This window comes from Emys orbicularis, chromosome 24 (genome assembly GCF_028017835.1).
Source record: "Emys orbicularis isolate rEmyOrb1 chromosome 24, rEmyOrb1.hap1, whole genome shotgun sequence".
NCBI lineage: Eukaryota > Metazoa > Chordata > Testudines > Emydidae > Emys > Emys orbicularis.
Window position 1 is genome coordinate 14437164 of NC_088706.1, and position 139541 is coordinate 14576704.

The 139541-nt window shown below is 53.4% G+C and overlaps 5 protein-coding genes across 10 annotated transcripts; 3 read left to right on the top strand and 2 right to left on the bottom strand.

Annotated features, from left to right (window-relative positions):
* Nucleotides 1–6802: 6802 nt before the first annotated feature.
* Nucleotides 6803–17924, top strand: NR2C2AP (nuclear receptor 2C2 associated protein). The gene is made up of 6 exons (XM_065422221.1): nucleotides 6803–6841; nucleotides 8804–9048; nucleotides 9736–9826; nucleotides 10273–10378; nucleotides 16568–16635; nucleotides 17308–17924. The coding sequence occupies exons 2-6, from the start codon at nucleotides 9008–9010 to the stop codon at nucleotides 17422–17424; spliced, it is 423 nt and encodes a 140-aa protein (XP_065278293.1). The 5' UTR covers nucleotides 6803–6841; nucleotides 8804–9007; the 3' UTR covers nucleotides 17425–17924.
* A 2940-nt stretch (nucleotides 17925–20864) lies between these two features.
* RFXANK (regulatory factor X associated ankyrin containing protein) lies at nucleotides 20865–33174 on the bottom strand. 6 transcript variants are annotated; one of them, XM_065422055.1, is made up of 11 exons: nucleotides 33010–33174; nucleotides 32195–32286; nucleotides 31144–31388; nucleotides 30079–30162; nucleotides 28337–28417; nucleotides 26721–26786; nucleotides 25470–25570; nucleotides 23001–23126; nucleotides 22112–22178; nucleotides 21699–21779; nucleotides 20865–21271 (listed from the first exon to the last, which is right to left on the bottom strand). In XM_065422055.1, exons 3-11 carry the CDS (start codon nucleotides 31283–31285, stop codon nucleotides 21213–21215), a joined length of 807 nt encoding a protein of 268 aa, XP_065278127.1. In that variant the 5' UTR covers nucleotides 31286–31388; nucleotides 32195–32286; nucleotides 33010–33174; the 3' UTR covers nucleotides 20865–21212. The 6 variants fall into 6 exon arrangements, with proteins under 6 accessions (XP_065278127.1, XP_065278126.1, XP_065278130.1 ...); XM_065422054.1 differs by having other exon boundaries at nucleotides 31144–31391; XM_065422058.1 differs by having other exon boundaries at nucleotides 30079–30159; nucleotides 32122–32286.
* A 2613-nt stretch (nucleotides 33175–35787) lies between these two features.
* On the top strand, nucleotides 35788–53828 carry BORCS8 (BLOC-1 related complex subunit 8). The gene is made up of 6 exons (XM_065422235.1): nucleotides 35788–35900; nucleotides 39241–39353; nucleotides 46993–47057; nucleotides 48177–48284; nucleotides 49335–49422; nucleotides 53682–53828. The coding sequence occupies exons 1-5, from the start codon at nucleotides 35864–35866 to the stop codon at nucleotides 49375–49377; spliced, it is 366 nt and encodes a 121-aa protein (XP_065278307.1). The 5' UTR covers nucleotides 35788–35863; the 3' UTR covers nucleotides 49378–49422; nucleotides 53682–53828.
* TMEM221 (transmembrane protein 221) lies at nucleotides 52203–64253 on the bottom strand. Its single transcript, XM_065422234.1, has 3 exons — nucleotides 63967–64253; nucleotides 54926–55011; nucleotides 52203–52723 (listed from the first exon to the last, which is right to left on the bottom strand). The coding sequence occupies exons 1-3, from the start codon at nucleotides 64251–64253 to the stop codon at nucleotides 52203–52205; spliced, it is 894 nt and encodes a 297-aa protein (XP_065278306.1).
* Nucleotides 64254–102660: 38407 nt separating this feature from the next.
* Nucleotides 102661–113585, top strand: MEF2B (myocyte enhancer factor 2B). The gene is made up of 8 exons (XM_065422422.1): nucleotides 102661–102714; nucleotides 105137–105340; nucleotides 105842–105970; nucleotides 106142–106322; nucleotides 109939–110084; nucleotides 111019–111130; nucleotides 111448–111556; nucleotides 113273–113585. Exons 1-8 carry the CDS (start codon nucleotides 102661–102663, stop codon nucleotides 113583–113585), a joined length of 1248 nt encoding a protein of 415 aa, XP_065278494.1.
* Nucleotides 113586–139541: the final 25956 nt, after the last annotated feature.

Sequence of the window (139541 nt, forward strand, 5' to 3'; positions counted from 1 at the left end):
CAAGGGACAGCTCCGCAGGGGTTGGGCTGGGGGCTGATTGACCTGGAAGAAAGGAGCAGGCAGGACAGGGCTGCCGGGGAAGGGTGAGCGGAGTGAGCACTACGCGCCGGGGGCAGCCCGGGGGTAGGGTGACCAGCCAGCAAGTGTGAAAAATCGGGACGGGAGTGGGGGGTAATAGGAGCCTATATAAGAAAAAGCCCCAAATATCGGGACTGTCCCTATAAAATCGGGACATCTGGTCACCCTACCCGGGGGCAGCATGTGCCCTGTGCGTCTCTTGAACTGGGCACCTGTAGCCGCCACTAACACCGAAGGCTCAGCATTGCTGTGGGCTTGGCCCCCTGAAAGGTGCTGTATAAGCATAAGACTGTCTGTGTGTCTGTCTGTGCTACGCTCCGGGGAACAATGGCTCCACCGTTGCATTCCCCTGGCTCTAGCTGAGGGGCAGGGGGTGGGCCCGGGGCTCCGGAGTTCTAATCCCCTCTCTGCTGCAGGCAGACCTTGGGCAAGTCTGTCGCCCCTCTGTGTATTTCAGATGTCAGTTCTGGGTCTGAGCAGTGCTGGGCACAGCAAGGCTTCTGGGTGCTACTGTAATACATGTGCCAGTCGTTCTCGTTGGCTGGGGGGGGGGCAGCACCCCAGGATCAAAGCTCAGTGGGAGGTGCCAGGGCAGTTGTGATGTCTTGGGTCAGGCCAGCTGCTTGGGACGGGTGATTCCATTGCCCCAGCTGTTACCGGGTCATGGTCAATGCTGAGCAGAGAACCCCAGCTAGGCCTGTAAGAGCTCCCCTCCCCACCATAGGGCTGTGAGGTTGCTGGGGGCGGGGGGGGGGGGGGTTTATCCTCTGCAATTAGCAGCAAGTCTATGGCTGAGGGTCAGTGATCCTCATGGACTGGTGCTGCTCTTGCAGTCTGGTTAATTATTCCACCGCTCGTTAACTGTGCGGCTTTCTTGCTTTGTTAATTTGCTCACTGCCAGTGACTAGGTGCAGGGCACATTGGCCCCTGGATGATGCCCATTTGGTGCCCTGTGCTGTGTTGTCGTCATCCCCTCCCTCCCTCCCCCCATGCAGGGCGCTGCCTAGTGTCCGTGCTCCCTGGCTCAGCGAGCTGGCGCAATCTCCCTGCAGTGCCCTAGGGCTGGCTGGGGAGGGCACAGGCGCTTTCCAAACGCCAAGAGAGCGTGGTCCAAAGCACAGGGCCGATGCACCAGCCTGCAAAGCAAGACTTCAGTCAGACTTAGGCCCCATGCTGGCTCCCTGACCAGCCGTTGTCCCCACCGAGGGCCGCCAACGCTGGAGATGCGCAGCCCCTGACTTGGGACAGAGGCTGGGCCCCTCCAGACGGGACAATTCAGTGCTGGAGCCCTGAGATGGGACACGATGGAAGTGAGCCGTAGGAGTCAGTCACTGGGAGACAGGGGTGGCAAGAAGAAGGCTGAGTCTGCTAGGAGTCCACTTACCCCCTGGCTCCCCATTACAGCCCCACAGGCCCTAGGCCACGTGTGACATACCACGGACCACACCCGGCTCCCACGTGACCCAGCCGCTAGGTCCTGTTGCAGCTCCTGGACTGCGGAATGGGGAGGGTGGAGAGAATCAGGGGATCGGGCGGAGCTCAAGTGCTTGCGATTTTCAAGAGTGGCCCCTGAGTAGGGAGGCCACCAATTTCTCAGAGCCCAGCGTGAGATGCCTGATTTTTCGGAGATGCTGTGTGTGTGTGTGTGTGTGTGTGTGTGTACAACATGTGTGTGGGGGGGACTCCAGTTGTGGTCACTGGGGACCCCAGGATGATTGCATCAGACCCCAAGCCCTGGTCTCAGCCTTGGCCTGGGTGAATTAGTGCTGATCACGCGAGGAGGAAGGCTTTGGGGTGGGGGCGATTTGCTTTTTCCTTTTCAGCATGCCCAGGCAGGCTGTGTGCACTCGGAGTGTGACTCATCCAGACACAGTGACGGGAAAAATATCTGGAGGCTCGGGAGTGCTGCGGATAATGCGTTTGGGTTTGAGTTTGATTTCCTCGCGCAGAGCGTCGGCTGGGGAGATTGCCTAAGGCAGGGGGGTGCTGGGGACTGGCGATCGAGCGCCTGGAGCTGACTCATTGTATTCCAAGGGCGCCCCTGCAAAGCTGCAGGTAAATTGGAGAAGTGAGAATGCACCATATGCCGGGGAAGGTTAATTTTAGACGGCTGCTGGTGGTGCCTGTATGTAAGCGGGGTGTGTGTGATTATTTCTTTCTTTCGCAGTCATTCCCTGTTTCTCCACCACCGCTGGCTGCTCTGCCCCGGCAGGTCCCAGTTTAATAATGTGCAGCGACGAACTGGGGCGAATCCAGGTGTTGCCTCCAGAGGCGACTGCGCTTTTGTTGGCTGAGATGCAGCCAGACAGAGGAAGAACAGGGGGCCGGGCAATTACCTGGCCTGCTGGCTTTTCTCCGCTGTGGGCCACCAGCGCCACCTACTGCCCAGGCCCAGCCTGTGGCCAACCCTTCCCTAGCAGGCCCGGGGTTCAAAGGCCGAATTCCTGCCCCCCCCCCCCCCCCCCCGGTTCAGATCTGTGCCTGGTGTGATCCCACTGAAGTCAGTGGGTGAATTCGGGCCCGGGGGGAATAGGAGAGGCCTGGTCCCTCTGTCTGGTGAATATGTCGAACCCGGTGAGAGCCTGCAGTGCTTCTGCGTGAAAGTGAGGGGAGGCGGGTGTCGGTCCCGAGGGCTCTCGAGACGTTTCTGTATCTAGGATACTTGAATAAAGGGGAGAGGTCCCATGCAATGCCCCACGAGTCCTTGGCAAGGATTGAACCGGTGCTAAAAACAGAGGCCTCCAGCACAAGGAGAGACTCTATTAGCTGCTGTAATTCTCATAGGAGGACCAGCCACTACGGGGTGACCTGCAATGAGCATAGAACCAGTGGGTTACACTGGCTTTGCCTTTCTCTGGCTAAGGGCTGGCGTGAGGTGGGGGGTATTTGATGCAGGCTGGGGGCTCTTTGCTGGGTTCCTGTGGGACCTGACATTGAGCCTGACCCCTCCCCATGGCAAGGTATTGGGGACCCCTCCCTACGTTTGAATCCAATGGTTTCCATTCTCGCTGTCCCTGACCTGGCAGTCCTGGCTGGCTGAGCTCTGTGGGGCCGTATGCTGAGATCTATGCACTGGTGCTGAGAGCAACACACACACACACACACACGCTCTCTAAGGGCTCCACTCAGCGCCCTTTGGAGCCAGTGGGGATCCCGGCTGGTTTCAGTGGGCGTTGGATCAGGCTCTAACACACAAGCTCTCCCTTTAGCAAGTGTACGCAGGAGGACACACGCACACACACTGATCCCTGGCGCGCACTCCTCAGGCCACTGTCAAGTCACTGGCCCCGCCACATGGGTTAAAGGAAGTGAAATGCAGCCCCCTATTTCCAAGGCGTGCGGCGCCTGCCGCACCAGCCAGGCACGACTGTCGTGAATCGGTTCTGAGCCAGGCTCAGTCTCTGGTGACTGGGTTGCAGACAGAGCTTTGCGGGGTCTTGGCCCTGTAATTCCCAGTGTAATAAAAGCTCAATGGGTGCCACTGCCCGCTGGGTTCCCCTCCCCCTTGGCTCACAGAAATCCAGTGTGCCCGTCTGCACGTCGGGACGCAGCTCCACATCCTGGACTGTTGATGCTCAGCTTCCCCGGTGCTAATCCAACCTGTGCCTCCAGCTTGGATTTCCCATTGGTTAACGGGCAATTTGACCAGCTGGCCCAGGCCCTGGCAGCGCCTCCCCCAATGGGGACCACTCTGGCCTCTTCTCGTTGGCCAGCCCTCGCATGCAAGTGGCAGGTGTTGGTAGAACCCCACATTGTCCCTTGCTGGCAGCACCACTTGGGAACTTTCTGTGGAGGAAGAGGAATTCCCCTGGGAATCAGGAGAGCTGGGGTCGGTTCCTGGCTCTGCCGCAGACACCTTGGTCAAGTCACTGGGCCTTGCTCTGGGTGTGAAACGGGATAATAATCCTTCCTTTGTCCCAGACACCAGGGGCTGGGTTCCCCAGTCTGCTGCGCGAAACTGCATTGGCTGGCAGTTCCCACTGGAGCACTCCCCCTGCATCGGGGCGATTCTGGTAGAAGTGTCTCTGCTGGAACCCCCACAGGGAGGAGGGGGTGTGTGGCAGGGGAGGGGAACCCTGTATCCGTGGCATAAATTAAAACTGTCCTGCAGGATCAATCTCTGCCCCTCAGTTCTGCTTCTGTCTTTGGCTCGGTCATTCAGTCCCGTACAACCGAGTCCTTAGAGCCTGAGGGATCTGTTGGGGACTCCGTTTGATCAGCTCTAGGAAGGATATTTCCTCTCCTCCCCTCCTGTTCTCCTCACTCCACCTGTCCTGCCTGGTGAGGGGGGCCCTGATGTGGAGGGCGGGAGTGCTTAGACAGTGACAGTGCTTAGAGTGGCAGGATGAAGTAGTCTACAAAATAAGAGGTTGTGTTTGCAACATTAAGTGACCCCCGACAAACGTCTAACCCGGGAACCGAAGAAACTGGGACATTCCTTGATTGGCCGGGGTCGTTATGTTCAAGCAATTTCCAGATCATCATTTCAATTTGTTTAATTCCTTCCCTGATTGTTCTGCTCTGAGTAATTCCCCTGCCATCGCGCTGCATGTAATGGGCCCCTGTCTCTGTGCCATTACAGAGCCTTCCCCAGGAGGCTGCTGTGCGCTTCCAGAACCACTTGGCAGCTGCGTGGGACAGGGTTACAGTCCTGGAGCTGGCCCCAGCAGTCAGAGAGCACCCAGTGGGAGGAGCCAAGCGTGCATTCTCACCCGGTGCAGCACCGGGAACCCCGAAAGCGCTGCATACAGACGCTCATTCAATAGTAATAATAAATATTACTGTTCTCTGCAGACAGAGGAAGAGGGCAATGCCATGAGCCACATTTGGAGCCTTTTCTTTGCAGCTGTAAGCACTAGAGGCCATTAAGGGGTTGTAAAGAAAAATTTGACTTCTGCTTAAAGTGATGGGCCAAAGCACTGGAAAGACAATCTAGCTGCTAATGTGCCACCCGCCCTGGCTCTGTCTGACACCTGCAGTCATTATCACAAACATGGTGTAGGAAAAACAGCCCCGGTGCCTGTTTAATTCCGAGCAAAAATGTTTCCATTTCCCCCCATTTTGTTCCTCCAAAATGTCCCGTGTGTCTGTTCAGCCAGGGTGGGATTGGTTGTTCAGGGTGAGGACAGGGCACAGGAATAAATACACTGGCTTCCCCAGGATTTCTCCTTTCCTGTTCGCAATCATCTTCACATACATGCACGTGTGGAGTCACACATTCATGCACATGCAGCGAGATGTGCTCATGTGATGTGCATATACATACATTTGTGCACACATGCATGCTCACAGGTAGCTGCACACACGTGCACCAATGGCCGTGCAGTCATGACACATCCCTCCACTCACACACACAGACGCTTTTTGGTATCTGCATTTTAATATGGGCTTTCTGCTGGGCAGGGAGTTGCGCACACTGAGGTTAATAGTTAAACACTTCCAGGGCGACATTTGCAGCCTTTACACAGAAACCACTGGGGGCGCTTTGTCACTACACTCCCGTCCTCCTATTGTATCCAGTCCGCTCTGTGTGTGAGTGTGTGTGAGTCCAGTTCTGTAAGATTTACAGGTGTGGCCCTATCTGGCAGGGTCTTGTCACCTTCGTCTGCATGCCAGGGTAGCAGCATTTATCCCCATTTTAGTCAGGGACACAGGCTGGTTCAAGCCCGGAGTGGGAAGGCAGGACTGCTGCAGACCAGTCCACACTCCATCCCAAAGGCAGGCACAGAACCCAGGAGTCCTGGCACCAAGCCCCTCTCTGCCACCCCCTAGACAACACGCCCTTTAATAGCTTTCTTACAGGGGCATTCTGGAGGCAATAAAATGATGCTGGAGGATTCATGTATGACATTGAGGGTCCCATGCAGGGCTTAATTTGTGCCAGGGCCTGCCAGGGCTGAGGCCAGGCACCTCTGGGCCTGGCGGTTCAGAGCCCGGCACGTCCGGGCCTGGCAGTTCAGAGCCTGGCACCTCTGGGCCTGGCGGTTCAGAGCCCGGCACCGCTGGGCCTGGCGGTTCAGAACCCCAGCACCTCTGGGCCTGGCGGTTCAGAGCCCGGCACTTCCGGGCCTGGCGGTTCAGAGCCCCGGTGCCGCTGGGCCTGGCGGTTCAGAGCCCCGGCACCTCTGGGTTTGCTGCATCAGTTATGAATGCAAAAAAATTAGAGGAGTCCCACTGTCCCAGCACCTCTTTCATTACAAAGTAAGCCCGGGTCCCAGGCTTGCTCAGGCTGTGATAGGGACAGAGCAGTATTAGGTGAGCTGTGAGTGGTCTAATGCCTAAAGCGGGAGGGGTGAGCCAGGACTCTTGGTTCTAGTCCCACCTCTGACAGCGTGGCCCTTTTGGCAGGGGTAGGAGGACTGCGAACCAGGACGCCTGGGTTCCTTTGCTAGCTTTGCCAGGGGAGTGCTGTCTAGTGGTTAGCGCAGGGGAGTGGGCACTGGGACCCCCGGCGGGGGCTAAGAGTCGGGGCTCCTGTGTTCTCCAGACTAGCTGTGTGACCGCGGGGAGTCACCGGGAAGGCAGGGTTGGAGCCCCCCACCCGGGCTCGGGGACAGAGGGGCCGAAGGGACCCGAACCGGCGCAGCGCGGCCCTGACACGGGGCGGTGTCTCTTTAAGAGGCCCCGGCAGCCCCAGGAAGCAGTTCAGGGCTTCCTGAGCAGCCCAGCTCCGCCTTGGCCGGTGCGCGCCTCCCCCCGGCAGCCGGCCCATCTCCCCGGGGCGCACGCGGGGGCGCAGCCTGCAGCGCGCTCGGGAGCCGGGGTAGGTCCGCGGGGGCGCTTCCTTCTCTTCTCCCGGCGGCTGGGGGCGCTGCTGGGGCAGGACGGGGCCCCCAGCGCGGAGCTGTGGAGCTGGGAGCGGGCTTTGGGGACACCCTGGGCGGGGCGCGCGCAGCCAGAGGAGACCTTTGGGGTCAGCTCCTCCTGGGGCCCTAGAACTTCCCCCAGGCAGATCTTCTAGGAAAACATCCTGAGCGATTTAAGCATTGGCCGTGATGGAGAATCCAGCCCCCACCCGTGGTAAATTACACTGGTTAATTCCCCCCCTCCCCCAATCAATCTGCGCCGGATTCAGTCGGAAGCTATGTCTACACTAGCACTTTTGTCGGTCAGGGTGTGACTAAAACATCCCCCCCAGTGACATAAGTTTGACCGACGGAAGCACCGGTGTGGACAGCGCTATGTGGGTGGGAGATGCTCTCCTGTGGACGGAGCTCCAGCCGCTCCTTGGGGGTGGTTTAGTTTAAATAGAGCTCTCTCCCGCCGGCGGAGAGCGGCTCCACGGGAGACCTTACAGCGACAGAGCTGCAGCAGTGCGGCTGTAAGGTCTGTAGTGCAGACATATCTCGCTTCAACTTCCAGCCCTTGGTTCGTGTGTTAGATCTTTCCCCGCTAGGCTGACGAGTCCGTTATTAAATGTTTGTTCCCCAGGTAGATAATGACGCACTGGGACCAAGTCCCCCCCCTTCACCTTCTCTCTGTTAATCATAGAATCATAGAATATCAGGGTTGGAAGGGACCTCAGGAGGTCATCTAGTCCAACCCCCTGCTCAAAGCAGGACCAATTCCCAACTAAATCATCCCAGCCAGGGCTTTGTTAAGCTAAATAGACTGAGCTCCAGTGGAGTATTTCGAACCCTTTCATCTTTCCTGTGACTCTTCTCTGAGCCCTCTCCAATGTATCAACCTCCTTCGTGAGTTGTGGGCACCAGAACTGGACACAGGATTCCAGCTGCGGTCGCACCAGCGCCAAATACAGAGACAAAATAACCTCTCTGCTCCCCTGTTTGTGTATCCCAGGATCGCATTCGCTCTTATACCCACCGTGTCAGGACGGGAATCCAGGGTCAACTGATTATTCACCATGACCCTCAGATCTTTTTCAGAGTCCTTGCTTCCCTGGATAGAATCCCCCTCCTTACGCTTGGTATTGATTTTATGTAGAAGGGCTCAGAGGCTGCGGTGCTGGGCAGCAGGATAAAACCCAAGTCCTTGATGCCAAACCCCTGGGGACTCTCTCAGAATGACTGCGCTAGGAGCTGTATTTTCCAGTTTGGGTCTGAGCCTGAAAGTGGATTGGGGGGGGGGGGGCATTATTAGTGTACATTACATTGGTGTCCGGAGATGCCAACTGAGAGCGAGCGTGGGGGTGGGGGGAGTTAAGTGTGGGCAAGATCTTTCCAGACGTTTTTGAGTTAAATGAACACTGGGATGGAAGCACTCCAGTTCTCTGCTTGGAGGAAATAGTGCGTGGATTGTTAACATTCTCGGGGTGATCTCTTTGCTCTGGAGGGGACACACTGCAAGAGGGGCCAGGTTTTCAGCCTCTGTTTGTTTTCATTCTGCCTCCTCTCATTTTCATGCAGTCTGTGATGAACTGTTTTGTTCAGGGGATGTTTTAATCTTGTTTCTGTTTGGGGGTTGCAGATGGTGGGTTGGATCAAAATAGGATCTAGGCAAGTGCCTCACAGGGGCCCCAATCTCTGCAGGTGGGCCCCTGTACTGCTTGCAGCCCCACTGACTTCAGGTTCTGCCCTTTGCAGGACTGGGGCCGTGGTACTGAGCCAGGGTGTGGCAGCATCTGCAGCGACCCATACGGTACTGCACCTCATTCCCGACCCCCCAGCCAAGGCACGGCTGGCTGGCTAAGGCTGCTCTGTGCATTGTGCTACTTGTCTCCTGGAGTCTCTGTGACTGATTCTGGGGAGCATTTCCCTCATTTCAGGACCCGGGGTCTGTGACGTTAATCTTTCAGAGCAGCGCAGAGAACGGATCCTCTTTCCCCTCTGAACCCCGCAATTCTGCTGCGGCCCCATTACCAGGCGCCCCTCCATCGCAGGCTGCACCTGGGTGCTTTGGCACCAAACCTCATCAGTGGAGTGTGCTGGGGTTGCCCTGGCTGGAGAGGAGCAATACTTCCAGCAGCGCCATGCCCACGGCACCCTTGATCTGCAGGGAGACTGTGAGCAGGTGAGTTTTCCTTTCTGCGTCCCGAAGAACCCACTGCCTGAATTTTTCCAGGCTGTAGTGAACTTGTCCTGGGTGGATGAATCACAGTGGGGTAAAATCCCGCCACCCGTGAGAGAATGAGCTCTCGGGGGGGTTGGTTTCCCCTGGACCTGCTCTGGGTCAGAGCACTCACGGAGTGTGGTTTATGTGTTAATGCCAGCAGCTGGTAGGCTCTCCACACACAGGGCTGAAGCCCCAAGGAGCTAAAGGACTGGGAGAGGCTCATGTTGTTACCACCTGGCGGCTCCCCGCTGCCCTGAGTGGAACAAGTGTGATGCTCTCAGCCTCGTTCCTGCTCAGTGAACGCTCCTGAAGCCGGTTGTTACCGGGGTCGGCTCCTGAACTCCCCTCCCCGCCGTCGGAGGGGCTCTGAAGGGTCGGTGTTGTGAGGGATGGGGGGCGGGGGCAGCTTGTTCTGCACCTGCTCTGGGGGACTTCAGGCTCCGGGGCGGCGTAGTTGGCGCCTTTCCCAAACACCCGGCACCATCTCAGCCTAGTCTCATTGGTGCAGCGCCGTTGTTAGAGACGCTCTCCCGAGAAGCCTGGCCTTGTGTCTGCGGACACCAGGGCTCACCGTGGGAGTGGGGCGCGCTCTGTACTAGGCGTCAAAGCCCCGTCCCCTCGCGACTCTGGTTTCTGTCTCTGCAGAGTGAGCTCCGTGCTCAACCGGGACGCCAAGCAGTTTGGGAAGAAGCACATGTTCGACGGGAGTGAGGAGACCTGCTGGAACTCGGACCAGGTGAGCTGCACGGACGCCCCCTGTGCTTGCTCCGTCGGGGCAAGCATGGAAAATGGAACGGTGGCACGTCCACCTGCTGGAGCAAACGTCCCGTCTGAGAATCAGGGAATCGGGCTCTACTGGCCCAGCTTACGTGCGGGCTATTGCTGAGCACAGAATGGCTGCCATGCTTGCCTCCCCGCGCCCGGCCGCTGTGCCATCGCTCCGCAATACTGCATGTGCCAGGCGCTGTGCACTGCCCCAGTGCTCTGCTGTGCCCTAGCTCCGGCTACACAGCGCTGGCCCTGGCTAACCACGGCGGGGGGCACTTTAACCGGTGCTCACTCCCACCTTTACGGGCCTTACAGGGCTCCCTGCAGAATCCGCCCTCGCTGGGTGTAACTGGCGGAGTGGCCCCTATGGAAAGCTGACTGTAACCTGTGCTCCTGTTTCATTCCTGGCTGTAGGGCTCCTCCCAGTGGGTGATGCTGGAATTTCCACAGACTGTCAAGGTTTCCCAACTCCAGATTCAGTTCCAGGGTGGATTTGCGAGCCAGCTGTGTACACTGGAAGGTAAAGAGCCTCCCCAGCTGGGGAACAACGTGCCGCATTCTGTGCCATTCGTTCATGTCGATTGCAGGGTCTCTTTCGGGTATTGGAAGGGCTCTAATGACGGGACAGAGGCAGACTGGGGCTCAGACGACGTTCTACTGATGCTGCGGCCAGGCCAGGTGAACTGAGACAAGAACTAATCCAGAGAAAGATCTGTGGCCGATGCACTGCTATGCAGAAGAGCACTTGGCAGTACTCCGCTGCCTTTCATGTGAAAGCACCTTGCCAAAGAGCCTGCGAGACACTGGCTCGCAAATCCACAGCCCAGCGCGTTCACTTCTGCAGCTCGATGGGTGGCTTTGTGCAATGCCTGGCAGGATATCCAGACGCAGAGGATTGCATTGAACTACATGTTACAGTATCAATTGTATTTAATTCAGCATAAATCTCTGTAGTGGAATGTCTTTCCCCAGGGCTGGGGTGTGGGAGAACTTTGGTCCAATTTGAATTCACAGGGCCTAGACTGATCCCATTTTATAACCAGGAAAACTGAAGCCCAGAGAGAGAAACCCTACACTACGAGTTTAGGTCGACTTTAGCTGCGTTAAGTCGACTTAAGCCTGGACACGTTTACACGACGAAGCCCTTTCTTTCGACTTAAAGGGCCCTTTAAACCGGTTTCTTTACACCACCTCGACGAGGGGATTAGCGATAAAATCGGCCTTATGGGGGTCGGAATTGGGTAGTGAGGACGGAATTCGACATTAGTGGCCTCCGGGAGCTATCCCACAGTGCTTCATTGTGACCGCTCTGGACAGCACTCTCATCTCAGATGCACTGGCCAGGTAGACAGGAAAAGCCCCGCGAACGTTTGAATTTCATTTCCTGTTTGCTCAGCGTGGAGAGCACAGGTGACCATGCAGAGCTCATCAGCACAGGTAACCGTGATGGAGTCCCAGTCCCAGTCTCAGGATCGCAAAAGAGCTCCAGCCTGGACCGAACGGGAGGTACGGGATCTGATCGCCATCTGGGGAGATGAAGCAGTGCTGGCCGAACTCCGAAACAGTAAAAGAAATGGCAAAACATTAGAAAAGATCTCCAAGGCCATGAAGGACAGAGGCCATAACAGGGACGCACAGCAGTGCCGCGTGAAAATTAAGGAGCTAAGGCAAGCCTACCACAAAGCCAGAGACGCAAACGGAAGGTCCGGGGCTAAGCCGCAAACATGCCGCTACTACGAGGAGCTGCATGCCATTCTAGGGGGTGCAGCCACCAGTAGCCCAAGCGTGTGCTATCAGTCCCTCTCTGGAGACAGGGAATCGGGTTCGGCGGACGAGGAAGATGAGGATGGAGAGAACATCATAGATAGCTCACAGCAGCAAGGAAGCGGAGAAACCAGTTTCCCCAACAGCCAGGATATGTTTGTCACCCTGGACCTGGAACCAGTAACCCCCGAACTCACCCAAGACCCTGTGGGCACACAGGGGACCTCTGGTGAGTGTACCTTTGTAAATATTACACATGGTTTAAAAACAAGCGTGTTTAATGATTAATGATTAATTTGCCCTGGCAATCGCGGCCAGTACAGCTACTGGAAAAGTCTGTTAACGTGTATGGGGATGGAGCGGAAATCCTCCAGGGACATCTCCAGAAAGCTCTCCTTCATGTACTCCCAAAGCCTTTGCAAAAGGTTTCTGGGGAGGGCTGCCTTATCCCGTCCGCCATGGTAGGACACTTTACCACGCCAGGCCAGTAGCACGTAGTCTGGAATCATTGCATAACAAAGCATGGCAGCGTATGGTCCCGGTGTTTGCTGGCATGCAGACAACATCCATTCCTTATCGCTCTTTGTTATCCTCAGGAGAGTGATATCATTCACGGTCACCTGGTTGAAATGGGGCGATTTTATTAAGGGGACATTCAGAGGTGCCCCTTCCTGCTCTGCTGAACAGAAATATTCCCCGCTGTTAACCACGCGGTGGGGGGGAGGGGTGAAGTGTCCAACCCAGAGAATTGGGTGTGTGGGGGAGGGGAGTTAGTTGGGTTTGTGCTGCATGTTAAACCTTAAACCTCAGCCCCTCCTTTTACATTGCAAACCCATTTTAAATGGCCAACCCAACGGGTGCTTGGTATGGTTAATGAGAGCAGTACTGTTTTAAACCATCCCCACTTGTTAACAAGGTTAAAAAAGCCCAAAGACTGTGTCTTACCATGGCTGCCTGCAAGCTGAAATCTGTGGCCTGGCACTGCGTGAGTGATCTCTCACACCAAACCGGCAGTCCCTCAATGTAAGAGGAAAAATGCGACCTTGTAACGAAAGCACATGTGCTGTGTGATGTGAACAGCAAAATCTAACGTGAAAGAGTGTACCCATTGTTCTAAAAAATGTATCTTTTTTAAACAACTCTCCCTTCTCCTCCACCAGCTGCAAATGTTTCACCTTCACAGAGGCTAGTGAATATTCGAAGAAGGAAGCGAAGGACACGTGACGAAATGTTCACTGAACTACAGACTGCCTCCCACGCTGACAGAGCACAGCAGAATGCGTGGAGGCAGTCAATGACTGATTTTAAAAAAGCCCAATATGAGCGAGAGGAGAGGTGGCGGGCTGAAGAGGAGAAGTCGCGGGCTGAAGAGCAGAGGTTGCGTGCTGAAACGCGGGCTGAAGAGGAGAAATGGCGTCAGCTTGTACTCAGAAAGCAAGAGTCGATGCTCCGGCTGCTGGAGCATCAAAGTGATATGCTCCTGCGTATGGTTGAGCTGCAGGAAAGGCAGCAGGAGCAGAGACCGCCGCTACAGCCCCTCTGTAACCAACAGCAGGAGCAGAGACCGCCGCTACAGCCCCTCTGTAACCACCAGCCCTCCTCCCCAAGTCCCATTGCCTCCTCACCCAGACGCCCAAGAACACGGTGGGGGGGCCTCCGGCCACCCAATCACTCCACCCTAGATGATTTCCACAGCAATAAGTTTTAAAGTTTTAAAGTGCAGTGTGTCCTTTTCCTTCCCTCCTCCCCCACCCATCCCGGGCTACCTTTGCAATTATCCCCCTAGTTGTGTGCTCAATTAATAAAGAATGCATGAATGTGAAGTAACAATGACTTTATTGCCTCTGCAAGTGGTGCTTGAAGAGGGGAGGGGAGGGGAGGTTGGGGTGCTTGGTTTACAGGGTAGTAGAGTTAACCGGGTGCGTGGGGGGGGGGGCTGCGATTTCATCAAGGAGAAACAAACAGAAGTTTCACACCATATCCTGCCCAGTCACAAAACTAGTTTTCAAAGCCTCTCTGATGCGCACCGCGCCCTGCTGTGCTGCTCTAACCGACCTGGTGTCTGGCTGCGCGTAATCAGCGGCCAGGCGATTTGCCTCTACCTCCCACCCCGCCATAAATGTCTCCCCCTTACTCTCACAGATATTGTGGAGCGCACAGCAAGTAGCAATAACAATGGGGATATTCTTTTCGCTGAGGTCACAGCGAGTCAGTAAGCTGCGCCAGCGCGCTTTTAAACGCCCAAATGCACATTCCACCACCATTCGGCACTTGCTCAGCCTGTAGTTGAACAGGTCCTGACTCCTGTCCAGGCTGCCTGTGTATGGCTTCATGAGCCATGGCATTAAGGGGTAGGCTGGGTCCCCAAGGATCACGATAGGCATTTCAACATCCCCAATGGTTATTTTCTGGTCCGGGAAGAAAGTCCCTTCCTCCAGCTTTTGAAACAGAAGAGAGTGCCTGAAGACGCGAGCATCATGTACCCTTCCCGGCCAGCCCACGTTGATGTCGGTGAAACGTCCCTTGTGATCCACCAGGGCTTGCAGCAGCATTGAAAAGTACCCCTTGCGGTTTATGTACTCGGTGGCTTGGTGCGCCGGTGCCAAGATAGGGATATGGGTTCCGTCTATCGCCCCACCACAGTTTGGGAATCCCATTGCAGCAAAGCCATCCACTATGTCCTGCACGTTTCCCAGAGTCACTACCCTTGATATCACCAGGCCTCTCATTGCCCTGGCAACTTGGATCACAGCAGCCCCCACAGTAGATTTGCCCACTCCAAATTGATTCCCGACTGACCGGTAGCTGTCTGGCGTTGCAAGCTTCCACAGGGCTATCGCCACTCGCTTCTCAACTGTGAGGGCTGCTCTCATCTTGGTATTCTGGCGCTTCAGGGCAGGGGAAAGCAAGTCACAAAGTTCCATGAAAGTGCCCTTACGCATGCGAAAGTTTCGCAGCCACTGGGAATCGTCCCAGACCTGCAACACGATGCGGTCCCACCAGTCTGTGCTTGTTTCCCGGGCCCAGAATCGGCGTTCCATGGCATGAACCTGCCCCAGTAACACCATGATTTCCACATTGCTGGGGCCTGTGCCTTGTGAGAGGTCCATGTCAATTTCCTCATCACTATCGTCGCCGCGCTGCAATCGCCTCCTCCTCCTCAGCTGGTCCTCCTGGTTTTGCTTTGGCATGTCCAGGCTCTGCATATACTCCAGGACAATGCGCGTGGTGTTCATAGTGCTCATAATTGCCGCGGTGATCTGAGCGGGCTCCATGATCCCAGTGCTAGCTATGGCGTCTGGTCTGAAAAAAGGCGCGAAACTAGTATCTAAAGACCAGGGGAAGAAGGGAGGGAGGGAGGGAGGGAGGGAGGGGCGGGCGACTGACGACATGGCGTACAGGTACAGGGAATTAAAATCAAGAAAGGTGGCTGTGCATCAGGGAGAAATACAAACAACTGTCACACAGAATGCCCCCCCCCCCAGAGATTGAACTCCTAAGCCTGGGTTTAGCGGGCCGTTGATTTGACGGAGGGAGGGGGGAAGGAAATGAATAAAACACAAATCTATTTTTTACATCTTAAGACGACAGTGCAGCATGACTGATAGCCCTCGGCATTTTCTGGGTGCTTGGCAGCCAATACTTGGCAGCAAATAGTATACTACGACTGGTAACCATCATTGTCCAACGAGGACGGTTAAAGGCAAGGGGTTGCTGCTGTGTAGCAATGTAGCCCCACGTGTGCCAGCCACATGTCTGCCAGCACCCAGATCGCCCTCGGCCTTTTCTGGGTGCTTAGCAGACAATACTTGGCAGCAAATAGTATACTACGACTGGTAACCATCATTGTCCAACGAGGACGGTTAAAGGCAAGGGGTTGCTGCTGTACAGTAGCCAGAAGGCTCGGTAAAGGCGCTCAGGCTACAATAATCTATGAGCATTTCAGGCAACCTCTAAATTTACTTGCTTTCAGACCTGAGGAAAGCTCTTCTTTCAGATCTGCTGAGCACCCAGATTGCCCTCGGCCTCTTCTGGATGCTCAGCAGACAATACTGACAGGACGGTTACCAGTCGTAATAAACTATCTACTGCCAAAAGGCAAGGGGCTGGTGCAATGCAGCCCTACGGCTGCCAGCCCCACAGCTACCAGCATCCCGAGCGCCGATGAAGGCTACTACTCATGCTGCACCGTCTACCGCCAAAAGGCAGTAATCTGCTGCTGCTGTTTAGCAATGCAGTCACACGTTTGCCGGCACCCGGAAGACATATGGTGACGGTGAGCTGAGCTGAGCGGGCTCCATGCTTGGCGTGGTATGTTGTCTGCACAGGTAACCCAGGTAAAAAGGCGCGAATCTATTGTCTGCCGTTGCTGTGACGGCGGGGGAGGTGCGTGACGCAATGTACCCAGAACCCCCCGCGGCACTGCTTTGCATCATTCGGGCATTGCGATCTCAACCCATAATTCCAATGGGCGCCGGAGACTCCGGGAACTGTGGGATAGGTACCCATAGGTACCCATAGTGCAATGCGCCGGAAGTCGACGCTAGCCTCGGTACTGTGGACGCGGTCCGCCGACTTCATGCACTTAGAGCATTTTATGTGGGGACACACACAGTCGGCTGCATAAAACCGGCTTCTATAAATCCGGCTTCTATAAATCCGACCTAATTTTGTAGTGTAGACAAGCCCAAAGTGGTTTGTCTAGGCCAGAGCAATGAGGGCTATACAGGTACCTGGACAGATAGCACTGTAGAGATTAAGTGTCAGAACTAGGAATGAAACCCAGTTCTTGGCCTGACCCCCAGTCCTGTACTAAAGCCATGGGGTGGGATTTTTCAAAAGTGCCAAAGACAGTTGGACGTCCAGTTCCCAGCGTAGATCCAGTGATTCTAATCTAACTCTGCAGCCAGCACAGACATTTCCATCCTCTCCTCTTGCTTCTCAGGTGGCCGAAAAGGGGAAGAACTTGTGAAGATATCAGACTTCTACCCTGAAGACATCAATGCCCTGCAGATATCCTTCCATTCTCACTGGGGGCTAGGTCTGCTCAGCGTATGCGCAACGTGCTGCAGGTGGCACGTGACCAGGATTCATCACCAAATTTGGTCCACGGCTAGGGCTGGGTACTGACGGGGAGTGCAGCGTGAACGCTGATCCATGACCCCCACGGGCTAGGTTAGAATGGCTCTTCCATAGAGTATACACCCAGAAGGCACCGCTGTGATCACCTGGTCTGACCTCCCGTGTGGCACAGGCCATAAGACTTCCTTGAATTAATGCCAGTTTGAAGTCGAGCAGATCTTTTAGAAAACCAAAACCAGCTTGGTCTTAAACCTGCCGGGGATGGAGAATCCACCGCAGCCCTGCATACGTTGTTTCAATGCTGCACAACGTCAGCAGGGCAGGGTCTGTGTAACCCGGGCATATCGAAAGGCAGGTGGCCGTAAATCTGTTGGAGCAGGTGCTGGATGGAATCCTTGCACTCTGTGCAGTTTGCGGGAGGGTACCAGGGAAGCTGGGGGGGGTGAGATGAACCCCCGTTTTGGTGAGAATATAGCGTGTGCCCTAGCTCGCTACCTGCATTGATTGGGTTGTGCTGGGTGAGTGACTCTCTTGCTGTATTGGAAGTTGTGTGTGTGTCATGTACCCCTCTGCCCTTGTTTCTTCCTTTACTGCTCCGTCCACAGCTTCAGGACAGAAGAAACAATGCTGGATAAACTGAAAATCACCTTTGAGAACAGCACGGATTTCTTCGGGAGAATCGTCGTGTATCACCTCAGCGTCCTGGGGGAAAAGCTCTAACCTGGGACAGAAATGGCAGAACAGCAGCCCATCACCCCGAGTGGGTTTGTTCCCCTGGTGTTTGATCAGCAGCACTCTGCCTTCCCACCCTGTCTGATAGGGCCCGGTGGCATGAGCTGGCATATTTGCCTTGGCAGACAGCACCTCTTACGAGAGAGGAGAGATGCCAGACTTGTTCTGCAATCGAAATGTAGCCACTTGGAAGTAAACCAGGAAACGCTCAGAGAGAAAACAGCCGTGGGCATTAACAGAACAAGGCGGGGATCCTGGCCCCCTCCCCACCCTGCTGCGGGATCTAAAGCCCCCGGAAGCGCACCGTGGCGTTCATGGGCTGTCCGCATAGTGCAGACCAGTGCATGACAAACATGGCGTATTCTAGTGGCTTGTCACGCGGTGAAGCTCATGTTTAATGGCTGAATAAATGCTTCCCGCCTCCCGGCCCACGCTGGATTTGGGGCAAGCGAGTGGGTCTGTAGAGATTAAACGAATCACATACTGAATTTGGAAACTGCCTCCTTCCCCCCAGCTCGGGCCCACTCTGCCCATCCAGTGGGGTCACAGAGGTGGCAGCTCCAGGCTTCGCTCAGAAAGTGGTGTTGAAGAGCTGGGAAGTGTCTGTTCCCCCAGGAACACCTGCTTCCTCAGGGCTCCTGCTCTCAGGGCTGCAGCCCATGAAGCCTGGTGAGTTTCAGACCCTTGTCAGGCGGGAGAATTCCACTCCGCCCTTTCCCGGTAGGGTGAGGCCTGAGCTGCTCCGGCAAACTGACCAGCAGATTTAAATTGCCTTCGGTCCAGCTGGGGAGGGTGGTAGTTGCCAGGGGACAGCTGGGATCATGCACTCGAGGGCTTTCAGAGGCAGTGGGGATAATCCTGCTCCTACAGGAGAGAGAACTATGAAATATCATGTGGCTGCTTCCTCCAAGGTAGGACTAAGGGTGCCCGTCAGAGCTCGCCTCAAGCCCCTAACACTCAGCTGTGCTGGAGAATGGGGCTAGCTGCCCTTGCCTCTGCAGGGGGCGAGATAAGACCCAAGTTATCTGAAGTATCATTAACACCTACATAAAAACACAATCAGCCAACAGTCCACTCGCTCCAGGCCTTTTACTTATGGGGGAGACAATCCCACTGAGCCCAACGCCCAAGGCTGCATGCCCCAAAGCACCCTTCCATCCCCAGGCAGCAGTGGGGCAACGCACGAGCTACTGACTGCCTGCGGTAGCTCGGCCCATCTGCACGCAGCGTCTGAGCTGTTCAGTAAAGTGCTCGAGCGACTGTAAGTGTAAGGAGCAGACGATTCCCCTGTTGATTTTTGTGGGGGGGTCTGATTCTGGTACCGAGCCCAGCCCCCCTCACATAGGCCAGATTCCATTAGAGCTCATTTCTAATCTAACCCCATTTAGACCAATCACCCTATACCAACCCCTTTTCCACTTAGCGCGCTCTGCGTTTCTGTTATTTCTTTTTTAAATAAGACGACAATCCCATTTCTCTAAATACGCTCTCCCGAAAGCATCGTTGTGTAACTTCAGCTTTCAAAGGAAAAGCGATAAACTAGCCACCCCCATCCTGTAGAATAGTCGGGTTTCTGGCTGTTTTGGTTTCGCCATCATTAATTAAACACTGTAGTCCCTCGGTTAAGCAAGGCAGTGTGCTAGTTATGCGCCAGAAGCTCTCCAGTCTAAGACAAGTTAGGTTTCTTTGCGTTCAAAGCTAATGGCTTTGCATAGAATTCAGCTGGTTTCTCTTCTAACTGAAGTCCCAGCTTCGACTGCAGCTGGCAGAGGGTGGCGTTGCACACAAGCATGGACCAGGCCATGGCTACCTATCGACGTGTCTAGAGCACCTTAAACAGTCTCATGCCACTCATGTGACATGGGCTGCTGCAGATGATGCCCAGGTTCTGGGCCTGGGAGAAGCCAGATGGGCTAGGGAAGATTTCCACGCAGCAATGGGCACTTAAGGAGAAAATGCGGGAGCTCAGCTTGGACCATGTGGACTTTAACAGTGGTGGCTGGATGCTGTTGATGAGCGGACAGAGCCGTGCGCAGCGATGAGCCAACTGGACGGCCGGAGACAGTGTGTCTGCAGAGGGCGCCCTAGGGGGCCTGCACAGAGAACTAAAGAGGGGAGGTACCTCTGACCCCAGCACTGAAAGGGACGAATGGAAAAAGGGAGACAGCTGGTGGGGAGAGTCAAGAGGGGCGGTGGTTGATGGGGGAGGCTAAAATAGGAATGTGGAAAGGAGTGGAAGTGGGGGGGTGGCAGGTGATGAACAGGAAAGGAGCGTCAGTGCTGGGGGCATTTGTTGAGCTTTTCCGGGAAGAAGCTGCAGGGGGAAGGAAGCTTTGAACAATGCTGCAAAGATGCACCATGGTCACTGGAGGGGGCCAGGCAGAAACTGCTGCTAACGCTCCCTGCAACGTGCTTGGGGTGGCCACAGGATTGACCCTAGCGGGTTCACCAGCACGTGCGTTGGTCCCATCCGTCCGACCCAGCAGCCCGTTCGGGAAGGCGAGATGGTGGCTTGCTCACCGGGGCTGCCCTGCAGGCCAGGGCAGCACAGCGGCTCAGGGCTTCCCTGGGATCACTCAGGGATGCCTTGTTTTAATCACGGTTGAACTAGAGCGGGTAACTGGCCCTTTAAAGAGGTGAGGTTTGAAGCACATGCAGCCTTGGCGAGGGATGGGGGGGGCGGGGCGGGGGAGTGACCTAACCATCTACTAACATGTGAAGGGCATAAACCTCAATGAGTGTCATGGGGGGACTGGCCCTTTAAGGAGATTTGCAGCCCCACCTGTAACTAATCAGCTGCCTCCCAACTGATGCTGCAAGGGCCAAAGATCCAAGCAGCACCTTTCTCCCCTCCAAAGACACAACAGCTGCCAGGGAGGAACCTGCGTGAATAACAGTTGCTGAGTGTGACCAGGGTGGAGGGAAGCCCCTAGACTGAAGAGGCTGCTTGTGGGACATGACTCCCAGCGCTGCTGCCTGTTCTGTCTGCACTGGGAGCGAGGGTAAGTGCAGCAGGGTGGCATTTTCAAGCCCTACGTGGCTGGTCTGAAGAGCCAGGTGAGGGGGGCTCTGGTTAGAGCAGCTCACAGAGTTTAGCCCGGGGCGGGAGGGAATTGTCGAGCAGACGGTCTCCCCACCTAACCTGCTTCCACCAGAGCTCGCTGCAGTATGCTCAGCATGCTGTACACGGACCTGAACTCTCCCTACGCCATTGCAACAAGCATGGTCAATGGCCGCGGCGTGGGCCGGGGGAAGAGGGTTGCCCCAGCAGGGCAGACTTTCAATCCCCCCATGGCCTCCCTTTCGAAGGCGGCAGGGTTCACCCTCACCCCATCGGAAGAACAGGCAGCACCCCAAAGAGCATTTCTCTGAGCAAGCCCCAGTTCCCAGCACAGCCCCACCCCGCGGCTACTGCATTCAGGCAGGGCTGCTTTAGGCACCATTTAATACACACACACACAGAGGGGGCAGAGGGAGGCGGTTTGCAGTCTTGTTCGCAGCAGAAATGCAGCTACCTGGACAATTCAGTGTCTCGCTGTGTGTGGGATGCTTCTCCTTTGCCACCTGCTTGGAGAGTAAACAGCTCCTCCTCCATCAGGGATTTCCTCTAAAGCTCCCTCCACACCCGCTCGGCAGTGGCAGCACACATCTGCTGCAGGAGTGTCAGCCCTTGGAAAGAGACAGCGCGTCTGGCCACCTTGTTCCCATGCAGCATCTGGAGAGCTGACGGAGACAGCAAAGCCCTGCTTCTTTCAGCCAGGGAGCACGAGCCAGCGTCACTCCAGTTTCTTGGTCTGAAACAGCTTGAGGATGTGGTTCTCAATAACCTGTTGAACTAATGGGCACAAAGAGAAGAGACACCAGTAAAGTTTCAAACAGGCACAGCTGGAGTGTGGCCAGCCTATATGCGCTCCCCACATGGCAGCAACCATTGGGGTTTCTTAGTCGTTCTGCTTCCAGTATCCCCTTGGAAGTGTGCAATTTAGATTTGTTTCTGTTTGGCTGACCACGTACTGCACCCAACCCCTCCCTGGCTTGGCCCCTGTGAGCAGCTGGGTGTGAGCTGTGCTGTGTTAATGCCCTCTCTAGAGAATCTGATTTTCTGGGCCAAATTCAGCAAGCAGGAAAGTGGGACGATCCCGTGTCCGTGCAGTTTAGGGAATGCCACAGGTGGCACTCAGCACTGAGGAACCGTACTGGAGCGGGACAGGGTTCGGGTCCAACCCCCCCATTCTAGACAGTCTGAAGGGCAGGACACTTGCCTTTCTTGTGTCCCAACGCCACGGCCAGATCCATGGGGGTGTAGCCGGAGTCGGCTTCTGTCGTCAGATCAGCACCGCGAGCTGAAAGCAGACAGGAGCACGTGCTCAGGGGCAGATTCCTCTCTGCACAGACAGCTCATCTCACTCTACTGAGCAGCGGGCTCTAGGGCCTATCTTGGCCATTCCATGCAGAGACCCAGAACAAAAGGTGCAAGTGCTGGAAACTCACTGCAGCTTTGGGTCTCGGGAGCCCTGGCTTTGGCCCATCTGTTACGTGCTACTATTTGTCGAGGGATGCACGTCACCTTCTGATACCCAAATAACTCCATGCCTCTCCCCACATCAGCGCTTCCAGGCAGCGTTCGCAGTAAACAGGCACTTAAAAACCAGCACGTGAAAGTCTGTCTCATTACCTAGTAAAGCCTCGACACACTTCACGTGGTTGCCACGCACGGCATACAGCAACGGGGTGCCTCCGTTCTGCAGGGAGACAGGAGACGGCAGCCCTGAGAGCGCGCCCCGAATTTCACCCGGACGCCAAACGCTCAGGTACCATCAGAACTCAAAGAAGTTTCACAGGGTGTCGTGTGGCAGCTAAACCGAGTCAGCAGCTGTGGGGTGAGCTCAGTTGGCCACCCGGCTCCCACCGCCCACCCGCCATAGCAGCGCCCCGAGCGAGTCGCAATGGAAGAACGGTGTAAATGAAGGACTCGATTCTGCCGCTCTTCAGGCTGAGCGGGGAGCTCTGTCTGAGAGGGCGAGATCTCAGAGGCCCACCAGGCCTGCTCTTGGGCCACGGCTCGTGGCTGTGTCTCTCTGGGCTGGCTGGAGCTTTGGTTTTGATTTTTCAAGGCTCTGCATTCTCTGGAGCTTTAGGTGGGTTAGAAGTTTACTTTCAAAGTCATTTTATTTCTAAATGCATTGGCTTGTAGTTTGTAAACCACCCCAGAGAATGAGCAATTGCCTCTCTGAAGGGGCCACTTTAAAGTCTCCTAAGTTCCCCAGGGCAGGCAGTTCACTAAAGAACTATCTCCACCAGGCAAACCATTTTGGCTGGTCCCTGAAGGGGGCATTCAAGACACTGCTGGTCCTATGTGGAATCTTAACTGAAAACAGACCAACGGGCTTGATGGGGGGCCAATGAATTTCTCCCCAGCTTGGCATCGGTGTTTCTTTTTAAAATTAATTTCTTTAACCCCAGTCATAAGCAGGATATTTTTTAAAGCCAACCTTTAGCAACAGCAAAAGCCCAGGATGGCTGTTGCAGGGAGTGACATTGGCAGGAAGCACCAGTGCATTTACCCAGTCGTATATATTGATATCTACGTCTCTTTCCAGCAGCATGGTCACTATATCGGTGTATCCTCCGGTGCTGGCCAGCGACAACGCGCTCTCCCGCTCCTTGGCCAGTACGTGGGGGTCCGCACCCTGGGGCAGGACAAGGGGGAAACCAGCAATGCAGAAGAAAACAGGTCACACACAAGTGCACTGGGATGGTCAAGGCTCTGTTCGCTCATGGTTACCGCTGCGTGACGTGCCACTTCACTGGCACGCGCATGCCCAGGCTTATCCGCTCACCTGAGCGGCTCCAACTCACAGAGGTATTGTCCGAACTCTGAGATCAGACTGAACGGTCTGGCCATTGCTTCCCAGCATGCCGATTCTTTTCTGTGGGGCAGAAACGACGAGGGCTTCCCACCCCCCCCTTAAAGAAACTGGATATTGGAAAAGCCCCACGCAGCTACCGAGGCCTTCCCCCTACAGTATAGGTCATTCGTAGGTTTATAAATTTCAAGTCCCAAAGGGACCACCGTGATCACCTAGTCTGAGCTCCTGGACAGCACGGGTCCGAGAACATCTCCAAAATAATTCCGAGAGCAGATCTTTTAGAAAAGCATCCAGTCTTGACTGAAAACGTGTCGGTGACAGAGAACCCATCACGACCTCAGTAAGTTGTTCCAATGGTTAATTACCCTCCCTGTCAAAAATGTACGCCTGATTTCCCGTCTGAATTTGGCTAGCTTCTACTTCCAGCCGTTGATTGGTGTTCGACCTTTCTCTGCTCGATGAAAGAGCCCATTATGAAATACAGTCAAAGCGGTATTATCCGGCCCTGTGCCATCCAGAAAGCTCTATAAACCGGCATTTCTAATCTCCATAGAAAGTCTGGTTTATAGTCCCGCTTGGCGCAGAGCTGGCAGGCTCCCTACCTGGCTCCACATGGCTCCCCGGAAGCAGCGACCTGTCCCGGCTGCTCCTAGGCGGAGGAACGGCTACGAGGGGTTCAGAGTGCAGGAGGGGGTGCGGGTGCTAGATCTGTGGGGCGCTCACCTTGGGCGGCTCCCCGCAAGCAGTGACCTGTCCCAGCTGCTCCTAGGCGGAGGCGCGGCAGGCTGCTCTGCCCCTGCTCTGCCCCAGGTACTGGCTCGGCAGCTCCCATTGGCCAGGAACCGTGGCCAATGGGAGTTGCGAGGACAGCGCCTGTGGGTGGAGGCAGCGCGCAGACCTGCCTGTCGCACCTCCACCCAGGAGCAGCTGAGACAGGTCACCACTTGCAGGGAGCCGCCCAAGGTGAGCGCCCCTCGGATCCAGCACCTCGAGCCCCCTCCCGCACCCAAACTCCCTCTCAGAGCCCGCACCCCCTTCTATGCCCCAATCTCCTGCCCTGCATCCAAACCCCTCTCTCTTAGTTAACCAGCACTTTTCACTTACCAGCACCCCCTATTCCCCCAACATGCCGGATAAAACAGCTTTTACTGTATTTGTTTCCTGGGTAGATACTTAGACTGTGATCAAGTTACTTCTTAACCTTCTTTTTGTTAAAATAAATACATTGAGCTCCTGGAGTCTATCACTATCAGGCAGGTTTTCGAACCCTTTAATCATTCTCGTGGCTCTTCTCTGAACCCTCTGGGGTAGCAGCTTCCCCCTCGATTAAACACCCCACGCAGCAAGGAATTTTGCTTTGTCCAGAAGCTAACAATAAACCCTCCACTGCTTCAGGACTGTAACTGACATATTTCTAAAGGCCCCAATCAAACGAGGGTGCAGCCCGAGGACAATGCAGCACGGAGTAAAAATACTTGGGCAAAACTACGGGTGGATTATGCAGCCCAGCGATAAGGCAGATCTCAAATGACCAATATGCAGATCTTTAATTACAAACAGCTATTGCGAGTCGCAAGATAAGGCTCTTTAAGCTCCTGACTTAGCCTACAGATGGCTTGATCAGAACTGTCTGATAACTGATGTTACATTAACCTTGCAAAAGTGTTTTTCTATCTGTTTTGTTCCCCTGGAAAAAAAACCAGCTGCTAAATCCATCAGTAAAACCACCCTTCTGTGACGACCTGAGGTGGAGATTGGCTGGCTGGAAATCCGAATTGCCCTGGGGTTGGCAGAGACTTTTCAGCGACAATGATCTTGCTGTCAGATTGATATGGTAACTAGCGCAATGGGAAGGGGCGGCGGGGAAGAGAGAGGGGTGCTCGAAGCGTAGGAGCAAGTTTTGTGACCCGATTTCCAGGGTTAAGTCCAACAGAGGTGGCCCCTTCATCCCTGAGGGGCTGGGGGAGAGCAAGGGAAAGCGCTTTGCTTTGTTCCATCAAAACATGGCTGACTAAGCGGAGCGGTTGCCAGGCGCAGCTACGCTCGGTGCTGTGTGGCCAGGAGAGCTCAGCGCAGGGCACTCAATTTGGGGAGAAATCCAGAGGGGCATCTTCGCCCAACCACCAGCCAATATAAACACCCAGGCTGGCGCTGGGCTCTTACCCAGTCGAGCAGATGACGGACTGTTTCAATCTCCCCGAAGGCAGAGGCCCAGATCAGAGGAGTGAAGCCTCTCTCGTCGGGCTTGTTCACCAAGTTCTCCCCTGAGCAGACAAGAAAAAAGAGCCTTGTACATACGGACCATCCACCATTTGCTCCCGTGGTTACAAGAACTCAGCCTTCAGAGGGCTTTGCAGTCATAAGAATATTCCTCTCCACCCCCTGGTTCAGTAGCATTAGCTGAATTTTGCACATGGGGAAACTGAGGCACGGACTGGTGGCATGACTTGCCCAAGGTCACAGAGCAGGAGAAGAGGTCAGAGGGGTTCCTGGCTACCACTCCTATGCTCAGGCCGCATGTCACCTGTCCCCCACTGCTTCCAGGGGAGCATTTGTGTCCTTAAAAAAATTCAGTGCTCCCAAAGAGAGAGGGATTTCCCAGTTCGCTCGTGTACCACTCTGTGTGTTGCTCTCTTGGGCCTGGAACACTGGCTCAGAGCCTGGCCCCAGGGAGGAAGGGAACAACAAGGCTCCAGGAGGGATATGGGGGAAGGAAAACAAATCAAGAAGCAAGAAGATAATGGAAGGAAAATACAAAATGAACTTTAGAGAAGAATTGGTGCTACGAAGTATGGGAGCACGACCTGATCCCTGGGGAAGAAGGGGTTAATCTCAGCCTCCCCTTCACCTTGCACAGAAGCAGGCTATCTACTGGCTGCTTGTGAGACAGAGGTTGGCCGTTATCAGTGGGGAAGAAGAATACTACCCTGTTGGTCCTCCAACCAGAGGAGTCTGGGGTTGTGTGAACTGGGCTTGGCTTCCAGTTAGAACTAGCCCCCCTTGGGGAAAACCTTCTGTGATGGCACCTGGGGTTTGTTCCTGCTGAATCCTCACAGCAGGACACCAGGTATTCAGTGCAATAAATGCAAAGGGAAGGCTGGAGCTGGGGAGAGGCTCTGACCTTGCAGCCCCCGCTGTGGCCCCCCTTGGCAGTCTGAGCATTTGCCATGTCTCTAGTCTATCACACAGAGCCAGACGTCACCAGGCAGCTCCCTTGTGATCGAAATGCTATAGCTGTCACGCTGCCTACTCCAGGAGAGGCCTCTTGAAGCAACGGAGGAGACCAGCTAGGTACGTGCTTAGGACTCTGTGCAGCCATTAAAGTTCTACATCAAAAACTTAAATTGTCCCTAAAAACCAGGATAAAGTGGGGGAAGGAGACGGAGAGACAGACTTGAAGTTTGATGCACGCACCTTTTCGGAGATACTCTTTCAGCTGACTGAGTTCACCCTGAGCAGCCAACTGGTGGATGGACAAAGCTGGTGTTGGAAAGGAAACAAAACGTTAGAATTACATCTTTTCGTATTTGCTGTCTGGAGATACAGGTAAGTACGTGTACAGCCTATGCAAGATCAGGGCTGGCCTAAGCAGGCAGCTGCATTATGGCTTCACATTCTCTGCTCTGGTGGGAGCGTGGGGTAGAATCAACTGAGCCAAAATGGGTGAAGTAGGAGTTGGGTTTTTTCCTCCTCACTAATCCTGCTCAGAAAACTTGCTCTCACTGAAACGGGATAAAATAAGAAACGTTATTGGGATAAAGATCACATCTGTAAAAAAAAACAAAAAAACCCCCCAAACCCCTTACCTATTAATAGCTCTACTCCCAGCCATCACACCAAAAATAATTCTGAGATGCAGGGGAGGGGTAGCTCAGTGGTTTGAGCATTGGCCTGCTAAACCCAGGGTTGTGAGTTCAATCCTTGAGGGGGCCACTTAGGGGATCTGGGGCAAAAATCTGTCTGGGGATTGGTCCTGCTTTGAGCAGGGGGTTGGACTAGATGACCTCCTGAGGTCCCTTCCAACCCTGATATTCTATGATTCTATCCCATTGGAGGACTTCCTACTGCATCGAGTCACTGCAACTCTTCACGCATATTAGTTAGACCCGTATTTAAATGTCTGCCGGACTGAGGCCTTGGCCTTTCACCCCCAGTGCTGCTGCTTGGCATCCATTTGCACAAGTAGCCACAAACTGACTGTCTGTAGCTAGTTTTGCGTTCAAGTTCCTCTGCACTAGCACTGCCCTGCAATGTTGGGGGTGCAGGAGCTGCAGGGATGTTCACATCTAAACAAAAACAATCACGGATTTTTGGTTTTTTTGTTTCATACAAACATTTCTACGTTGACATTTCGGTTTGATACACATTTTGTTTTTAAAAATGTATCTGTTCAACCTAATCTTTAACTAGCTGAGCGTCCCATTAATACGAGGCAAATACAAACAACACAAATACAATCAAATATCCGACCCGATCTTGTCTGAAAGATTTACAACAAAGTTCACAGCAACTGGGGAGCTAAAAAAAAATGGGGAAATTACACTTTTTTCCTACCATCACTTACCAAGCTAGTTGTTTTAAAACTACCCTGCTATTTGTTAACTAGTGCAGGAGAGGAGCACCGACATATCATTAAAACAAATGGGATGCAGTAAAAATGCTCTGGGAACAATTTTACTGTAAGAGGGAGATACAAGGACAATGTTCTGCTGGATGCCCTGATTAGCACCCCATTGTGGAAACATCGGCAGTGCCCCATGTGACTGGCAGGAGAAAAGGAGGAAGAGTGAACATCTACTGGTGTCTTAGCTGCAAAAGCTGCTCTCCCTGGCTGAAAAACTTGAAGCTCCCCCCTAGTGCCGTGTGTCTCAATGACCGGTCCCGGAGATCTCCCTGACACAGTTTAGGAAGGCAGCAAGCTGGTCCCTGGTATCAAAAAGGTTGAGGGACACTGGCCCTAGAACACAAGCGTCTTTCGCAGCGCAAGCGGCACCTCTGAGCGTGTGATCTTGCAGCCCTGTGATACTCACTGTCGAGGGTTGCTGGGAGGGCAGAGACCTCGTTGCCTCTCTGTCTGTTTGTCAGGGTGGTCGAGTGCTTCAGGGACGTACCTGCCTCGTTTAAAAAAAAAAAAAAGCGTTGAAGTGGTGACATGTTGCAGAGCAGAACCGGGGTAGTTCCACCTGGGGGAGGTTCTACCAACACAGAAATCTATCCCGCAGGATTCTGGGACGGTCACCATGAAGCCTAGAACGGCCGAGTCAGCGTGAAGCGAGGGGAGCAGCTACAAGCGTCGCTGACGACTCTGTGTTTGGAATATCGCCAGGGTCAATCGTCCATGGGGCTCGCGGTTTGTTACCACCCAGGAAGGTCTCAGCCATTCTGACTTTACAGATGACACCGGGGGACAGCCCGGACATTCAGCCACAGTAAAGCGTGTATCTATGCCAAAGCAGGAGTCCTAGACCATTGTGGAAGTTCCCTGACTCTCAACGTTCCTTTGCTGTTCGCAAACAGCTGTGAAACCTGGGGCATTTTTTCCACAGGACCCCTGCCTTATTCACTGCACAGGCTGGATGTACTCGGGTTGTGCAGAGGAGGCTGTTGTCTGTAAGGCCCCTGTCTCATTTGTTGCAGAAGCTGGCAGGTGTGCAGCGAAGGAGGCAGGGAACTGCAGGAAGAGCACGCAGGGTCTCATGGTTAAGGTGGTCGAATGCAGCCCTGGAGAGCTGGATTCTACCCCTGCTTCTGCCACAGAGTTCCTGTGTGATGCTGGGCAAGTCACTTACATCAGACTTTACGCGGGTGGCCACTAATTGCGCATGCCTCGTTTTCTGGAGGCCCACTCTGACCCCCTGGGGTCTGACATACAGAAGAGCTGAAGTCAATGGGAGCTGTTCTTTGAACGTCTGAAATGTTCTTTAATGCTAAGGACTCTGACAAATCAGCCCTCGCCCTTTCAGATTGGGCACCCACAATTATTGGACACTTCTGATCCTATTCTCTCTGTGCTTCAGTTCCCCATCTGTACTATGGTAACAATAATCCCCTCAGCTCACAGGAGTGTTATGTCTGTAAAACACTCCGATGCCATAGTGAAGAGTATTGCAGAAAAGCCCACGAGGAAATTATAATTCTGTAGTCAGAGCAGGGTTTGAATAGTGCGCAGTAAATAAGGCCTAGGGCCACACACCGAACAGTGAGAAGAAAACAGAATATTGAATAGCTGCTCATTCGTATAGCACCACCCATCCTGAGCACTGCATGAGGCAGGGTTTCGGTGTTAAAAATAGCATGTGATCACGTCATTAAATACTGTGTCATAATGCACACGCACACGGCAGGCCAAGTTAGGTTGCACAGGCAACCGTAATTCTGGCATTTCCTAACTTCTGAAAGCTTGACTTTCTAACCTGAATGTTTATTTACCATATTTTAATGCAATTTCCTAAGGTCTTTAAAAAAGGAAAACGTGGAAAAATTAAAAAAAAAACAAACACCCCAAAAATCCATGATCTTTGGATTCACAGCACAGTCCTCTACTATGTGAACTAATGGAGTAACTGGCAGCAGTAGAAGCTATTATCTTCTATGTGGCCCTGCCCCTAGAGGGGGACAAGACTCACACTTTGTTAGTGGGATTCACAGATATTTGCTGAACACCAAAGAAATGCCAAGACTCCGAAGTCTTGGATCACAGCCTTTCCCATGAGTGTTTCACAGCAGAAGTTGTGCCTCTGAGAATGTGATCTTGCAGCCCTGCGATACTCACTGTCGAGGGTTGCTGGAAGGGCAGAGACCTCGTTGCCTCTCTGTCTGTCTGTCAGGGTGGTCGAGTGATTCAGGGAAGCACCTGCTTTGTTTATAAAAAAAAAAAAAAAGTTAAACACTGGTTGAGAAGGTGAGTTGTTTCTTGCTGAAGAGCAGAATCTGGGCTAGTGATGTTTCCCAAAAAGGGACTGATACTATATAACATAATGCAACGAACAAGGTTACACAGCACCCATCTTCCAAGCACTATACGTTTACTAGCTAACCCTTAGGGAATAAATAAATCTTCCTCCCTGTTTTACCAAGAGGAACCAGACTGGAGTTTAAGGCCCAAATCTTCAAAAGTAGCTGTCGACTTTTGGATGCCCAACTTGAGATACCAGGGCCAGTGCCACTCCATTAGAAGTTGATGAAGGCTGCAGCGTGCAGTATCGGTAAATGCTAGGCCTGTGGGGTCTCAAACAGGACACCCACAAACTGTGACATTCACAAATCCGTGACCACTTTTGCTATCTTTGACCTGAGTGACTTGATCAAGGCTGCACAGAGCTAGGATTAGAATTCAGGAGCTTCAAGTTCCCAGTCCTTTGTTCAGTCCTCTAATAACACAACCCACGTGTCCTGACCCCCATGCTCCTGCTCCAACCACAGTAAACTTTGTTGCTGCTTCTCACTCGTACCTTTGTGGAACAGCTGTCCCAGAGGCTGAGGGTCCTTTGGGTGCTATTTGTGCACTGCTTGTACGAAGGCACCACTTACTATCCATTTGTTCCTCAGTTATTTGAATGATAGAAGTGGGTTTAGTTCACAGCGGCTGGCCAGAGTCCCCCTGGGGTGGGCTTTATAAGCCCAGGAAGTATGTAAAGGGACGGGTTAATAAAGTGGCATGGAGATAATCAGCCATTCCAGACAACTCTTCCTACACTCCCTCTTCTCTCCTAAGATCACAGCGAGGGATTTTCCTCTGCTGCTGGGTTTATCTCCCACTCATGGTGCCCAGTGACTAACAGCTTCTGGATCCATTCCTCCCAGCCATTCCCCACCCCGTCAACCCCAAGCAACTAACCAGTTTGCGCAGCAAGGCCTTGGTCAAGATCTGGATTGGCATCGTCCTGCATGCCTGGATACAAATGCAGACGCGCTGTCGCTGAGCTGTTCTGATCCCCACCAGCAGCCTTGTCCAGATCTCCTGGTGGGATATCTTCCATCGTTCAGCGTTACACTCTTTCAGGCGCTTAGTGGTGCTTCTGCTGCTTACAGAGCCCTCCGTAGAGGGGTTGGTGACTGTTTTTTCGCCTTCCCTGGATACAGCTGCTGTTACACAAGGAAATATTAAGGATGGGAAAGTAACAGACAAAATATCTTTTACAGAGATGGACATAGACCTATGTATGCACACTCCTACCACGGAATGGGCTTCTAAAGAGCTTGACCAGAGTGAAACTCCCAGTGGAACTAATAACTTATTAAATAAGGCAGGAGCACAGCTGGGGATTGCAGGGTATATGCTGCAATTATGATTAAAAGTGGATCTGTTCTGCAGAGCCTGTCTGTGGGCATAATCCAGAGCCAACTGAAATCTAGAGGAGTTCTGGCACTGGTTTAAATGGGATTAGGGTTGGGATATATCAGAGATTTGTGTCTGAACACCCGCTGGTGCACTTCTCCATGCCAAATCACTTGCTCTCGGCACTGAGGCTTGAGCAAGTCAGTGTCGATCAGAAACTCAGAGTTCATTTGTGAAGTCCTATTACGCTGATTACTATCTATGTGTAGTGGTAGCTGTGTGGCTCCCAGGATATTAGAGACAAGGTGGAGTAGGCCATATCTTATATTATAGTTGGTCCAATTAAAGATATGGCCTCACCCACTCTGGCTCTCTAGTTACTCTCTAAGATACTTATATGGCTCCCATTACTACAGTATGTGAGCACCTCACTATCTTTAAATGCACTTTCTCCCTCCCCCCCATGCTGAAAAGACATGCAATTCATCCCATTATACAGATGGGGAAACTGAGGCACGGAGAAGCTAAGCGACTTGCCCAATGCCACGCAGGAAGTCTTTGACAGAACTAGGAATTGAACCTGGGGCTCCCAAGTCCGAGGAGTCAGTACCCAAAAATCGGACTCTCAGGATTTCCAGCTCCAACCATCAGACACACTTTGGCCTCTTGCACTGAAGAGTTGACGTTAGTTTCCTCAGGCCCCTGTAGAAATGCTTCTAGGTCAACCCAAGAAATCACCAAGGGAAGGAAAAACCTTCCAATGGTAACAGTTGAGTTTAACGGCACTTTGCTAGCAAAACACCCAAGTTGTGCAAAGCCTGGACCCCAATCCTAACCCCTCCCCTGGGCCAGCCCCTGCCTGCATCTTAGGCCCACATCAGACTTGCAGAGGACACCAGTCAGCGGGTCCCAGCCCCTGGGGAGGCGACTCCCAGCCCAGATTGGCTCAGTGCCTCTCTTGCTGGCTGGGTTCATGGGGAGCTGTTGGCTCCAGACTCTCCCCCCGCCCCATTGCAGTAACTTGCAAAGCCTGGTCACGCAGCCAATCCAGCTGCCACAGGGCAAAGACTCCGCTAATGGGGATGGTCCCCTTGGGCATGTGGGCACCTGTTGGCACATCCCACTGCAAGGGGGCAAGGCAGGGCCTAGCGGGGCTGAAGGCAGCATGAGCAACGTGGGCATCGCCCTCTCCTCCCCCTCCAAGCCACAGCCTGGCGAGCAGCACCAACTTCTCTCTTTGCATCCGCTCCCCAGCGACCTTTCCCCACCTGCTGCCCTGTCTACCCGCCCCTCTGGCCAGGCAGAGCCCCGCGCTGCCCCCGCGGCTGGGGGGCACCCACCGCATCCTTGCACCCGGCGAGGCCAGCTGCCCCCCACCCCTTCCTCACTCCGAACTGCAAGTAACTTTGTTGTCCCACAATGCACCTGAGCCCCGCAGCAGCGGCTGCTGGTGCAGAGCCGGAGCCCGCCTGGCCCTTTAAGAGTTCCGTTGGGGCTGCAGTGGGGGGAGCAGCTCTGAGTGGGGCGCGTGCATTGCAAAGCTGGGGGGCGCGGGGAGAAGGCTGCTCTGCCCCGGCTTGGAGCCCCTATCAGCTGACGCGCGGTGGGACGGGCTTCGCACACAGCCTGGCTTTAAAGGGACAGTCCCTCTCTTTCGGACCTGGTTACGCAGCCCCGCAGCAAGGGGTGACAGCGGGGTTGCCATCCGGCTGGAGATGCACAGATGCCAAGGGTGTGTGTGGGGGGAGTTTATACGGGCAGTGGCCAGACTCGCCTTCCCCCTTATTGCAGGGTAGGTCTGTGGACTCTCTGGGGGTGCAGATAGGACCAAATCTGGACTGATGATGGGCCCTTATTAATGCTTGAACTGGTGCGGTCTGTGCAAACTGCCCGGAGAGCTCAAACCAGATTGATACAAACCCAGAACCCAGAATCTGTCACCTGGCTTATTGCTGTTTGTAACACACCCTTGCCCAGAGGTGCCAGTTGTTGGCTCCCATTGCGCCAGGTGCTGGAGGAAGCCAGGCCTTGAGCTAGCATGGGAGGGCGGCATGGGTAGGAGACAAGGCGGGTGTGGTACTAGTTTAGATGCCAAGGTGCCTGGATTCCAGATATCGTTTATTATTATTGCATCCTGCACAGGGTGGAAACTAGTCCCACTCCCTGCCATTTGCTGCTGCTTCCAGCTGCTCTGTGGTGTTAAGAACTGTCCTGCCCTCCCTGCTAAGAGGTCTTCTTAAGCTTTCTTTTGGGCGCCCTCCTTTCCTCACACCAGTTGGTGAACAGCTTCCTGTGGGAGTCTGCGTTGGTCTCCAGGGTACATGCCCTACATGTGTCCAGCGCTTCCTTCTGATTCTAGTGGAGATGAGCTGCTGGTTGGTGATTTCTTGGATCTCTTTGTTGCTGATGAAATCTTTCCATCCAATGCCCAGGATATTCCATAGGCACTTATTTTCAAAGGTGGCTAACATTTTGGTAGATCTTCTGCTCTTGCAGCTGTATGTTAGCACTGAAACTACATTTGAGTTAAAAATCTCTTTACTAATTGCTAATTAAAATCTCCAGTGTAAATCCCTCCTCTCCCCCACATCATAATCCATGTGTGTTCTTTCTGGGGAATCGGAATAATGATGTGTTGCCCTTCTTTCTGTCCTGGGATCTCAGAGGTTTATGTACCTATTGAATGAAGGTGGGTAATGGCAAATTACTTCTCTGTCATTCTGCTTTTTGGATCATCTCACCGGATTCTCACTGCTGGGTCTCGTGTCTCCAGTGTGAGACATGCAGGCATCTCACTCCACAAGAATATAAACAACCCCCTTTCTCTCTCTAGCGACTAGCACTGCAGATCAGGAATGGGCCTTGAGTACCTAGTACGTGATTGCCTAGAGTCAGACTGTGACCTCCACACACATCACCCCCTCCTCAAAGAAAATCCAAATGGGGGGGAGGGGAATGCTGGGTGGGATGAGAATCCTGCCAGACAATATCTCCAGAGAAACAGAACTACTCGTGAGCAATTTCCCCCTCTCTAAAGACACCATCTGGGCCGGATTCTCACCAGTGGATCGTATGTACAGCCAAGTGACCAAAAGACACGGGCCAAAGAAATCCTTTATGAGGCTCAGAGAGTTTGGTGCACTCTGTACAAGGTGCAGGATCACAATGCAATGCTCCCTAGAGGCCAGGGCCACGCAGAATTGCTTAGTGCATATACAGAGGGTGACCTATGGTGCCCCTGGGCGTATGTCTGCCATTGAGCCACTTTGAGGCAAGACATATCAGCTGCTCTCCTTAGACTGAAAGAGTCTTGACCTTGTCAGGCCAGCCAGGTCACAGCAGCGTAAAGTGCCGTCAAACAAGCAAGATCGTGTGGAGCGCTGGTGTCTACTTGCTTCTCTGTACACTGCTGGTGACAGCCACCAGCACTGGCCAGTGATGCCAGATGCCCCTCTCCTGCCTCAGTGCAAAGGGGAGTCACTAAGTCTCCCCACACAAGAGGGCAGCAGTAGGTAAGAGGGGGGTGAGGCTCACTGCCCATAAAACTTCTCCCACAGTGATGGAGCTACCTTGTGGAGAGGGGCAGGCATGACGGGCAGAACCCAGCACCCACGCCCATACTATAATCACCAGGGGTAGCTCCCCTGGGAATTTCCACTTGGCCTTGGTACATGGCAATGAGGGAGGGGCTCACGCTCGGAGGGCACCGATGCACCAATCTCATGATTTTTTGGAACCTGACTCATGAGTTCCAACCACTTGGAATTAGCAGCACTAGGATGAAATCAGGGGCCCTGGAAACGCTGTGGGCTTCCCCCAGCAACTGCATTCCTTCCAGGTGGGGCCCCCAAGGGTAATCATGGGTGGAATTTACAACAGCTGTCGTGATAACCCTTCACATTTAATTCTAGTGCATTCAAGGGCAGAGACAACATGTCTGCCACAGAAAATCCCTGCCTCTTAGGGCTGGCAGACAGAAGCGCAGCTGGGAGCTGGGGTTTGCTGGGGTGGGGAAGTCACATCCTATGGGGCCACACAGCGGGGAGGTGAGGGTCCCTCAGGGAGGGGTGGCTCACTGGCCCCAGATGGTAGCGGCCTAGGGAATGTTCAGGAACAGGGGCGAGCGAGGGAGCGAGAGAAGAGGCGGAACCTTTGCGGCATCGCGCGGTTTCCAGAGGGGCCGTTTCGAGCGCTGCACCGCGGAGCCGGAAGTTGCCCCTGGGTTGGGATTCCGGTCCGGCTTCGGCATCCGCTACACCCCCCTCACCCCCCGCCCGCGATGGAGGAGACCGAGATGCAGCTCAAGGTGAAAAAAGGTAAATGGCGGCGCCGGGGCTTCCGGCGGGGGCGGACCATCCCCGGGGGCCGCGATGGGCGGGGCATGGTGGGGGGTCAGAGGGCCCCTGGAAATGCCCGGGGGGCGGGGTCAGAGGGCCTCAGGACAGTGCCCAGGGATGCGGGAGGGGATTATAAGGCCCTTGTGTGGCCTCCCATAGGTGGGGTGGGGGCATGTACAGAGCCTCAGGGCAGCCCCCTAGGTGGGTATAGGGCCCTAGCTTGCCCTCCTGTGTGGTCATAGGGCGTTCTCCGTATTGGGGCAGGGCAGTTATGGAGCCCCAGGTCAGCTCTGTGGGTCGTGCAATTGTATGTGGCCTCCCCTGGGTGGGTGGTGGGGGCCTGACAGTTATAGTCTAAGGAGTCCCCTGACCACTGCTAGTTTGTGTCTCTTCTTCAGATCAATCCTGATTTTTTTTTTTTTTACTCTTCCTAAGTTGAGCTTCCTGCAGCAAGGAGTTCCACAGACTGCTCCTGTGGTTCATTTAAAGAGCATTTTTTAAAAAGATACATTTTAAAATGTTTGAGTTTTTATTTCAGTGGACTGCCTTGCCCTCTCGCAGTGTATTAAATCCATCGCTGTCTGACTTGCTGCAGGTCTGTGGTTAGCAAGCAGAGCCTTCACATGTGAATTAAAACGAGAGGAAGGATTTGGTTAAAAGAATCTCATTGGGATTTTTTGCTACTGGTTTAACTTCACCAGTGAAGATATGACTTTATGTTGTTGCAGCCCAGTTTGAAGCAGGCACCTGGAAACTGGGATAAGATGTGTTAGTGCAAGTTTTGTTGCACTGGTGTAAACCCATGTCTATGCTAGGGGTTTGCACTGGTGACTAAAACCCCAGTGTTGACAAGGCCTAAAAAAAAAAAACACTTCTGGGCTTTGGTGTTTTGTGGGTATTTGGAAATATACAAAGGCAGCTGATATGAAGCGGCAGGATGTGCAAGAAAAGCTCTAGGCCAGAGATTGAGTGTCTGAAAAAGCATCTTTCCACAGAGATCCCCAGAGGTGTGAGTCAGGAAGTAAAAGGGATTTCATAGGAAATCCCAGACAGGATCAGACCCAGCATCCATCTAGTTCAGTATCCTGTCTGTGACAGTGGCCAGTATCTGATGCTTCAGAGAAAGATGTAAGAACTTCCCAGTAGCAGATGCAAGCCTGCCTTACATCTCATCTTGATCTCTAATCATTAGAGATTGGCTTAAATCCGAGGCATGAGGTTTAATATCTCTTCCAACATTTTTATTGGTATTAACTGTTATAACCCTGGATATCCTTGCTGTCCAGATAACTGTCCAATCCCCTTTTGAATCTCACATTCCAGTGCCCTACCATCCAAGGGTCTGTTCATCTGTGCTTAATAACAGTCACATAGTTGCTACTTCCTCTTTCTCTCCCCTCTTTGCCACAGCACATTGTGTGAGTCCCAACACAAAATGGCCTCACATCTGCAAGTCAGATGAGTAGTGGGTGTCCGTATCATTTTTGGAACATGTAGTTGGCACATGGCTACCACTTGTTTTGCAAAGCTCAGCATTTATCTACATCTATATTCAAGCCGTTTGGAAAGTTGGCTAACAGCAAACACTGCAATAACTGAACACTCATAAATAAAACAAAAGCTGAGAGCTGGGGAAGTAAAACTATTTGCCTTAAAAGGAACTTGTTTAAAAAAAAAATGTATTCAGTTCCAAAAGATCAGCCAGCTCACGCTATGCATGGGCTCAGGACTAGCTGAGCCATAAACCAGTGTATTTAAATATGGCAAAAAATACCCACTACTTACTTTTTGCTGTGATTAAAAAAAAAAAAAAAAATCTACATCCACTATTGAAAGGTTACTTCTGAAAACCTCTCTGATCTTTGTGTTTCAGATAGCTATGAGTGATAAGGGGCTGTAGGTGTATATGGGGCATTGCAAACCCACAAAGAGGAGGGACTCTCTTCCCCCCAAAAGCTTGCAATCTAATTCACAAGATATGGAGCTTATGAGCCAGAAGGCAGGGCTAACGTCTCCCCTTTGTGTATGGGGACAGGCATGCTGTCTGTGCTCAATAAATAAAACATTTTAAATCATAAGAAAGATGTTGTCAATGATTTGTATTGTGGTCATGTTTAGTGCCAAGACCAGGGCCCCATTGTGCCAGATGCTGTACAGACACATAGTGAGAGAGTGCTCCAGAAAGAGGCAGATTCAGGGTGAGAAGGGAAGGGAAGGGGGCGGGGGGCCCCAGAGAGGGGAAGTGACTTGCCCAGGGTCCCACAGTGGGTCAGTGGCAGAGCTGGGAATAGACTTCAGGTCTCCTGAGCCCTGGTCCTGCCTCTCTAAAGAACATTGTGGGGATATCCATGGGGGAAGGTTTCCTAAAGGAATTGTGCTATTAGGAGGAAGAGGGAGGAGTCGGTTTGCGGGTGGTGAGAAAGAGAGTGCAATGCTAGGAATGGAAGGAGAGGAAGATTGGGAGAAGGATGGGGGAGATCACAGAGGTGGTGGGACAGTGTGATGCACAGCCTTCAGGATTGAGAGGTTGAAGGTGATGCAGCACGTTCAAGAAACAGCATTTAGTGGCTTTAGAAGCTGGTCATGGAGACATCAGCAGGGGTAGAAGGAAATTTGTTTACCTCCTGCCTCAAAGCAGTTTACTGGGTTTTAAAACCACTGTGCTGTAGCCCTCTAGGGTTTTTTTCTGGCAAGGCACTCTATGGCCCAGAGCCATGTCCATATGATGGGTTTGTCACACCGACTGCATGCTACTGTGTGTTCATGGCATACTCTGTTAGGATCCCCATGGGGGCTGTTGAGATGTAAGGAGCATGATGCATGGAACTGGGTGAGCAGCTGGAAAGGGAACCTCAAACCCAAGGTCAGTCTAGATTTCTGTGTTGTCAGTACCCCCTCTCTGCCATTACTTCCCGGCCTTTCATGCACTCCGCACTGGAACAAGAGTTAACTTTCCCCTTCAAGATTAATTTTAGGCTCTGCTAATCTGCTGGCTTGGCTAAGATGCCCAGAATCTGTTCAAAGATGTTACTGATCCCAGAAAAGCCAGTGGTCTTACAGGACTGCAGATGACCTCCCTGAATGATCTTTGGCTAGCAAACCCAGAAGGGCCCGCAGATTCCAGAGCCCCAGAGGGTACGGTAAACCCTGCTGCTGTGCTGTGAGTCTGGGGGGAAAGATTCTGAACAGAAATCAGTGCTTAGCTTGATTTTGCTTTAATGTACCTGCTGATAGGCTAGACGTATCAAAGGGGTTTGGAGCTTTGCCTTCTCCCCGTTTATTCCCATTTTAAATAATGCCGCTGTTTTGCTTATTTTAGTTACAGACAAATTCACAGAGAGCATGTACATCCTGGCCAACGAGCCATCTGTGGCACTGTACCGACTGCAGGAGCATGTCAGGCGCTCCCTTCCGGAGCTAGCCCAGCACAAGGTGAGAGCCAGTCTGGGTCAGGGGTCCAGGGCTGGCAGGAACAGGGTGCAAGCTGCCTTTCTCCCCATGACACTAGCACCCCTGGCCATTTTTTCCTGACTCTCTGAGGCGGGAGAGAACAGGATAATCAAGTCCAGGTGGGAGTACAGTTTAATGGTTAGAGGAAAGGGGTTGGGAGCCAGAGCTCCTGGGTTCTGTCGGGTCTGCTACTGAATTGTTCTGTGACTTGGGAGAGTTGCTTTGCTGCTCTGTGCCTCAGTTTCTCCATCTGTAAAATTGAGATGGTACGACTGGCCTTCCAGGGCTGCTATGAAACTTATCTAATTAATGTTTGTAAAGCACCTTGAGAACTTCAGATGAAAGGATCCTCAGAAGGGCAAAGTAGTGTAACATAATAAGCTGCTTCAGATAGTTACTGGCAGTAGTAGACCCAAAGTGACCAGAACCCCTTGGAAGATCCCAATTTTCGTTGACCGTAAAGCTCCAAGTTGCTGCTGGGTTCACTTTGGACTAAAGCAGAATGAAAAGGACTTTGCCGCTGGCCAGGGCCCTCTAGTGGCTGCACTTTGCACTGCTGGGGGAGCCTAGAGTACTGTGCTGAGTTTCGATTCCTTGCTCCCTGGGCCAGGGAAGGCTGGGGGGTGTCTAGAGTGACGTGTTCCCCCCCACATCAGCTTGAATCTAGGAGGCGTGAAATGCCTTTCCAAGTTCAGGCCCTGAGACAGCAGCAGAAGGACCCAGGAATCTGACTGCCATCCCTTGGCTCTAACCACTGGGTGACAGCGCCTCCATTCCATACGTGGAGACAAAGGAAAATGAGCTACCTGCCTTGTTTGGGGAGAGGGGAGATGTTAAATCTCATTTCCCCTGGCTGTGCTGCAAGGTGTTTTTATTTCCTGCATAAAATATGGGGAGAGAAACAAGTAAAAAGAGCCCACCAGCGGCAAAGGACACTAATGAATCGCAGCCCACAGCTGCGCTTCCCCTTTCCTCCGAAGCACGGAGTGCTGACACTTTAACGCTAGCCCTGGTGGGCCTTCTCCCTTTCCTGCCAGTCATGATTCATTAGGAGTGAAGCCTCATGAATAGATTACTGCTCCGTGTCTATGCTAATGCACTGTCAGTCCTCATTTCTCACCTTTGCTTTACAGCCTTAGTTTCCAAATTAACCCGGATTGTGGCACTTTATTATTCACTTATTTATTAACTATTTATGTACGTTTCTGTGTGAGAGCGGAGGTATATAGAGATGTATACGTATGTGTAGTGCAACATTAATCTGGTCACATCACCAGGACGTGGGGGACAGGTTTGTAATACAATTCCCGAGCTGTCACTCACCTTGATTTAATCAGAATAGGCCCAATTTCAGGGAGTGTGTCCTGATCAAAAGAGAACTGAGAAGATTGGATGACAAGCCATGCAAAGGGAAGAGCTTGGGTGCCAGCATTGAACAGTTTGTGCCAAGGAAGGTAGGGGGGACATGGAAACCCTACTGGAAAAGACAGCAGGGTGAATGCATGAGACACACAGCATGTTGTTAGGCAGTGTGGGGAGGGGGGTTGTTGAGGGGGAGCCTTCTCAATCTTTTATTTACTGACTTTCTCAGCTAGGCAGGGTCGTCTTCATGAGTACTCTCAAACCTCAGTGACGTCTCTGGAGGTTGCTTGGGTTCACATTGGTAGCTACTTGCCATCCCTCCTAGTTTTAGCCAAGATAGCTGTCTTTTTTCACTTTCCTACCACGAAAAGAAGACTGTCATCTAGTCAGATTTCAGGGACCCAGAGGGTCTTGTCCCTATTTCTGCCCATGCTAGTGTCACAGCTATAAGCATTCACATGCAAGCATTGAGGCCTTGATCCCTCTCCTGCGTTGGCCACCAGTCCTGCCTCAGGAGTGACTTTTGCCTGAAAAGGGAGGAAAATAATTTACCTAGTACCTCTGCGAAGGCAGCAGATGAATGTCCGATTGCTCTGCTTTGTCCTCTGCTGGCCAGTATAGAATCAGCATGGTCAAAGGGAGCCTTCATTGGCTAGCTGTGGAGTGTGATGATGGTTCGGGGCTATGGAACATGAGACGAGTTTAAAAAGGCTGGGCCTGTTCTGCTTAGAAAAGAGATGACTGAGGGGGGAGATGATAGAGGTCTATAAAATCAGGAGTGGTGCGGAGAAAGTGAATAGGCAGTAGGTTTAAAACAAAAGGAAGCACTTCTTCACACAACACACAGCCTGTGGAACTCATTGCCGGGGATGTTGTGAAGGCCAAAAGTATGAGTGGGTTCAGAAAAGAACTAGATAAGTTCAAGGAGGATAGGTCCGTCAATGGCTATTAGCCAAGATGGTTACTGACTCAACCCATGCTCTGGGTGTCCCTAAACCTCCAGCTGCCAGAAGCTGGGACTGGATGATGGGATGGATCATTCGATAATCGCCCTGTTCTGTTCATTCCCTCTGAAGCATCTGAAACCGGCCACTGTCAGAAGACTGGATACTGGGCTAGATGGACCATTGATCTGACCCAGTCTGGCCGTCCTTACATGTCTCATAGGGTATGTCTACCCTGCAATCGGAGGTGTGCTTGCAGCGAGCTTCAGTCTAGCTAGCTTGCGTACCAATAACAGTGAAGCCACAGCATCACAGGTTAGCCAGGGAGGATGTCTCCAGGCTCCCTGGTGGGCTTGTACTCAGGACGCTAGCCCGTGCTGCTGCAGCTTCATTGCTATTGGTACCCAGACTGGCTAGATTAAAGCTAGCCTTGCTATGCCTTGGTGTGTTGCAGTCACACCTCCCTTTGCAGTGTAGACATACCCATAAAGGATAGTAGTGAGGATCCTTAGAGTATCTGGGGTGAGCTGTGGGGCTTGAGAGAATCCACTTCAGTTCCACCCTCCCCCAGATACCTCCTAAATCTTCTGTAGTCTTCATTCTGTATTGCAGATGAGTGTCAATAGCTCCAGAATCCTGTACACGGGATTCCTTCCCAGATGAGGCAGGAGTCTCTAGGAATCGTGTGATGTCTGCATGCGCTCAGTTATTTCCACTTCTCTGCGTTGTTTGCGTCTTGATGTCACTTGGATAATATCGTTCCCCCACTAACGGGGCCTGATTCTGATTTTGCTCGCACCAGGATCATACCACTGACTTCAGGGGGCAGAAGGGGACCTATTGTCTTGGTTTCGTGCTTCTTCAGGTGTTTAAAATAGTTCCTGGGTTTCTGCCTGGTTGTTAATGGTGGAGTGAGGAGGAGAAAGATGGAAAGCGAATTATTCATGGCAGCTGGGACTGTGCTGGCTGCAGAGGACAGGGAGTGTCTCTCCCTGCATCTTCAGCATTGCTTACCCCCCCTCTGAGAACTAAGAAGGAACGGTTTATGATAAACAACACAACAGTGTGTTCGGTAACGCACAGTCCTATTTGCTGGGGTGTAGTTCTGTGTAAACCCCCCCTCTTACCGAGCTCACTAAAGGACGCTGTGTCCTGAGCGTTCTCTAATGCTACTCAGAACTACAAATCCGTGGTCAGGTTGTTTCTTCTGTTCTTGAGCTTGTTCTTGTTGTATTATTCAGTTTCCTGTGGTGCCGTTTCAAACGGGAAAGGGGCTTGGCTATTATCGTTGTGAACGCTTTCAATTAGGGCCGGGTGGATTCTTTCTCTGTCTCTGCTAGGGCCTGTTGACTTTGTGGCAGGACAGACGAATTTGCACTTGCTGAGGGCGTCAGGCAGGCTGTGCTCCAGGGAAGAGCTGTCTGGTTTTACCTCGCTCCAAACCACCTTGGCTTATTGACTTGGGGTTAATTCTTCCAAACTGTTTTTTAAAATCCATTGTTGAAAGGGTCCATTTCAAGTTAATTTAGGCCCAAAATTTAGGATCTATGAAAGGAAAAGGGGGTTGGGGAGAGTATATATGAATATTATTGTTTGCACAGTAGCATCCGGAGGCCCTGACCAAGGTCGGGACTTGTTGTGTTAAGTACTGTATATACACATAGTATGAGACCGCCCCCATCCTGCAGATCTTAAATAATGCCTAGCTATTATGTAGCACTTTTTATCAGTAGACCATAATGCCCTTTACAACGGAGTAAGCATCATTATCCTCATTTATAGAGAGATGAGGCAAAAATGAGGGGAAACTGAGGCACAGAGCAGGGAGGTGACTTGACCAAGGTCATACAGCAGGTCATTGGCAGAGCTGGGAATAGAACCCAGGTGTTCTGAGTCCCAGTCCAGTAGTCTATCTGCTGCACTGTGCTCTCTCTCAAGAAATATATTGATTGATTTGTGTCGTTACTTATATGAAAAGTCTTTTCTTTCGGCATTGCCCTGTGGTATTAGAAACCTACACACAAAAACCAGACAGTGAAATTCGCTAGAGACAAAAGTGAAACTGACCAGGCTGATTTTACTTTCCAAATTGACATGAAAAAAGTAAATGCAAAAGAAATGGTAGAAAGGAAATTAGACCTTAAAAACTATTTGTCTTCATCTAGCGAAGCATGTTCTCAGCGACCAGCATATAGAAACTCGGTAAACCATGGTTTGTGTCTTGAGCATGTCTTCTGGGTGACTTCGAGTGAGATCTCTGCTACAGCAGTGGTTTGTGTTTGTGAAGGATCCTCTCCTGTACAGAGAACTGACTGAAAAGTCCTGCTTCCTTCTCAGTTCCACACCATGTAGCAAAATACAGGTGAGTCTCATCTTACGCGCATTTAACATGCGCAAATTCAGCTTTGCGTGGTCGGCAAAAACAAAACAAAAAAGAGAAAAATAACAATTTAAATACTGTACCTGTAGTGCGGGCGATTCTGCCCGCCATTACACTCAATGTAATTTTGACTATATGCGATTTTCGCTTTACTTGCTGACAGCGGAACGTAACCCCAGCGTAAGATGAGACTCGCCTGTATCCTGTTACAGAGAGCAGGCTTTGAGCAGCATAAGTGACATTGACTATGGTCCAAATCCTTACTCCACGCTTCTGAAGTTCCCAACTCTCTCTAGGTTGTCTGTGCGTCTCCCATGAAGTAGACTGAGGAATTAGCTCCCAAAGGAAGCAGTAGAAGCCCCATCACTTGAATCTTTTAGAACTGATGGACAAAATGCTAGGAAATCTACTGTAAGGGAAAATTCTGCACAGGTTTGGAGGTGGGTTAGATGGGACTTAATAGGCCTCGTCTGGTTCCAGGTCATATGGTTCTCTGGAGATACGGCCTTAGAGATTCCCAGAGAGTTTAAATAGGAATAAACTGTTGGGGGTGATTTGGGAGGAAAGGTTGGTGCAGGGAGAAGGTCACCTCTGTGACTTTCATTGATTTGATTAAAAATAATCTTAAACCTTCATCCATCTCAAGCTCTCCAGGCAGACTTAACACCTCACTGATAAGATACAGCGAGATGCAGGACCCAGGGTGCCTCGCGGTGTCTGAGCTGCATTGCTAAGCTCTGCTCTTGCGCTGCACAAAGCCGCCTTTTTGGATTTCCCCTGATCTTTCAGGGGTGTAGAACTCCTCGTTAATTTACTGCTGAGCGACCACAATTCATCATTAGTGCTATTGCATATCATTAGCTGGCTTTAGCTATTAAACCCCATGCGAGGAGATGCCCTGGGAATTCTGAGAGAGGATGTCGTGAAAAGATTAAAAAGACAGGCACACAGCGGAAAGGCTTTTTCCTAATTAAGAACATGAAAGCTCCAGGAAGTGGCGAGAATGCTGGGAACAGGCGTCGTGGCCTGGCCTCAGATACAAGGCAACGTTGGAAATCTACTAGTGCTAGGGAACACTGGGGCCAAAGCAAAGCCGCCCTCTGGAGGGTTGTAGCTTTGTAATTTCCTCCATCCGTCCCCCAGCCTCTACCTCAGCCACTGTTTCAGCCCAGCCCAGCTCTGTCACCTTTTACTCTTACTCTGTTGGCTAGAGCAGAGCTAAGCAGAGCAGTGTGGAGCCGGGTTAGTACTTGAACTGAAAATCTTCAAGGAGCAACTACGTGCTGCAGAAACAGTGTTGGGGATTTTTTTCCTGGGGTACTCTTCCCTTCGAGTCAGTAGTGAGCCTGTGTACCAGAGTGGTGCTAAGCAGCACGGTGCTGCCGGTTTGGGGTGAGAGCCATTGTGATCACTAATGATCATTAACGATCCCCTGGCACTTTTTGCAGAGACAAGAGTTTGTTGGGTAACATTTTCAACGGTGTCTAAATGACTTAGGCACTTCTGTAAATTTTACATATTAAGCCTACAAGTTCTGGCCAAATTTAAGCATGGATCATTTCCATCTTTCCTCTCTCACTAAATTCATCTGCCTTTTCATTGTGATTTGCTTTTTTTACTTTCTGTTCTTAGCTGTTCCATAGTGTTGCTGTGTGCTGTTATGTTCCACACCAGAGTTGCTGCTTATCAGATGTGCATGAAGTGATCCTATGCATAGTTTGTGTAGCACTTACTTAGCCCTTGAGAGGAAAGGCACTATAGGAACGTGCATTATTATTATTATTAATAGTATTAGTCATTACTTATGCTCTGGCTCCGAATGCACTGGGATTTCTTAGCAGACTGGAGGATGGAAAAGTCTGTTTGCAAGCAGGCTGTAAACATGTTCACCAGAACAGTTCCTATGAGATTCCTGAATTGTGAAAGAAGCTGATTGTCTAGGGGCCCTGGATTGGAGCTCTGATGGTAGCTGCACCAGCTGGAATGGACGTACCACCTGTGTGGAATGCTTTGGAACTTCCAAATGATCAGTAGCATTCGCTTTTAGCAGCTCATTGGTATGATCCTGCCTCACCTTGGCTCTCAACTGTGTCATGGATGCATTCACGGCCAAGAGAAATGTTGCCAGATTGTGCAAAGTATTTAGCTCCAGGCAGCAGCTCCTTTTTAAAACAAAACCAGTGCACTCTTAGTCTGAGTATAGCTCTCTGAAAAAGCCCCAGAGGTGACGCTAGCCTTTAAAATGGGAGAGGGACTCATAATGTGATGCCCAGCAAAAAGCAGCAGAGGCCAAAGGTTGTAGTGATGTGGGATTCATGTTCTTAATGTGCACAGCATTTACTGTAACCTCAGCTTTGAATTCGGCCTGCCTGCTGTCAGTTCCCAGCTATAAACAATGAGAACTCGAGGCTGTGTGAGACAGGGGGACATGGGAGCCTACAAGGAAGGCGACATCTGGCTGTCGGATGTTGCAGGGGATGGCAGTGAATTAAATGCTAAACAGAATTTAAGACCTATGTGTGGTATGTATCAATGGCTGAGCAGTGCGTTTCCAGTTGAGCCTCACTAATAATATGTTCTTACCAGCTCTGTAGCACTTTACAAGGAAGGAAAACAGCATTTTACATATAGGGAAACTGAGGCCTAGAGAGGTCACATGACTTGCCCAAGATCACTCAGCATGTCAGTAACACAGCTGGGAGCAGAACTGCCACCCTGCTACTCTAACCACTGAACTGCACTGTCTCCCTGCTAGACCACAGGTGGCCATTTCTTCAGGTGTTCCATATGCTTATGTAGCATGTCAGTGAATGGGCTGCATTTGGTGCTAGTTGTGTGTGTGATGTGGGTGGTATATCTGTCTAGTACATAGGGGGCGCCTTCACTTTTCCTGACAAGAAGTTTCATTCTGTGTTCCCCGTGATCTGCCTTTCAGGCTGACATGCAGAGCTGGGAGGAGCAGAGTCAAGGAGCCATCTATACTGTGGAGTACGCCTGCAGGTACAGCAGGGTGCTGGGAGAGCTTTGAAGTTTGCACTTCTCTGGGGCAGCTGCCCTCCCTTTTTAAAACCTGTGGTAAATCAAAGGAGCTGGCAAGGAGGCTCAGTTTGTTCTCCCCTCCCCTCCCCTTCCCTCCCCTCCCATGCTGGTGATTTCACAGTACAGGTGTGTTTTCACCCCCATTGAAAGCACCGTTCAGCTCACTGTCGTGCCCAAGGTATTCCCTGCTCCTGATGGTTAGTGACGAGAAGCTGTGTTGGTTATTTTGGGGGTCAGTTGCTTGGAGCGATGATTAAGCCTTTGAGGGGAGGGGAAGTATTTTAAGAACTAAACCTAGCTCCTATTTTCAAACCCGGTAGGTCAAAGCCAGGCACCTGCACACATGGCTCCTTCAACAAAGGGGGCCTGTCTTCCAGAGAGAGTGAGCACCCTCAACTCTTCCTGGCGTTAATGGGAGCTGTGGGTGCTCAGCACCTCTCCAAATCCAGCCACTAGTATTTAGGAGCCTAATTATGGATTCACTCTAGGCACCTCGACTTGGACATTTTGGCCTCTGATTTAAAATCCTGTCAACCCCAAACGCTTCCATTTATGGGTGTTGCTTGGCTGCTCTCACACACAAGATTCTGTAGGAGCTTCCTGCCCCCCAAGGCCCAGTTCATCCTTCCCAGGTGCCCAGGGGAGCCATTCGCCCCACTGCAGAGTAAGTGTCACGCAGCAGAAATCAGAATGGTGGCAGTTTGCACTTGCTTGGCACTGGTGTAGGTTCAGGGCAGTGATGAACTGAGCCCACAAGTGGCACTAACTGGCCCCATCTCAGCAGAGAGTCAGGCCTGAGGCACGTTGACAGCAGGCATGGCTCTCTGAAATGTTACTGTCAGGTCTAGTTCTTTTCATTGAGTCTGATGCACCCTTTCTTCCCCGGCCGTTGAGGGCAATACAGACCTGCCAGTCTCTCCCATGAAATCCACCCCTTAGCTAGCGTTTGAAGATGCAAAATGCCAAATGTAGCTGTAAATCCTCAGTAGCCATCCCCTCGCCGGCGTGCATGTATATTCTAAACCAGTGAAGCTCTCGGAGGTATTAACTGCGTCCCCTGTTCCACCTGGTCTGTTTCAGCGCCATAAAGAACATGATGGACAGCAGCGTGTATTTTGAGAGCATCGACAGGCTGCTCAAGCATGCCATCGCTGTGAAGGATCAGCTGAATTCCGCTCAGGGCCGCAGGTAGCTCGGGAGTCTGACACCCTGAATTCTGATAACTGCCCTACCGCTTTATAGGAATGATTGTTCTGTGACTGCTGAAGGCTTCACTGGCTGTAACTCTGCAAACTACAGACAAGCCAAGCAGTTACACGCATAATGTGACTCTGTGCTATTATTTAAAAGAATAAGCTCCTTGCCTTGCAGTGAAACTCTGGTTCACTTTACTTTGGGAAGAAAAGCCTCTTGTTTACAATGTTTCCTGCAAAATAACTTATTTCCCTACGTTTAAAGAAAGGGGGGGGGCTTTTTTTGGCTAATATGTAGCATTTTTGTGCAGTGTTAAACATATTTGTAGCATGGCGAGGGCCATAATAATAAATGAATGTTTTAGTGCTGAGGAAAGGCATGTCTGACGAAGCAGGACTGTTCGCTAGGTCATTCGCGGGGCTCTGTGCGTGGATGGGATTTTACACTGGTCAGTGTAGCTGGAGGATGCATTTTGCTGCTTGCAGCACAAGGAAAGCTACTCCAGCATCTGCCAATAGATGGGGTGAGTCTAGTATATTCAGTCCATCGCCCCAAGAGCCTTAATGGCATGAGTGTCAGGGGCATTGTGGGAACGAAACTCACCGATGCTGCTCCATAGACCTAAGAGCCTTGAATTTCCTGTTGCGAGCACATGGCTAAAGCAGGCAGAATGCCTGGTTCTGTGCCAAGTGACTTGCTGTACTCGATGGTTGTGGCTATGAGCTCTCCTATTTTGCCATGTTGCCAACTTGCCTGGGGCTATACCTAATTTACACACAGTGGAACAAATTCCAACAGCTCTTGGAAGTGAGGCCACAGAGACTGTTGGTCTTGACATCCCAGGAGACAGGTATAGGGGCCATGTAGCCTCCATTGGCTACCCCCTTGTATTAAAGATGGATACGTCCAATGGCCACACTTGCCCCTATGCTGCACATGGAGGGCTCCAGGCTTAGAGGCTGTAGGTGAGGAAGCCCTGGTGCTTCACACTCCCATGGATACTGTTGTCCTTATCTCCTGGTGGATGTGATTGTTTTCTTACAGCGCCGCTGCCCTGCAAGCCCCGAATCCGCCAGCCAGTTCCTGATTTCAGACCAGACTGGCCTTCCTCTGCCTTTTTCATCCAGCCCAGGTCAGTGATCTCTTTGACCAGATGGAAGGGCGAGAAATCTTCCACCCTTAAACTTTCTGGTCAGTCTGTGTGAGGTTGCTTAGAAGACTATTCCCCTTCAAACTGAAAGACACTGCAGCAAAGGGCAATGATATTGACTAGATATATGGGAAGTGGTGGTGAATTTTGGAATGCACACGTCCCAGATCCTCAAAGGTAGTTAGGCGCCCCAAAGACCTTCTTTAGACACCATAAAGAAGTGAGATGGGAAAAAGCCCTGCACACAGCTTGGCAGTTGGAAAGGGGTGTCGCTTCACTTTTGTTTTTTCATTGGAGCCGACAACTTCATGTTTCTTTCCAGTGGAAAGGATTTTAACAAGTGGGTGGTTTTCCCAGGGCTGGGAAGAAAGGGGCTTAAGGGGGTTTGAGATCAGAAGAAAGGTTGTTAGCCTGGCATTTCCCGGTAGTGGTGAATAACCCCGAACAATCACACCCCACTTTAAAGAGAGAAACTCTGTATTTTAGCCATTGCTGTGTGCTCAGGAACACAGCCGTGTTTTAATAGTGTGACGCACAAGGTTTGTTAATCCAGAAATGTGGTCTCTATCTCCACTCGCTCCCTGCAATGCCGCACCCATCGCTGTCCTAAAGCTAGCACACGAGTAACACGGCCAGGAGTCAGAATAAATCAATCACACTGCTGCTTTGGGGAGCCTGGAATGATCCTTGCAGATGGCAGGGCAGGAAACATGGCTTTAAAAAAACCCTGATTTTACTTATTGCCATTCATTGTGCTGGGACTCCTGGTATAAAACACTTGGAAATCAATGCCTTGCTTGGTGACAGGTTTCAGAGTGGTAGCTGTGTTAGTTTGTATCAGCAAAAACAATGAGGAGTCCTTGTGGCACCTTAGAGCCTGAATAAAGACTGGGAGTGGTTGGGTCATTACAAAACCTAAACCTAATTTCTCCAATACTAATTTCCCTCTGCTGTTACTCACACCTTCTTGTCAACTGTCTGAAATGGGCCACTCTCCATTACCACTTCAAAAGTGATTTTTCCTCCCTTGGTATCCTGCTGTCAATTGAATTGTCTCGTTAGACTGACCTCACGCTTGGTAAGGCAACTCCCATCTTTTCATGTATTTATACCTGCTCCTGTATCTTCCACTCCATGCATCTGATGAAGTGGGTTCTAGCCACCGAAAGCTTATGCTCAGATATATGTGTTAGTCTCTAAGGTGCCACAAGGACTCCTCATTGGTTTTGGAAATCAATGGAGTTATAACAGTGAAAGTCACACAACGGTGAATCAGACTGCGTTTAAAGAACTGGGTGTGTCTCACGGTAACCAGCACCATCTGTTGTATTTTTATTTCCTATTGTACATTTCTCTCTCTCGTACTAACCGCGCAGTTGCACCAAACAGGGCTCTTGTTTCCCCTGCTCCAGCCCCATCAATCCTAGCCTTGTCTGTATAACCACCAATCTCTTGGCAGCCCCCACTGCATTGTCCCCAGGATTAGCCTTTTCAGTGGGGAAACCAGCAGTAGGGCCAGGTGAACAAAGATCTTGTTTCCTTCACATGTCCTTTGTAGGCAATTAGAGAACAAGGAAAAGTGACTACAAAGGCTGGTGTTTACATGCAGGGCCGTGTTTCTGGCAGGCAGTCAGGCACAGCAGTTCGTGCTGAGCAAAGGTTTTGCCACAGGAAGTGATCTTGTTGACTGAGCTGTGTCTGTGCCCAGTCCTGGAGATAAGGAACGTTGGGCAAGGCCAGGTCAGTGAGCAGCAGGCCCCTCTCTCTCACTCCCACCTTCCAACCTCCTCTCTCTCAATCTAACTCTCCAGCTGCGTCTTCTTCTACCCCTTCCCAGCAGTGGCTAGCTTTTCCTCTCCGAGTGGAATAGCAATCTCTGCTTCACCGTAACATACAGCAGCTGTGTTGAGAAGCGAGTCTGCCATGTGCACTGTCTAAACTGCCGTAGCGCTAGCTAAGGAATAACAGGAGCAGGCTGGTGAAGGACCAACAAGGACAAAAAGCCTGGAGTGCAGAGGGGAACTGGGCTGCAGGAGAAGGCAGCACACAGGATGGCCACTCTCCTATGGCTGATACTGGCTGTTGTTTTTTTGCCCTCCCTTCTGACACGCAACACGCAACTAATGGCATTCCGCCGTGCTGAGCCGGTTCCTGTCTGCCCCTCCCAGCTCAGGCCGACCCGGCAGGGAAGGGGTGATGGGCACTTTGAAGTGCAGCTCTAATCAGACAAGTGACTCTACCACTCACCCCCACTCCCTTTCCTGCCGTTTGGTGCCTCTCCGTCCTGCAGAGCTGTCATGGGCCCTGTTCTGTCTCCTGCATCACCCGAGTTGCCAGGGTAGGATCTTTACTCACAGGAGGGCGATGCAAGAGGCAGAATGCAGCAGGCTGTCGTTTTTACAGAGCCACCTTTCCAGCTCTAATTGCCCGCTACAATCATTAGGCTGGTTAATGGCCGCCCCAGCCCAGCTGGGAAGGAGCTCGGATATAATCCTCCAGGCTTCAGGAGGAGTAAGATATAATTTTAAAACTCTGCACCCCCCTCAAGCCCCTCCAACTCAGTGCAGTCCAGACAGGAGGGATCCCAAGTCCCTTTTATTTGGGTGGGACAGTAGATTTCCCCTCGCCCGATGTCTGATCGAGCTCCTGGGCAGGTATCTCAGCTGTTCAGGTGGGGACGGAGCGGAGACTGGCCCATGTTAAGGGCTAAAGGGAGATGCAGATCTTGGCAGCGGTGGGATGAGACTTCCCCACTCCAGCCTTCACACCAAAGTTGAATCCTTCCCAGAGACTCCTGGCTTCCGTGACAAAATATTCCTCATCTCCTGGGTGACGCTGTTCCAGGGCTTGCCCTGTACCTGCAGCAGGCCTGGCTCTGCTGACAGTGTCCTGTGTGTCCGGGGCAGGTTGCAGCAGTCCTTCTCAGCCAGTGGCCTATGGCTTCCTGGCAAGGTGAAGCTGCCTCTGCCTGGTGAGGCAAGGTGGGGCTTCTGCTCTATGTATGGTGGGTAGGAGAACTCTCGGTGGATCTCTGGCCGCGGGCGGGCTGCAGCCACGTTCTTGCTGTTGTTGAGGTTGCTAGCCGGGGTGTCGCTGCGCCGGGCGGAGTCGTTCTCGTAGAGGGTACGGCAGAGCTCGGACTGGCTGCGCCGTGAGGCTTGGGAGGCCCTGACGAAGGCGTGCATCACTGTGATCAGCAGGACGATGATCCCGGTGGACAGGATGCAGGCACTGGTTATGCCGGTCTCGATTTCAAACAGCAGCAGCATGTAGATGGAGAGAGCTGGAGGGGAAGGAGAGCAAGGCAGAGATAAGAAGGCCAGTCGCCTGACACATGAGGGAAATGAGTCCCGGGCCAAGCCCACCTCTTGCGGCTGAGCAAGGGCCGAGCTGTTAGGGAGGGACGTCCAGTTTGGATTGAACGCCCCATCTCAATTTGAGTGACAGCAGCTTCCTTGGCTCTGCGACTGCCTCACGAGCCTGATTCCGGACTTCACTTACCCACAGGGCCCACTTCTGGGTGGGGAGGGGGATTTTCAAAGGCGCCCAAGTTTCCAGTCCTCAAAGGTATTTAGGTGCCTATCTCCCTTTTGGATCTGGGCCCAAGTGAGTTAGGAACATGAGTCCTGTTTACCTGGGTGCTTTGGAAAACCCCACTCATTGAGGCATGCACAGTACCCGTTCCTGAGGCTTAACCGGTGACTAATCCCTGTGTGCTCTGCTCTCCTGTTCTCGGTGTTTGCTTTTCCTCTGTGCTGCTCTTCCGCTCATTCTTTACCAGCAGCTGGCGCCTGGCCGTGCCCACACTGCCTGCTAAATCATTGGATTTAATTTTTTATTTTGAAATCTTAAAAAAACCCACAAGTGTCTGAATGCCCCACTCCTGAAAGGGCTCCATTAACAGAGCCGCAGCCTGGCCCCTGGAACCTGGCATCCGGCTCATCAGAGATCCAGACGGGGACAGGAGGGGACTTTCCCTGGGTCTGGGTTATCCCACCCCCACAGCACTCTTCCACCTTCCCTTGAAGCAGCTGGCAGCGGCCACAGTTGGAGACGGGAACCTAGGTTAGCTGGACCTTGGGCTGATCCAGCCTGGCAATTCCTTTGCTCCTAGAGGCAGCGCCAGGGGGGTTCTCCGCAGTGCTGGCGCCTGGGGGAAGTCCTGGCTGAGCCACATTGAGCCTCCAAGGTGCTCATCAGTGGCGACACTTGCTAGTGAGCTCTGTGCTATTTTCTTGCAGCATTGGATGGCCTGGGTGTCAAGAGAGGACGCTGCCCACACGCCTTGTCTCTGGGGACGTGCAGGGATGAGAGCCGCCGACTCCTTTTAAAAGCTTCTGAAGCCAAAGCCACAAGTGACTAGCCACGCGTGGTGTATAAAGGCCCAGTGGAGGGCTGTGATCTCCGTGGGCAGATGTCGTGGCCCTAGCTAACTCATTGAGTAGTCGCCCTGTTTGTGTCAAGCCAGGGGCTGGGTTGTGGGACTTGCCCGTCACAGCTGATCTTCCCTGCCACCCCTCTGAGAGACTCCAAGGAGAACGGAGGTGTGCTCTCCCCACCAATCTCCGGGAGAAAGCCAGCGCAACGGAGGGGCATCTTGGGGGTATTGGGGGGGGGCGGGGGGGGGGGGCGCTTTGTTTCTTGTGCCTTTGAATCCCTCCCTTCCAGGGCTTGTGCTGCAGCTTCTCCCGCATAAAACAAGTGGCAGAACCATTAGAGTATCTCAAAAACCAGGTTACAATAAAGTCTTTTAAAACTACTTGCTATTGTCCCTCTCGCCCCCGAACCCCCAAACCCCACAGCCGCCTTCTGCTCCTTTCTCAGTGTTATGGCCTCGTCAAAGGGAGAAACTGAGGCAGAGAGAAGCGAAGTGTCTTGGCCAAGATGGCACAGTAGGTCTGGCGATGGCCCCTGTTAGTGCAGGATCTGAGCGCCTCACAACCTCCCATGAGCCAGAACAGGCCTCTTATCCCTGGTCTACAGATAGGAACTGGGGCCCAGAGAGGTGAAAATCCAGATCCTCAAAGGTAGTTAGGTGCCTGATCCCCCTTGAGTTCACTGATCTGGCCTAAGTGACTAGCCCAAGGTCACGCCGGGAGCCTCCGGCACAGGGGAGAATTGAAGCCAGCTGGCCCTAGTCCCCACACCGCACTGCTGCACCGTCCTTCCTCGGGCACAGCCCTGGCTGGCGTCATGCTCAGGGTGGTTGGCTGAAGGGCTCTCCAGAAGTTACGCTGCAGCCAGGCTGCAAACAGGATTCCGGTCCCACCCCTGCAGGAACAAACCTGGACTCAGGAACCTGGTGCCACCGGCTGGGAAACAAGCGATCATTGCAGCCTGACCTATAAATAGATGTTCAGCAACCTACAAAGCCCCAGGGGGAGGCAGGGGCCTGAGCATCCTAGATGAAATGCATGGGGCCGAGCCCTCCCTCCCTCCCGGCGGAATGAGATCCCAGCGTTGGCAGAGAAATGAAAATCCTTGCCTGCTAAATAGACAGAAACACCGCAGCAGAACAAGCCAATGGCAACATGCCGAATCATCCGGCTGTCCAACAGGAACCAGTCGGCTCTGCAAAACAGAAGAGAGAGAAACACTTCAGTGGTAAAACAGAGCAATATCTAGTGATGCCCACTGCCTTGATCCCAGTGCAGTATCATTTTAATCTGATCAGAGGCCTTTCCTGCACCTGCAAGGGGATTGACTCTGTCACCTAGTGACCCTAAGAGCTTCTATTCTCTGAGTCTCCATAAAGCAGCGCAGAGCTGCTATGCCAAGGCCCCTGTATTCAAATCGATCGAAGAGGCTGGGGTTTGGCTCTAGTTTGATGGCCCAGGCTAGGGGTTTCTACACGCAGTAAAGCTCCTCAGTCCAAAATCGGGACTTGGGGTGAAAAGTGCATTCGCTGCAAGTTCTAGAGCGTCTCAGAGATGCCGTGATGCGTTTTAAGCTCTAAACTTGCCTCCTAGGGAGCCAAATTCTCCCCTCCGCAGTGTGCATGGGGCGGTCTACTCTGGTCTCTGCAGGCACGTGCAGGGGGAGCGAAGTACCTAATCCCAGATCTCCTAAAAGGAGAGGATTGCCTGGGCCGTTGTTCTACTGTGGTGGGGCAAGGTTGTCTTCATTTCAGTCTCTTTCCTTCCTGTTCCCCCACCCACTGTTTTGTTGGCTGAGAAATGAAAACCAAAGACAGGCAATACACAGTTGACAAAGGAGCCTGCGCTCCGTTAGCTCTGCTTGAGGTTCAGCCAGCCAGCAGAGGGAGCCCAAATTCACCACCCCCTTTCCAAACACTGATGATGCAGCTACATAAAAGAAGCAAACAAAGCAAGAGCCGTTTTTGCTCAGCTCTGTATTTCTGCAAGGAGGGAGATAAACCTAAAGAGGCTGCAAGCTGGAAAAGAGGGCAAAAGCTGGTGGGAGAGAGAAATATTTCAACGCTTCTTAAAGACTATTGCAAGAAACGAAGAGCAAAGAGAAAAGATGATGCGTGTTCGTCCATAAGTCTATCGCCCTTTAAAAGAGCATGAATGGGTGAAGTGCTGCTGCAGTGAACTAAGCAAAGCCAGGTTGCATTTTCATCCTCGGGGCTGAATTGCTTTGCTTAGCTCAGACCCTAGCTGTGTTCATTTAGATGCACATTTTGGAAGGGGTTGGCCTTCTTTTTGAACAGTGCATAAAACATCAAAGGTCAGCTCCTATCTAGGCATGTATTCCATGCTCCTCCCGGTAGTATCTGAGCCCTTCCACTTGATAGATTCAGCTTGTTCCAGTTGTGACACCGGATGGTTTCTGCGGGCGCACAGACTCCCTTGAGACTTGCCAGCAGCCCTGCCACTAGATGCGAGTGAGCAGGCATTCAATAGCTGTTCTTGTCCACCCTGCGAAAGCTGCTTGAGATTTTTTGTTCCCTTCATTACAGCTGAGGTGACCTACAGAACCTCAGCGCTCCACTTGTGGGACTTCATGGGCCATTATCACCGAAGGAAGCCGGCACACCAGCCTCTTGTTAATTGTGAGAGCGGAACATAGTCATGAAAGGAGGGGACACAATGGGAAAAGGACACAAAGTGCTGTAGGATGAAGTGTGGTTAAAGGTTGTGATTGAAAGATGCTGCAGCACAACTGTCTCTGTAGGAGACAAGGAAAGGATTGTGTAGCTCATCCAGGAGAGACAGGCGGCGGATTGTGATGTTGGAATGATTGACACAGGGGAGGGGTTGGCAGCCCCTGGGGAGCGGCAGCGGATTGTGATGTTGGAATGATTGACACAGGGAGGGGTTGGCAGCCCCTGGGGAGCGGCACTCTGTATCTGTTCTGAGCAGTACACACACACACACACAGACACACACACACACACACACACCTCTCTTCTTGGCAATGCGTGCGGTGGCCTGGACACTGAGGAACTGCCCCAGGAGTTGAAGGGCAGTTCAGTCTCCTAGGTCCAGGCAGTCCCTGGCCTCAAAAACTGGTGGCAAAGGGGCCATTTAGTGCTGATGGTGGCAGTTCTTTTTGTAATGTGGGTATCTGTGCATTGGGAATTGACTTGAGACCTAACAACTTGTGACATGCAAGAGCCTTCAGCCAGGAAGAAGTTTGGGTTTTTTTTTGTTTTGAAGTGAGCGAGTGTCTTTCCTAACCTTCTCCCTCCATCACTTCTCCCTAGGGAGAGCTTTAGCAAGGACTTGGGAGGGTCAGTGAGATCAGGTGCTGGGAAAACACTACCCAGGAGAGTTTGATCTCTGGTACTCAGCCCTGCTGGTTCAGAAGGGTTGGTCAGCCTATGGTGTGTGTGGGGGAATCCTCTGTACACCCCCCTCCCCCAGTCTGAGAAAGCAGAAGAGTAACAGTTCTGCTTGCATCTGGAGTAACTGCATAAGGAACAAGCGAGAGGGAAGGGACTTTAACTCAGCTCTCTAGCCACCAGCTGATGAAAGCAGTGGTAAGTCCACCTGAGGACCAGCCACCTGATAGGCAACACCAACGATGTTCTGGCCAGCGTGACCAAAATTGCACTATACTTTTCTGCGGAATCTGGCTACCTAGGGTTTGTCAATGGGGGAAAGCCTCCAAACGCTGTCCCGGGAATGGTCCCTGTAGGGAACGGCCCTTCCCCTGGCTGGGAGGTTACAAGGTGGATGAGATGGAGGCCACAGGATCTTTTCAATGCTGAACTCCTGGGATGTCTGGCCTGCCTAGTGCTGGGAGTTTGCAGTCCGGAGCTGTTAATAGAACTTGGAAGGGCTCCTGCTCCTCGTTCATTGTCGGGGAAGAGAAGCCACTTTGTTTTATTAATTACATGATTTGGGGGATTAGCAGGGGGGAGGAACAGCCTTTGTTTAGAGCAGGCTGGGGCTATTGAGTGCGGAGCAGTAATGCAGCGTGACAGGCCCAACGTGGGAAAGCCTCCTGCTACGTGAGCAGATCTCCTAATGAAACCAGAGCCCCGGCTCCTCTCGGGGCATAGGGCTGTCCCCCAGAGATGGGGATGGGCAGGATGAAAACACAAGCTCCAACATGGGGAGACAATAGCTAATCGCATGTCAATGGGGGCGGAGGGGCTGTGAGAATTAACCCTTCACGGGCTGGCATTTTTAGACCATAACAGCACTTTCCATTCTAGGATCTCAAAGTAATTTGCAAACAAACATTATTTGAGTGTCACAACCCTGCCCCCCCCATAGGGGTATCACCTCCACATTACAGATGGGGAGACTGAGGCACAGAGAAGTGACGTGACTTGCTCAGGATCACCCAGCAAGAGTGGCAGAGAGAACAGGACCCAGGAGTCCTGATTCCACGCTGCCTCCCATCAGTCCTCCAGTCCACTCAGCTCTCAAGGGACGCCCATGCCCTCAGCAGCAGAAGGGTGAAGCAATAACAGCCTCTCACCTTGCTTAAGAACTGTGGGGTTGGGGGGGAAGCTAATTTAGGACACACTATTTAAGCCAAATTGGTTGGGGGGGGGGGCTGTCCTGGAGTCTGGCAAAGTGTCAGCAAGGTGCATGGCCCAAGCACTGGGATTGGATTGGAGGATGGATCTAAATCCCAGGTCACCACTGGTGCATTGGCTCCAGCTGTCTCATAGGTGGGAAGCCCTTTGCTGAATGGCATCGTCATAGGCACCCCCCCGCCCCCCCAACGCTGTTCTTTTGCCCTCATGGGCTCAGAATAAATTACTGACAATGAAAAGAACCTGGGACATTCTCAACTTTTATAGAGGGAAATCCAGAACCTTTCTGTAATCTGGTGTTAGAAGCAGGCTGGGTCCAGCTAGATGGGTCACAGAAACATCCTCTGAATTTCCTTGGCCCTCTTTAATCACATCAGTTAATTAAGTCTCTCACCCCACTTGTGAGACAGAGAGTTACTGTCCCTGTTCCACAAACAGGGGAAACCAAGGCACAAAGAGGTGAAGTAGCTTGCTCCAGGGTCACAGGGTGATTCAGTGGCAGGGCTGAAAATAGAACCCAGGAGTCCTGATTCCCAGTTTGCTGAGCTCAGATGGGTCGCTGCAGCTTGGGTCTGTTTCATTTCCCCTCACAGCGAGACCACGGTCTGAGAATTATTCTGCCCCTTGGGGACGTGGGATCAGGTGAGTGCCCTGATTCCATTGTCTGAGGCCTTGCCTTTAGATGCTTAACCCTGTGCAAGATGCACCTGCAGTTAGCTAGGGCTCCCCTCCCCTCACAGCCCTTCCTGAGCGGTTGCACTCGGTCTCCCCTACACAGGAACAAGGCAGAGAGCTATGGCTGGCAAGCTCAGAGCTTAACAAGGAACAGAAACTGGAGCAATTGGGACTGGAGCTGGTGAGGGGTAGGAGAACCCCCCCTGTCACCCCAGCAGGGTTCAAACGACAACTCCTCCTGGCAGAGTGGGGCAACAGGCAGCCTGTGTCACCAGAATGGCCTGTGACTGCAGCAAACCAACCAAATGGGGCGGTGAGGTACCAGCTCTGCTCAGACCCAAAGGCTCTTGTCTACTGTGCCCAAGCCATGAGCAGCCGTGTTCAGCCCTGCTTCCTTCTCCCACCAGCACACTAGATACAAATTCATCCTGTCAGCCGGTGCTGGGTTCCGATGACCCTGCAACCGTCTCTCTCACTTTGGTTTTAATGGGAGCTGTTTGCACTAGGCTGTTCCTTTTTACTGGTAGCCCTACAGTAAAGGCGTGCTTCTTCTAGAGCATCCAGGGGTCTTCACAAACATGGATTAACTGAACCTTGCCACGTGCGTGGGAGGAAGCTGATAGGGTTCTTTACCTCTCTGAGATGAGGCCCAGAAAGGGGACGTGACGTGCCCAGGATCACACAGTCATTCAGTGGCAGAGCTGGGAGTGGAACCCAGGAGTCCTGAGTCTCCATCTCCTCTACCCACTAGTGACATTCCATCCCTGTAAGCAAGGATCAAATTGCTTCAGGAACATTTTGGTGTGATTAATAGATTTTAAAGCCAGAAGGGACTGCTAAGATCATCGTGTCTGGCCTCCTGACAGCACAGGCCAGAGAATTTCACTCATCACACTTTTTTTTTTTTTGCATCAGGCCCATAACTTCTGGTTGAGCTAGAGCATCTCTTCTAGAAAGGCAGCCAGTCCCCAAGTCACGGAGACTCCACCACATCTGGAGGTGTAGGGAAGCTGTTTCAATGGGTCAGTGAAGGTAGGATAAGAAATAATGGGCTTCATCTGCAGCAAGGGAGATTTGGGTTAGATAATAGGACAAACTTTCTAGCTATGAGGGTAGTTAAGCTCTGAAACAGGCTTCCAAGGGAGATGGAATCCCTGTCATTGGAGATTTTTTAGAACAGGTTGGACAAACACTTGTCACGGATGGTCTCCGGTTACTTGGTCCTGCCTCAGTGCAGGGGGCTGGACGTGATGATCCAGCCCGACATTTGTATGTTTCTAAGATTAACCACACTGTACAAATTGGGCACCTTATTCCTAGTCTGAAGTTATCTAGCTTCAGCTTCTAGCCATTGGATCTTGTCCTGCCTTTGCTAGAGTCAAGACCCTTCTGCTATCAGAAATCTTCCCATTATAGATTCTGATCAAGTCACCTCAACCTCCTCTTTGGTAAACTGGACTTGTTTTGTCTCTCTCTGTGAGGCAGGTTTTCCAGACCTCGTATTGTTCTTGTAGCTCTTTTCTGAACCCTTTCCAACTTACCAACTTTCTCCCTAAAGAGTGGACACCACAACCGCTCTCGTCAATGCCATACCCAAGGGTAATAACATCTGCCTACATCCACTCAACATTCTGATGCGTATACATTCTAGGATTGTACTTGCTCTCCAAGCCACCACATTGCATTGCAGGCTCATGCTCGGTTGGTTATTTGCCATGACCCCTAAATCCATTAATGAATCACTGCTTTTCAAAATACAGCCCCCAATCCTGGAAGTGTGACCTGCATTCTTCACACCTAGATGTATGACCTTGCATTTAGCTATCTAATTAGCTGATTGACCTGTTCCAGTTTTAATGGGGGATTTCAAAGGTGAATTGCAGAGCTTTGAAAATAAATAAAACTTTTAAGATCTGAACTCAGTATTAGGTGCTGGGTCAAATTTACAGTTGGTCAGGAATTTTGCCATCAATGATTTTTCCAATGGAAAACGTGGTTGCCGCAAAATCAGACTTTTCAACAGGAAAATTTTGGTTTTACAGAAGTGATTCAATTTTCTGTTGGGAAAGTCAAATTAAGTTTTGGTTTGGATTGGTTGGACCCAAACTGAAATATTTTTGGATTGTTGAACGGACCCAAAACTTTTAGTTTTTCGTCAGTTCAACATTAAACTGTATTTCCCTATTGTGCATGTTGCCATATGCGAGTTGTAATTTGGGTCCCATTGTTTGCTATGGGCTGGACTCCCTGGTCCAACTACATATTCCACGATGCAATGCAGGTTTCCCTCCAACTCAGCAGTATGGGCCACCACAAGTCATGTGGCTTCAGGCGCAGGCTGGGAGATGTAATCTAGCAAGGGAGCCAGGCCCACAGGGCAGAGTGGGGCCATGTGGCTTCTGAACTACAACTCCCATGAGGCAATGTGACCCCACAAGGAAATGAAGTTTAACGTTCAACAGACTCGAGGTGTAACAATCCACAGCAAAACATTTGATTCGAGAAATGTCAGTGTTTCATTTTGATCGGAAAGGCCAAAACCAAATGTTTTGTCATTTCCAAATTGACCTTTTTTGAAATTCATCGTTCCACGAAAAATGTAGATATTTAACATTTTGTCTCGATGTAGGATGAAAACAAAAGGTTGAAATATTGGAATTTCCCACAGGATGGAAATTCTGAATTTCGCTCAGCTCTAGTCCAATTGATCCCTAGTATGAATCCACTGAAGTCTGTGGCGTTAGTTACACCGAGGGGCCTGTACGTGTAGACATTCTCTGATGTCGATAAAATTTCAAACCAAATATTTGCAAATCGCTTTCCCTCTTTACTTCCCAACCAAGGTGAGGTGCATGTGTTTGGCCAAAACCAGCCATGCAGGGGACACAATGAACCCAGGCAGGGTTCCTGGCAGGCCAAGGAAAGAGGCAGTGTTCAGAAATGTTTTTGCAGGTGTAAATGTGCTGGCAAGTATTAAGTCAACATGCGTCTCTGGGTTAATGATTTGGGGTCTTGAGTCGTATTCCTGTGCAGGTCACCTTTAAAAACACCCAGACACCAATCAAGAGAACCCAGCTTGCCAATTCCTAAAAGAAGGCGGGGCGGGGGGGGGGGGGGACTTGTAAGCACTGCAAATAAGGACAGAATTTGGGGCCAGAACTCCAGCTGGGGTAAACAGATGCAGGATCTGGCCAGCTGGCCTTCTTTTCTGACTTTGCACTTCCTACTATAGCATCTGCTAAGTATCTGGGATGCTAATGAATTGCAGCGTTAGCTGTGGGTGTGAGAGGCGGGGGGGAGGGGGGATATTAACCCTAAGATACGTTCTGTGTCAGTGTGGTTTTGAAGCTGTGGTGCCTGGAGAGCTGGCTGGGCATGTGGTGCTGGCTCCCCTATTGTCCAGCTGCTTCTACAGGTGCCCAGGCTCTTCACTGCGAATGAGCCAGCCACAGCCGCTAGAAACACAGAAGAGGAGCTAAACTGAGCCACTGCTAGCAGTCAGTGGGCCTGGGACTACCAAGCACCCCTGGCAATCAGGACTCCAGGGTTCTCTGCCACTGACTCACTCTGTGACCTTAGGGCATGCCATTTAATCTCGGTGCCTCCGTTTCCCTACAAAATAGATCTAATAGCATTTAGGCTCTTGGATGCCTCGGTTCATTGATGTGCTAAAAGTGCTTTGAGCTCCTCAGGTGGACAGCACTACAGGAGGTTAAAATAGCCAGTGCTCAACTAATGTATTGCCCCCCTCCCGCAGTCTACAAGGGATGGATTGTGTGTGCTAATGTCTCCTCTAGCCGCCTGCTGATGCTCCAGTGCTGTATCTCTCAGGCAAGTCTTGCTGGCTAACGACTGGATTACATGTGTCGAGCTAGATCCTCAGCTGGTTCCAGTTGGCATCCCTCCACTGAAGTCAACGGAGCGACACTAATGTGCACCAGCTGAGCATCTGGCCCTGGGTATTTATGCAAGTGTTGGGGGGGTTAAATATTGGGTTAATGTCACCAGATGTAAAGGCAGCTGTAAATTTGCTCTGGTAGTCAATAAAGTCACTAAGCACAAATACACACACATGGTATTAAATGGGTTACAACCCACAGCCAGACACTCCGAAGATGAATGTTAGCATAGTCAGGTAGCTAATAATGATGCTAAGCAATGTAGCTCATCCAGGAGCTTATCTGGCCCCCATCTGTATGCACCCCTAGGAGGCAGAGCAGGGCTGGGATCCCCATTATAAAATGGGGAAACCGAGGCAAAGATCCAGTTACTTGCCCAGGGTGTCAGTGTCAGAGTTGGGACCCAGGTCTCCTGAGGGCCACGGTTAAAAAGACAGGGAATGGGGACTGCATGGGTGGATTCTGGGCAAGTGGGAGACAGCAGAGTGCCAGGCCTGGCAGTGCTGTAGGTCAGTGACTGGCTTTGATGTAGGCTCAGCTGGGACTTTGCCCCACGCAGGAGTTGGGAGGAGTTGCATGAAGCTGCAGAGGAGGCTGATGCAATGGGCGGAGGGGGGAGATCTCCCATTTACCCCTTGCCAAGGGAGGTCTTTAACTTCTCTGAGTCCTCCTGCCCCTCCTCCCTGCACAGTTATCCTGGGCCATCTGGGAGCCTGGAAACAGCCCCCAGCAGGTCAGCTCCTCCAGGGGCTCCACATGCAAAGTTCCCCTGGGGCAGGGGGTTGGCACGGGGAGGGTGACCACGCAGACCCCTGGCCCTCGAGCCCCAGTTCAATTCCTCCGGAAGCCACAGGCTCTGTGCACAGAGTCCCCCTGGCAGGGGACCGAGCCCTGGGGCCTGCACCCAAGATGCTCCCCGCCCCCCTGGCCCTTTTTCCTTCCAGCCCCCGGGGAAACTGCGCTGAGCCCCAGCCAAGAGCATCCTCCCCTGCTGACCTGTCCGGCTCCGCGGCTCCCCGGCACACCTCGGCGCTGAAGTAGCTGTGCAGGAGGCAAAGCAGGAGGCAGCCGACGTTGAGCCCCAGGCACAGGGCGGCCAGCACGGCCGAGACCGGCAGCAGCACCCTCGCCACCCGCTCCGAGAAGGCGCCGGGGGAGCCGGCCTGGGCCCGGCCCGCCTGCAGCTGGAAGATGAGGATGGAGGCGAGCACAGCCATGAGGGCTGCCAGCGTGCCGAAGAGCAGCAGCACGGCCAGGGAGCGCTGGGTGTAGGCGGAGGGCATCGCGGGGAGCAGGGATGGGGGGGGAGATAAAAGAGGCTCCCGAAAAGTTGTGCTAAACTTTCTCCCCGCCGCGCGCCCCCTGCCTCTCCCTGAGCCGAGCCGAGGGGACCGTGCAGAGCCGGGGAGCGCCGGCTGCAGAGCTCGGAGCCGTCTCGGGAGGAGCTGAGCTGAGCTGGGTCTCACCCCGCCAGAGGAGCGCGGCAGTGCTAATCACACACTGGAGCTTGTCTCTCGCACACACACACCTCTGCCCACGTGATGTTTCTATTAATTAGGGATTTCAAACTTTCCTGGCGATGGAGCAAAGCTCCCTGCGCAAAGGAGGCGTTTTCTCCAGCCTGGGAGCGAGGGCCGCCTGCCCCTCCTTGTGGGCAGTTTGCGTCTGCTCAGTTTCACTCCAACTCTCTGCCCAGCACAGCTAGCTGCGTGGAAAGAAAAGCTGGGGTTTGAAAGGGGGACCTAGACAGAATCTGTGTCGAAAGTTCCAGCTAGCTCTGCACTTCCCCTCTCTGCCTTTTAATCTTTTTTCAATCCAGCCAGGCCTTGCAGGATACAGCTGTGTGCTGTTGGTGAAAATCTGTTTTGCAGAGAAAGGTTTGTTTGTTTCCTTAAAAAAAGGAATAAGGCTGGAATGTTCTTGATGGGACCTTTAATTTTGGGACCCAGTATCTGCTCTCAGTTACCCCAGCTTTTACAGCACTGTCGTTCTATCCAGTTTAGCCGAGTCACTTCTGTTTGACATCAGCAGAACAGAGCCCTTCAAAGGGCCAGATCCAGAGCTGGTGTAAATCAGCATAACTCTGGATAGAGGTACGTTGATTTACACCAACTCCGAATCTTGCTCCAAACACCTACGGTCTCCTGATCCAAAACTCATTGAAGTCCAGGGAAAGTTTCCCATTGATTCCAACAGGCTTTGGATCAAGTCCCGTAGATCAGGATTTGGCACCCATTTAGCCAGTGCACTGGGCCGGCTCTTGGTGGCTCAGTGGGAGCTGCTGAGGGCCGAGCGCTTGAAAATCTGGCCTTGGAGGAGCCCTACGGCTTGTCCCTGGCTAGTGAAGGAGAATTTGGACCTGGCTCAACAGGAGTAACGCCATTAAAGTCAGAGGAGTCCCATTGGCCCAGGGCCTTTAGCGTAATTTAGCCAGAAAGCAGCATCAAGAACCTTTGGCCGGTAGGAAGTGGGGTCAGTGTTACCTCTGGTTGGTTTGTTTTATCTATAATGGGCCAGATCCTCAGAGGGGGTAAATCAGGGAAGATCTGTTGGCTTCACCAGAGCAAGGTGGATTTGCATCAGCTGAGGACCCATGTGCCTTTCTGTGTTGAAGGGGGAGGAGAGAGATGATATTCAGATGTCCAGGCTGGACCCCTGGCCGCCTGTGCAGCGCACAGCGGCGTCTCCAGCTCCTCTCTGCCTCTCATGTTCTTCCATGTGGCTCTTTGTGCAGCCCTTAAGCTTCTCTCCGAAGTTTCATCTTGTCCACATTTTTTCCCTACTGTTCCCATGGCGACTCAGCTAACCCTGACTTCCTGTATGGTGAGAAAATGCTCTCAAGTTCATCAAGGACTTGGATCAACCCTATTAACAAAACTCGCAGGTCTAGGGCTTAGCACTTCTGTATAGCTAAGCGCCTGTGAGTAAATAGCCCCAGCGGGCACGGGGTGATATCTAGTCCTGGGGAGGAGGATGGGGTAGGAAGAATGGGAAATCTGTCTTGACTGCTTTATGAGAACAACACAATAGCCTAATCCGCCTTCCATTGGTAGTGATGCAGTCAGTCACCCTGGGCTCCTGAATGTATCAGGAGGATCTCAAAGCACTTTGCAAGCTATGGGCTCCATTCTGCAGTCTACAGTCAGGCAAAACTCCTATGATCTTGAACATGTTTTGCTTGGTTAAGGGCTAAAATGCAGCCATCTCTGGAGAGGAGCATGGCAGCTGCCTCATGGCTCGCAGTGACACTTCAGTGTCATTTAGAAACGGAAAGGATTAATACAACATATACGTCAAACTCCAGAGGGAAATTAGAGGCAGAACTGGGTTATTTAAATAGGAACTTGGTCAGGAATGTTCCATGCTTGGGTGGGTGGTTCTGTATGTAGTACTTGTGGCAAAGGATGTCCAGTTCCTGCAGATACTAACAGCTACTTCAGGAGGCACTGAGGGATAAGCCACTATTTCCATGTCTGCTTCCCTGCAGGTTGTAGGTATTGTCCTGCCATGTGTCCAAATGCAGCATTAAGAAAGCCACAGCCCATTAGGGATGGTCTAGACAGTATTTGGTCCTGCCATGAGGGCAGGGGACTGGACTCGATGACCTCTCGAGGTCCCTTCCACTCCTAGAATCTATCATGTACAGTAGGGGGCAACTGGAAGGAACTGAGGCTATCGAGGTAGCAGGGACATCTCCAGAGTCAGTGGCTCTATAAATACCATTTCCCATTGCTCGTTGTATTTTTAGCAGGGGCCCTTGCCTGTACTGTGTATGTTTCTGCATGGCCCTCCTGCCCCATAGCAGCAGCATCAGAGGTGTAGAAGCAGCACCAGGCATGGGGAAGGGTGCAGAAGGGAGCAGGCAGAGTGGGTCAGTCGATAAAGGCTGGGGGGATTGGGTGTTTGGACTCAGGAATTCCACTGCTTTACTGATCCCTTCAAGCCGCCTGGCACTGCAAAAACCAGGCTAGACATGTGACAAGGAGAGAGGCTGTGGGGAGATTCCCAGGGCTTTTGGCTGGGCCGGTCTCATGAGGTTCCACTGTTCGTGGGCCTGCTCAGAGCCTGGAAACACAGAGACAGGAGCAATAGCAGCAATTAAATGTCTCGTGCTTCCTGTGAGTTTCAACGGCAGCTTTTGGGTGCTGGTTATTTGATCTAAACGGATTCGCCTGCCCTGCCATTCACCAAATCCCCCAGCACTTCAGGCTGCTCTGTTAGAAACTGGAATGAAAGCAGAGAGGAATTCTGGGAATGGGTTTCCCTCCTCTCTCTTTTCCCATGGTTTGCATGATCTTGTGCTTAAATACATTGTGATGCTCTATTTGCCTTGCTCAGCAGCGCCGAGACCTTTCCGCCTGCCCTCTGTCCCCACTACATATGAGGATTTCACTCCAAGGGGGGCATTTTTTGCAGGTCCCCAAAGCAACTGGGTAAATACTCTTGTCAGTCCCCCTGTCCCTTCCTACTCCATGCAGATGAGATGCCTGCAGATTAGACTGCGCCCTAATGCAAGGGAAGGGGACCACAGACTGCTTTGTTTTGGGTCTGTTTTTCTCGTGCTTTTTCTCCCTTCCCACCTAGTCCCCTTTGTACAAGGTGTTAATTGCAAATGAACATCAAGAACACGAGGTGAGCCATGTTCAGCGCTCTGGTGCCGCATTCCTGTTACAGATTAACTGGAAGCTGTTGGTGCAGATGTAGAAACATAGGTGGGTTCAGCCATTAGCTGCCCAGTCAGGAGTGCACACGTGAAGAGCAGGGTCACCTCTGGCACGCCAGGGGCCAGAGCCCCAAAGGGTCTCACATGCTCCCAGCCGGGCAGGTGAAATGGCTGAAAGCTACGCAGCACCACACAGAGGTATCTGTGCACACAGCTCTTTGGGAGGACATAAAAATCAGGGGTGCTAACTGCCCCCATCCCTCCTCTTTAATAGAAATGCCAGTAACCCTTTGCTGGTTTCAGAGCGGCAGACGTGTTAGTCTGTATCAGCAAAAACAACGAGTTGTCCTTGTGGCACCTTAGAGAATAACACATTTATTTGGGCATAAGCTTACGTGGGCTAGAACCCACTTCATCAGATGCATGGAGTGGAAAATACAGTAGGCAGGTATAAATACACCGCACATGAAAAGATGGGAGTTGCAGTTTGGATGCTGCAGCAATGGACACACAGGCATTCTCCTAAGCATGAACTGACCTAGGTATTTATATAGCCAGAATCACCATAGTATCCAAGCTCTGTCATTTACCTGGCAGTCTGGATCTCTGTAAGGAACAGCAACCCTTTGCACCGGGGAAATCACTGACGCGGCGATTGTGACTCCTGTCCCATGAGATATGGCTGTGACCAGCTGTTGTGACACAGGGTGTGACAGAGCCTGACTCCTGCTGTGTGGATGCCTGTTGTGTTAGCCCTTGGATGTGTATAATGAAGACTGACTCTCTGTACATTTGTGACTTCTGATTTTCCCCATGGTCTCCTCCTAGTTGCTTTTTCTGCTGTGCCCACAGCAATTTCCACCTCGTTAAGCGCTGGAATAAATTGCCTAGGGAGGTTGTGGAATCTCCATCGTTGGAGATTTTTAAGAGCAGGTTAGACAAACAGCTGTCAAGGATGGTCTAGATAATACTTAGTCCTGCCATGAGTGCAGGGGACTGGACTAGATGGCCTGTTGAGGTCCCTTCCAGTCCTACAATTCTATGACTCTCCAAGAGTCTGGTGCATTTAATTTGGACTTCCTTGCAGTACCACATACAGTGCTTTGCTGCCTACTCTCGCACCTGTTTGTGACCACTTTGCACTTGAGGGTGGGGGGATTTTCCAGGAGGTTTAGGAGCATGTTGACTCTCAGTGGGACTCATGCTTAGGTTCTTTTGAAAATCAGACCCTTGACAGGCATCTCTTCTTGCTGCTGCACGCAGCCTGGGGTATTATTACTAGTCTATTAAAAATGTCAGGAGCGAGCAAGGGAAGAGAGCCCTCAAGATACATCACTGAGCAGTGAGGCTAAGAAACGACAGGTCTGGACGTTGGTGTTCACTCAACAAAAGGCCCGCTCGAGCCAACGGGGGTTTGCCATCTCTTATAAATATCTCTGAGAAGCAGCAGTGCTTTCCCCTTGGGATAGCCCTCCTGGCTGATGCTCCCAGGGAATCACATTCTTCAGTGTGAAAGCATCCCTCCTCCTAGCAAGGCTGACCCTTCGGCGGCGAGGGGGATGTTTGTATTGCCCATGGTTCACCAGGAGTTTTGGCTGGTCCCAGAAACAGATCCATGATCCTGGTTCTGCGGGGTTGTGTCTCGTCTTCCTGTTGTGTGATCCCTAGAAACACAGGCAGACATATTGCAATGACTCAGACTGAGTAGAATCCATGTGCTCTGAGCCGTGAACCACTGGAATGCTGAAGAATCAGGAAGGACGGTGCAATGCTTAGGACACTAGCCTGGGCATTTGGACACCTGGCTTCAATTCCTTGCTCTGGCACAGCCTTCCTGTGTGATCTTGGGCAAGTCTCGTTGTGTCCCAGGTCCCGTCTGTACAATGGGGATATCAAGAGCTGCTGGGAGGATAAATACCTTAAAGATACTCTGGTGATGGGGGCCAGAGAAGTACCTGGACATAGACTGGGGATGCCCAGAGTGCTGGTTACAGGGAGACATCGGCCCTGGCCAAAGTTCTTTCATTCGTAAAAGGATCCTCTGTAAATCCCAGCCCAGGCAATCACTAGCACAAATACTTCCCACCTGACTTCTTCAGCGTAGTCACAAACATTAGCATTGCTGCGGGATGGGCCGTTCTATAAAATAGGGAAACTGAGGCAGGGAGGTTCTGAGATGCGTCCAAGGCCGCTGACGAAGTCAGTGTGGGGAGCAGGGGGGCTGGAGCTCTGTATGCACCACTAGGCCGGGTTTGTGTCAGAATCAATCTGCAGAGGACGTGTTGTTCTAAGGCTGGGGGTTCAGTCGTTGCTATGCCCATGGGTCGAAGACGGGCCAAGGAAGACACTTGCTGCTTAGAGACTTGACACGATCCATCCACATTTTAGGCGGCCTGACTCTGGGTCTGTAGGCAGCCCAGTTTCCTAGCATCATCCATCATCTGACTTACACAGAGCCTGTCCAAGCTGCCTCCGTTTGAAACCTCTCCCCTGAAGCTGCAGTGATCTGCCTGGTATGCCAGGATAGAACTCTGCTGCAGTAACATCTGGTGTGTCAGTACCCAGTTCACCTGCTTAGAGAATAGGATTGTATATGGGCGGGGGGTGGGGAGCTGTTTCTGGTGTAGTCACTTACACAAGAGCAAAACGCTAGTGAATCAGGGTGGCTGCATGTTACACTGGTGCAAGTGACTACTCATGGTGTAGGGCAGAATCAGGCCTAGTGCCTTTCAGATTCTGCACACTCCCTGTGCAATGAGCAGGCAAGTGGCTGCGGCCAAAGGCAGCAACCATTGTGGGCCCAGCGACATCTCACATACAACATTGGATCATGCTTTACTGAGAGGGGGAACATTGGCTGGGGCTCCGGGCTTGTCCCTGACTCTTTTCTAAATGTACCACAGAATCGCTCTGTCCATGCAGGTAACCCACCAGAGACAGGGAGGGAACTCAGTTTAATGCCGGATAGTGATAGACTCAAGGAGCTAGATCTATTTAGTTTAATAAAGAGAAGGCCAAGGGATGACTTGATCACAGTCTGTAAGTACCTGCAGGAGGAACAAAATTTGACAATGGGCTCTTCGGTTCAGCAGACAACGATCTAACAAGATCTAGTGGCTGGAAGTTGAAGCTAGATAAATTCAGACCGGAAATAAGGTGCAAATTTTCAGCAGTGAGGGTAATGAATCATTGGAACAACTTACCAAGAGCTGTGGTGGATTCTCCATCACTGATACTTTTTAAATCCAGATGGGATGTTTTTCTAAACAATCTGCTCTGGTTCAAACAGGAAGTAATCCAGGGAAAGCCCAGGTTCTGCAGGCGGTCAGACAAGATGGTCACACTGTTCATTTTGGGCGATATGGCCACTGACGGCCTCTCGAGGCCCCTTCCAGCCCTGCATGTCTGTGCCTGCACAAAGCCGTGGCTTGCATTGTGCCATCAGCATTGGGGTCTGAGCCTCAATCTTCATGGGAGATTTGAACCCGTGACCACCTAGTGGAGAGGCAGCAATGCTACTAATTGTATCACTGTGGAATTGGTCTCACCTGGGTGGGTAGTATGGTACCAGCCTGCCTCTTTCCACCTCTGCCCAGCAAAAATAAGGTCCATAGACTCTGTTGGAAGCCAGCCTGCTGGCTTTGGCAGGAAGTCTGTTTGAGCTCCTGTTAATTTCTAGACCACCCAACATTTTTGCCCCGGGGGATTTCAGCTCCTTGGCCTGTGTTATTGTAACATGGCCCAAGGTCATGAACCCATAAGCCTGTGCCATTTATTTCCCATCCCCTTCACTGCCATCTGCCTCCTGCACCCGACAGCGGACAGTCAGTGGCAAGATGTGAGCAGAGCCTCTGAGTCTGTCTGAAGAAGCCTGGACGATTTGGGAATATTTTTTGGAACACAGAGATTCTGGTGCCCCTGGGCCACGCTGAGATTTATAGATTCATAGATTCTAGGACTGGAAGGGACCTCGAGAGGTCATCGAGTCCAGTCTCCTGCCCGCATGGCAGGACCAAATACTGTCTAGACCATCCCTGATAGACATTTATCTAACCTACTCTTAAATATCTCCAGAGATGGAGATTCCACAACCTCCCTAGGCAATTTATTCCAGTGTTTAACCACCCTGACAGTTAGGAACTTTTTCCTAATGTCCAACCTAAACCTCCCTTGCTGCAGTTTAAGCCCATTGCTTCTTGTTCTATCCTTAGAGGCTAAGGTGAACAAGTTTTCTCCCTCCTCCTTATGACACCCTTTTAGATACTCCATTGCTGTCCCAGTTAACAGCCTATCGTCCAGAGCCCATGGGAGGGAGGGTTTAGCAAAGTGACCAGTGGTCAATCGGATTCACTTCTTTCTGACTTTAGCTGCGCTGCTTCTCTTGCATAGTTCGGACACGGGTCACAGAACCCTCTGGAAAAGAAAGGCGACGACCGAGAGGCTCCAGGTCATTTCGGCACAGAGCGCGCCCCCCATAATGGGATGTTGTCCGAGTTCTTCTGGGTTCAGCCAAGGCTGAGAACACCGTGTGTAAAACAATCCAGGGGGACGGACTAGCTAATGCGTAGCTGGGCTACTTCATATCCGGTCCCAATAGGCGCCTGGAGTAAACAGATGCAACTCCATTGGAGTCAGTGGAGCTGCACCTGATTGAATGGCAGGGATGAGTTTGTCTCACTAACTATAAGCACCACAGTCTGCTACTGACTCTCCCCTTCTTTCTGGATCAGCCCCTTTTCTACCCCCTCTGCCCTCTATGGGGCATGAAAACCCGCTTCCCTATTCTGAGTCGGGGCCTCTTTCGAGGTGGGTTAAGGCCAAACATTTGCTTAGCTCTCTTCTCGGGGACAAGGCCCAGCAGCGAGGGGCCCCTGACAGGCATCTTGGCTGTCTTCATCTTGTTGATTTATCGCCGTGATCTGCTGGCTCTCACTGAAGAGCAAAGATCTAGAGACAGGAAAGACCTCAAGAGGGAGCCAAAAGCTTTTGAGCGCAAGCTCCGAGCACCAAAGGCAGGAAGCGCAGAGACTGGGACTGGCCGTGAAATGACCAGCCAGAGCTTTCTGAGAAAGCAGCCTGCCCAGGCCACTAGATCCACAAAGCAGAAAGAGCTTTCACCAGCCCACCCACAGCCTCAGGGTGAGGGCACAAATGTTGCAGCTGGTAACCAGCCCTGACCCTCAGGGACACACCTCTGGGCCACCCCAGGTGTCCACATTGCTGGGTCCCCTTCGCTGGCAGGCTAAGGAGAGATCAGACTGCCTGTTGTGGGCCATAGGGATTGAACTCCTGAGTCTCAGGCCTGCAAGAGCAGGGGCGTCTCAGGGCAGGTCGGAGGCAGCGGGGCTGTCTCCAGGCCAGAGGCCTATTCTGTGGTCCAAGCAGCTCTTAGGAGACCCCAGGATACAAGGTGTCATTCCACACACGCTGACATATCCTCTGCACTCCCTCCCCTTCCAGGATCAATTAAGATTATGAGCGAGGCTAATTAACACCCTGCTAATTGCACTCTGCAGCCCTCTATAAATCACAAGATTTATAAGCAGCCAGCAGCCACAGGCTGAGGAAAGATGCTGCTCTCGTGTACCCAGAGCTGCCGGTAAGGCGAGTCTCTCCCAGCGCTCAGGATGGAGAGACCTTCCACCTCACTCCGCTTCCCCTCTCACGCCTTGCTGCTCCCAGGACTGCTCCTTCATCCTGGGGCAGCTCACGGCCTCTTGGGAGGATCCCACAGAATTCACCCAGTGCCTGTATTCAGGACATGGCCATTAGTGGCTAGGACCAAAGCCCAGCAGGAGAGCTGACTGTCGCTAGACGTCCTGGACATGCCAACATGGCAGAAGGAATGGGCCCAGCAAGCTAGTATGCTCTCCCCATCGATAGCGCCTGAGGGCAGCAGGCAGAGAAAGGCCCACAGCCCGGCAGATCCCTGCCAGAGCTCTGAGTGGCAGCCAGACTTCCCTCCGCTCAGCACGGTGATACTTGTGCATAGGAGCTCAGCGGTTTGACTGTTGTGCCAGGCAACATTGCACCGACCGCTGCCTCGGCTCCCTCTTCCCCAGTGACTCCGCTGCCGCCCCTTCAGGGCAAGAGTGCAGCCCCCGGGGCTCGTTCAGTCTTTGGCCTCTCTGCCGTGGCTTCCTGCAGGGAAGCTGACTTGTGCCACAGGCAGGTCTGTTCTGTGGACATCTGCCTGGCTGGGAATTGGACTGAGCTCCATCCGCTGACCTCACACAGGCCACCAAAGACCTTTCAGTTGATTGGCTTTTGGTCACTACCAGCACACCAGCTGGATTTGGACTGGTGACTTAGAGGTGTCCCGTCTCCCTAAATCCTGGGGCAGCCAGTCTCCCCAGCACTAACCATTCTAAGGAAGCAACAGACCCTATTTGGGCCTTTGGAAGGGTTGGTTTGGGACGTCCCATAGGAATTTTGTCCTGTTGTTTATCCACCCAAGTTTATTCGCTACCTGTGGAAATTGGATGAGTCTCAAAGCCATTGCGGTAACGTGCCTGTGTCCTTCAGAGTTTTACTTTCAGGGCTGGGAACTTCGGGTTAATGGTGGGGGGGTTCATTATGCACAGACTCTCCCTGGAGACAGGAGCCATGTCAGCCCAGTGTGACCCTGCGTGGGGCTGGGGAGAGAGTGTATTTCCTGACAAGCCCTTTCTAATCCAGCATCCCACCTGGTAGCTAGGCAGCTCCTATCACGTAACTAGAGCCTAGAAGTTGCATCAGTTCCATTTAGCTGCTGTAAACAGTGGTGTTCTCCAGGGCCCCCAGTGCTCCCCCAAGGCTTCTGAATCCAGCTGCCAGGACAGCTCCTTACCGCTGTCTGGAACAGAGCTGGAGCCGTGCTGAATGCCCTGTGCAGGGGAATGGGAAGTACCTTTCTGGTCAAACCGTTCAGCGTCCAGTAGCACTCAGTGTCGCTCGTGAGGCCAGTGCAGACACACATTCCCTTCCCGGGGGGTAAGCAGGGTCTGCCGGACGATGGCCAGCAAACCCAGCTGGCTTGGGACAAACCTATTCTCGCTTCTGCCCCATGGGATTGCACCTCCCCCAGACTGCAGGTCTGAAAACGCCCAAGGACTCAAAGTGAAACTCCGCCAAAAGCCCCAGTTCCTTCCCCCCAGCCAGCCCCACCCTGAACTTCACCAGCCTCAGCCCAAATTTCAGGGTTGTAACCACATCTGAACCAAGAGTGATCACGTTTATTACAGTCACACCCAGAGGCACAACAGCCATCAGAACGCCACTGGGTAGGTGCTGCACAGACACAAAGGGTGACCCAGTCCCTGTCCCAAAGAGCTCACAGTCTACGTCAACAAGGGGTAAGAGGGGAAACTGAGGCCGAGAGAAGGGAAGTGACTTACCCAAGGTCACCCAGCAGGTCAGTGGCAGATCTGGGAGTAGAACCCAAGTCTCCTACATCCCTGTCCAGGAACGAAGGTCCATTTCAGTTGCTCTCGGGCATCACCTGGGTGACTTCCCAGCTCTTGTAAGAAGCCTTGTCTGGAGCAGAAGCCAAGAGTTGGGTCCAGCTTTGCTTTCACGCAGATGAGGGATTATTCCATTCACCAGCAACATATTGCCCTGGGAGGTCCAAACTTCTCTTGACTCTCAAATCCACTGTGAAGTTCCCCCTCGCCCGGCCCTGGCTGCCTTTGGGGCCTGTCGGCACTGGGGATCTGTGCACTGGTGTCACTGTGCTGATGCAAACCCCCAGTGTTAGAAGCACTTGATTGCTTTCAGACTGGAATAAGCTGCCTGGGTGCAAGTCTTGGGTCATCCTGGTGCAGCACATCTGCCCTGGGGGTGTAGCTACCTCAGAGCAAATATCCACAGTACTGATAGACCCTTGGGCTTGCTGTTCGGTGCAGACTTTTTGTTCCATGTGTGCTTGACATTCGCATGCCAATTGCCATCCAGCTAGTGGCCAGATGCCAGAGAGGTGGAAACCCCTTGGCCCCAGGCTGGACCCGCAAGGCTGAAATGAACGAGGGCTCATCGGGGAGGTGATTGTACCAGAAAAGCCAAAGGGGAAATGATCCCGGGGTCTGGTCAGGAGCTGTGCTGTGAAATCACTGTGTGCATTGAAAATGGTGCCTTGGGGGTCTCACACGCAGGCCATCTTCTGTTACTAGAGAGCTGGGGGGAAACGCACCACTGGGAAAGCAGGGCTAAGAAACCAATCAGCCCTGTTATCTCTGGCGTGGAGCACAGCAAATTGTTCACGCTGTCCTCACATGCTCAACATCCCCATGTGTCAGAGAGACAGGCAGGGCAAATTTTGCTGGTGATAAAGTTTCTTGTGACTCTTCTCCCATGAATCTAGACTGGCGCCAGGCTGGAATTTTGCCATTTCTTTGCATTTGAGGTGGAGGGATGTTTTGCTTTCCAGAACTGACAAACGTTTTGCCTCGCTCCAGATTCTAAGCACCGGTCCTCGGGCGGGAGCTTCACCGCTCATGGTGGGAGTGATCGCGGTGAGGTTTCACCCAGATTTTATCTGCTTTTAACCTGATTAAAAGCAGCATCAGAAAGCTGCTGCCTGGGAAAAGCAATCATGGACTGTAGTATCCATCCCATCTGGGGCAGGATTCATCTGCCCTACTGCGTTCCCTCCAAAAACCTTGCCCCACGGTGACCCCCCCAAACCTACCCTAGGGCAAGATCACCAGTAGAACTCAGAGAGGAGCTTGAGTCATAGACCAGTCATGGAGATTCGCTTTTGTTTGACGTCCCATCACGAGAGATGCTCAGGGCTCATTCTTGATCAGCTCCAGATTAGGTCCTAGCAGGATTCCAACAGGCCTGCAACAGCTTCTTCTCTCGTAACATGAAGATAATGAGACTGACCTTCCTTCGTGATGCGTTGTGGGGATCCAGGGATGAAAAGCACTGGCTAAGAGCTAAAAATGAATGGGGCGCACCTTGTGCTCAGCTTCTGTTTATAAAGGGTTAATAAAGGATTAGTAGATGTTTCGGTAAATGGCTGATCAATTACCACAGGTCACTAGGTTACTTACAACCACAGTTATAACCATCTATAGCACCTTCTACTCATGTCTAACATGCTTCGAGCCCCTAGACGTGTGACCTATTAGGATTCGTTGTCATTAGAAAGGCTCAGTCAGTCCTCTAGTAATGCTGTGTAAAGTGTGAGGGTCAGAGACGAATGGTGCGATAATACAAATAATTAATAATCAGGAAACGGTTGTGTTAGGTGCTATTAAATCTGGCCAGTGCAGGGTTGTTTCTTACACTGGGCCTGATTTTCCCATAGCCCTGCACCATTTCCAGTCATTTACCCCCGTGCAGTCTGAGTGTAAAACGCAGCTATTCTGATCTGACAACACTTTGCACTGTTGTAAGTGTCTGCACAAGCTGGAGGGCAAAAGAGAATCTGGCCCATTAGATGCGGTGCTTTACCTAGCTGAGTTTGTAATGTCTCGGGCCCCAGAGAGAGATGCACTGATAATACCCTGTAACATTCCAGCCCCTAACACCCTGGGATGTGCTTAGAAGAAGGGAGATTTCAGCAGTTTCAGCCTCAGCTATTCCACTGTGACTTTGCCCTGGATTATTTAGATCTCACTATTGTGAGGCCTTGATTGCAGTTTAGAACAATAAGCCACTAAAAATGGTTTGTGGCAATAATTAGCTCAGGCTTTGCCTTCGCTCTGGGCATATCCCTGGGAAGCCAGCTGGATCTTCCCTCACTGGAGAGCAGCAGCAGCTTCCCGTTTGGTCGCTCAGCCCATCTCTGGCACCCTCGCACAATGTAGTTTTTAAAAACCCCTGTCCGTGTTGCATTACTTTCTGGGCCCCAGAGGGGAGCAGGGGGTGGTGCCAGGCCAGGTCCAGGGTGTGTCTGGGACTGGACCTGAAACCAAAGCGGAAGGGTATGGGTGGGAAATGGCTTTATTTGAAGGGAATAAGGAAGTGTCGGGGTTTGTGTCTGCTTGTGTATTATTATTGACATGTATTATGGTGGCACCTAAGACCCGCAGTTATACCCCAGGGCTCCAGTGTGCTAGGCACTGTGCAAACATAGACCAGAAAGAGAGTCTGTGCTCCAAAGAGCTTCCAGTTTCAGTAGGCCCGTGTGCTTGTGTGTGTCTGGGATTTAGTTCAAAGAATCGTGTGGCCCTTAGCGCTGTGAAAGGGGTCGGACCGACAGATCTGGAGCACAGAGCCCTGTCTGCACCACCATGGCACGGCACAGACGGTGTCAGGGCAAACTGCCCTCCTCTTCCACAACCTCCCATCCCAGCTTGTGAGTCCACCTTTAGGAAGGAACAGGGACGTCAGGCCCGAGGGCAGCTCAGACCTGGATGTCAGCTCAGACTGCTGCCAAGGAGACAGTTATACTAGAGTTCCTGTTGTGAGGTTGGTCCTTGTCCTGAGCTGAGACCCCACCAACTCATTGCAGAATGTCTGGCAGAATTTGAATGCGTGGCCGAGAGGTGAAATGCTCCACCTCCCGTTCCCGAATTGGAGGCTCTGTCATGGCACCGACAAAGACCACATTGTTTGGGGGAAGGGGAGGGCCCTGTCATCCCTTTGCTTGGTGGCTCGCCCCATGTCACACAGCGAAGAGTGCCAGGGTAGAAGGGAGGGAGACTGGCTGCCAGGCGTTTTGGAGTGGACCCTGCTGGGAGGGGAAGGGAAGTCAGAATGGAGGGGGTTGGAGTGGGGCTTAAAGAAGGAGGGGAAATCTCAGGTGCTGATAAGATTTTCTGATCGTTTCAAGCATTTTCTGGGACTTGACTGGGGGGAGGGAGATCATTTAAAATGTAACAAAGTCAAAAAACAATAAGGCCCTGGCACTTGTGTCACCCTCCCCAGGGTGTTTGCAAGCCTGGATTACACCTCATAGCCCTCCCTTGCTGTGTAGGGAAGCTGCATTACACCCACTGTAGAGATGGGGAAACTAAGGCAGAGAGAGGGACTTGCTAGACCTTGACTGCTATTTAATTCCAGAGCTGACAATAGAACCCAGGTGTCCTGAATTCTAACCCCTCTGCTCTAACTACCAGACCACACTCGCTCCCACTCAGAGGAAAGCACCCAGGCGTCCTGAGTCCCAGTTCTCTGCTCAAACCAATAAAACCAGTGTCCCACCCATTGCCAGTGCCACGAGCTGCTCAGTAAACCTAGTCAAGGGAAGCGCAAGGGCCAGATTCTGCCCAGACTTGCAACCTGTGATGCCAAAGACATTTCCCAGGGGGTCAGTCAGCCTCGGGTTTGGCCCCCAGTGTGTAAAGCTGTGGACTCTGGCAGAGTTCAGATTCCTGGCCAGCTGCTTGACAGTGGCTCTGTGGCATTCGTGATGTACGTAAGAGGGGCTTCCAGCTGCAAGGCTGACGCATTGATTCACTGAGACGTGGGGTAAAAGTACTGAGATAATCACAGCACATGTCTATTGTCCCTGGAAACTCCAGGCATGAGAATAGCTGGCCCAGATTTTCAGTGTTCTCTGTTTTGGGGCCTGAGATGCATGGATCCATGGCTCGTTTTAATAGTGCCTTCCTGGAAACGGACACACTTCAGCAGCCTGGGCGCTTTGTAGCAGACATGCCAAACCTGCGACAAAACTGCAGAAATTGGGCTTGTTTTTGGCTTAATTGGTTTGTGAGTTGCTTGTTGGCTAGTTTTTGGCTTGTAGCTTGTTTGGCTTATAGCTTGTTGCTTCTTTTTTTTGATCGGCTCCCGGTAAGCAGAGTCAAGGGGTGGGGGGCAAACAGGGGTAAGGGGCAGGGAGAGAGTCAGGGGTGCAGCAGGCCCACCACAGTCCCAGACTGCATGCCGGGGGGATCTAGTCACATTGAGTGTTGGGGTTCTTAGGGACTGGCTTGTTTTGGCCTTGTTTTGAAATGGGATTAGCTAGATTTTTGGCTTATTGTGAAAGTCGGGGTGCTTATTTACCACGTGAAAATTGGCAACTGTGCTTTGTAGCCAGTAGTTCCACTGCTCATCCTTCAAGCTTCCTCTTACGCTCCCTCACATGATGTCACCACAGCACATCTGCCCCCACTCAGGTTTCCTCCTACCCCGATCAGTATTGTTATTAATCATGTTTATTATAGTGGTGCCGAAGAATGAAGCCCCATTGTGCTAGGTGCTGTACAAACATGGCATCGCAGATGGTCCCTGCCCCAGAAAGCTTACAATCTAAATAAACAAGACAGCCACAGGGCAGGAGTGGAAACAGAGGGGCAGAGAGGGAGGGATTCACCCAAGGTCAGAGGTGGGAATAGATCCAGGCTCAGGCTGGGGGAAGGAATCCAACACACAAACAGAGGGAACAACTGTCAGGTTAGTTCCACACTATTTTGGGGCGGGGGAGAGGGGAGGTTGTTACTGGGGGGGGCGGGGGAGTAAGTTAAATGGAAGAGAAGGGGAAGGAGTGGGACGGGGCAGGTGTGGAGTGAAGCTCAAGTGACTAGGCTGCGTGGGAGGGGAAGGATTGGAGCAAACAGCCAGTGAGCGCTGCAAGGGAAAGTCCACTGTGACTTGCTGTAGGAAGTTCTCTGAAATGGTGACCAGAGGTCCTTGCTTTGCCTGGACCCCAGATCCAGGCCCCCTCAGATCCAGAAATCCCACACCAACCCCTGATCTAGAACCCCCCCGGATCTAGGCCCCAAGGCCCAGAGCCTCCAGCCCCCTGGATCCAGCCCCCTCCCCTGCACACAACCCGCCCCAGCCGCAGGAGTAATTCGTGCAGGGATCGCAGCTGCCTTGCCACAGCCCCGCCACGCTGAGGGGCGGAGCTATGAGAGACACTTTTCCAGCCAGCCGCCAATTGAAACACGGCCCGGCACTTCTATGCAAATAGACTGCCGGAGCTTCTCCAATCAGCGCGGCGTGAGGGGCGTGGCTATGCAAAGGACGGTCCGTTCAGCCCGGGAGCCAGACCCAGCCGCGAGCCGGGCAGCTGGAGCCGCCGTGACTTTTCAAGCCACTTTTGCAGTTCGGCTCCCCCCGAGCCAGTGACAGCGCCGGGCCGGGCCGGGGGCTGCGCTTCGCCTCCTCGCCACCCAGCCGGGGCCGCCGCCCTGCCGGAGCGGAGCAGCCGGAAAGTTTCGGGGCAAAGCCACTGACCAGGTGTGTGGGTGAACGGGGGCACCTTGGGCAGGGTGCCCAGGGAGGGGCGCATGGAGGCGGGGAGGTGACAGCCAGGTACACGGGGCAGCGGCGCTTCCTCGCCTACCACATCCAGTCCCCGCGGAAGTTAGGTCGGGTGTACCTGCCTCCGCCGGGGTCAGCTGCAGACCACCTGCCCCCCCCCCCCCGGGAGCCTTTAACCTCCTCCCCCTGTCTGCAGGACGCAGCATCTTCCCGGGTCTCTTCTGCCCCTCCCCGGGGTCCGCGGCCGGCTCCCTCTGGGGGAGGGTCCGATCCTGGCACCCTAGGAAGCGCACGCACAAGTTCGGACCTTTGGCGATACCTAGCCAGGCGCTGAGCCGGGAGGACATTCACACCCTGTTTCCTTTTGCCACGCAGATGGGGGGAGGGTGGGGTTGATGTGATTCTCCCTTGCAGAGCTCGCTTCCCCGTGCCCAAGAGGTCTAGGATGTGATTTGTGCCTCAAGGTTCAGCGTGATGGGAGGGCAGAGGGACTAGTGGGGGATGGGGGTTTGCTAAAGCCCCATCTATGTTCCCTTTGGGGAAACTACAGAAATGCGATGGCACAGAAAGTCTGAGAGTTTGGTGGCCAGGCGCTGTCACTGAAACTATCCGAGGGACAGTGATGGCACAGGGCAGCCTGCCCGCTCCAGCATCACCGAGATACCCCAAGGGGCCGGGGGGATCCTGTGAAAATGCCACGTCTCGACCCATCTCCTGCGGCTGCCCTGCGTATTAATCGCACGTTTCCTCGCTGTCGTCCCTACAGCTATGGCTGGGCTTTGGAGTCCTACACCAACATTGCCAATAGTGACCCAGATTTTCCATGCCTCCCTTTCTGGGGGGGCCCTGTAATGAGACACCTAAGCCAAGATTTTCACTAAGTGGGGCCCATGGTTAGCCTCCTACATCGTATGCAGGCACCTAAGGGAGCAGCCAGATTGTCAGAAGTGCTGAACGCCCAGTATCACCAGTGGGACTGACTGGGAGCTGCTGGAAATCAGGCTATTTGGGTAGGCGGTTCTCATCGACTTTGGCTGGAGTTTGGATGCTTAGCGGTTCTGGAAATCCAGGACAAGGGTCTCTAGTTGGGCATCCAAAGCCAGTGCTATGAAAGACTATGTGAAGGCTGGACTGAGCAGGAAGTGGTCCAATAGAAAGGGGCCTGGCTGGATACTCCTGAGACCCTGGTTCTGCCACTGACCTGCTGTATGACCTTAGTCAAGTCACTTCCCCTCTCTATTCCTCCTCCTGGCCTCTGCCCATCATGTCTATTTAGACTGTAAACTCTTTGGGGCAGGGGCTTTCTCTTACTTAGGGTGAAATCCTGGCTATTAAAATCAGTGGGAGTTTTGTCATTGATTGTAATAGGGCTGGGGGGTTCACCCGTTTACACAGTGTCTAGTGCAATGGGGTCTCAATCGGGACCTCTCGGTGCTACAGTTTTAGAAAGCTGGAGGCATTTCTGAGGCTACCAGATTTGCTGCTAAGTGCTGGGAGTCAAAGGGACAGACAGAGCTACTGTAGCCATGCCAAGGCCTTGTAGCTGTGTGTTTGGGCACTACTTAAAGTTTTGCTTAAGTGGCCTGTTGTTTTATGGATCGTGTTCTAAAAAAAGTCTGTGGTTAGCTTTGCGCTTGACAGTTATTTTTACTTTTGTGTCTGCTCAGAGAGGAACGTCTGAGTTTAACCCAAAAGTGCAGATTGTCGTAAAAACGCAATGCCCCTCTGTTAGTGCCATTTTCCATGGGTCTCCAAGCACCGTACAGACCACAACTAATCAGCTAGGCCTCTCGACCCCCTCGTCAGCTCTGCCATGCCCGTTGTACAGCAGGGTAAACTGAAGTACAAAAGGTTGATGGTGTTTGCTCAAAATCACTAAGGCAGCAACAGATCTGGCTCCCAGACTCCTGCTCCGACCACTAAGCAAGACTGTCTGTCTCCCACTGTACACTACACATCACTGCTACCGTGGAGCTCAGATTCACAGAGTACTCGCTCTCCAAAAAATAACCTTCATGTCCCTTGACTTTCTCGGCGTTATCTAAATGCACAGCATGTAGCAAGTTGAAGCAGTAAGGGCTGAGTTGCACCTGCTTCCTCTAGGTGTATGTTTGGCCCCAGATGACTTACAGGTATCACAGGAAAACATTGAGGGCAAAGGTTCTTTATACTGATTGACTGTTTTTTTTTTTTTTTTTTTTACTTGATTTCAAATGCCATCTGCTGCATTGGGCACTTCCAGCGGTAATTAAAACGCACACTAGAAAACCATGGTCCACACCTCACCTCCATAGCAATACTGACACCAGGCGTCCTGCCACGCAGCCCTGTCTTGAACTCCAAGGCAAAAGGGTGGCTTTGCAGGCAGCCTGGCCTCTGGCAGGCTCAAGGGAGGGAAGCGTGGATAAGGTCGGATACCTACGGCCCTGATCCTGTCTCACAATCACCTAGAACTACCCCTGGAGCCTGTGCCGAGTCCCATTGACTGCAGGGGGATGCAGGATCAAGGTTTCATTCTGCTGTAATTTAACATTATGGGTCGTGCTGCCCAAAGAGTATTGCACGTGCCCAAGAATCTACTTACAGGATGTATTAAGTTGCTGGTGGGACCCAGCTTTGCAAGCTAGCTCCCCAGAGCAAGTGTTTACCCAGGGTCTGTGTTAGGTGGGCCCGGAATCTGATCCACGCTCCTCTGTTTATTATAAGCATAGGCAGTTTCCAGCAGAAGCCCCTGCCTGTCTGGTACAAGTGCATCTTATTACCTTAAACTTCCTCCCTGGGGACAGGTCCAGCAAATCTTCTGCTGTATTCTGCTGCCCACCTGCAATTGATTTCCGGCAAGACCCTGTCCCTGAGAGCTTTACTCTTATAGTGATGGAAAGTTTCCTAGGGCTGCTAACTTTAGAGAGGGGTTTTCACGGGTAAGAAATTAATTTTGCAGCTTGCTGGTGAGATCTGTGCAGCGTCTGGAAGGCAAGAACCTCCTGCTTCAGAGCTTAAACCAAGCTCTAGCTATTAGACACCAGGATGACACCTCGTAGGTCCCATTATCCCTCATCTGCTACTGCAGGGTTCTTATACCTACCCCTAAAGCATCTGATGCTGGCCACTATCAGAGACAGGATAGACAACTAAATGGGCCACTGGGCTGACCCAGTCCAGCAATCCCTGTGTTCCTACCAGCTAATCAAACCGGTTACAAATCACATGCAGTTCAGCTGCTCTCTGTGTACTGGGGAGACTTACATTTTACTCTCGTGCCTGCAGGATCAGAGCAGCTGACGTGGGGACTGAATTGGGGTGGGAGAGTGTGGATGACTCTGGGACTGTCCTTGGAAATTCTGGGCGCTCTGGGGCAAAGGGAGGCAGTCAAGGCTGGCAGGCCACAAATTTGACATAAACTTAAAATAGTGTTTGGGGGAAATTATCTTTCCTACCCCCCCCCCTCCTACCCCACCTTGAAAAATCTCTTGGTTCCTCAGCTGAGTGCCCCCTTTCCACCTCTCCCAGGATGCTGGCCCAGCCAATGTCTGTGGCAGCTCACCCTGTGACACACAGCACCTGGCTATTTCAGTGCTGGGGCCTTGCCCAGCATGACACCCTGGAGTGAGCAGGAGACCGGGCTGGAACAAGGAGCTGTCCCTATATCCCCATAGGGACCATGAGACTCAGGTTCTGTATCTTGAGCAGGCCCGCGAGGTGAAGTGGAGAAACATGCAGCCGTCAACAGGGGCCTGCATGTAAAGACATGGGGTGAAATCCTGGCCCCGTTACAGTCCAGGGCCAAACTGCCATTGGTGTCAAAGCGGCCCAGGATTTCACCCGTGGAGCTATGCAGAGGAGCCCCAAGCTCCAGGCGAGTTTGCAGTGATCAGGAGGATTCACTCGGGGGGGCTGCTGAGGGAGGCTGGAAGCCTGATCAGCCAGCGCTGGGGTGTGTGTGTGGTGGGGGGAGGCAGAGAATGAGGCTGGGCACCACGGTGATCGGCGCATTAGAAACAGGCAGCCAGGGGGTGCTGGGAGCAGGGAGCTAGGCAGAGATCTCAGCTGTAAGCTGGCTGGCAGGTGGGCTGTATGGCTGAAGCCACAGGAGAGAGGGAAGTGAAGGCGGCGTCAGGGCTGTGCGGAGGAAGGGAGGGGGAGCAGGGGAGCTGGGAAAGGGGGGGAGGAGAGGTCCAGAGTTTGGGGGTTGGAAAAGCTTCATCATCAAACTTCTAAGGGTTCCCCCCCACACACCCCGTGACTGGCGACCGGCGTGTTCATTCACACCCTAGCTCTCCTCCCTGTAGAATGCCCAGGCTGAGGACGGGTCCTGGCCCTGGGACAGTCAGAGCAGTGAGGGGTGCAGAGGGGTCAGGGATTATTACTTGTAACCCTGGTGGTGAAATGGGGGCAGGGCGGGTGGGGTTTGCATGGGATCAAGGGCTGGGGAATCATTGGCACAGTGGGGTTGGACATGATTTAAATCCAGCTCAAGTCGAAACAGCATGAAGATAAATCTGAGCTTTTCCTTGTGAGCCTTGTCGAGTGGGGGCAGGTGGGTTCGTCAGCATTTGTCTGAACAAAAATAGTTAACGGCTCCCAAGTAACGCGTGGCCTGGAACGCGTGGCCCAGCACCCGTAACCCTACGATAACAAACCGGCACATGCAGCCCAGCACCCGTAACCCTACGATAACAAACCGGCACATGCGGCCCAGCACCCGTAACCCTACGATAACAAACCGGCATGTGCAGCCCACTGCCCATGACCCTACAATAGCAAACCGGCGTGCACGGCCCAGTACCCATAACCCTACAGTAACAAACCCACACGTGTGGCCCCGCACCCGTAACCCTACAATAACAAACTAGCGCCCCACGGCCCAGTGCCCTTAATCCTACAATAACAAACTGCCATGCGCGGCCCAGCACCTGTAACCCTACGACAAAAAACGCACGTGCGTGGCCTAGCGCCCATAACCCTACAATAGCAAACCGGCGTGCACGGCCCAGTACCCATAACCCCACAATAACAAACCCACATGTGTGGCCTCGCACCCGTAACCCTACAATAACAAACCGGCCCACACAGCCCAGCGCCCGTAACCCTGTGTGATGATCCATCAACCTATAATACATTGATGTGCTCAGCCCCTGGCCAGAACTCAACAACAACAAACCCATCGACTTTCCAATGTAACAAACAAAACAAAACTCCCAGCTGAACCATATAAGGTGTCAGTCCAGAAGGAAACAGAGGGTGTTTGGGTTTATCTGTGAGTGTTTATTTATTATTGTTATTGCGGTACAGTCTGGGAGCCCCATCAGGACCCCATTGTGTTATGTGCTGTACAAACACAGAACAAAAAGACCGTCCCGTCCCAAAGCTCTAATACTCTACGGTTGTGTCTACACTACGCGTTAGGGGAGTGATTCTTCTGCTCACGTACATATGCTGGTGCTAGCTCTCCTCGCGCTGTGTGAGTATAAATAGGGTGTAGCCGTTGCTCGCAGGGGGGCAGCAGTGGAGGCGTGGCTGAGCTGTGCCGCGTACACGCCTGCTGGAAACCAGGGGTTACATACTTTGGCCTGGCTCAGCCTTGCCTCTGCTGCCGCTACTCCTGCGATCACGGCTGCCCGGCTGTTCTCAAGTATGTGTTCACATGCAGGGGAATCGCACCCCTAGCTCGGTGTGTGAAGGCAGCCGAAGTGTGTGTTTGTGTTTCATCCATTTCTAAAAAGACCAAGCCTTCTCCTTCTGGTACAATAGAATCCTCTTCTTCCTGCTTTGAGCAGGGAGTTGGACTAGATGACCTCCTCAGGTCTCTTCCAACCCTGATCTTCTATGATTCCATCACAGTTATTTTTGTAACAGAAAATACTCCGCCCTCTGCAGAAGTTTCACTGTAAGTGGATTTGCAACGAGGCAACCGTGATGCATCGAAACAATGTGGGACTTTCATTCTGCATCACTGACAGCATAGCTGGGCTCCTTCTGGGCAGGCACCCCGGCGTGGCCGGTGCAACACTTCACTGCACTTCTGAATGTGTGCAGTACAGTCATCCAGCAGCCCCTGCTGAGGAGGAAGTGGTGGTGGTGGGAGACAGGATTCCATTTTGCTGGCTGTTGATCCATAAGATGGATCAGGATTTTAAGAGAGAGACTGGGGTGGGGGAAGAACCAAGATTGCTCAGTCTATAGAGGTCTCCTGTGTAGGGGGGATGGATTTTCAAAAGGCTTTTTGGACCTGATTTTTAAAGGATGCTGCAAAAAAAAAAAAAAAAAAAAAAGGAATTGTAAATGCAAATGGCATGTGCCTTGTTAGCCAGTCTGGCTCTCAAACTGGGCTGTGGGTAGAAGCAGGTGTCTCATGCAATACCCTGACCTCCTCTGATATTTCGCTCTTTTATTATTAAGTGTTCTCACTTTGTTTCCTCAGGCTGAAATATTTGGGGGTTCTATCAAGTGCAAAATAGGCTCCAGTTTCTTTAAAAGAAATGGAATATAAGGATTGATGTGTATCTAGGGCCTATCACCCAAAGATCCTACAAACTATAAAAGGTTATTGCTTTGCCCACTGCTGAAATGCAGCCACTTCAGGGGTGTTACCCAGCTTCTCTGTAACAGCGCACAGCAGTGCTACGCAGCAGTCTCAAGGAGGCAGTGAAGGGTGTGTGATTCTTAGGGAGGTAGAATGTAATTAGCCTGTTGGAATTTGCCCAGGACCCCACGATTAATGCCCTGGCTCTTGTGAAAATTTCTGGTGCTGCTTTGAACCTGTGTGTGTGAGAGTGAGAGAGAGTCCTTGCTGGAAGACCGAATATGTGCCGTCGGTGCATTTAACACTAGTCAAACTCCCAGGATCTGATCTGTGCAGTCTAAGCCCCATCTGTGTAGTAAATCTATTAGAAGATTCAAACGTTTTATCCTCTGCAGAAGTCTCTTTAATTTTTTTTTCTTAGGCTGGAATCTCAGTGGCACTGGTTTTCCCCCTCTCTCTATCTGCACAGTTCTGTGCTGCATTTCAGACTCTGGTTGATCCTGGTTTGTTGTTTAAACAAGCTATAAAAAGCAGGAAGCCCTGTCAAACTCTCGCAAAAATGCTGGTAAACTTTGACTTTTCCTGAGCTGGACTTGGGATGCTGTTTGCATGATGAGGCCCCAGAAACTGAGAGCAACCGTCCCTTTGAGACTGTCAAGAGAAAGGAGCTCTGCTGGTTGCAGCATCTCTGGGATATGAAGGGACAGTTCATCAGAGTCACTGTGCTGGGGATAGGAGCTAGGCGGGGTAAAATGCTGCTTTAAGCAGAATTCGGTGTGAAACTCGCATGAGGAGATGAAGCCCCAGGCACAAAGAAGGAGAGCAGGAGCAGAACTTTCCCGGGGTGTCCAGGGGGTTCAGATATGGGTTTGATTCAGGCCCAAGTCAACTAGTCAGCCCCCAAATGAAGCAGAAGATCTGTTTGGCATGATCACCAGGGATTTACCGGTTTTGCTGGGAGTTGTCTGTCCGGGCTAGTGCAGGAGACTAGAGCTGTTTGGGAAATCAAGTGTTTTTCACAGCAAAATATTTTGATGAAAATGATTTTTTTTTCTCATTTTTGTCAATATTTTTCTTTGCCATTTTGGGGGGGGGGGCTTGTAAAAACAAAACAAAACAGAAACAACCAAAACTCCAGGCCCCCTTCCATCCAGAATTAGTTTAAAACCAAAAAATCTTCAGGTTTGGGGTTTTTGACAAAAACCTGAACGCTTGTAACAAAAAATTACATTTTTACTGAAAATTTCTGTTTTTTTCAAAAATGCTGTTTTCCATCGAAACAATATTTTGATGGAAGAATGTTGTCCTAGTTCTAAAAGAGACACTGGTCTGACTTTGCCAAAAAGTTGCTTTTTGCAGATGGCACAGAAATGCCCATTTTTGGTATTTCAGCATCGGGTGTGTTAGGGAATATCCTGTGTGTGTGTCTCTTCTTGTTGTACCTTTCCCCCTGCTTGCGGATACAGACTAACACGGCTGCTACTCTGAAAGATGTCAGAGCTGTAATCCTGGGATCTAAAAACAGGGAGAAACATGCAATTTCATCTCTTTCCACCCATAAGGGAGAGAAATGAGCTAAAAGAAAACTCCCCTGGCTGAATCCCACTTGGTGCTCTCCCTGGCTTTGCTGGAGAAACGCAGGCACAATGCAGGGTTTACTGGGCAAGTGGTTTGAAAGCCAGAACTGCTGATTGTGACAGTTGGTCACCAGGTGACACACTTGCAAAAGTAAAGGCACCCTTGGCTAGACACCAGATTCATGTCTGTCACGTCCTGGTCTCCTCAGTAGGTGGGGAACATTTCAATGGACAACCAAATAGCTGAGAGTTTTCTGCCGAGGATGGTGCCGGGTTATTTTGATAGTAGCTGTGGGATTCCGCAGGCCTTGAATTACCCTCCTGGCTGTTTTTGCTGCAGTTAGTTGGTTACCGCAGTGGATAGAGAGGGGCTTGGTGTCTCGCATCCATTCCTAGAGACTGGACTCCCTTCCTTTCTATTCTTGTGGTTTACACAGTTTTTCTCTAGTGGTTTCCTGCAGAGGAGCTGCTGGTTTTCTCTTTGTTGTTTTGTTTGTTTTCACGCCAGAGGTGGCTTTGTTTCAATATCCTGCTTTTCCTGGGTGATTCTGCTAAAGCTCCAGGATCGGCAGAGGAAAAAACCTGCCACCCACTAAGGGATTGGGATTAAAGATAAATAAAAACCTCCCCAGGCCCAGACAGGGCCCCCAGCTCCTGTGGGGATGTAGAGTCCAATTCATTGTGGCCTTCACCTTGCACAATCATTCACACCAGTGCAAAATGCTTCCGGTCTGATCTGAAAACCGGTTACCCCCACTTTGCACTGGTGTAAATTGTGGGTAAATCAAGGATGAATTGGGGCCCCCAAATCCCCTGAAAATATAGGCTCTGACTTTTGTTTTGAAAGGTGACTGGGGATTTTGTCTGCCTACGTTTTTTGGACACCCCGGATGGGACAGCTGAAAGGGACCAGCTGTTCAATGCTGAGCACCTGCCCCTCAAAACTCAGGTGGCTCGAGCTTGGCATCCAAACATCAAGGTGCCCCAAAATTGATGAGTCATTAGTAAACATTTTGGCCACATTTTCTGTCACCAAACTCTGCAGCAGTGTGCGGGGGCTGCCCAGGGCCTGATCTCTTTGCTAAACTCTTCACAGGACCCTATCTGGGTTGGGGAGGCTGAGATCTGGGGGAGATTGGATAGGAGTTCTGGATCCGAGTGAAAGCTGTTGAACTGGGCAGCTTGGGCTGCCTTGCTGGGTTCACTCAAACTTGACACAGAGGGTGGCAATGCCCCAAGGACCAGAGCTGGCACCACAGTGCCCACAAATTCCTGTGGATCAAACCTGTGGAGCTTTGCCCATTATGGTCACCACAACGTGAGCAGGGTTTACATCGACAGAGAGTCCCTGGCTTCGCTCCGTGCTACGTGTGACATTAGGACTTTGCTGCAACGCATGGAAAAACATTGCTCCTCAGGGGGCTCGGGTGCATCTCACAGCACTAATTAGGGCTTCAGATAGGAAGTTTACACACTCTGCTGCGATGCAAATGACCCATAAATGTGCACTAGATCTTCAGAGTTAATATTAATCCTCGTGGCAGCAGCAAGGCCATGGAGTGACGGGTTGCGAGTTTCGGGACTCCTACGATGTTTCCCCTGCCCTGTAGAGCAACGTTCAGAACGAGGGGCAGAAGGCCTTGGAGATGGGGCACGACTGTGTGTGAAGAGCCGGGGGGTGTGCGAGAGAGCACGCAAAAAATACAGAGCACATGAGAGTTAGCTCTGGTCAATGGACCTGTCAGCACGTGGGGGGTTGTGGGGGCACGTCGATCAGAATCACGTCTGCATTTAACATCAGCTGGTTCGAACCGAGGTTGGAGATGGGTTCCAGCGGGGGCTCAGGTGGAGCGGAAGCCGGGGGACCATGGGGGCTGGGGTGGCATTCAGTCCCGGATCTCCGTGACCCATGAGGCTATAGAGAGAGCCATGTCCAGCCTTTTCAAGCTTCATGGATTTGCACCGAGCTGTGTGGGGCAGCGGGGTGGAGTGAATGGTCCCTGGGGCTCCTGCTGCATGGGACACTGAGGAAAAAGTGAATCAGCTCTTTGCAGTTTGCTGAGTCAGCATCCTGCCTTCAGGTTGTGTTCAGCCACTCAGAGGAAGTTCTCAGGAGGTAATGCTTCCATCTTCCACTCTGTTGGCTGAGTGTGATGTCATTCAATGAGAGCTGGGCGGGAGGAGCTCCTCTGGAGCCAATCTGGAAACAGATTAGCTCTAGCTCAGAGCAGGCATCGGTTTGTGTAGTTGAATGGAGCCGTTAGGAACCGCCTCCCCACGTCAACTTTTTACGCCAACTCGCTCAGAATTCCTGCTCCTCCAAATGCACCATGGATGAGCCTTTCTGGAGGGAATTAAATGATGGGTGAGGCCACAGGATAGCATGAAAGCCGCCCTCGCCCAGGCCCCCTGTGAGACACCCCCAGCCCTCCGCACACGCCTGTCTCCTGGCGCTGAATTGCACGTTGAACAGAGACGTGCATTGTCGCCAAACCCAGCCCACCTATCTGCTCACACCCCGCTTTGTCCTTTTACCCTGGCCATGTTTCAAGGCCACGGTCACCGTCGCGCACACAGCGGGGGAGGCTGCGGTGAGCGAGCACGTGTGACCGCAGAGCGCTATTGTTATTCTTGGATGGGGCCGGTCCCTGGCTCCTCGGAGCAGTAGCCCTGCAGCCAACGCCCTGGGGGACTGTATGTGGCTGTGAAATGGCGCGGCCGCAGAGCCCAGACAATGCCTTTTGAAAATAGGCTTCCGAAGGGCTGCTCAAACCAGGGCCCGCGGGACGGCTCCCTCCGGGGAAGGGGGAAGTGGACAGAGCAGCTAAAAGGAGACGCTCTAGCATATTCTGAGTCTCCAGAGCAGAAGCGATTCAGCTCGCGTCCGGGCTCCATTTTGGCCAAACCCACCGAGGGATTTACGGCCTCTGAACTCGACCAGAACCGTAGCTGGGCAAAATCAAGCCAACAGCAGGCTCTGCAGCTGTCTGTCTGGTAAAGTGGAAAGCCTCATCTGCTCCGGGCACAGGGGCTGGGGTTAGCTGCAAGCCCTTAGCGTCGACACGATTTACACGGGTGCAACTCGATAAGCTGCACAGGGGCACGTGGCACTGCCTTGGTGGGAATCGTGTCTCCACGAGGGGCTTGCATTAGAGTTTTGTATCAGCAGCTTAAGCCCCAGGGCCCCATGCTCAAGTGGTGTCAATCAGTTGGTGCCCTCGTGCAAACCAGGCCTATGTCTGCTGCACAGGGCTGGGCTGGGAGCTCTGGCGTGTGACTGGCTCGAGAGGTTGGCCTGAGCCGCGGTGGATGGGAGCTCTCATCCCAACTCCGGCACCGACTCCTCGGTGCACTAGGGCAAGGTGCTTCCCCCTCCGTGGGCCTCAATGAACCCAAGTGCACAAGGGCGAAGGTATTTGTGTCATGCACAAGGGCGCCGGGAAGGTTCTATGACCTTGTAAAGTGCTGCTAACAAGAAGAGCTGAGGCCAGCCTTGGCGTGACCCCATCACACCCTGGGAGTCGCAGGAGGGAGGGGCAGGATTAGGGCTCAGGAATAATATTGGCACCGGAACAGCTACATCCCAGGGAGCAGGGAACAGGCTTGACCCTCTCCACGTACCTCCGAGCCACAGCCACCTCCTCCTGGTGCGGAGAGGAGAGCTGGTCCCCCGGACCCTGTGCCACTTAGCACTCGCCCGGAGGGTGGCTGCTGTGATGGGGATGGGCTGAGACCCCCCGAGCTCGTTCCAGGCAGGGGCCTCCCATCAGCAGGGAATGATGCTGGGTCTCTAAGATCCCGAGTCTGAAGGTGATAAAAGTGACTTAGAAGCCTAATTCTCATTGAAAGTCAGCAGGACTTCGGGCCTGCCTGCACTGCAGCAGGTGTGATGGCAGCTCGGGCTGGCCGGCCCAGGCCATCTTTAAGCTAGCTAGCATGGCTGCCAATAGCAGGAAAGACATGGCCGGTGTGGGCTAGGCACTGAGGATGTACCCACGGTTCCAACCTGCACACGCCTGTGCTCTTGGGGCTTCGCTGCTGATTTTAGCCCTGCTCGCGCAGGTGTGCTAACCCAAGCCGCAACCACACCTCTGATTGCAGAGTGGAGATACCGGCCGGCTTCTCGGGCGCTTGGGCATTAGCCGCCTCCTTCACTTAGGCCTTGCAATGCTGAGCAGAGCAGTACCACCGCACCTTTAGCCATCTGGCTGGATTAGAACCAGTGACCAGCCCCATCCCTTCTGTCCCCGCTCCTTGGTACAGTACATTTCATGGGGAGTCTACCCCCCCCCCATTCACACTCAGCCTGTCCCTTTCGCACCATCTCTCTTTTCCCCACTGCCTGCCCCGGCCCTGGTCGAATGGCAGCGGCTCAGGGGGCGTAATTTCCAAAGCTGGGGTGCATTGGGGCGAGAAGGGAGCTCCCCTCTGACGTAGGGTGACCAGATGTCCCGATTTTATAGGGACAGTCCCGACATTTGGGACTTTTTTTAATATGGGCTCCTATTGCCCCCCACCCCCGTCCTGATTTTTCACACTTGCTATCTGGTCACCCTACTCTGACGTGAGTCGCTCTTTGATTGGCAGCTGGGTAGCCCCCTCCCCCCAAGTCCCCAGTGGCAGCCTCTCTAATGAGGAAGCTGTTTGCCTCGCAGCAGGGGAGAAGAAAGCAATTAGAAGCAGCAGGGTTTCCCCTGGGGCCTATCCCCCACCCCCTCCCCTCACTCCATGTTGCTGCCGAGGGGGTTTACGGAGCTGGGGTCCCCCAGGTTGGGGGACATTCCAGGCACACCTGGGGCCTGGGGCAGAACCTCGCACTCTGCTGCTTTTTCCACACCCACCTTCTTACGTCTTCAATCCCCTCCCTGCCCCATCCCGGCCACAGCACCCCTTCTTCGCCCATGGCTCCCAAACAATCATGCCCCCTGCCACTGGCCATCAATGAGCAAGAGTTGGGGGTGGGGGGCTGCTGAGAGGCTCCCAGTGTGCACTGGGATAAGCAAAAGTCTAGGGGGAGAGGCAGTGGGGCTCCCAGGATGCACTGGGGGGAACTCAGTCAGGGAGGTTCTTAGCATTCACTTGGGAGGACTCATGGTCCATTCAATCCATGGCCTCTCTGCTGAGACTGCTCGGTTCGTACCAACGGCAGTCTAGGTGATGCAGGCGCTCCTAGCCACAGTGAGGGTCCTAGCTAGCCCCTGTCCAATGGGAGCTGGACTGTGATCCACCAGCCCACAAAACAGCATCTGAATGGCGCGAGTTATCCCTGAGCTGGGGCAGGACTGGAGGTGAAATGCTCTAAGCCCAGCCACGCATTGAACGCCTGGTGCAAGTCTCTGCCAGCCCTCCGAGCTACGGGCTGCCCAGCAGGAGCAAGTCTGGAGTCCCTGGCACGTCTACACATGGGTTGACGCTCGGCGGACCCTGCAGCCTGAAAGCCACGGAGCTGCAAGGCGAGGCTCCTGCGGGCGGCGATTGAGCTCAGAGGGCAGCTACTCCCAATAATCTGCCGCAGCCCGCTGCCTGGAGAGGGGAAAGGCAGCCCGGGCCTCGGCCCTTCACGCGCAGGATGGGATAATTGCCTGCAGCACTAATGCTGCTTATCTGCTTATCAGCCAGGCAGGCGGGTGAAGCAATTAAAATCTGGAGTGAAAATATCTCCCTCCTTAATACCTGATGGAGCGAAGCCAACAGGAATCCAGCCTCCTCCCTGGGGCCCATTGGGAAAGTGAACCAGAAACATCACCGCAGTGACCGGAGCTCGCCGCAATATTAAAACAATAGCGAAACCTTGGGCCTGCTCCAGACCACAAAAGGGAGAGGACAATGGAACGAGGAATGATCTTCAGGGGATACCCACTACCTCCCACACTCATGAATGGCCACTCTGGTCTGGTACCCTTCTGCCCAGTGCCAGGGTACCAGCCCAGACCCACCAGCCGCCGGGTATGGCAGCATGGGTGGAAAGACCAGAGGTTTGATCCCAGGGCGGTGGGACCTGAGGGATGAGCCGCAGATTGTGTGCAGAGTCCTGGCTCTCGTGTCACTGACTTGCCCAGCTGCGCCAGAGAACGCAGGTCCCAGTGTAGTTACAAGGCTGCTGCACGGGGGCTACGGTGCATGGAAACGGGGGGGTGCACTCACTACACCAGGCAGACTGAAGAAGGAAGGGAGAGCAGAGGGGGACGCTGCTCCCCGGAAGAGGACGAGAAGCTCCCCTCTGATTTTAGCACAGCCTGGGAGCTGCAGTCTGCCAGGGGAAGGGATGTAAAGGGCAGGGCAAGCTGCCGGGCGTTGTCATGGCATAAGAAGGTGCATGCAGCTCCGCTGACTGGGGCTTCCCGAGCGTCTAGCGCGACCCCCTGCCTCTCCCACCAGCTCACACAGGGGTTTGCAGCAAATGCCCTGCACTGTGCAGCTGGTCCTTGGCGCCATGGGGCTGGGGCGGCTCGTGCTCATGAAGGGATTTTTCTCTTCCCCAGGGAAGGGCGACCAGGGCACTGGCTTGGGAGCTGAGAGCCACATTCAGACCCCAGCTCTGCCCCAGGCTCCCTGTGGGACACCTCCCTGGAGTCCCTGGGCCCCGCCGGGGTGGTGGGGGTGAGAGCAGGCTGCCGGCCTGGCGGGGGCACTGGGAGGTGCTCAGATCCTCTGACAGGAGGAGCCAGGTCTGCACAGCAGGAGCGAGCCGCCCAGCCTGGGCTGACTGGCGCGGGGACCCGCCAGCGCCTGGAAGCTGCGGCTGGTGCTGGACTGTGGGCTCTGAAGCCGAGGGATGTTGTGGCTCTGGGGCCCACCCCCTTCCAAGCGTTGTCTCCACGGCGATGTTCAGAGCACTAACGTGAGCCCTGCTAGCCCGAGTCGGTCGGCCCGGCGGCCTGCTCCCGAATGCCATGTGGACAACCCTGGAGCGCAGACACCTGCTCTGAGACCCAGGGTGCGCATGGTGACCCAGAACATCTCTGTGAGAGGCAGGCATTGAAACCGGCTCTCCTGACCCCCAGTCCAGTGCCCTCTCCGTCAGGCCACCCTTCCCTGCCCCACTCCCCTGCCTCCGGACCGACTAGCGCTCCCCCCGCTTCACCCTCCCTCCAGGAGCCAAGTGGTGACTTTGCTTCTGGTGGGAAATCGCCCTTTTCCCAGGCTGCCGTGTGTTTTCCTGGTGCACAGGCAGGACCCAACTGATTTCACAAACCTCGGCCCCATCTGGCCTGTTGGTCTAGATCAGTGACACCCCCCAGGTGGCCAGGCCCCACCCCCCCTGCCCGTTGCTGCCCGAGCACCAGCGAAGCTGCAGCAAAGCGGCTCCCTCTGCCCTGTAATGAGCTGCTCGGGGAGGCAGCTGATGAAACCAGCCTGCTTGTTGCATGAGCCCTCCCCACCTGTGTTATTCAGTGAATACCCTGTAGGTGATGGGAGCTGGGGGGGTGGGGAGAGAGATGCAGCGCCCAGGGATCGGGGGCAGGACTGGGATTAAGATCCACCCTCTCTGCTCTTCTTCCTTGTGCCCCTTTAGCTGCCCGGGGTTGGAGCTCAGCTGCTCTTGACTTTAATTTGCCTCGTCGCTAAATACCCTAGGCCAGGCCCCGTATGGCTCTGCTGAAGTCCAGGGCACGCTGCACTGGAGATCCCGGCGTGGCTGGCGTGGCCCCAGGCCTGCACCGCTCCTGCTCTCCAGCGACATCCCATCCCTGCGTGGCGGCTGCTGTAACTTCCCCTTTTCTCACTTTAGACTCCACGTCTCCTCCCCCCCTTCTATTCTCAGCCTCGTGCTAGTGACCGCAGCGCTCTTGTTGTGACGCCAGCAGGCTCTGCAGTTGCTGGTGGGTGGGGGGCCAGGGGATGTGACCTGTCACTCACTGGGCATGGGGTTGTTCGAATCCCTTCCTTCACTGGGGGGGAGGAAAGCCCTGCCCTGCCCTGCCCCAGAACAGGGTGGGTGCAGGAAAACCTCTGGGATTTCCATGCCTTGGTGACCTTTATCTCGCTCTGCTGGCCCTCGAGATGGAGGGATTGGTCCTTCCTGAACCCACTGAAAACCAGGCACTATTTGTGTGATTGAATAGAAACATTTATCCAGGGCCTTTATCTCAAAGGATGCCAAGGCGCTTTGCAAGAGTAGCAGGGAGATGCAACCACCTCTGGGGAACAGCAGAGAGGCGAAGGGAAATGTTTGGCCAAGGACAGAGAGGCAAAGGCCCAGCTCCCGGGGGGCTGGGATGTCTGTGCAGGGCAGCGCTGTGCCGGGGGGTCAGTTACCTGCACTGGAGTCCAGGGCCCTACTCGGACTAGAACACTGGGTCCAGGGAGCCTGGGTGGCTCAAGCCTGGGGCCTGATTTCTGGTTGCCTTCTTGTCCCTTTATACCAGCTAGGCTTGGGGCTTGGGGCGAGCAGCCCAGGGGGCAGTGGGCATGTAGAGGAGAAGCTGGAGGAGGCAGGAGTGGGATGGACCTTCATGCTGGGGCTGGTGCAGTCCTGCAAAGCCCCACAGGAGCCAGTGCAGCCGGGGGGCAACTTAGGGCAGCCTTGGGGCTGCTTTAGTCTGCGCTGCCAGCCGCTCATCCCCTCTACCCTGTACTCTCTCAGCAATGGCTCTGCCCCTTGATGCTTAGATATCCCACTCCTCCCAACCCGTCTCCATAGCTTATGGCCTGCCTGAGCCTGTGTTAAAGTGACCCACTGGCTCTAAGGCCGGAGGGGGAGATGCAGTTTGATAGGGGAGGAAGGAGGGACCAGCATGCGCAGGGTTAAGTGAGGGGAGAGAGGAAGCCCTTGGGGGGGGCAGGGGGGAGAATTAATTAGCTGCTGTTACTTTAGATCTCCAGGCCAGATGCTCTCTGATGTCAGAGGGGCCCTTTGCCATCTCTCCTGAGTGTGTGTAGGTGCTGGCAGGAACGGGGCCTGGAACTGGACCCACTCACCGTGGAGGGTTTTTTACCCTGTGCCTTTGGCCCACAAGCGTATTTAGACCCTGACGGTGATAGGAATGGAGAGCCAGGAGCATGCCGAGCGTATAAACTCGGCCGGGCGTCCGGAGCTGACCAGCTCTGCAGGAGAGGAGGGTTGTTTGGCTGGGGATGGGGCTTACGGCATTTACAAGCACCCGGCTTGTGGAGCTTATAACCTGGTGGCTTTGCCGCCTCTTGTGTCCTCCCCCTGCTGGTTCTCCACTGAGGGGTGGGCTCTTCTGTGACGTTTTAACTCTGCAGGTTCCCTTTGAAAATGAATGTGATGAGGTGACCCCCAGCAATGGCACGAGAATAAACATGCACAAAGCTACTGAGTCTGGTAGGACCCGAGTCCCTCGTTTATGGTGGGATTGATTGTCTTGGTGTGGCTATGCCAACGCCATTATCCTGGTGCAAACGCACTGCAGTAGTGTAAGCGTGGACACCGTGAGTCATGCTGGTGCAAGCCCCACTGGGAACAAATATAACGTGTTTATGAAATGGCCACCAGTTTGGCCAATCAGCCTTAAGCTGAACCACAGGAGGCTGCAACAGACCTCCACCTCTCTGACTTGGCTCAGAAGGGGACACGTAGCATTGGAGTGAGCTGCAGCTGCATTAAGTGTTTGCACCGCGGCTGCAAATGTCACTAGCCTAGACCCGCTCTGAGGGCCGGGCTCCCCACGGCCTTGCACCCTGTGCAGCCTGGGTGTAAAACGCCACCATTCCTGGCCCGGCACCCTTTGCACCAGTGCAAGCCATTGCACCCAGGCAGGGCGACTGAGAGCCAGGCCCCTTCGCCCTTCGTAAGCAGGAGAAGTAAGTTGGGAACCCTCCTGAAGTTTTCACCAGGGAATATCTGACTCATTCCGGTAAGTCCCTTCCCACCGGAGCCGGAGGTCCCTAGCGCTGGGGTATTCTCGTCACGCTGGGCATACCTTCGTGTCATGCGTGGGCTGAGGACATAGAGTGGCAGTCAGGTCGTGGGAACTCCAGCATAATTTCCTTCCATAAATTAAAATTAGTTTTGATGAGCTAAATATAGCAGCCGAGGAAGAGGGTAAATGGCCAGGGCTTGTGAGAAGGAAGCGAGATGAGAAATGGCATTTGAGTGAATGAAGGGCGGTGTGGGATGAGCCAGCCCCAGCATTTCAGCCCCACCCAGAGCTTTGGGAAAAGTCCCAGTCACTGTGCATTCAGGGGAAGGGGGCATGGGTGAATTTTCTGCACAGTGCCTCTGGGGGCTGGGAGCAGAGCTGGGGGTGCTTGAACAAAGGACCATTCCCCTGGGAGTTCTGGCCCGGGAAGATCATGAGAGATCCCCAATCTGCAGAGGTCCCCAGATCAAGGGTCAGACTGAGAAGGTTTGGGGAGCTTCTGTACACGGCTCTTAAGCCCAAATTGACCCAGGTCTAAATCCAAAATAGGAAGGAAGGTTTGGAGATGCCTGGAAAAACTGGATACAAGAATCCCTGCCTCCAAGTATCTTCCTGCCAGCTGCACCCTGGTCCTTTCTCTGTCGGTTTCTTCCTTGCATCCCTCCACCCTGTCCCCTGGGGTTAGCAGCAGGTCAGCATGCACAGACTCCTTCCCCCACTTGGGGACAGCCGGTCCACTCTGGCTGCTTTGCTTGCCCCATGGTGGTATATCGGGTGCCAACGCTGGGGGATTTGCTGGGTCTGTCCCCGGCCTGTTGTATAGCTAGATAGTATTCTGGGACTCCTGCAGCTCCTCTCCCGGAGTGCCTAGGGGGTCTGGGGTAATTGCCTTGTGGGATGTAAGAAACAGCTGAACGAGGGCAGTTGGAAAGTTCATGGCTTCCTGGCCATGCTGAAAACCCCCACAGGTGGCACCGATTCAGCCGGACCTAGAATCATAGAAATGCCAGGCTGGAGGGGACCTCGAGAAGTCACCGAGCCCAGCCCCCTGCGCTGAGGTAGGACCAAGTAACCCTAGACCAGCCCTGATAGGTGTTTGTCCAGCTGTTCTAAAAACCCTCCAGTGACGGGATTCCACCACCTCCTGGAGAGCCTGCTCCAGAGTTTAATGACCCATAGAGTTAGAACATTTTCCTAATATCGAACCTCAATCTCCCCTGCTGCAGATTAGCCCATTGCTTCTTGTTCTTCCTTCAGTGGACGTGGTGAACAATCGATCACTGTCCTCCGTAGAGCAGCCCTTAACAGATTTGACGACTGTTCTCTGGTCCCCCTATCAGGTTTCTTTTCTCGAGACTAAACATGCCCAGGGTTTTTAGCCTTTCCTCAGTGGGCAGGTTTCTAACCCTGTTACCAGTTTTGTTGCTTTCCTCTGGACTCTTTCCAGTTTATCCCCATCTTTCCTAAAGCGCGGTGCCCAGAGCTGGACACAGGACTCCAGCAGTGCTGACAATGGCCTCTCGTGTCTTACAGCTGACACTTCTGTGAATACACCCCAGAATATCAGCCGTTCTCCTAGCTGCATCACATTGCTGACTCATATTCAATCTGTGATCCACTGTAACCCCCAGCTCCCTTTCAGCAGTGTGACAACCCAGCCATTCTGGAGTTGTGCGTTTGATTTTTCCTTCCTAAGTGAAGTGAATTTCATCTTGTTGATTTCAGACATTTCTCGAATTTGTCAAGATCATTTTGAATTCTAATCCTGTTCTCTGAACTACTTGCACCCCTCCCAGTTTGGTGTCAGCTGCAGATTTTATAAGTATAATCTTCACTTCATTATGCAAGTCATTAATGAAAGTATTGAGTAGTACCAGAGCCAGGCCCGACCCCTGCAGCACCCCACTAGATACACCTCCTCGTTTGACAGTGAACCATGGATAACTACTCTTTGAGTGTCTTTCAACCACTTCTGCTCGCACCTTATAGTAATTTCATCTAGACCAGTGGTTCTCAACCAGGGGTACATGTACCCCTGGGGGTACACAGAGGACTTCCACAGGGTACATCAATGCATCTAGATACTTGCCTAGTTTTACAACAGGCTATAAAAAAGCACTAGAGAAGTCAGTCCAAACTAAAATTTCAGACAGACGTTGACTTGTTTATACTGTTCTATATACTATACACTGAAATGTAAGGACAATATTTATATTCCAATTGATTTTTTTTATAATTATATGATTAAAATGAGAAAGGAAGCAATTTGTCATACTAGTGTGGCTGTGACACTTTTGTATTTTTATGTCTGATTTTATAAGCAAGTTGTTTTTAAGTGAGGTGAAACTTGGGGGTACGCGAGACAAATCAGACTCCTGCATGGGGGACAGTCGTCTGGAAAGGTTGAGAGCCGCTGATCTACACCTCATTTCCCTAGTTTGCAATGAGACTGTCATGACCTGCGCTATCGCCCTTCCCCCCAGCGTCATAACCAGCTGCTACAGCCAACGCTCCCTGGCAGCTGCTGCATGTGGACGCCAGGGGCTTGTTAGGGGTACTTGCAATACCTCTTCTGCTTCAGCGCTAGCCAACTGGGCCCATGGAGCCAGAGCTGAATCCGGTTTGGTCCTGTGTACACTAGCGCTTTGGCCACTTTCAGCACCACTTCCTGGGATTCATCATTGTAACACATTGATTTCTTAGTGTGGGCCAGGACCTTCACTGCAATCAACTCACACCAGGCTCACTACCAGGGACCTACTTAATGGAGTTGACAAGATTTCAGGACCCAGGAGTCCTGCCGGAGTTAGTCATATCCTAGGGGGGATATGAAAGAAGAAAAGGGTCCCTGTTCTTTGGGGCAGCAAGGAGATTTGGGGTCTCTCTCTCTATTCTGCCCTTCCTGTCCCCCCCCCCCATCTCTCACAAAGACACACTATGAAAGAAGTGGGTGGTTTGCATTTTACAACTTCTCATGCAACCACTTCCTGACCCGAACATGTCTGAGGTCAAATTTAGTCTGTATATGAAAAAAAAAAAAAAAAAGTTGCTTAAAAAATTATAACACCCCCCCTCCCACAACCTAAAAACATCCCCTTTGTCCTATGGAGAAAACCCCCAGCCAGGTCAGCGTTCCTGTGTAACTGCTCTCCAAATAACCTAGACCTGGGAGTCAGGAATGCAAATCTGCAGGAGATCATTTAGTGTGGCTCTTGAAGGAGCACACGGCTATTTTATACTGGGGCTGGAATTTTGAAATGCAAAGATTCCCTCTTCTGTCTGAATGGGGGACTCTGGGTTAATAGGGCAGAGGCATTTTCAACTGCCTAGGGGATTTAGGTGCCCAAGTCCCACTGACTGTAACAGGCATTGGGTGGAGTTCCGCGAGACCCCCTTGGAGACCCTTGCCTTGTGGGGTAGCGGGATCGACACAGCTGGTTGTACATTGCCAATTATTTCATGAGAATTTTGAAAAACGAAATAGTTTTTTGTCAAAATTCCCCAAGAAACGTTTTCCATTTTTTGATGAACTGAAAATCATTTTTGGATAAAATTTTTGGTTTCTATTTTTTCATTGAAAAATTTCATCAAAAGTGAATCCCCCCCCCCCCCGAAAATGTCCTCTTTCGTGAACTCCATTGCCGGCTCGCTCTGGCGCTGGGCAGAGCATTCTGGGCCTCCAGCCCAGAGGTGGATGGATCCAAAGCGTCTTGGCCTAGGAGCTGGTTCTCTTGGGGAGCTGTGTTAACCCCAGAATCACCTTCTCCACCCAGGTCAGGTTTGGATTCAGATCTGAGCCCTCACCTTGTGGCCCAATGATAGTAGGCTCAGAAACCTGGATCCTGTGGTTCTTAGCCCTATTTGCGAAGCCTGTCTAACGCTCAGTGGGCTGCAATCAATGCAGACACTTCAGTAACCATTTCTTTCTCTATTCCAGCATCCCCTCAAAACAAGCAGTAAAAGATGGGCCGGAAAAAAATACAGATCAGTCGAATTTTGGACCAGCGCAACCGTCAGGTAAGCCCCAGCCCCAGGCCCATCCAGAAACTGGTCTGGGGAAACACCGGAGAGTCAATATCGAGGCTGGGCAAAGGGGTTTGGATTCAACTGTGGGGAAAGGTGCAGGCTTGTTGGCTCTGGAAATGTCGCACGCACAGAGGCAGAGCAAACTGCTCCTGCACCCCGTCCCTTAGGCATCGGGCCTCTGGCCCTGCCCGGCAGGAACCCCCAGTGAGATGCCCAGGCACTGTCACTCCAAGGCCTGGACACTAGCATGAACTCTGCACGCTCATTTGGCAACTAGACCCACGACCATCAGATGGGGCAATGTCCAACCCTACCAGCCGAGAGCAGGATTGGAGGCAGGGAGCGAGGGGAGATGCACCACAGTGCCCTGAGCCAGCCAGTTCCTCAACCTGGGGCTGGGCTTGACCCAGCAAACTAGCGGTAGCAGCCTCCATAGGCTGTTCCCAATGCACTGCAGCCTCTTGCCCGGCGCGTGTTACGCAGGGTTGGCCCAGGATGTGACCCGGGTTGTTATACCAGCCAGTGTCACGGTGCACCTCCTCGAGCGCTGTGAGGAGCATGCAGCGTGCACGGTGCGTCACCCCTGCTCGCGTGACCTGAGGTCCATAAAAGCTACAGGCAGCACAACAGCCAGTGACGCAGCGGGGCAGAGGTTTGCCTGGCAGTTCAAAGGCAGTGGGCCCCGTGCCACCAATGCTATTCCAGAGCGGCGTCTGGAGAATGCCTCCCAGAGAGCTCAGTTATGTGCCTAATGAGAGATGATATTTATAATGGAGCTGAGAGGCCGCCAGCAGCAGCCGGCTAGCAGGAGAGGCAAGACTTTAGCCCTTTTGTTGGGCATGGCTGCGCCAGGTTCTGCCAGGCTGCATTCTCCCAGAGGACAGTGTCCGTTCTGGGCAAGGGCTGGTGCAGATAGGCACCCAGAAGTTCATCTGCTTAACTGAAATAGCTGCGCCTCCGGGTCCGCCTGCCTCAGCGGCCCCGGCGCCAGGCGGGTGTGAAAGGCTCCCCCTGTCGCTGGTATAAATGGCTTCGCGAGGAGCAGGGCGGTGGAGAACCGCACCCAAGGTTCGAGCTGGTTGGGAATTTTTCAGTGAAACAAGTTTTTGATGGGAAATGCCGATTGTGCCAAGCGGCTAGCGTTCCCCCCCCCCCGCCCTGCCCAGGCTCTCCATCCGGGAGATGCTTCGCGAGCTCGGAGAACCGTCACAACACCCTCCTGTAACCCACCCTTCTGCCCGTGCCCGGCGTGGAGTCTGCACAGTGACAGAAACCGAGACCCTGCTGGCGGAGCTGGGTGGTGGAATTCCAGGCACAGGAAGGCCTCTGAGCTGCTGCCCGTGCTGGCATTGGCCAAGGATCGGGGAAGGGGATGTTAGAAGGAGAGAAGAGGAGGCGGGTTGCAGGATCCTGGTGGGCTGCCCGGGGAGGGCACTAAGCAGCCGAGGTTCAGATCTGATAGGTCCAGGCTCCCAGCTGGTGCAAGCTGTGCCCACTGGCACGGGCACCAAACGCCCATGCGCCCTAGAGCTCTGATCCACTGAGAGCATCGCTCTGCTGGACGCAGTGCATGTCAGCTCTTAGAATGGGCTGTGGAACAGCTGCCCCCTTCAGTGCATCCGTGCACAGAGGGCCGTGTTGCAGCCAGGCCAGGATCATACGGGGACTGCGGGGCCTTGGCTGCGCTAGGAGAAAGGATGTGTTCTGGCCGTGTGACAGGTGACTCGCGGTCACTAACCCCCGGGACGACCCTAGTGTGGAGAAGTCTGCAGGTCCCACACCCATTGCTGCATGGGGTAAAGCCACCCTTCCCCCTAGGGCTTGCCTCACCATGCTAGCGCTGCAAACTGCCTCGTCTACACTAGGATCTTACCACCGGTTCGCTGACATGGTAAAAATAGTCCTCGTGTGGCAGTGCCGTGTGCGTGTGCGTGTGGTCACAGCAGTTGTGCAAACTGGACACGCCGCGGGGGGGTGTGAAGCACTCACCAAGGGAAGGCTCAGGCTAAGCGCCGAGCACCGAATTTAGTTCAGTGCTCTGAGGTCGGTGCTAATTATACTCCCCTGACGGCGGGTCCTATGTTGTCGCCCACACACGCACAGGGCCAGATTTTCAGACGCGCTTCCCACGCTGGGCGTCAGGCCGCTGAGTGCCTGCGTCCCAATGGGAGCAGCTGGGGGCCGAGATGCCTACTGGCGGTTGAGGTCTGTGGAAGGTGTGGCCAGGGCTGGGGGTGCCCAGCACCTGCGGATCTGGCCTGGCTATGTCCTGCCACTGCGTCCCGGTAGGGTAGCATTGCTGTGACCTCTCTCCGGTCAGGGTGTCAATCTGGAGGCGAGTCTGGCCCAGCAGTCTGCAGGGCCGGCGCTCCGGCGCCTTGCGCTTGCCCTGAGCCCTGTGCCCTCCCCTCAGGTGACCTTCACCAAGCGCAAGTTCGGGCTGATGAAGAAGGCCTATGAACTGAGCGTGCTGTGCGACTGCGAGATCGCCCTCATCATCTTCAACAGCACTAACCGCCTCTTCCAGTACGCCAGCACCGACATGGACAAGGTGCTGCTCAAGTACACGGAGTACAGCGAGCCGCACGAGAGCCGCACCAACTCCGACATCCTGGAGGTAACGCCGCCCGGGCGTGCGGGGGGTGGCGGGGAGAGGGGGCCTGCAGGGCAGAACTGACGCTGCTTCCAGGGCAATTAGACAGGCAAAGCCGGCTCGGCAGGCAGCTGCTGAGCAGCCTCTGCATGAAACGAGTTTTGCAGCGTCTCAACCCGGATCCTAGCGGACAGGTGACCACTGGCAGTAACTGACCCACCCCTTGCTGACAGCCCCGGCAGAGAGGCCGAGGGGGGGAGAGGGCCTTGGAGACCAAACTGCGAGGGGGCAGGCAGGGAAGGACACAGTTGCACCCCACATGCCCCTCTTGTCCCAAGGCAAAGCCTGAGTGTGCAGGGAGCGGGGGGGGGAGTGGGAGCAGCTGCTGGATCTGTGCCAGGGTCTGGGGGGAAGGAAGCTGTGAGGGGCGTGGGATGTGAGGGAGACCCTGGGCCCTTCCCCCCGCAATGCCTGCCAAGGGAATCCCGGCTGGGCCTCCTCACTCACGGGCTCCCTCCCTGACAGACGCTGAAGCGGAAGGGCCTGGGGCTGGAGAGCCAGGAACTGGAGCTGGACGAAGGGCTGGACCCCATGGAGAAGATCCGGAAGCTGAACGAGGGGGTGGACCTGACGGTGGCGCGGCCCAGGCTCTACGTGAGTGGCTGGATCCCCGTTCCCCACACAGGGGGTTGAGATCATGGCGATGCCTTGGCGTGGCCAAGATCCACCCAGTGCCCTTCCCCCACCCACAGGGCTGCCTGGCAAGGCGATCCCCTCCCCCACGGGCCCCACTGTGACCCCCACATCCCTGCTCTCCCTTTGCAGTCATCAGCCCCTCCGCCCAGCCACGAAGCGGCCTACGCGGGCACACCGCCCTCTGGGAGCGACGGAGGGCTCAGCAGTGCCAACGGGTCCCCGCAGCACCAGAGCCGCCTGCCTGTGTTCAAGTCGGCGATCCCCAAGCACGTCCAGCCTTCGGGGCGCTCCCCGGGGCCACTGCCACCAGGTGAGTTCTCCCCGGGTGGCCAGGCATGGGCAGAGGAAGGGGGGCTCGGCCACAGAATCCAGGGTGTGTGTGTGGGGCGGGCTCGGCCACGGAATCCAGGGTGTGTGTGTGTATGTTGGGGGGGCTCGGCCACGGAATCCAGGGTGTGTTGGGGGGAGCTCGGCCCTGGAATCCGGGGGGGTGGGGGGTGGAGGGGCGTGGTTTGGCTTCTAGAGGCAGCATGTGCTCAGCAGCGCCCCCTTCAGGTTGACGAAGGAGCCAACATCCAATGAGTGTTACCCAAGCTTTGCCCTTCTGCAGTGGCCTGTGGTAACAGGCGAGTGCCCAGGGCCTGGATCTCCCCTGGTTCAAGAAGCTGGTCAAACCCAAAGGTGTCCTGGTCTAGCGGCTAGAGGATCTGGGGCCCTGTAGTCAGGACTCTTGGGTTCTATTCCCTGTTCTGCCACTGACTCGCTATGCGATCGTAGGCGAATCTCGTCTCCCTCTGCACCTCGGTTTCCCCGTCTGTACCTTGGCGGCTCACGACCCTGCCTTGGGCGGAGAGCAGTCATTCCGCTGCGTGGAGGATTTCAACATCTTGGAGTCTGGTTTCATTCCATTTTGGAACAAAAGCTAAAAATGTTGGAATTCTCTGTGAAAGGGAGTGGAGCCCTGGCTGCAGGGCAGTCTGCCTGGCTGGCTACCCGGGAGTCACCGACCCTGGGAGGCCTGGGAGCCCAGACTGCTGAGAAGCCATGGGCATGAGAATCAGGCTTCCAGGCCCTCCAGTGTCCGCTCGCTGTCAGCCTGCTAGGAGCGCTGCCGAGGAGCCCGGCCGGTTTCCATTAGAACTTCGCTGAAATTGAACCAGCTCCGTTAAACGCTTTGATTCTGACAAACTGACAGGTTCTGAGGACAAAGTGTCTTGTCAGAACTTTTCCGACCGGCTGTAATCCCGACCTTTGCAGCGCGCTGGGGGATCCTGAGCTGGCCGGCGCTAGGGACGTGCACAGTGTTTATTCCTGTAGCTTCTCCTGGGTAATTAACAAGCTCAAAGAGTGGACAGCGGGGATGGGCTAACCTGCAGTCAGTCTGCAAAGCGACTGGGAAAATGGCCCCATCTCACTCCACACAGCTGCTTCCTGTGTTTTGCTGAGTCATGAGTGCTGATTTTATGCACACTCACAGGCATGCACCTGCACACTCACAGGCATGCACCTGCACACTCACAGGCAAGCAGAAGCACAAGCACCCACCTGCACACACACACGCACACACACACACACACGCGCACACACACACATGTGCACGGATGCATTTCTGCTAGTGATGGGCATTTCCCAGCTTCCCTGCATTTTGGGAGGGGTTTGAAATCTGCCCTGTGATCAGGATCTCTCCAGCTCAGAGGGGTGAGCAGGGCCGGGTGGGGGACAGATGGAAACCTCAGTCGCTCAGCGCAGTCGGGCTCAGCAGTGACTGTCAGCTGGAAAAAGTGACTGAGGCTGACCAGTGGAAACTCCCCAGGCGTGGGGGTGAGGGAAAGGGGGGGTGGGTGACGAAGGTGTTGGTGGGTAACATGTGGCTTTGCTTCGGCCGCGTAAGGCTGGAGCCGGAACTCTGTGGGTGGGGCTTGTGTGATCTGTGCAGGGCCCTCGCTGCGCAGGGGGGAGGCCTGGAATGAGCGCCGAGGAGGAGGTTTCCAACCACCCAGCCTGTGGCGGGGGAGCCGACTGGGTCGCATCGCACTGCGCTTTCCCCACGCCGCCCTGCCAGCCCTCGGCCCTGGTCTGCAGGGGCCCAGCCAGCCACCTCTCTGCGCTGGGGCTGCCAGCCAAGAGGACAGTCCTGATGTGGATTCTTGTCCCTGGGTGTTGGACTGAGACCAACAGAGCCTGTCAACCAGCTGTGACAGCGGGGCCCTGCTGCACCCCAGACCCTCTCCTCTGCCTGGGTCGTGGGGGCAGCTGATGGGGGGTTCACCCCGGCTCCTGCTGCCCTCTGTTCCCAAGAGCAGCTCTCTCCATCTTCCCGTGTGTTTGTCTGCCCTGGGGAGATGCGTGAGGAGTGACGCCCTCTGCCACTGCAGGGCCCCATCGCCCCTGGGCAGGTGAAGAGGGGGTAGCAGCTCCCAAAGCAGGCCTGCATGCGGGGCTCAGGGGGGATAAGGAGGAACGGGCGACAGAGAGCGGGCACTGTTGCCCATTCTACGTGTGTGCGTGTTGGGCGGGGGGGTTGCCACCCGTGGGAAGCCAGAGATCCTGGGAATTGCTGCCATGGGGATGTAGCGCCAGCCTGCTGTGAGTGCTGCCCGCTGAGCAGGGCTGCGAGTCCCAGGCTCAGAGCCCACATTAGCAAATCGTTTCCGTTCCTTGCTGGCGGCGTCATGTCCCCCACACCTGACCCTGGCGTCCTGGCCACAGCCCAGGTGCAGTGCTGCTCGGAGGAGCCCCAGGGCCCGGCCTCTCGCAGGAAGTGGGTTTGCAGTTACAGAAGCAGAGGAGGTTTCCGCCAAGCTCCCCACTCCCTCCCCTCACACACACTTCTTAGATGAGTGGCCCTGCTTTCAGGCGCCGCTCCGGGAACCCAGGGCTTTCCGACCTGGCTCGGCCAAGAGACGGCGTCCTCTTCCTCCCAAAGGGCCACTTCTGCTATCTGGACTGGGACTCCCAGAAACCTTTGCTTCCCAAGGGTGGCGTTCACCTCTGTGCAGAGGCCTGGCACAGGGCCTGGGCACTATTGAAGTCCTGCCTATGCTCCTTGTGCCAGCCCCAGTATCACTAACCCCAAGCATTCAACAATGTTGAATCATGAGATTGGCTTAAAAATCATGAGTCTTTTCAACCGGTGATTCATGGGGGTAAGGGGTGTTCTCTCTCTGAATCCTTGGGCTGCGTTTGGCTCACAATTCCCAGCTTCTCTCCACAGGCAGCAGGGCGAGACATTTTATATTTTTTAAGAAAAGCTGAGAGCCTCACCTAATCCCCTGACTCCGGGAGCTGGGGCTTTAAGAAAACGACCACATCTTGCGAGACTCCAGAGTTGGCAGCTCTGCCGCCTTCCTAGGTTGTTTTGTAACCAATCCTCCTGCTCAAGTGGCATCTCTTCTCTGATGGAGGCTGGATGTGACGACAGCTGGGGACATAGAAATGTAGCTATGAATTAAACACGACCCTGCTCCAAAGGAGATCTCTCCGGCCACGCCCCACGTACAAGGTCATCGTCTCCAGTGCACTTGAGCTCACTTCTGACAGGGTGAATTTGCCTCCAGACTTGTTATCGTTATGATTGCGCATAGGAAGTGCGCTGTGCCAGGTGCTGTACATACCCAGAGGGATAGCTCAGTGGTTTGAGCATTGGGCTGCTAAACCCAGGATTGTGAGTTCAATCCTTGATGGGGCCACTTAGGGATCTGGGGCAAAATCAGTATTTGGTCCTGCTAGTGAAGGCAGGGGGCTGGACTCAATGAGCTTTCAAGGTCCCTTCTAGCTCTAGGAGATAGGATATCTCCATTAATTAATTTAAATTTATGCTGTGCCTTATCTCAGACTCCAGTGCAATCACCTGCCATTCCCTGAGCTGGGCTTTCACCCCAGTGCTTCCCAGATGCACTAACCTTTGCCTGCTTCTCCCTGCCCAGGCCTTGGCTACCCTCTCTTCTCCCATGGCAACCTGAACCGAGCCCTGGCTACCAAGACCCCTCCCCCGCTCTACCTAGGGGCAGACGGCCGCAGGGTGGATGTCCACAGCAGTTTGTCCAGCGCCAGGAGCAATCTGACATCAGCGGTAAGTGCCACTCTCGGTGCGTCTGGTGACAAGGGTCTAGGAAGGGTCCCTCTGAAATACAGCCGCCGGTGAGAACCTGTATTTAATAAATGAAAGCCCTTGAGAACTTCCCGCTGGGCTACAGCTCCCCCCACCAGCCATGCAGCAGGGCCCTGGCGGGCACTGCAGGAGGCTCCGGGGTTTGTCTTCGGAGGAGCAGCACAAGGTTGTCATGGGGGTAGCGGAGAGGGAAGGAGGCCACTGTTCTGAGATCTCAGGAGGCTCCAGCCAGGCTGCGGCTCTGTGAGGGGGCAGATCAGGAGTCGCTCCAAGGGCGTGGGTGGATTGCACCAGCACTGGGCGGGCGAGTGAGAGGAGAACCTGCCCCACTGCGTGCAGAGGAGTCAGAGTCATGGGGCGGAGGGGGGCTGAGCACTCCCTTTGCAGGGAGTTTAGGGATCCCCAGTTTCTTGGTTTGTACTGGGGGACGTGGGAGGGGGAAGGAGCAAGGCTCCCTGGGGAAAGAAAACAGATCTTTGCCCAGCAGCCCCTTCTCTGGGGAGCTTGGAGCTCTGGGGTGAAGAGGGTCAGGGATGAAACCGTGGCTTTGAAAGAGCCCAGAGTTGGGGGACATAGTTCACACTCACTCATTTGCACACACAGTGTGCAGGCACATGCATGCCAGGTGCACACTCACCCAGCCACATGCACAGCCAGATACACGTGCCCAGTCATGCTCACACGCACATGGTCACACACACCCCCTGTCGCGCATGCACTCTCACACCGGGCAGGCACACCCGTGGCCTTGCAGACTGGACATTTCCGGGGGGTGAGATGGGAGGGGGCGGGGGGAAACACTCAGGGAGCGATTGCGGGCCAGGGGTCAGAGCGGCGCGGAGGAGAGCGGGGGAAGGACCCGAGCGGGGTGTTTATTGTTTGTTTGTCTCAGCAGCGATCGCTCTACCCTGGCCTGCAGACGGTGAGCCCAGGGCTGCCCGCCGGCAATGGCAGCCTGCCAGCCCACGGGCTAGGGGGCTTCCCCTTCCTCTCCTCAAGCCAAGCAGGTAATCCCCGGTGGATAGCTCCTAGCCCGACATCCCCCTCACCCAGTGCCTAGATGTCTCCCCACACCTGGCCAGGGGCTGCATTTCGAATCCCCGTCCCAGAGCTGAGCTGGGCTGTTCTCCTCACTCACTGCATGGCCATGGGGAAGGGAGCCAGGCACCCGCAAATGGCCAGATGCCCCTGGAATCCCTCCCTTGGGCTCAGCCCGGGTGTAAACGACACAGCAGGTGTAAACTGGCAGTGGACAAGGAGCTCCCTCCACTTTCACCCGTTAGCCCTTCTCCTCCTGATGTCCCGTCTGCTTTCTCATTGGCAGAGTATGGGCCCGGCGAGGCCTCCTCGCACCCTGGCTACCTCCAGCCCAACGCCATCGCCTCCTGGCAGCACCACCGCGACATGGCAGCCTCCGCGCACCTGCCGCTGGGGTAAGAACCACGCCCAGCTCCCAGCCTCGGCCAGGGGGCTGAGTGGGACTTCTCTCCGGGGGGCAGGAGCCCATCCCTTCCCCAGCCTCTCTCCCCACAGGCCAGCAGGGCTGGGTGCAGGGGTTAGATCGTCACGTCTGCATCCCCCCCCTCTCCCTTTCCCCATTGCTCTCCCTCCATCTCCCTTCCCCTGCTCCCATCACTGGTCCCCGGTCCCCACAGGGCTGGCCAGCGAAGCCCTAGCCCCGCTGGCTCTGAGGGTAAAACCCAGACAGGCCGGGCAGGCGCCTTCTCCTCATAGGTTCTGGTGCCACCTGGTGGCAGGAGCTCAGCACAGGCTGGCGAAGAGATTGTTGCTTTCTGCCTGCTCCCCACCGGGAGTTTGTTACTCCCCACGTTCCGGGCACTGGCAGCCGAACGGAGGGAGCTGGCAGCACTGCAGATGGCAGGGGGCAGCTCCACCAGTGGCCGGCTGCAGCTTCCAGTGGCTCTGGGTGCTGTGCTGTGAAGGCTTGGCCTGGCAGATCCAGGCGCCCTCTCCCTGAACGCAGAGGACAGCGCAGCTCCCCCAGCTCCTCGGCTAGAACGGCCCCAGGGGGAAATTGGACCCACGTCTGCCCCAGGCCCCGGGAGCAGCGACTCTGTGGCAGGGCCCAACACACAATTGTGATGGCAGCTGGGCACGGATGGCCCTGTTCGGGGGTGGGTTTATTTCCAGAGCCCCCAGCTTCCGGGCGAGCCCTGCTCCTGGGAACCCCCCCCGCCGCCGCCTTATCCCAGCAGGTCCGGGATGTTTGCAAAGCCTATTTAAAACTGGCTCTGCCCAAGGGACAGTGCCCCACCCCTCCCCCGAGCCAGGCTCCCAGCTGCTCTCCCAGGCGCGTGGGTGGGGGAAGCGCTTGGGAACCTGGTGCCCCAGTGGGTTGCACCTTGTGGGCCGCCAGTTCTAATCTAGCTCTGGCCAGGAGCGAGGCAGTTGGTAGTGTCTGGCGGCTGCTGGGTGAGATGTGTTTGGTGGAGCTCAGCATCTCCCTGGCACCAACGCCGCCCAGAGAACTGGCACAAACGGGCCACCCCTATCGGCAAGGGCTGCCGTGGGCAGCAACTTCCTGCTAGAGGCCTGGGAACACTGGCAGGGGGCAGTGTGTGGGAACCTCGGCCCAGGGGGAATAGTGGGCAGTGCCAGCATGCTGGGCACATGAGACATTTCAAAGTGGGTGGGGAAGAAAGCGGATCTCCCACTAATCTGGCCTGGAGGGTCACCCTGCTGGTGGCCCTTGTAGGGAGGGAACTGGACCCCCTCCCCTCACACACACAGTTGGTTAGAAGAGGAGCTGCTCCCCTGTGCAAAGCCCAAGTGGGAGCATGTCAGCAGCCCCCATTCCTGAGCCAGGGGATTAAAGGGGGGAAATGCCCCCTGCCCCCACGAGCTGGGGGGCTGGATATTTACAGTCCAACTTCCTGCCTGGGGTGGGAAATGCAGCCAGGAATAAGGGGCCATTTTTTAAAGGTCGGCAAACGTTTCCCCTGCTCCCCAACCCCAGCCAATCAGGGAGTTCGCCGAGGGTCAGTTCCGGTTGCCTTGGGATGGAGGCAGGAGTCTGAGAGCAGCCACAGCCCAGCTGCTTGGGGCCGAGAGATCCCCTGGTGGCTTCCTCCTTCGAAGTCTCCCTCTGGCTCCCAGCCTGGCTCACGCCCTCCTCTTTCCTTCCCCAGGGCGGGCGGCAGAATGCTCCCCACCGAAGAGGCAGCCCCGGCCCCCAGCAGCTCGCCCCAGCACCAGGCCGTCAGCATCAAATCTGAGCGGGTCTCCCCGGTGGTCAGCTGCAGCTCGGCCACCCCCCAGCACTCTCTGAGCGGCCTGTCCTCCCTCGGCGACGTCCCCAGAGGCCCCGGGGACCCGCCCCAGCGAGACGAGTATGCCAAGGCCTATCACTACCCGCTGGTCCTGTCCCGGCCGCTGGCGGAGGAGCAGCAGGGGGGTGTCCCCATGCGGCGCCTGCAAGTGACGGACGTTTGGCAGAGATAGTGGGGCCGGCTGTCCGGGGTGGGGGGACGCCCGCGCTGTTTGTGTGTACGTGCTGGCAGTGGCAGGCCCAGTGTGTGACATGCCTCCTTTTCTGCTCGGAAGCACTTGTACCTTTCTCCTGGGGTCCCCTGCAGCCAGGGCTACCCACAGGGCATGGCTGAGTGCTGGGGCGGGGGGGAAGTCCCAGAAACCCCTGGGCTGTGAGTGCCTGTGGGGAGCCCCCCTCGGTGCCCTGCCCCAGAACCCCATGGGCTGAGAGTGTCCGGGGGGAGCCCCCCTCAGTGCCCTGCCCCAGAATCCCCTGGGCTGAGAGTGTCCGGGGGAGCCCCCCTCGGTGCCCTGCCCCAGAACCCCATGGGCTGAGAGTGTCCGGGGGGAGCCCCCCTCAGTGCCCTGCCCCAGAATCCCCTGGGCTGAGAGTGTCCGGGGGAGCCCCCCTCGGTGCCCTGCCCCAGAACCCCCTGGACTGTGAGTGCCTGCGGGGAGCCCCCCTCAGTGCCCTGCCCCAGAGCCCCATAGGCCATGATGCCTGTGGGGAGACCCCCTTAGTGCCCTGCCTCAGAACCCCCTGGGCTGAGAGTGCCAATGGGGAGCCCCCTCTCTCGGATTGAAATACATCCCTACCCTCTTTCCCTCCAACTCTCTGATTTCATGTTAAATGCATGTTTGGGTGGAAGGTCTGTTCCTCTGAGCTGGGCTGGGACTCCCGTGAGCAAGCCCCCCCCCACGCCCTCACCTGCCCCCCACCCTGCTCCTAATGCCCCAGACCAGCTGCAGGTGCCTTGGAAGCGCCAGGCTCTGGCTGAGCTCCAGGTCTGCTCCTGATGCCCACGTCAACGCCTCCCCCCTTCCGCTAGCGCCAGTGCAGCGCCACCGGGGCACAGCCGTGGGGCACGCCAGCGCGGACAGGGCAGGCTGGGAAGGTCTGCATTAGAGCTGCCCCCCTGTGGTAACGTGGTGGGGGAATTCGGCACAGAGCCAGCCTCGGCCAGGCCAGCCTGTGGGATCCGCAGTGTTCAGGTGCCGCTCGGGATTATTTTCTATTTATTATGTTGTATCCAGCCGCGGGTTCGACCAATAAAGATTTGGGTTTGTCCAGCCCCCCGGTGTGATCTTAGCGCCCAGGCGGCTGGGATAACACCGCCTGGAAGAACGGCATGTGAGGTGCGTGGGGGGTGGGGTGGGCTTCCTTTCTCCTCCCCCCGCCCCCACAGTCGGGTTAGCAGCACCTGAATGTGGGGGCTGGGGGGGAGAGGAGGCCAGCGGGGCCTTGACAGCTATGGGGAGTGTTTGACTGTCACACAGAGCCCTGGACAGCCCCAGGGATGTAACCTGGCATCTCTGCATCTCCCAGGTAGCGAACCCCACTTCTCCCAAATACTCCAGCGGGGAGCCTCTAGCTATTGGCCGAGGGCATTGTGGGGGGGAGGGGCAGGATGGGAGCAAGACCCTCGTGGGCTGGGCTTCCATAGCCCAACACCCGCGTTTGCGTCTCTTTCTGGTGCTGGACAGATGGGTGCTGTGACGAGCTGGGGGGCCACGCTGGGAGCCAGGAGTCCCAAGGGATGGGTGTGCTCTGTGTTCCGGCGCACCCTGCTAGTGAAGCTGGTGTCACGGCCAGCGTGCATGAGGCCGTCCCCAGAGCCGTGAGAGCCCAGTGCAAGCCAAGGGATCGGCATTCACGGCCCTGTGTCACTGAAACCTGCTCTGAGGGGTTGGGACCCTAGGCACCAGCTCGCCACGCCACTCACACAGATTTGGCCTGGCCAGTCCCATCAGGTGGGCCTGGCCAAACCTGAGTGACACTGTGACCCCAGAGGTTGCACCAGAGCGGGGAGCTGAGCCCCACCAGCCCCACAGGACGAGCAGCCGCTGGGGTGTTTAGTGCCTATTACAGAGCCGTGGCTATTACAGAGCCTGGGTCAGAACCAGTTCCTGAGCCACATGGTTTTTACACTGAATCTATTTGTTGGGTGGCAACAGGCCGTCGAGGTTTGCAAATGGGTCCTGAGCACCACTGCTGCTGCAGAATGTCTCAGGCCTGGCACAGACCCCGCGCCCCGGGCAGAGGCCAAGGCCTGTCGCTACGGACGTTCAGCGGCAGCCTCAAGGGCTGAGCGTGGGGCCCTGGGGTGCAGAGGGGCCTGGCACCCGAGCAGTTCAGTGATGGCCAGCATGGGCAGGGAGCGGGCCCATCACTCGTCGGGTGATGCACCCCGGCCCGGGTCTGGCATTGATGAAAACGAGTCTGGCTGCCATTATCCAGCTGGGCGTCTGGAGCTGAATGGGGCGTCTGGAGTAGTGACCTCAAGGGCTCAGTGGGGGGTGTTCTGGGCTGCAGTTCTTCACTTTGCTCACAAGATGTCGCTGTCTCCTGAGCTTTGGTGCCCTGACACCCCAATTCCTTCATAGGCCCCACTGGCTCAGGCAGCCCGGGTGGCTCTGGGAGGCAGGGAATCCTCCGGGGGCTGGAGCTCCTCAGGGCGGGGTTTCTCCAGGCTACTTTCCGTGTCCGGCCTCAGGCGTGACACCAGTGAGGCCCCCAACGCCCCTCCGTCCGGCCCCGCAGCCCCCTGCTATTCCAGCCCCGGGCTCCCCTCGCCCCCCAACGCCCCTCCGTCCGGCCCTGCAGCCCCCTGGTATTCCAGCCCCGGGCTCCCCTCGCCCCCCAACGCCCCTCCGTCTGGCCCTGCAGCCCCCTACTATTCCAGCCCCGGGCTCCCCTTGCCCCCCAATGCCCCTCCGTCCGGCCCTGCAGCCCCCTGCTATTCCAGCCCCGGGCTCCCCTCGCCCCCCAACGCCCCTCCGTCCGGCCCCGCAGCCCCCTGCTATTCCAGCCCCGGGCTCCCCTCGCCCCCCAACGCCCCTCCGTCCGGCCCCGCAGCCCCCTGCTATTCCAGCCCCGGGCTCCCCTCGCCCCCCAACGCCCCTCCGTCCGGCCCCGCAGCCCCCTGCTATTCCAGCCCCGGGCTCCCTTCACTGCAGTTGTGCCAGTGCCTCTCAGTCCTGCCCTGCAGCTCCCTGCTATCCCAGCCCTGGGGTCCCTCCTGTACTCCCCCAGCTCTATCAATGCCCCTCACCTGCAGCCATGCTGCTATTCCAGTTCTGGGTTCTGCCCAAGCTCTGCTGGTGCCCCTCAAGCCTGCCCCACCCAGCTCTGTGATGCCCCACCATGCTGACCAGCTATGCAGCTCCCTCCCCCCACGTCTGTCAATGCACTTCAGGCCTGACCTGCAGCACCCCCTGCTAGGCCTGGCAGGAGCCCCTTCCCCCACTCAGATCTGGCAATGCCCTGCAGGCCTGAACTCCAGCCCCCTGACAGGCCAGACCTGGAGCCTTCTCCGTTTGGCCTTCTTTTCTTTTCTTTTCTTTTCTTTTCTTTTCTTTTCTTTTAACATGAAATCAACTTCATAAAACAGGCATTTGATCTTTGGCCACTAAAAATATGGAAATTTCTCTGTGAAAATCGTGCATTTCTACCTTGGTCAAACTCAACCCTGCCGTGTTCACTAGTATGCACCACCCTGGGCCTCCGCGGCTTGTTTCCAAGCAGCATTTAGAAGTTTGGCTGCTGCTCCAAACTTCACAGCTCTGTAAAACGGAGCTGGAAATACCACCCTGCCTCCATGGGACATCGACCCCCCCGCCCCGAGCTTCCCATCATGGCCTGGAGCACAAATAAACAATGGAAGAAAGTTTGAACCAAACGTTGCCAAACCACAGCAAATATTTGGCTCGGGTTTGGTAACGTGTTGGATGAAGACTTAGGACAGAGTTTATCCTCATAGCCTGGTGCCCTATCTCCTGCGTCCATAAAATAAGGAGGGTCGGCAGATTGTTGGGTTAATTCACAGGCTTTAAGGTCTGCCCACAAGTCAAAGATTTGGAAGGTGGTGGTTGGCTTGGCTGCAGTTAGCGCTCTGTTGGAGGGAGTTGCGCCGGCCAGTCAGAACAGCCGCCGCCTCCTGCAAAACTAGATTTTAACCACCCCCCCATGTCAGCCATTTCTCTCCTGCAATCTGCCGGGTGACTCATGAATAGATTATTGGGAACGGTACCTTGAGATTAAAACACAGAAGGAGGATTAATCCTGGGAAGAATTTGTGGAGTTTAATACAAACCCAGAGATTGACATAAATCCTTAGACCGGATTTGGCAGAAGCTGAGAGCTCTGCTGACATCTCGGATGGTCGGGAGCCCAGAACAATCCAGACTAGGGCCAGATCCTCAGCTGGTGTCAATCAGCATCATACCGAGCTATACTCATCCGGAACTGACCCATATCCCGTGGCTAGAGGGACCCCAGAGCTGAGCCCAGTGCATCACCTCACTCATTACCCAGGGCATCCGGAACCAGCAGAATGACAATATTCCTAGGATTTCCAGACCTGCATACCACAGGCCAGTGACTCTTGAGCCTCAGAATGATATTGTGGTAGCACCTGGACACCACAGCCCTGCAGCCCTAGGTGCTGTACAAACATAGAGCAGCTACAGTTCCGACCCTACCCCAAAACGCTCTATAAATCTGCAGACAACAGGCGGATGCAACAGACAGGCAGGGGGCTCGAGCGCACAGTAGCCAAGAGCTTATCCTGAGCAGCGGGGGCTGTTAAAACTGCAGAATTGCAAAACAATCTTGAAATCAGAAGCTGAAATTCCCCAGGAGACTCAGATGTGATCAGTTATCTTACTTTTGGTCTCTGGGAGAAAGAAAGAGCCCCAAGATGTCCAGCAGATTCCCATCAAGATGACTTGGCATGTGGTGACCGTTGGTTGGAAATCTATTTTGTTTTTTTGGGGAAAAAATTAATTAAAATTGAAAAGGCAAAAAATTATTACTTATTTTTTGCAAAATGTGGATTTTCATTGAAAAACACCCTCCCCCTGCATAGTGTGTGTATGGGAGGGGGTATTGGATTGGGGAGGTTGGAAGAAAAAACCCATTTTGTTCAAAGTTATCATCTTTCATTACAAAAAGTCAATGCCACGTTTTGATGGGCTCCAATCAGTGCTCTGGTGTAACTAACTAGCACAGGATGTAGCAAACCGCTGGCGCATCAGGAACGGATGCTGCTGGCACATGGGTGATGGGTATCAAACCCCAAACACGGTGCGCAGCCCAAACTGGGTGGATTGCCCCTCCCCCCGCCTAGGTTTGTCTGGGTAGCTCTTCACTGCCGAGTTTCCCTGGCTTCGGGCACTGGGATGGATGCCCAGGTTAACCAGGCTGGCTATGAGCAGCCATAGACAGAGCTGCACGCAGGTCATACCCACGTAGCCATGCCCACGCCGGCCCTGCAATAACCTTCATCGATTCCAAGGCCATTGTGATGGTCTAGTCTGACCTCCCTGATCATGCGCCAGGATTTCTGGGGGCATATCCCATGGTTCTTAGTGTGATGTCAAGGCACCACCCGCGGGAGCTCTGATTGGAGGATCACCCGGCTCCGCTGATTGGTCCAATTATGCTATTTAAGCCAGGAGGCGGAACAAGAAGCTTGTCCAAGCAACAAGGTGGTTTCCCTTGTGGCTGCAACGGACCCTGCTTACATCTGCCTCCAACCCGGTTCCCACCTTGTGCCTGATCCGTGCTCGATCCTTGCCTCACCTCCAATCCTCTGTGACCAGCCCTGGCTCTGACCCTGACGCTGGCTTGACCCTTGGCTCTGGCATTTGGTATCTGACCTCGCTGCTGACCCTCAGCTTTGATTCCTGATTCTGACTCTGGCTTGACCTCTGGTAACTGGCTGTTGACTCTGGTGCTGACCCTTGGCCTTTGCTCCCCAACCTGGACACCGGCTCTGCCCACTAGACCTGATTCCTGCTCTGACCACTAGGCCAGACCGCCGATGTCCCGCTCCATGATGCTTAGGCCCTCACTAAGGCAAGCCATTCTAAGAGTTGTTCTGCAACGTATTGTGGGAGGACTTGTCTGTTCTAACCGAGCTCTGGTGCTGAAGGGTTCTTAGCCTGCCAACACAGCAAACTCCGCTATGTCTGACACTGCATGCGCCTCACTCTGTCCCTTCCGGACAGTGCCAAGGCAGGGCTCCAGGGGAGGACAATGATGGGTTCCTGCTTTTGGCTGCACCACAGATGCAGCAGGACAGAGGGGACAGGCAGGGTGGAGGGCACAGCGGGACTTTGAATGCAGTGTGTCTGGGACACTGCTTTAATGCTAGCACCAGGATAGCAGTGTTATAAACAGTGCAGTGTATGTAGAGAGAGCGAGATATGCCAGCTAAACTTGTGATGCCACTTTGAATCAATTAGTTAGCGGTAACCAGTGACAAATATGCTAGCGGCATATTTCAATGTTGTTCCTTGCTTGGAATACATCTTGGATCGCAAGTTTGGGTGGGAGAGGAGGTAAGGGGGGGTCCCAGGAAGATGGCATGGCTTCTGTTACACTCGGGCAAGGCTGTGCATGCGTGTCACAGTGCTAACCTCCCTCTGAATGTGAATTTGCATAGAGAGAGAGTGTGTGTCCCATCAGCCAACTCCCCTGTCCCCTTCTCCACCGGATCCCAGCCAGCTAAGGGAGACCAGGGCAGAGTCTACTCTACCTTGTGTGTCATTGGCTAAGTTCTTAATGCAGAATCTTTATTCCCAGTGAGGCTGGAAGTGACCCAGCAAAACTGGCTGGATTTGCACACCCAGCTGCTGGCAGGGGAGATGGGCTCAGTTCATTTGCAAACTGCACTCATCATATTAATTGTGTATTATCGATGAGTGCTGTACCAGGCCCAGAGCTGCAGCCCCTGCCCCCAGGGTGCATTGGGAGGATAGACTGCAGCGACACCAGCTAGGGCAGGCAGGCAAGAGAGAGCCACAAACGCTAGTTCAGTTCAAGTCCCTTCGCTCATGTCTGGCTCTATCAACACAGAGCCACTCCAAACCCTTGGGACCAAACGGCAGAGGCCTTTCCAAGCAGCTGGGTGGGGAAAAGGCACCCCCAGCTCACACAGGAGCCACTGAGGCAGCATCTTCCCCTTTGCTTTTTCAACCCTGCATTGGTCAGCCGTGGGCTAGGCATGTGGGGAGGGAAGTAGCCCCGTTTATGCCTTGTCCCAGCTAACTTGGAGCATGTGCCAGGGAGCACTGGGGATCTGTAAATGAAGGCGAGGCAGCCGCCTGGTGCACTGGGCTGGGGAGATCACAGGGTGACCTGCAGGAGACGATGGAGGGCTGGGGCTCAGGGGCGGAGCTGGAGGTGGAATGGGGAGCTGGGAAGGCTCTCACACCTGATGCCAGGGGATGTGGCGTCGGGGCACGTGGGCGAGGCATGCTCGTTTTGGAGGGGCTGGGGAGAGTGAGATGAGGAAACGGGGATCCGGAGCAGTAGCCACGGCAGGCCCCAGCTTTGGGAGAGAATAAACACGGCTAAAGCGCAGCTGGCAACCAAGCCACCATCTCCATGGCAACTCGCTCCGATGTCTCCAGCCAGCGCGCCCCAGCCCGAGTGGGAGTGAGGGCGCTGAGGTTGGGGAGAGGGGCACATGTGACAAGAGCCCCAGCCCCCCCAGGAGAAAAGGCAGGGTCTTGATTCATTACAATCCTACCCCCTTCCCCAGCTCTGCACCCCTTGGAGGAGACAAGCCTTCCTTCCCACCTGGAATGGGGATAACAGCGCAGCCCTGCCCCCCAGGGGCTTGCCAGGACAAAAGCAAGAAAGCTGGTGAGGGGCTCTGATGTTATGGTGATTGGGGGGCCAGACAAGGACCTGAGAGATTGGCCACCAGAGGCCTCCTGTGCATTCCTTCACCATGTGTCAACCAGGCCCCGGCACCCTTGCTCTGTGGGATTAGCACAATCCAGTGCTGCAAAATGTCCCTGCGTGACGGGGCCTTCATGGCTTGAGATGAGACAGATTCTGCTTTTTACATCTCGTAGTCAAAGGCAGTAGTCTGGGGGGAGGGGAAGGGCTGGGGCCGAGGGTGGGGAGGGGGTCTTAGCCCATTGCTAATGTAGTTCTAATCACAGACTTTTTTTTTTAAATAAGGAGCAGCAACGGCTAGTGTAGCAGGAGCCCCAGCAAAGCATCAGGGCTGCCCTTGGGGAAGCTCCTCCGCAGCCAGCAAGGGACGTATGAATGCGAACAGCAAGCTGAGAAACCCAGGGAATGGGGGGAAGAATAAGGCGGGGGATGGGGTGAATTGTGAGACACTGATTGAATAGCAATGACTGCATGATTTATGGTTTGCATTATTGCATGGTTCATTTGAATATATGCTAATCAGGCTTTTCTCCTCGTTTTGTTTGTAAGATTTAAATTTGCTATGGCAACCTACTGGCATGGAATGAATGCCAGGAAATGTCAGAATGAGGTTAAGGCAGAGCTGGAGCGGTAGCGGCGTGTGGGTGGCGGGGGATATCCTTCCAGCCCAGACAAGGGGGCAGGAATCCTGGCTTGAGAATATAAAACACAACAGCACACAAAGTGTTGGGTGTTCCCGCCAGCAGCAGGGTCTACCCAGAAAGCAATGCAAGGGGCATGGCTCCTCCTGGATTTCTGTAGGTAAATTAACATTCAGCTGTGTGAAACAGCCCCTAACTCTACAATGATGTGTAATGGGGGGGGGGGCGGAGGTGCTGTGCTGTGCTGCTAAACCCAGGAAAACTTCCCATTCCAGGTCCAGGTGATGATGGTCAGAGACTGTTGGAGGCGTCTGGATCCTGCAAGTTGCCCATTTCCCCAGGAAGTTCATTGGCTGCTGGCTCCCACCATGTTTGAACTGAATTTCAGGCCACCTTCCCTCCCAGGCTGGGTTTACCCAAATGCTGGGAAACCGAAGGCAGTCGCTTTCTCGGGGGCAGGGGCTTGTCTCCACGCAGGCTCAGGAAGGGCCCCGATCCTATTCCCGTTTGACATCTACCACAACGCTGCCATTCAGGGGCACTGGAACAATGTGTATGGGGGGGAGGGGTGCTGGGAGCCTGTCAACTGTAAACCTGGCATATGATGGAAACCACTTCTAGACAGGGGGTGCGGCAGGCCCCCTAGCACCCCTAGTTCCAGCCCCTGTGCTACCATTGTCTCTTATGGGCTCAGGCTGTGGGCCCCATCGGGCCCCTGGTGAAGTGGCTAGGAAATCTGTGGGCCTGCGTCTGTGGAAGTCAACGGAGTGACGTGGGTTTAAAGAGGCATGAGGGGAATCGGGCCCAGTGGCTGGGCTGCCCAAGAAATAGGCTGTGGGTTGAGCACCCTCCTCACATTATCCCATCACTTCCAGCTGAAAGGTGCTGCCTCCTGGGACAGGTGCCAGAAGGCCCATGCTCCTGGGCCTTGGCCTTGGCCTGGGAAGCTGGTTTGCATGAGGCAGCCTGTGATTATGGAGGTGGCCAACTGCCCTGGCTGCTGGGCAACAGGGAAGCTGCTATGGGGAGAGGGGGGCAGCAAGAGAGCCAGGGTCTGTGTTTCCCGCAGCAAAGCCCTGTCCGTCTGCTGTGCCTAAGGGGGGCAAAGGAGTCTTGCATCTCATGGAGGAAACTGTGCTGTCTGCGTAACCAACGCGCGCACAAACCCCGCCCTGAACCCCAACCTTCCCTGCCTCCCATGACTGCCCCTCCCATTAACCGCCCCAGACTGACGGCCAGATAGCGAGGCTGTCCGTCTGCACCAAGCTATTGCTCATCGGGGTTTTGTGCTAGGATGGGGGATGGATGGACACACACCCTCACACTTCCCCCTGCCAAAGTCACACAATAGTGTCTGTGTGTCCAATATAAATCCTGCCTCAATAGCTTCTCCCCGCACAGTTGGTTGGGGAGTCGGGCGGGGGGGGAACCATCAGTTCTCAGAACAGGTAGCAGCTTTGTGGGGGTGAATGAAACATTCAAGGCGTCACTGATGGACTTTTCTCAGAGGAAAGCCATGGGAAAGGTTAGCACAGTGTGTGTGTGTGTGGGGGGGGGGGTGTTATAGCTAAACTTTCTTCTGCCCCCCAAACAATCCATCTCTGGCTGCAGAGGAAGGGTGAGAAGTGGAGACAAATCAATCAGTCGTTCAGCGATCAGAAAGGGAATTTTAAAATGAATTATTGTCCCCTCCCCCCAATAAAATTCCTAATGCATCAGGTAATATCAGGAGAAACCCCCTTTCTCTGACACTCCAGAGCAGGGATCTTCTGGAGAAGAAAAAAATAAAAGACAGAAAATCAGCCACAGACACAAACTGCCCCCTCCTTTAAAAAATAACCACGAGCTGATGGGATTGTGCAAAGTGATTAACAATCCCTTCTTCTTCCCCTCGCCCCGCAGCCCCATTGTCATGTTAGTGGGGTTTGCCCTTGCCAAGCCTTGGGGGAGAGATTTGGACCTGGCTGGCACCTGTTCCAAAGAGCAGGACACCTGTGGGAGGAGGGAGGGGACAGATTCAGCTGGTGTGAATTGGCCTGGCTCCCTTGCAAGCCCTGATTCTATTGAATGGGTCGTAGCTGGATCTGCCTGGGAATGAATTTCTGGTTGTCTTTATGCCACTACATTTGGTGTTTGTTTGGGAAGAAATAGAAGGGTCAAGTGATTCCCGCAGAGCCTTCCAGGTTAATATAAATCCCCAGGAAAATGCTAAGTGCAGGTGGGGATACTGGGACAGGGAGATGGAGGGATTTAAAGGAATTGTCTCATTTTCTGTGTCTTGTTAATTTCCGAATTAATTTGGACAGCAGACTAATCTGATTGTCAGAGCTGTCTCCCTCGAGCTGGCCTGGCCCTGCTCTTTCTAAATGCAGCTTTAGAAATGAATTAGAATTGATATTTCCCATGCAAGTATTTTAAAAGACTAAATAAAGACCCCCCCCTTAAAAAGTTTCATTCCAAAACGACGTTTAGCTGCCCAGTAAAACCATTTCCAAAATCTTTCCCCCCTTTTTTTGTTTTATTTTCTGAAGCAAATACAGTAAACAAGTCCATTTCCCTAGATACAATCGATATAATAACAGGGCTTCAAATAACAAATTGCTTAAGGAAAATCCCTTTCATAAAGAATATTCCAAATTAGCCATTCACTAGGAACTTTGACTTGTAGCTGAATACACACCGCTACCCCTCCGCCTTGGATTTTAGCGACAACTGGATGCAGTAGTCCGATTTAAAAACACAAGCCGGTTTTGCTCACAGACACCTGCATTCGGAGATAAAGGGGAATATTCTGCAAAACAATTTTCAGGTGGGGTTTTATCGAGCATCCTAGGAGATGAAATGGACAAACGGGCTGGTTGTTTTTTCTCTCCCAATAAATAAATGCAAACCTTACAAGCCAGGCGGTGGGGGCATAGAAATAGATGTGATCGTGTTTAAACGGAGGCTGTGTTAACTCGGAGCTGTGTCCTGCGGCTCCCTGGATTTGAGGCGCTGCCCCTGGGTGTATATGGGGGAAGCCCAGAGCCGCCAGGAAGGGGAGGCAGGGTGTGAATTTTGTACCTTTAAATTTGTAGAGGAAATAAAGGCTCCTGCCTCGGACACAGCATGTGGAGAGGATTTGAAAATCCAGCCGAGCCGAGCTGGGCCCCCGGGATGAAATGGTGCCTGTCCTTAAATGTCCGCCTGGCACAGTTCACTCCTCTGTTGGGTCGAGCTCTCCCTCCTACAGGGGCAGCCCTTCTCCGCTGGGGGCTTGGCTGCGATCTGAGCTTGTTACTGTACACCCCTGGGAGGGGGTGTCCCCCCTCATTGGCATCAACTTCAGTCTGTCTGTAACTAGGACACAGAGCAAGGGCCACTAGCGCGTCTTCTGGGAAGCCAGACACAATCTGTTGGTGGCCTCTGCTAGCAGCGCTGGTGTAAGTACATTTCTGCCGCGTTTGCGTCTCGGTTAAGGAAATAATAATAATTAATAACAATAAGGAAAACTTGTGTGTGATTTTTAAAAAAGGGACGTGCACGGCCAAGGTTTACTCCAGAAAAAAAAAATCTTCTTCTCCCATATGTTCAGAAGGGCTTGGAAAGTCCTAGGCTCAGGGAACAAATCGCTCAACCACCCAGGTTTTATGATTATTTTCTTTTAAAAAGGGTCTTGTGATTTGGGACGGAGCAACAAAGTAAAACTTAATGCAATTAGCATTGCATCGTCTTTAAAGCCATTTTCTTCGGATATTTGCTACCCACAAAACTTGGCATTACTTTGCGTACTGCATGCTCTTTTGTACTAGCTATCTATCCCCATCCACCCCCTCTATCTATCTATCTATCTATCTATCTATCCCCATCCACCCCCTCTATCTATCTATCTATCTATCTATCTATCTATCTATCTATCTATCTATCCCCATCCACCCCCTCTATCTATCTATCTATCTATCTATCTATCTATCTATCTATCTATCTATCTATCTATCTATCTATCTATCCCCATCCACCCCATCTATCTATCTATCTATCTATCTATCTATCTATCTATCTATCTATCCCCATCCACCCCATCTATCTATCTATCTATCTATCTATCTATCTATCTATCTATCTATCTATCTATCCCCATCCACCCCATCTATCTATCTATCTATCTATCTATCTATCTATCTATCTATCTATCCCCATCCACCCCATCTATCTATCTATCTATCTATCTATCTATCTATCTATCTATCTATCTATCCCCATCCACCCCATCTATCTATCTATCTATCTATCTATCTATCCCCATCCACCCCCTCTATCTATCTATCTATCTATCTATCTATCTATCTATCTATCTATCTATCTATCTATCCCCATCCACCCCCTCTATCTATCTATCTATCCCCATCCACCCCCTCTATCTATCTATCTATCCCCATCCACCCCCTCTATCTATCTATCTATCTATCTATCTATCTATCTATCTATCTATCTATCCCCATCCACCCCCTCTCTCTATCTATCTATCTATCTATCTATCTATCTATCTATCTATCTATCTATCTATCTATCCCCATCCACCCCCTCTATCTATCTATCTATCTATCTATCTATCTATCTATCTATCTATCTATCTATCCCCATCCACCCCCTCTATCTATCTATCTATCTATCTATCTATCTATCTATCTATCTATCTATCTATCTATCCCCATCCACCCCCTCTATCTATCTATCTATCTATCTATCTATCTATCTATCCCCATCCACCCCCTCTATCTATCTATCTATCTATCTATCTATCCCCATCCACCCCCTCTATCTATCTATCTATCTATCTATCTATCTATCTATCTATCTATCTATCTATCTATCTATCTATCTAATCAAGGTGATAACATTTGTAAAAACGACCTTTATATTAACTTGAAACTAACCCCAGCACATGATGGGGGGGTAAAAATGTTTCCCACTATTCCTCTTGTTAGTCCAAACTCAGGGCATGAATGGGGCCAGGTTTTGCTTTTCATAGGCAGTTGCGATTTTGCTTGTTGGTTTTTATCCTCTATCGTGTGGCTTTAGCGGGTTGTATAGTGTAACATCCATCCCCGTGTAGCAGGGGCAGGGGTAAAGTGCATGTTTTGCATTGGGCCTGCGGATCGCTTGGAGACAGCAAGATCTTTTAGCAAATTGCCAGCCAAATAGTACCCACTGTTTGTGCTCCTCCCAGGAAAGACATCGGCCTGCGAGATTAAATATAACTCTAAAATCTGATCTTTGCCAAGTGCCATCTGTTTTTCTCTGTCTCCTTTCTTCTCTTTCGTTTCTGGGGGGATTTCCAGATGAGCCTCCTGCATTGGAAGAAGTGTCTGAACTGTATAATTTCAATCTTTGTATGATGATAAAACGGACCTGGAGTAGATCTAACAGCTGGTACTTTGTCTTGCTCTCTAAACGGTTACATAGCTGCAAGGCGTGTGGCTTTTGACAATGACCAGCTCCCTGGAATATGATAGATCCTGAAACCAGGTTGACCCATTGTTGTGAGGATATTGGGGAAACAATACATTTGCCCTCTTTGATCTGTACAGACAAGGTGTCTCATGTTCCGGAGCGTGTCCGGGATCTGCAGATTGCATTGCCCTGCAGCTTGACGCGAATTGCTCAGTAGATCTACACGTCCAAGTAATCCCTTTCTCAGCCTTATTCCAGATCACTTCTGAGGAAAGTCAGGGAATGCTGATTTTTATGGCTGCGTGTATAGACCAGGCTAAACTGAGGTAGCCGAGTAGGTAATTTGATGGGAAAATATACTCTTAAGCAATTCAGAAACAGCTCTGATTTGCCCAGCTCTGACCTTCTTAATCTATTTATAGCTGAGAGGATAAGTCGCTCAGTTTCCACCATAGGATAGGTTTAGGAGTGGGACTGTCTTTAGTGGTTGAAAATAAAGAAAGGTCTCCTTTCCTATATGTAGAAATGCCTCCACTGGGATAGCTCGTGCACCCGAGGGGCGGAGGCCAGCGTGGGGAAGGCTTAGGGCTGGATCCTTGCAATGTGATCGGGGGAAATAAGGGGGAGTGAAACGATCCGATGTATAAACACTCCTCACTCCCGCCACAGGAGGTCCGGTTTGGGGGGGGGTTCAGTGGAAAGGCGATGGAGGGTGGTGTGATGTGACCCGAGGTAACATCCCCCTTCAGGGAGGGGTGGGTGGGTTGGTTGGTTTTTGCACGCCTTGTATATATGGCAGGGGTCAGCCCGAAGCCCGCTGGAGCCCCATTGGCTCCTGGCCAATCTGGGAAGTGTGTTGCGCTGCTCTCCGGACTATGGTCATTAGGCCCCCGGGACTCAAATCCGAATGTCAGGCCAGGTGGGGAGTGAAGGTTCCTGGACGAGTAAAATGGCGCGAGGCTGAGTAGTGCGAGATCACAGATGCTCCATCGATCGCTAGTGGGGTGGGGTGGGATGGGAGGGCCGGGGAGGCAAAGTTGCTACCAGTGACTTGCAGCGGGATTGCCTGTAACATTCTCCCCACTCCGAGCCCTTCTCCTGCGGGTAGATTGTGTCCAGGGTACGTTCTCCAGCTGCCTTGGCCGGGGGATCTGGTGTCGGGCGTGCGTTGGTTTATTGTATATTAGAACAGGACTTGGAGAGACCCGTGAATCTATCTGGTTCCTGGGGGTGGATCGGACCTACCAGCCGCCTCTGTCCTGGGCAGGGTGTTTTTTCTTTCTCTAGTCGCCTTTGTGAGAACAAAATACTCGGTGTCCTCACCTCTGTGAGTGCCCACAATTGGTTTTCAAATCTCGGCACCCAGGCATGGGCCCCACCCTGTCCCGGGGACCAGCAGGGGCAGAGTTTTCACCCCAAGGATCAATGCGTTTCGCATGACGCATAAGAAGCAACGGCACAGACTGGTTCTTGGGGGGGGGGGAGAACTGATAATGATTTTATTTCCCTTTGGTTCCTTCTTCCAAACTCAGGACCCATGAAAAGATCACCGTGAAAACCCGAAGGCAGCGGGTTTAGCTGATATCAAGACCACTTTTAAACCAAGTGTATTTACACCATGAGGACGTTTGTGGACATAAGGCAGCTGACTTCCTCAGGGTCTGTCAGCTGTCCATTGATACTCCGAATTTACTCCCAAATCCAGCCTGAAAAGGGAAGCGGGGTTGAGAGTTGATGTGCAGAGCGCCAGGACATTTGGGCGTATTAAATCGGCCTTAAACTACTAAAACAACCCAAAGTACAAAGTCCTCCTTGGGGGCTCAGGCGGTTCTCGCGCACTGTCTCTGCCCGAAACTGGCCTAAAGGGCAGCCGAGACCGCTAATGACCAGCTCCGTGTAACGCGAGTGTGTCATTGGGCACGTGACTCCTCACCAATCTGCACAGCAGAGGCGGGGGCTGAAATGCGGCTCAGCTGCTCCTGTCGGGAAACAGGTCTGGGGCACGTGTTAACAATGTGCTTAGAGCTGGAAGGGGGTGTGTGTGTGCAGGAAGTGGGATCTCCAGGCAGGAGGAGAGAGCTGGCTGCTGACCGTGCATCTAGGGGAGTCTCGGGCTGCAGACTATAAGGGGTTTAAAGTGGTGGAAAACAGCCTGGATCTAGACGAGAATGTGCAGCCCCAGGCATAGGGGCTGGAGCTAGGGGGGGCTGTTGCCGGCGCTGGTTTGAAGTAGTTTCCATCATATGCAGGGTTCACAGTTCGGTTCAAGGGCCCTCAGCACCCCCAGTGTACACGTTGTTCCGGCCCCCAGGCCCGTGGGGTGTCCGCTCAGTATTTACAAAGCTGTTCGCTAACCCCAGCTAGCTCCAGCGAGGCGCTCCAGCGCCTGGGGTCGGAGGGAGCCGAACCCCCCGTGGCGAGCTAGAAGAGGGGGGTGGAGCAGAGGAAGGAGAGGGGGTGTAGAACTGGAAGCGGGGGTAGGAGGGGGGAGGTTCTCAGTCGAGCGTGAGGAGCTGGGGGCCCGGGAACTACGGGAAGGCTGAGGAGCGGCTTGGGCTCTGCCTCCAAAACCATCTGCCACCGCAGGTCCGGGCTGGAACAATGGGGCGAAGGCCCAGGCGGGTTTGGGCCGCGGCGCCCCTCTGGGGGAAGGGAGCCTGGTTCTGCGCAGCCGAGACATGGAGGTCGGGTTACGAGTCTTCTCGGGGTATTGGCCAGCTGGTGGTCGGTCCCGGCTGGGAGGGTCATATTCCCTGGTTTCAATAGAGTTAAAAACCCAGCCCCCAATGCCCAAGGGTTGTCAGTGCGCGAATCTTTCTTGGGGGAAAAGCGGAAGGAGCAAACCCATTGGCAAAGCCCCCTGGGCCGGCAAAGAGCCCAACGGCTCGGTCCCTTGCTCCCATGGTTCGAGGCCGCTAGAAGGGACCTGCCGAGATGTCAGAGTTCAAGAGACTCCTGCAGACTAACCGACAGCGGATGTGGGGAGGCGCCCTGGTGAATGCAGAGACTGGGGAGAGGGCTCCCGAGGCGGGACTGGCTAAGGGGAGGGTAGAGCCCTGAACTGGGTAACAGTCATTCTGGTGCCCCTTTGCTACTAGGCAAGGAAGGAAATAAAATCCCAGACTACGACATGAAATTGGGTTTGTCACAGACGTTAGGATGATTTTTTTGGTGAGCAGCAGCTGAGTGTATTTAAGCTCTAAAGTCCCGCAGACCCCCCCCGCCCCCCAGCTCCGATCTCTGCCGTGTCCCAGCCCTGCTCCCCCGAATGTGTTACCGGAAATAAACCTTTCTCCCAAGATCTCGCCTAAAGTGCATCAAACTAGAAATAATGACAGGGCCCCTTTTTAATGACTAAATAGGTTTATTTCCAAGTCCTGACGTTAACTTGTATCACTCCCGAGAGAACCGAGCCATTGTTTCGATGACAACAGGCTAGAGATTTTGTGGGTTTCGTTAGTTCTGGCTTTTCTGCAAGTTTGTGGGTGTAGCTCTGTGGTCAGCTTCAGGGAGGGACGATTTGCGATTGTTTCTCGCAGGAAATCTGGTCCCTTTTTGATTTGCTGTTCGGGGTAGGAATCGGTTCGGATAAAAGGTGACAGTGGAACCGAGCCCTGGTTTGGCTGTAGGGAGGTGATGGGTGACTCCACTCTGAGCGTGGCCTGGAATAGGGAGCAGAGACGAGGCATTATCTCCCGCCAAGAGCAGCAGATACCAGCTGGGAACGATTTCGAGCTGGTTTCCTTTAGGACGCATTTCTGCTCACGCAGATTTGGGGCGTCAAGGAACTTCCGCTATAGAAGGGGATCTTCCGAAAACTGGTTAATTTCAGGCATACAGCACCTGCAAATTCCGGAGGAGGAAAGCGATTAAAAATGGACATTTCGAGGAGTAGGGGCGGGGGGCGGGAGGTATCAAATGACGCTATTTCCCTGAGTGAAATACCCTGATCTGTCCTTTCCACCCCTGTCCTGTCCTCCGATCTCAAGTCTTCAAGCTGGATGATGACCGTCCGAGAGGAGGTTTCAATAGTTTGAGGGGAAGGGAGGGGAGAACATTTGGCTCATTTAAAAAACAAACCAGCTGATTCTTACAGCTGTGAGGTGGGCTCGCCCCAACTTTCCAAGTGTTTCGCTTGAGCCCGGGGCAGCAGGGAGAGACTGGCCCCAGACCTGTCCGGTGTCATGTCCGCAGAACCAGAGGGAAAGGGTGCTGATTGCGGCAGCAGCCCAGTGGATTACGGGGAGGGGGGTTAGCGGCGGGGGCTGCCGCTTTCAAATACAGATGCGCGAGGCACAGGGATACACCAGGGGCACGTGCGGACCGAGGGGACCTGGCTCCAAACTCTCCAGCTCTTCAATGGAATAGTAAACGGAGCTGGCCCGCGAGAGCCAAGCCCCCCCACCCCCACCTCGTCTCCTGCTCCAAGCAGCTTGTTAATTGCCCCGCTCTGTAACCCTGCATTAGCTCCAAGGCCTGGGCGTGTGAAAGCACCGTCCCCACTGACTCAGAGCGCGGGGGGAGATCTGGGCTTCACGCCTGGCCTGGGGTGTGTGCACTGGGGATCAGAGCCGGGGGGAGGGGGCAGAACAGACTCCTAGTGTGGGCCACCCACCCAAGCCACCCCTGAGGCAGGGGGTCACTCCCCACGCCAGGCCACACGGCCAGTTGCTTTCTACAAGAAAAGGACACGCCGGAGGTCGGACACGGACACGGACACACACACACACACACACACACACACCCAGGCCCTAAACCCTTCCCCCTCACCAGCCCGATTCCTTCCCATGGCTGTAGCGATCCCAGCTGGGGGGAGGGTCCCCACATTAAAAAAGAACAGCCCCTGGCTGACTCCTCAAGGCCTTTGGCTGTGCTCACTGTGGGTGGGGGGCTGGAAACAGGGCCACCTTTGCAGGGGTGCTGGAACACTGTGCAGTGGAGGGGCTGGGAGCCGTTGAACCAAACTGTAACCCCTGGGTATGATGGGATCCCCTTCAAGCCACGGGTGCGGCAGCCCCCCGGCACCCCTAGTTCCAGCTCCTGTGCATTCTGCGCCCCATTGGGCGTCAACTGAGCCTTTGGCATGGTGCGTCAGGAGCCTTGTTCCCCCAGAGCTGGGGACGCTTAGGGAGGAGGGTGTCTGTTCAATTGGTGTATCAGCGCGAAGTCTGACACCCTACCCCCGGAGTGAAATCCGGGCCCCACGGAAGTCACTGGCCACCCCCCGTTGAGCTCTGCGGGGTCAGGATTCCACCTGGTGTTGGTTTGTTCCACCCCAGAATGAGCAGAATCCCAAGCAGGGGAGTGGCTCCAGGAAGCCAACCCCCAATACAAAATACCACAGTCCAGGCGTCAGTGTAGTGATGGGGCGAAGGGGATTCCGCCTCCTCTCCACCCCCCGCCCCCAACGCCTGTCAGTACCCGGAGGTCACTACAGCCCGGGCGGAGCGGAAGGCAGGGCCCGCGCAGGTACTGGCAGACCCTCCAGCTGTTGTCCCAGTGCTCGGCGGGGTCTTTTCCACCTGTAGCTTTGCTGGACATTGGGAACCCCCTCCATTGTCAATGCAGCCGGTATGCTGGGCTCTGACACACACACACACACACACACACACACACACACACACACACACACACACACACACACACACACACACACACACACACACACACACACACACACACACACACGTCTTTATTCAGATTTATGCCTCGACCCCCCCCCCCTTCCCTCCTCTCTTTGTTGTTTTGCAAAAGCACTAAAATATTCATAACTAGCTGCAATGGAGATTTCTTTTTAATGAATTTTTGATCAAAACATTATCAGGGAGTCAAAATACACAAGCCATTTCCACACGCCCCCGCCCCACATCCTAGGAGGGAATTTCAATGGAAGAGGTGGGTTTTAAAGAGGTGGGGGGATGACAAATGTCCTCGCCCCCCCCTCCATCCTCCTTAAGTGGAGAGAAAGAAGGGATTTCGTGTCAGGGAGACGCTTGTTGGTTTCAGTCGCTCTGAAAGACAGATGTCAGAAGCCACTTTGCCTGTCTCCCGCCTAATTCATCAATATTTAAAATCCTTAATACTGGATCGGGGATGAGGGCGAGAGGAGGAGAGCCCGTTGATGGTTCGAAAGCAGAGCCGAAGCGGTGGGGAAGTGGCTTTTCTTTGGGAAGGGAGCACAGATCAATGGCTCACTAGAGCACCCACCTTCCCCTGGCCAGGCCTAGGTGGGAGGCAACAAGCCAGAAAAGAAGCTTTTCAAAAGGGATCTATTCTCCTTGGTCCCGATCCCTGCACTATCTGTGTTTACAAGAAGCCCAGACCTCACCCTGGAGCTTGTCCTTACAAAGATCAGAAAGGTTTTGCTCGACTGATGAATTCCTCCCCCTGCCAAAGACTAGCCAGAGAGTCGGTGCTGTTTATCGGCTGCAGGTAGAGAGTCCCGGGCCCCAAATCTCCCCCAATACAGCTCCGCAGTGCGGTAAGTAGCTCCTGGTGCTAAATCTATTTTGGCTGCAGAAAGGGATTTCACCTCCGGAGATAGCTCTGCAGAAGAGTAAGATCAGGTGTGGGGGGGGGTATCTTCTCTTGTGTTTTTAGAAAGTGCCACGCTTTCAAAATCAACGGTGAAAGGGACCGTTCGCTGCTTCTTCTCAGCTACCAAACCTACCTCGCCATGCCTGGCATTGGGTGCATCCTGAGTTCATTATATATATTTTTAAATTACTTCTTTTAAAAATGTCTATAATATTGCTCTTCTCCTCCGAGTGTAAACTCGGAAAATGCAATATTGGAAGCCACGGCAAGAGAGGCTTTGAGCACGAAGTCAAATGCTTCTCTTTGTAAAACCCCTTCTCCGAAGTGGAGTGCAGAGTCCAGGCTGATTTCTAACACGCCGAGCCGTGTGTGTGTGTGAGAGAGAGGTGAATGCTCTGTGCATGAATATTAACTATGCATAATAATGTTAGAGCATAAAATAACAGCCCTTAGCTTTGTTTCAGGGAACGATGTGACCACGCAGCCTCGGATAGGGAGGTGAAGGGAGCGAGGCTAGCAGATTCGCCTTAAGAATGAAGCACAGACAAGGGGGAGTTTACCCCTTTTTAAAAAAAGGCAACCCTTGGGCTGGGGGACGATTTTACTCGCTTTGCCTTTCAACATATTCTCAGAGCATTCTGCTAACTATGGGTCAGGGGAGCATGTTTTAACTACAGCCCCCGGGGGGGGGGGGGGTGAGTCACCTCTGCCCAGTCCCACATGACCAAACCTCAGGGGCTGTAGAAATCAGTCTTGTTGGTTTGGTTTGGTTTTCACAGCTATAACCTGGTTCTTACTGTCGCAGGGGAGGGGGGATTATCTACCCCGCCGACCGGGGTCGCTGTTTTGGACAGCGCTTTAGAATAGACCCGGTTTACTTTTGGGTGCATTGGTTGAAAAGGTCAGGGGCGGACATGACAGCACCAGGAAGGGCTGCGAACCTGTTCCCGACTGAATCCGGGGTGGCTTTTCCTTTCTCTTCTCTTGTATTAATTCCCCCTTGTTCAGACTGTGGGTCAGGGAGCAGGAAGCCTCGCGGGGCCCTAGCGCCTGTCTCAAGGACAAACCCTTCAGACCAAGCCCGTTGTTTAAGCTGCAATGTGGCTGCGGGTCTTGAGTAACCCCGAGCGTCCACTTCGCTCACAGCCTGGACCAATATTCGTTAGCCAACCCCCGCACCAGCAGAACTCCTCCGGGGAGCAAATACTTCCGCCTGCACCGGTGGGACCAGAGGAGTCTTTTGGGGAACGACCTGCGGGGGCAGGACTTCAGTGGGTAGCTCTTGGCCTGGGTGAGATTTCCACTCTGGGAACTCCGCGCTGCGTTCCCCAGGGGGCTTTCTCCGCGGAACCCGGCTCCGGGTCACCCTCTCCCGGCGTCACCGGGCTGCACACTCCGAATCAAAACTCAGCCCCCGGGCAGGGGGTCTGTGCCCCACAGAAATGAGCCCAACGTTTGGGGAAATTATTCAAGAGCAATTGGACCAGCCCCCCCCCCCTGAGTCAGAGGTTCGACTGCCTTGGGCAGGAGCCAGACGTGATTTGTTGAGACGCGCGCTCCGAACTTGCTGAAACGCTAGAGGCAGCGGGTGTCGGGTGTGTTACAATGCCTGGCTTGTGTGTGGTGCACACTTACCGATAGAACTGCCAACACAAACATCCGTGTGTACATGTACTGGACCGTGTGTGTATCTTTGTATGTGTGTGTACCCATAGGTACAAGTCACTAAATAGATACACGCCTGTGTGTCTGTAAAATCCATAGCACGGGTGTATTCTAACGCGAGTGGATGTATAAGCCACACAATACAGCACAACAACGTGTGGAGAACATAAACCAGAGTGAATTCAAACTCAGACCACGCCATTTCCTTTCCAAAAGAAAAATCTCTCCTTCATTCAAATACTTTGTTCGTGCGCCTGTACCCAAAAGAACAGCAAGAATTGTGTGTGTCTGGATGAGGGGAGCGGGGTTGGAGTGTAACATTTTAAGGCAGCTGCATTCCAAATCTATGCATCTTTCTTTTGCAAACGTTAAAAACATCTGGGAAACACCCCCATACCTGCGCCTGGCACCCCCCCGTTAGCAGACAAGGATCTCTTTTCTTTTCAGTGCCTCCAACCCCTGTAAGAATTCGCCGTGGATTTTACAGCTTGGGCTGGGTTTTGTATATGTGGTTTATTTTTTCCCTAAAGCCTGATGCTTTTCTCCAAGGACTGTGAGGTAAATTCAGCGAATTTTTAACTACGCTAATTAACCCTTAAGCAACTCTCCCGTGTAAACGGTGAGCGGGATAAGTACCGGGTGAAGGTCTCCGTTTGCATTTCTTGTTGGGGGAAAGACAAGACATGCAGGGAACCTTCAGCTCACCTGCTCTTTGTCTAGGCTAGTCAAACATCCGAAGGGCAGAGCGAGCAATCTCCTTGGGTTTTGTGGGACAGCCCCCCCACCCCCCAAAAAAACCCCTAAAAGCTATTTTGGTCCTAAACAGCGAAAAGGCTGTTCCAAGTTGCGTTGCGGCTAATTTCTGACGAGGAGAAATTACTGTGAGCAGCTACTAATCTATCGGCCGTGCAAAGCCAACCTGGCCTGGCAAACTTTTAACCCGGGATACCTGGGGGCGGGGGGGGGGCGGTGGAAGGGTTAGTTGATAGATGCACATTTAATTTTTAGCAATATCTGGCAGGTTAGCGTCCGAGCTACAAGGGATGGGGGCTGTTTTTCGGAGCTGAACCTACTGTCTGCTTTTGAGAAATATCGTTTTTCTTAACATGTTCTCATTGGTGTTTAACGAGAAAGGCCGTGTCCTTGTGCTGCTATGTTATTGTACGTAGCAGAATGCGTGTGATCTCTGTGCCTGGATCCGGCATCCCTAGCGCAGCCACAAAACCCAAAACAGGCAAAACCGACTCGGGCTCCATCCGAAATCTCTCCAAGTTCACCTCTGAACCGGCTTCCCCAAGGCGTTTAATGTCCAGCTACCGTCATGGGCCGGGAAAGCTGGATCCAGCCGACGAGGAAGAACTAAAGATGGACATTTATCTTCTCTGGGGTTACACTTGGATCTGACTTTCCTATCCCAGCTCTCTTACAGGCCCTGCAAATCTCAGGAGGGTGGGAAATCAGAACAAATGGGGGATGAGCGGGGTGTCGCATCTATCTGCCCATTTTCTTTCCTTTCATCTCTAAAAATCTGCCCTTTATTTTCTCCGCGAATTGCCCAGCATCGTGCTGATCTAAAAAAACAAATCAAATAGAAACCCACCCGCCTCCAGACCGCCGAATGAAACCCACCCACCCAGTTGTTTGTCCCAGCGGTGAGTATGACAGCAATCCCAAGGAAAACCCGCATTTCGGGCTCGCACGGCGATCCCGCACCATTGCTACGGGCTCTTCCACATCAGCTGGGCTCTGGTCTCTCTCCCTGTGCAAGGCACTTCTCCTCCTTACACCGGGCTTGTAAGACTTGGCACTGCTGGGTGTGTGGAAAACAGCGCCAGGTTACAAACCAAACGCAACCTGAGCGCAGGGGAGCCTCCCTCCCCCCACAGACACGCGGGTGCCCTAACATTTTAGCTGATTTAGAGCAAAGAAAACCTCCTGCGAGTGATGGAGTCTGCCCCAGTAAATACTGCAGGGGGTTCTGGGTGTTTTTGCTGCCTACAGAAGAGACGCCCCGTGTTTCCTTCCTCTGAACTCCACCGTGCAAATCAAGCCCCTCTCCCTGCGCAGGGCAGCCCGGTGGTTTTGAACATTTTCTCACGGCGCTGCCCCAGTTTCTAACTCGACCCTTTGCAAACGAGCCCCCAATTCTCCTGCTCGTTCCGGTTAGCGCGTGAGGAGTTACTCCGCGAGGCAGAAGCAGGCACATGCGGACGCCACGCTGCCCAGAAGTCGGTGCATATCCGCAGATGCCTTAAACACCGCTCCCCAGCCAGGCACCGTGTGCAGTGCGCCAGCCTCTACTTCCAGCGGGCCAGCCTGCAGCCAGGGCTCGGCACAACTCGAACGTGGGGTATCCACTTTTCCATCTGAAACTTTCCCTGCCTTTGCCATGAGCCCCCCTCCCCCCGTGCGAAGGCTGGGGGACGTGGGCATCTCTCCGATGTGAGGAGCTGCTTTGAAATCTCGTCCCCGGCGCGTTTACAGATAGGAACGTTTGCAAAGAGGTTCCTATTTTAACACCGCTTTCAACCTGTTTCCCTTTGTTAACGCTGGCCGGTGAGCTGCCCCCGCTGCCCGGGGCTTTGGGGAAGAACCGGCTCTTTGAAATGTGGATTTACAATTCCTACGCACACTTCTGTAGATGCCTGAGAGATGCCTTGGATGGAAAGTGCTTAAAACCCGTTAGGACCGATTTGGGAAATAAAAGGTTTGATGCGCAGATTAAAACAAACAGACGAAGCGTGTTTTTAAAGCGTCGCTTAATCTGGTTGCCCTAGAGTTCATTTTAGTAGCAAGGAGAGACAATGCTCCATTATGGGGGGGGGGACGTGTTAGTTTCACTCTGGCTCGCCAAGTTCACAGGCTCTGGCACGGCGAGATTTGCAGGCACAAGCAGCTGTTCCACCTCTAGCAAACTTTTGCGAGTGGTCCCGGATCCAGTCTGCCAGCTGTGATTTGTACACCCCGAAGTCAGGTTCTAAACTTCAGTCCGGTAACCAAAAAATCGCCATCGGTTCAAAAATTGCTGGGTTTTTTTTGGGGGGGGCGGGGGGTGTTAAAAGAAAGGAGTCAGTGTATAACAGCAGGAGAGGGCATGGATATTGTTTTGCAAATCTTATCTAGGCTGTAGCTAGAGGCATCCACACCCCACAAGGGGAGCGCTCCCTTCTCCAAGTGGTTTATTTTCTGTCTCCTTGGAGCTTAGAAATATGAACTAGCAACCGTCAAAGGAAAACACCCCACCGCTGAATTTCCAGGGGCTAAGGTCACTGTTCTCCACAGGCTCAGAAGTCGATCCACGGAACACACCATTATCCCTCTAAAAAGCGCCTGCCCCCGATTTCCCAGTACACCCGGTCCCATAACCAGGGCCTTCTTGGCATGGCCAGAAGAGACTGAAATGCGCAGCACCTGAGCTCAGACATGGCTTCGAACAGCTCCACCCCCAGGCGGGCTGAAAGGCAGGTTCCCCCCCAGCCGGCCGAACTGTTCCTCGAGCTGTTTTGATGTCTGAGCCTTGCTTTAAAGCTGCCCTAGGAACCTGATCAGCTCCTATCGATCAGGAGCGGAGACTAATCAAGGCTGAGACATTCTTACAAGACAGCCCGGCTTAGACCCCGTCGGGCGTGGGGGTGTCTATTTATTGGTTGGTTGGTTTGTTTTAAATTGACCATCGGGGGTGACTGATTGATCACGTACTAGTATCTGAAGTCTCCACTATTTTGAATTTTTCCTCTAGAAGATCAGACATGCAGCCTCGCCTTGACCCCCCCCCCCCGCAAAAAAATCATTAAAATATGAATGCAGCTAACCTATCCTGCTCCGCCACGTCACGACGTCATGCTTTACGTAGTAAAATATGGAGAAAGGGGGAGGGGGCATTTTCTCTCCTCCCTTTGCCTCCCATCTCCATTTCCAAAATGGACAAAATGGATGTTTGGTAACATTCCTCTAACGGTG

Coding starts and splice junctions, on each gene's coding strand:
- TMEM221 (XM_065422234.1), bottom strand. CDS start 64,253: ATGCCCTCCGCCTACACCCAGCGCTCCCTGGCCGTGCTGCTGCTCTTC. Junction 55,012..63,966: donor GGAGCCGCGGAGCCGGACAG/GTCAGCAGGGGA, acceptor TCTGTTTTGCAG/AGCCGACTGGTTCCTGTTGG. Junction 52,724..54,925: donor TGTTTCTGTCTATTTAGCAG/GCAAGGATTTTC, acceptor CTTCCCCTCCAG/CTCTCTCCATCTACATGCTG.
- RFXANK (XM_065422057.1), bottom strand. CDS start 31,285: ATGGAAGATATCCCACCAGGAGATCTGGACAAGGCTGCTGGTGGGGAT. Junction 30,163..31,143: donor AGGCCTTGCTGCGCAAACTG/GTTAGTTGCTTG, acceptor TTATAAACAAAG/CAGGTGCTTCCCTGAATCAC. Junction 28,418..30,078: donor CCTTCCAGCAACCCTCGACA/GTGAGTATCGCA, acceptor TAAACGAGGCAG/GTACGTCCCTGAAGCACTCG.
- BORCS8 (XM_065422235.1), top strand. CDS start 35,864: ATGGAGGAGACCGAGATGCAGCTCAAGGTGAAAAAAG. Junction 35,901..39,240: donor GCAGCTCAAGGTGAAAAAAG/GTAAATGGCGGC, acceptor TGCTTATTTTAG/TTACAGACAAATTCACAGAG. Junction 47,058..48,176: donor ACTGTGGAGTACGCCTGCAG/GTACAGCAGGGT, acceptor GGTCTGTTTCAG/CGCCATAAAGAACATGATGG.
- MEF2B (XM_065422422.1), top strand. CDS start 102,661: ATGGGCCGGAAAAAAATACAGATCAGTCGAATTTTGGACCAGCGCAAC. Junction 105,341..105,841: donor CCAACTCCGACATCCTGGAG/GTAACGCCGCCC, acceptor CCTCCCTGACAG/ACGCTGAAGCGGAAGGGCCT. Junction 111,557..113,272: donor TCCGCGCACCTGCCGCTGGG/GTAAGAACCACG, acceptor TTCCTTCCCCAG/GGCGGGCGGCAGAATGCTCC.
- NR2C2AP (XM_065422221.1), top strand. CDS start 9,008: ATGCCCACGGCACCCTTGATCTGCAGGGAGACTGTGAGCAG. Junction 9,827..10,272: donor CCTGCTGGAACTCGGACCAG/GTGAGCTGCACG, acceptor TCCTGGCTGTAG/GGCTCCTCCCAGTGGGTGAT. Junction 16,636..17,307: donor AAGACATCAATGCCCTGCAG/ATATCCTTCCAT, acceptor TGCTCCGTCCAC/AGCTTCAGGACAGAAGAAAC.